Consider the following 121,065-nt stretch of genomic DNA (forward strand, 5'->3'; position numbering starts at 1 on the left):
GACAGCAGAAACATGGGGAACACCACCAGCCGCAGGTTTCTGTCAAAGTCACTCACCTTCCTGAACTGGAAATCTATCCTTTAGTTTCACTGTAATTCTGTAATCTTGTAATTCCTCCTTGATGACATTCCACCTACACCAAATGGACTGCAGTAGTTCTGGAAAGCATCTCACCACCACCTTCTCAAGGGCAGCTAAGGGGAGGTGATAAATGTGGGCAGAGGCAACAATGCCCAAATCCCATAAATTGAATTTTTTAAAAAATTGCTTTGGTAAATACTGAGACCAATCCAATAGCCAGGAATGATGTGAATAGAGATGGAAATGTGTTGCTGGAAAAGCGCAGCAGGTCAGGCAGCATCTAGGGAACAGGAGAATCGACGTTTCGGGCATTAGCCCTTCTTCAGGAATGAGCCTCATTCCTGAAGAAGGGCTAATGCCTGAAACGTCGATTCTCCTGTTCCCTAGATGCTGCCTGACCTGCTGCGCTTTTCCAGCAACACATTTCCATCTCTGATCTCCAGCATCTGCAGACCTCACTTTCTCCTCAATGATGTGAATAGGGCAGGTAATGAGTGTTTTACCAATATTGGTTGAAGGTTGTGCTGGGAAACCTCTTCCTTTGCCTTCTCATTGACCAGCTCCACAGGAGTTTTGGCATCCACCTTGGTTCATCTGAAGGGTGTCTCCAACAACTGTGCAGCTCCATTTTGGTACTGCGAGAAACAAGGATTCAGATGTGATCTAGGGGTTGTGATTCTGACACAGAAATAAGGCAGGCACCTCTGAATCAATCAGGAAATCCAGAGCAAACCTCATCACCCTGACATTGGGAAAAGTGTGGAGTGATTGAGGCGACCAGCATTTACTGGGGAGCTGGATAAGAGTGAGGATGAAAGGGATAGAAGGAATCACAGACAGGACTAGTTGAAGAGAATGGGGAGGAGGCTCATGTACAACATGAACTGGTGTGTGAATGCATTGATCAGAGTGGTCTATTGTGTCGTAGATTCGGGATGAATTGCCACAAAAGAGAAAGGAGTTGTGTTTTTACAGTTACAGACGACTGACAAGGAGAATACAGTCCCTGAAAAGTACAGGAAGTTGCTGAGGGTTTTATAATCATGCCATTTTAGATGCTGTTCCAGCAGAAAAGCATTTCTGAAGACTCTGCTCTTTATCTGGACATTTAACGGCTGAGAGTTACTGTTTCCGAATAAAAGATTTATTTGGGCAATATGACTGTCGAAGTGACATTCATCTTCGTGAGATGGTCATCAAGGCTGATACTTTTTCTTCATATTATGCTTTGAACTGTGAAAAGCAAATTCTTGAGGAAACTATAGGGCCACTAGGGATCGATCACCACTTCTGTTTTACTTATTTTCAGAGTAACTGTCACCGACAGAGAGTAACTGCCATCAAGAAAGACGGCCATTCAAAAACACTCTCTATCAGAGGTACCTTTTCTCATGTGAAACATCTTCACAGTAAAATGACAGAAAACGACCCAAGGAGATCTTCTGTCAAAAGAATACAAACGCCGACGACAACAGCCGCTGTGTAGTTTTGAAATTAAGTTGTTGTAATTTTATTGGAACAGTAGTGTATATTGTTATAGAGTTGGAGGCAGATAACAAGCAGTTAAGAGAAAGGGGGGCTCAGAGTTGTAAGTAGTTGTTGTTTAATGTTCACTTTTAGAGTTAAAGAATAAAATGGTATTATTTTCTTTAAATAGTGGAATTTGAGAGTTCTCGGTCCTCATATTTTAACAGCTTACGAGGCTAGGTGAACTTTTCTGGGTGTTTGGATTAATTAACAGAAAGTTTCACATGAGCTTTTGAAGACCTTGTAGTGATATCCAACTTCATGAGATGTTCATCAGCACGGTTATGTTTTCTTCATATTATATTCTGAACAGTGTAAAGCTGATTCATGAGAAAACTATAGGGCCATTAGGGATCAATTGCCACTTCTGGTTTACTTATTTACATTTATAAACTACAATCTCCTTTCAAATGGTGGAGAACTTCATGTGAGCAGATGAAGATCTTGTATTGACATTGTTGTAATGACTTCAATGTGGCCTTGTTGCTTTATTCAGAAACTAGTTGGAAAGAAATTGGTTTCAACAATAATGAATTGCGATTATGTAGTACCTTTAACAGTTCAAGGAGTTTCACAGCGGTATAATCAAATAGTATACAACACTGAGTTTCATGTAGGTTTGCTCGCTGAGCTGGAAGGTTCATTTCCAGACGTTTTGTCACACTACTAGGTAAGATCTTCAGTGGGCCTCTGGGCAAAGCACTGTTGATAATTCCTGCTTCCTATTTATATATTTGGGTTTCTTTGGGTTGGTGATGACATTTCCTGTGGTGACATCATTTCCTGTTCTTTTTCTCTGGGGGTGGTAGACAGGGTCTAACTCGATGTGTTTTTTGATAAGAGTTCCAGTTGGAATGTCATGCTTCTAGGAATTTTTGTGCATGTCTCTGTTTGGCTTGCCCTAGGATGGATGCGTTGTCCCAATCGAAGTGATGTCATTCCTCATCTGTATGTAAGGATACTACTGAGAGAGGGTCATGTCGTTTTGTAGAATCCTTACATACAGATTAGGAAGGACACTACTTCGACTGGGACAACACATCCATCCTAGGACAAGCCAGAGAGGCGCACGAGAATTCCTAGAAGCATGGCATTCTAATCGGAATTCTATCAACAAACACATCGAGTTAGATCCCATCTACCACCCACTGAGAAAAAGAACAGGAAATGACATCACCAACCCAAAGAAACCCAAATATATAAAGAGACAGCAGGAATTATCAACAATGCTTCATCTGGAGGCCCACTGAAGATCTTACCTAGTAGGGTGATGAAACATCTGGAAATGAACCTTCCAGCTCAGCCAGCAAACCTACATCCAGAACCTCAACCTGAGCTACAAATTTTCTCAAAATCACTGAGTTTCATGATAAATTGCAGCAGACCCTTTTCAATTCTTTCATGAGATATCAATGTCACTGTCAACACCAGCATTTGCTGCCCATCTCTAATTGCTCTTGAAATGAGCGAATTGCTCTACCATTTCAGAGGGCAGTTAAGAGTCAACCACACTGCTGTGGTCTGGAGTCACATGTAGGTCAAACCAGGAAGGACAGCAGATTTTCTTCCATAAAGGACATTAGTGAACCAGATGGGTTTTTAAGACAACTGATGATGGATTTGTTTGGTGGCCTTGTTACTGAGATGAGCTTTCAGTTCCAGGTTTTAATGAATTTCATTTCAATTCCACCTCTTGCAATGCTGGGACTTTATCCCATAACCTCACAGCATTAGCTGCTGCATTACCAGTCCAGTAAAATTACCACGCTGCTGCTTTCTCCCTCTAAGATGAACAAAGGCTTGGTTAAACAGGTGGTTTCTAAGGAACATCACAAAGGTGGAAAGAGAAACAGAATGACAAGTTTAGAGAGATCTTTATTTTGACATGTTTGCTTTCAGAACCCTGAGCAGCACAGGACAATTTTCTCAAGATATATTTTAAAAAGATGTGTTAGATATTTAAAAGTTGTATTGCCCCTTTGATTTGTCAATTTTTTTAATGACCTCAATTGTAGCTTTGATGAGGTTGCTGACATCTTCAAAAATTACCATATGACAGAGGATGTGGTGCTGGATGTCTTGAAACACATAAAAGTGTTTCAAAATCAAAAATCCCCAGGACCTAATCAGATGTACCTGAGAAATCTGTGGGAAGCAAGGGAAGTGATTGCTGGGACCCTTACTGAGATATTTATATCATTGATAGTCGCAGGTGACGTGCTGGAAGACTGGAGGTTGGCTAATATGGTGCCACTATTTAACAAAGGTGGGAAGGAAATGCCAGGGAACTATAGACTGGTGAGCCTAACATCTGTGATGTTGTTGTTGGAGGGAATGCTGAGGGACACGATTTACATGTATTTGGAAAGGCAAGGACTGGTTAGTGATAGCATGGCTGTGTGTGTGGGAAATCATGTCTCATGAACTTCATTTTGCGTTTTTTGAAGAAGTAACAAAGTGGTTTGATGAGGGCAGAGCGAAGCACATGATCTTTATGGACTTCAGTAAGGCGTTCAACAAGGTTCCTCATGGGAGACTGGTTACCACAGTTAGATCTCACAGAATACAGGGAGAACTAGCCATTTGGATACAGAACTGGCTTAAAGGTATAAGCCAGGGTGGTAGTAGAAGGTTGCTTTTCAGACTGGAGGCCTGTGACCAATGGTGTGCCACAAGGTTCAGTCCACTGGGTCCATTACTTTTCAACATTTATATAAATGATTTGGATGTGAACATTGGAGATATAGTTAGTAAGTCTGCAGATTACACCAAAATTGGAGGTGTAGTGGACAACAAAGAAGAATACCTCAGATTACAATGGAATTTTGATCAGATGGGCCAATGGACTGAGGAGTGGTAGATGGAGTTTAATTTAGATAAATGCGAGGTGCTGCATTTTGGAAAAGTAAATCAGAGCAGGCTTAGACACTTAATGGTAAGGTCCTAGGGAGTGTTACTGAACCAAGAGACCTTGGAGTGCAGGTTCATTGCTCCTTGAAAGTAGAGTTGCAGGATTGTGAAGGCAGCGTTTGGTATTCTTTCCTTTATTGGTTAGAGTATTGAGTACAGGAGTTGGGAGGTCATGTTGCGGGCTTACAGGATACTGGTTTGGCCACTTTTGGAATATTGCATGCAATTCTGGTCTCCTTCCTATTGGAAGGATGTTGTGAAACTTGAAAGGGTTCAGAAAAGATTTACAAGGAAGTTGCCAGGGTTGGAGGATTTAAGCTATAGGAAGAGGTTGAACAGGCTGGGGCTGTTTTCCCTGGAGCATCGGAGGCTGAGGGGTGACCTTATAGATGTTTATAAAATCATGAGGAGCATGGATGGGATAAATAGACAAGGTCTTTTCCCTGAGGTGGGGGAGTCCAGAACTACAGGGCATAGGTTCAGGGTGAGCGGGGACGCAAGGGGCACCTTTTTCACGCAGAGTGTAGTGCCAGAGGAAGTGGTGGTGGCTGGTTAGCATTTAAAAGGCAGCTGGTTAGGTATATGAATAGAAAGGGTTTAGAGGGATATGGGCCAAGTGCTGACAAATGGGACTAGATTAGGTTAGGATATCTGGTCAGCATGGACAAATTGGACTGAAGAGTCTATTTCCATACTGCACACATCTAAGACTCTATGACTTCCCAATTCTCTGGATTCCCACCAATCCTTACCACCTTGTATGCTTCTTCTTTCGCTTTCATGCTGTCCCTGATTTCCCTCCTCAGCCAGTTACCTCAACTTCCCCTTCGTCTGTCCCTTTTTCCTGAGATGAATTTCTGCGGGTCATCCCGAATACTCTCCCCCCAACCGCAAAAGTCTTCCCATTGCTGTTCCACCATCTTCCCTGCTAGGCTTCCCTTCCAACCAAGCCAGCTACTGCCTCATGTTTTTGTCGTTACCTTTAATCAATTGTATTACTGCTGCATCTGATTCCATCTTCTCTCTCTCAAACGGCAGGGTGAATTCTACCATATTACGGTCACTGTCCTGTTGGGGTTCCTTCACCTGAAGCTGCATCACGTCTTCCTCATTACACATCACTAAATCCAGAATTATCTGTTCCTCAGTGGGCTCCACCATAGGCTGCTCCAAAGAAACTATCTCATAGACACTCCATGAATTCCTTTTGAGATTCACTACCAGCCTGATTTTCCCAGTCCACGTGAAGTCCCTGCGATTATTCTAATAGTGCCTTTCTTACACAGCTTTTCTCTCTCCTGATTTATTTTCTTCCCCACATCCTGACTACTGCTAGGAGCCTGAATGCAACACCCACCAGGGTCTTTTGCCCTTTGTAGTTCCTCAACTCCACCCACACAGATTCTACATCTGCGGACTCTTACCATTGCTTTAATTTCATTTCTTATGAATAAGGCAACCCCGCCCCCTCTGCCCATTTGTCTGTCCTTGAATATGTACTCTTGAATATTTAATCCCCAGCCCTGATCCTCTTACAACCACATCTCTGTGATAACCACAACCTCAACTAGTGAGGACTGCAGATGCTGGAGATCAGTGTCAAAAGGTGTGGTGCTAGAAAAGCGCAGCCAGTCAGGCAGCATCTGAGGAGGAGAGTCTATCTTTCGAGCATAAGTTCGTCATCAGGTGGAGCCTATGAGCCTGGGAACATGATGGAGACAGATTCAATGGAGGCATTCAAGACGTCATCTTTCAGATAGAAATAGCGTGCAAGGGTTGGGGATAAAGCAGGAGATTGGCACTGGATAACTATTCTGATTTGAAGAGCCGACACAGGTATGATAGGGCGAATGGCCTCCTTCTGCACTGTAACAATTGTGATTCTGTAACATGAACTTCTGACTGTGCTTAAGCCATTAGTTTTAAGCTATTTTGACCAGCAGTTTCTTTGCCAATCCTTTCCCAGATGAATTACAGCCTCTCCTCTCACATTTGTATTAATGTGAGCCTCTGTAATCATGATCTCATTAATGCATGCTGTTAGTGGGAATGACTAGCTGCAGTTACAGTATGTATGGATGTGCTGTAGAACCTTTCCCTACCCCAAGAAGGATGTGACTTGATTATCATCATCATATATCAGGATAATAGAACACAAAATGCAGAATACAGTGTTACAACTACACAGGACATGCAGAGAAAGATCAACAATACATTTCAGAAGTTTGGTAATAGTGTTCTTAAATCTGTTGGAAAGTTTTCTCGAACTTCTGTATCTTGCACTCGATGGAAGAGCGTGGACTTTGATGATGTTGGCTACTTTCCCAAGGCAGTGGGAAGTGTAGATGGAGGCACTGGAAGGAAGGTTGGTGTCGGTCATGGACTGGGCTACGTTCACAGTTCTCTGTTGTTCTCTGCAGTAGCATCTTGTTTAATCCGTTTGATGCTCCTCACTCAGTAAGCTGTTATTGTCAAATAGCTACTGCTCTTCTCAGCTACTTTTGAGTCATTTTGAAAAGGGTTTTGCACATTCGGAAGACACTTATAGTCATGCAAATCATGCAGGCTACAGTTATAGAAGTAAAACAGGTGGCAGAAAAGTATGCCAACACTTCAATTTGTTTCCTGATTTGCATCATCTGCTTAGATTTGCACTAAAAGGGATACCTAATACTTTTGCCGCCCTATTTAAGAAAACAGAGAAGTTATCCGCCAGCCAACATCACAAAACAAATAATCGGGTCATGTTAACATTGCTGTTTATGGGAGTTTGCTGTGTCCAAATTGACAGCCCTGATAATTACAAGAGTGATTACACTTTAAAACTATTTATTGCTCCAGGGATCATGAAAAGCATCATATAAATGCATTCCATCTATTTAGCGCACTGACTTAATCACTCACCCCTATCTATCATTAATAGTCAATTTTTTTGCATTATTCTAGATTATAACAGGGTGAGTTGATTCGTCTGAGAAAGATGCACATGGATACACTATTATTCCTCTATTAAGCCAACACACACACACACACACAAACAGTTTCCTGCAGAATGATGTAGTTTTCTAAATCCACCTCAAACAATTTTGGTATAACTCTTTTCTGACTCAACAATTCTCAATTATTCAGTTGGGTGACTTCGCTAGTGGACTGTTTGTTACAGTCTCATGAAGGTAAAGCATAAAGATGTACTGAAAACACTTGCAAGGGATCAGCATTTTTTTTTGTATCAACCTGTTTGGACATTTTATGGCCATCACATTGTGAGGTGGGACTTCAAACCAGAGTTTCTGGCCTAGATGTAGGGACATTACCACTGCAGTACAAGATCTTTTTGAGAACACTCCTGTGAAACACCTTAAAAAGTTTCACTACGTTAAAAGGTACGACACCAATGCAAGTTGTGGAGATGGTACGAAACACACAATGATACACATTTAAAAATTAAAACTGAATTGAATTGTGCAGGCAATGAAGGGGGAAGAAAGGATTAAACACATCAACAGGTGGAGGCACAGATTGTCCTGGCAAGGAGCTCACAGAAGAAACTTTCTAAGTGCTGCATTTAATCAATAAGTTCTTTAATAATTTTTATTCAAGACTAGCCACTGGACAATTAGGGAACCAGAAGGAAATACAATAAATTAATTCTTTAAACAGAGTAGACACTTCAGAAGGCTGCCTAAATTACAGAATGCCTACAGTCTCTCTCCCACTTATCGGTCTACAACATGTTGCTATTTTCAACTTCTTAGAGTCAGAGATGTACAACATGGAAGACAGACCCTTTGGTCCAACCCGCCTATGCCGACCAGATATCCCAACCCAACCCGATCTAGTCCCACCTGCCAGCATCCAGCCCATATCCCTCCAAACCCTTTCCATTCATATACCCACCCTGATGCCTTTTAAATGTTGCAATTGTACCAGCCTCCATTTCCTCTGGCAGCTCATTCCATACCCACACCACCCTCTGCGTGAAAAAGGTGCCCTTAGGTCTCTTTTATATCTTTTCCTTCTCATCATAAACCTACACCCTCTAGTTCTGGACTCCCCCACTCCAGGGAAAAAACTTTGTCCATTTATCCTATCCATGCCCTTCATGATTTTGTAAACATCTATAAGGCCACCCCTCAGCCTCTGACGCTCCAGGGAAAATAACCCCAGCCTATTCAACCTCTCCCTATAGCTCAAATCCTCCAACCCTGGCAACATTCTTGTAAATCTTACTTTAACACCTTACTGAAGTCTACAAAGGCCACCTTGCTGATCTTTGAGGGGCTCTATTCTCTCCCTAGTTACCCTTTTGTCCTAAATGTATTTGTAAAATCACTTTGGACTCTCTTTAATTCTATTTGCCAAAGCTATCTCATGTCCCCTTTTTGCCCTCCTGATTTCCCTGTTAAGAATACTCCTACTGCCTTTATACTGTTCTAAGGATTCAGATGATCTATACCTGACATATGCTTCCTCCTTTTCTTAACCAAACCCTCAATTTCTCTTGTTATCCAGCATTCCCTATACCTACCAGCCTTTCCTTTCACCCGGACAGGAATATATTTTCTCTGGACTCTCGTTATCTCATTTTTGAAGGATTTCCATTTTCCAGCCGTCCCTTTACCTGAGAATATCTGCACCCAATCAGCTTTTGAAAGTTCTTGCCTAATACCGTCAAACTTGGCCGTTCACCAAATTAGAACTTCCAACTTTTAGATCTGGTCTATCATTCTACATCACTATTTTAAAACTAATAGAATTATGGTCGCTGGCCCCATAGTGCTCCCCCATTGACTCCTCAGTCATCTGCCCTGCCTTATTTCCCAAGAGTAGGTCAAGTTTTGCACCTTCTTTAGTAGGTACATCCACATACTGAATTGTCTTGTACACACTAAACAAATTCCTCTCCATCTATACCCTTAACACAATGGCAGCCCCAGTTTATGTTAAAATCCTCTACCATAACCACCCTATTATTCTTCCAGATAACTGAAATCTCCTTACAAATTTTTTTTCTCAATTTCCCTCTATTAGGGGTCTACAATACAATTCCAATAAGGTGATAATCCCTTTTTTATTTCTCAGTTCCACCCAAATAATTTCCCTGGATGTATTTCTGGGAATATCCTCCCTCAGTACAGCTGTAATGCTACCCCTCATCAAAAATGCCAGTCCCCCTCCTTCTCTTACCTCCCTTTGTTGTTCCTATAGCATTTGTATCCTGGAACATTAAGCTGCCAGTCCTGTCTATCCCTGATCCACGTTTTGCATTATACAGTAACTTTAACAGAAAATGCGTTTGGAAAGTAATTCACAGACGTGTGGCGAAAGGCTATTCCCGAGTCAAAACAGTTGAGTGTTTGAAGAACCAAAAGCTTTGTTGTTAAACGATGCAGATTTTGAGTAGAGGTGTTCCAGGGACCCAGGCAAATAAAGCCACAACTAATAGTCCTGGAGAAGAAAAAAAAAGAGGGTTTGACAAGATTGTGCTTCTCATGATGTTCCAAAGGGATTTATGGCCAATGACAGCTGTGGCCTTTAAAGTGTGGTCACTCTTGGAGGAATAAGTAAATAACATGGACAAAATTAAATGTGCTGAAGAGTCAGTGCGCTTACAAGTAAACATAGTTTATACATGATTTATATAGGCAGTAAATATAGTTTGTGGTTAGATATTGAAATACACAAGTTACACTCATCTGCACCACTTGGCCTGACTTATTTGAGCAGGTGCTGTTACCGAGATCTCCCTTGGCTACACATATCAGAATCACGCCCAGCATGTCAATTCATTTTATCAGTCGATATGGCTCAGTACAGTTAGCTAAGCCTCTATTCCTGATGAAGGGCTTTTACCCAAAACGTCGATTTTCCTGCTCCTCGGATGCTGCCTGAACTGCTGTGCTTTTCCAGCACCACTCTAACCTAGAATCGGTACAGTTAGCAGCTGGATAGTTCATCCTTCTGTATATCCTCAGACTGGTATCAATTAGAAAAGTTAACTAGAACAAGTTGTTTTTAATCCCTACTTTATTTTTAAAAAATCCTTTACAAAATTAAAAATAAATTCTCCTGTCATTTCTCGTCACTACTTAGAAATTAACAGTTAGAACATGGAATAATTATGACATGAAGGTGCAAGTGTTGGACTGGGGTGGAAAAAGTTAAAAATCACAACACCAGATTATAGTCCAACAGGTTTATTTGGAAGTACTAGCTTTCAGAGCGCTGTTCTTTCGTCTATATAACTGTTGGACTCAGACCTGGTGTTGTGTGGTTTTTAAACTATGTAATCACCAGTTCCACTTTCTCAACATTATTTCTCGCATATTGTGCACTGCAATGTTTGAAAAGACGAGAGTATGGAGATTAGACTAATTGCATCAAGAAAAAAGACAGATTAATGTTTATACCAGGATGAAGGAAATATTTATATTCATCCCTCTGTTCACTGTACAGCATATCTTGTACATAGTTACAATTTAACCACAGTGTATCAGTAGTGGAAGGAAAGAAGGTGTAAGGTGGTGAACGTAGTGTCTTTTTTGTTGGATGGTGCTTTGAGTGTTGTTATTTCAGCTGTACTCATCAAGGCCAGCAGGGAGTATTCTATCAAATTCCTGATTTATGATTCAAAATGTTTCCACTGACTGGAAGGCAGATTAGAGGAGTTACTCACCTCAGAATACCCAACTTTGACCTGCTCTGGAAACTAGTATTTATGTAGCTGGTGACCAATAAGTCCCGGGTTGTTCATGTAGATGAATATTCGGCGATGGTAATGTCAAGGGGAGAAAGCTCTTGATTATCAAGGGTAGGCACATTTACCATGTAAAATTCAGCCATTTTTCCTCCCAATTTTGGATCGAGTTTGCAATAAAGTATGGAGCAGAATAGTCCTGGTAAAATCCAAAAGAAGCTTCTGCAAGCAGGTTATTGGCAAGATTTGATAAAACTGTCCCTGATGCCTTCCATTGCATTTCAGAGGAGATGTCAAATGGTTGGATTGGATTTGTGCTCGTTTTTGTGGCTGTGAAATGGAACAATAATGTGTACAAGACCAAGGTCCATGAATAGCAATGTGACAACCACGATGTGATCAGTGTTTTTTGCTGGCTTAGAAACAAATATAGATCGTGACAGATACATTGGTAATTTAGTCCAAAACATCTTGAGGCCACATTTAAAAACCAATAAGGAAGTACAATTGTTTTGAATTTTAAAAGACACCAATCAGACAATACTGTATTTAAAAAAATGTTCAGAAGAGCTTTTCGTAACAAACTTACTTGGCTTCCTGAGAGCGCCAGTTTGTGTTGAAGGTCCATAGGTGACAAATATTCAAGAAACTGAAGATAGTGAAACATGGGATACTACAAACACCGGCATAATATAAATCCTTTATTTTTGTGTAATTAACTGACAGAAGAGAAAATGGTAAGTAGGATAAAAAGTTATTGGCAATTTTTTTTTAAACTGTTGAGAATGTACAAAGATAATACTTTTTCCTACAAAGCACAAACAAGCAGTAAAATATGACCAATCGAAGAAATAAATCTACATTACACTTTTCCTGGTGAAACACAAAGCTTTGATAGCTGTGTTTTACCTGACATGAGTGCTATCATGTTGCTCATTTAAAGATGGGCAGCTTCACAGCTTGATATATACAAGTTAGAACCCGAGCACCACGTTGTGGTATATAAGCATTTCTCAGCTGCACGAGAAAGTGCAGGCTCTTCAAATGTTTTGTAAAAAATGATACCAGCTGAAGGACACAAGTTCTTTAGTTACAAGTTTTGTAACTAAAGGGCCAAACTCTTGAGCAGTTGGCAAAACATTCACTAATGTTTCTGACAATTTCACCTTATTTTGAGCCATTCTTTATATTTTAAAAATCCTTTACAAAGTTAACTTTGATCGACAGCTATAAAGGACTTGGTACATGTCCTATTTTAATGTAGAAATATGACTTACAACAGTTTGGATGGTTAAAATGAATGCCTAATTTCTTCCATCACATCTTGCATAACTGCGTCTCAATAAGTGAAGTTAAAACTTCCAATTTGATGGCTATGCCACCAAAGCAGAGTAAATTTTCTTCTTAGCTGTGACTTAGGTCACAAAATGGCTGGGAAAGCCATGAAATGTAAATATTTGTCATGTTATATTTACACATACAACTATTTAAAAAGGCCAACCAGAACCTCACACATACTTGCCTTCACATTTACCACAAACACCAACGCAGCAATACACATTTTAAAAATACTAAATGATGTTACTGAAACAGTGTGGAAGTCCTTTCCTGAAACGTTGGCAACCTGCAAAAAGTTCCTGCAAAGTTGCATACTGTTTACAAAACTGCCCAAGCCCGTGTGCCATCTCACACTGACCAATGCTTCACATTGCGAGAATCTGGATCTCAGAAATGCTCTAAGCAAGCGCTCCAGCATATACAGTAAATATATATATATTTTTAAGTCAGCAGTCCAACTTGGGATTTAACCAGATAAATTGCTGGTTTAAAAATCCAATCTTTGTTCAAACTTAGTCAAGTTGATGCTATTTTATATATTGAATTAGAATCTATAGCACAGACACAGGCCAATCAAGCCATATGATTCAAGATGGTTTTTTAAAAACATCTTCCATAAAAGGATCATCCTTTTATCTAACTCAATCATCACATGCTTTCATTTCGTCCTCCCTAATGTTTATTGAGTTCTGACTTAACCAAATCTAATTGTATTTAAAATATAAATGCATTGAAATCATTTTAGACAAAAATAAAACAAGCATTTTCCTTTTGATCCCAGTAATAGCCGAGTTATTTTTGCAGAACAGCATTGGGATATAAAATAATTTAATCAGCAACAGATAAATGAGTAATCACAAAACTGAACACTGGAAAACAAGTGAGCTTCTTTCTGCTGAAGTGTGCACTTTGTGACTCATTGCGAGCTGCTGAATGTGGCTGACATTACATGATAGGTTGAACTCTCCTGAGCTCATTCAGAGAGCTGCTGCAGATGTGATAAGATGGGCTCTTTCTGTGCTGTAATTATTGTGATTCTGTTCAATTTAATGTTAATCCTTCAAAAAACACTATTTTACAGTTAGAGATTTATAAAACAATGTTAAACCATTAACTGTAACACTGAAAAATTTATAATGTGTGGTTCATGTGCCACAAATTGTTTTATTGATATTGTGCTCTATGCCCCTGCAGTACAGTATAAAGAAAGATCTTTAAGCTTAGAGGAATTTAAAGTCTTCTGCATCCCAAGGTCTCTTTCCCCTTTGTTTCAAAACTTGCCCTCCAAAGATTTCAACATCTCCAGCGAGGGACTTCCTGCACTCATGGAGTTAGCTTGCCAACAGCAATACAAGGATTCATCAATTACAAACTGTCATCCTTAAAATGCACACCTTAGTTGCTTTTGAAGCCCCAAGAATATTAGCTTAACTGTTCCTAAAGATAAATAGGTGCAAACTATGGAAGGTGTGTAGAAAGGTTTACTTTCCCCTTTCTCTTGGGAGTTTATTTCATATAATTCAGTGTGTAACGTAATTATAGTTTCATCTAACGTTACTGCAGCCTATTAAGATTTCACAAAACCCCAAGTGCTAAAATTGTGCACCAGTCAATATTTTGGTGCACAATTTTAGCACTTGGGTTTTTGTGATATCATCAACAGTGTCAGTTTTAAACCAGAGTTAAAATGGAAGCTACTTGCCTTTGCTAAAATTCAAAATCAAAGTCCATGGATACAGTGAGTGATAAATAACTTTACCAGAAAATCAATTGCACATAAGGAGGTAATTTAATCTCGTTGTGTTGGTCCAAAAATCAGCTACTAGCCTAATGCTTTTAGATAATAGCTCTGTAAATTATGGCACTCCATATGCATAAACCATTATTTTACTCAAAATGCAATGAGGATTTCTTCCTTTACACAACTTTGGGTAGTGAATTCCAGACCCCAACCGCCCTTCAGGTGGAAAAGATTTTGCAATTTCACCTCTAATCCTAACAAATATTTCAAGATTGAGCTCCGTTATTGACCTGATTCAATAAAAGGGACCAACAAAGTAGAAAACTGCTTGGATGGCTGACACACTTTGGCCAAAAGTGTATTAGTCTAATCTAAACCAGTAATCATTCATCACTGCCGTCAATTTTGAATCTGGGTAGGAACATGCATTTGAAACAGCACAATCTACAATGAACACAAGATGTAAAGTATGTCAAGCTCACGGTATGTTTACAAATTAGAAGAGATTCCTATGGAGTAAATCACAGCTTAGATTCCCAAACTTTAAGTCTGGTAAATCCACTTGGTTACCACAAGTGAACTGGAATTTGCAACAAACAATCAGACCAGGAATGCAATTGTCTCATCTTAAATTCCTATTGCCTATTAGGCTCCACAAAAGCACCATTGTTCTGAGGATGCACTAACATGCGGGTATTCTGGTTTTGCTTCAAATTTTCCTATTTAATAAAGGAATCAGTATTTTACTGTGTCTTTCTGATTCCATGTGTTATCAATCAACTTAGTGGTTCATCTTGTAATGCATTAAGCTGACAGCTATTTCCTGCTGTCAGAAGCAATGTCAGAACGTGCTAGGTGTCCCACAGATTGTTTAGTGAGCACTCCATGCATTGGGAGTTAATCCACAGCATGTTTATGTTCATCAGAGACACAGTCTGCTTATGAAAATTACTATTTAGCCACACAAGATATTGGGGTAAAACCAAAACCGTAAGAGTAACATTAAACTTTGTAAATCTTCAAGTACATAGCTGGTGAGAAACATGAAGAAATATTGAAGCACCGTTGTTTCAATTATTCATATCTTAACACTGCACAAGTAAGCAATTCGGTCACATCAGTATTCTTTGGAAAGAGTGATCCAATTCAACTCACTTCCCTGTTCACACTCCACAAATGCTTAGGAAAATCATCACGTATATAGCATATGGTCATCTGCAATGTCGTCAATTAGGGGGCACAGTTTAAAATTAAGGGTACTTCCACGTAAAGCAAATATGAGGAGATGTCTTTTCTCTCTCGGGATTGAGGTGCTTTGGAACCATCTTCCTGTTTGAAGACAAGGTCATTGAATATGTTTAGGGCAGAGGTAGATAGATTGCTAGCTAACAAGAGAGTCACAGGTCATCAGGAGCAGGGTGCAATGTGAAGGAGAGGACACAACTACATCAACTGTGAACTTTATTGAATGGCAGAGCAGGCTCGAGGGACTGAAAGGCCTTTGCTGTTTATAATTCACACATACATTCATACTTTGATGCAGGGCTACTGATCCGGATGGAAAGTACCCTAATATAGATGACAAAGTAGCACATACTATGACAATAAGCAACTATTGTAAGAGAAACCAAGAAGAGCATTGAGAATGCTCAGAAAACATTTTAAGAGCTAATTTCTCAAATGGAGCCTTGTGGCTTAAAAGATATTTGCCTGCAAAGCTTCCACAATCAATACTCCTCGTTTTTACCGCCATGGTAAAATTACAGATAATCCTGTTAAGAGCATCATTTTGGTGGCATTTTCTCTAATACACGCACATTCATTCTAAGTTGATGCTCAGAACTGGACGCAATTCTTCAGTTGAGGCTGAACCGGTGTTTTATAAAGATTCACCATAACCTACTTGTTTTTCTCTCTGCTTCTGTTTATCTTTCCTGTATGTTTTATCAGCCATGTTTTCAATCTGCCCGATCACAATTTGTGCACAAACACCCTTTGCTCTTGCACCACTTTAAAACTATTTCATAATGCCTCTCTCATTCTTCCTCTCAACATCTCTGCCTTAAATTCCATCTGCCACTTGTCTCTCCATTCCACTAGCCTATGTCTCAGTGAACTCTATTGCTATCTTGACTTCCAAGTTATGTACCAACTCCAAATTTTGGAATTTGCCTTGCGCATCCAAATCTAGCTGACTGTTATAGATTAAGAAAAGCAGTGGCCTTATTATGGATTCTTGAGGAATCCCATTATATGCCTTCCTTCAATCTGTAAAAACAACCATTTACCAAAATGGTTTGTTGTAATGTGTGCAACTTGGAAATCATGTTTGCACTGTCTTTTTATTTTATAAACCTTAATTTTCCTGAGTAGGTTTTTATTTGCAACTTTAACAAATGCCTCATGGAAAGTACATTCCCACCACGAGCTGTCTGTTATATAAAAAAAACTCAATCAAGTCAGCCAAGAATGATTTATGTGTAACAAATCTATTTGGCTTAGTGACTGTTGATTATGCCCTAGATTATTGCTGCTAAAAGCTTTTCCCCTTGTTGAGGTAAAGCTGACGGGTCTGCCGTTGCTAGATTTAAGTCTGTCCCCTTTTTGAACAACTGCAATTCCGTGGTCCTCTGGTACTGCTCCTGTATCAAAGAGGAATCAGACTATTACGCCAGGACATCCACAATATCTTCCCCTTTTCCACCTCAATATCCCCAGATATATCTAACCTGGGACTGGTGACTTAGCAATTTTAAACAAACTGAGAGACTTGTTTCTGAGTGAGATATCCATACATTATATATATAAAATTAAAATGTAGGAAAACATTTCAAGGTGGAACACCATCTTTGAGCCAACGGTGGTACTGCTAGCTCAGTTTGGAGTCACTTTGTTCACCCATTCTACACGAGAGAAATATTTATATTCCAAACAATGCTTTTCCCAGCTGCCCAAATCATACACTTTGCTCATACAATTTTAGAAAAACTTTATTTATCACAACAGGATCAATAACTTGAAAATGACAACTAATAATGCCTGCACACACTGGCTTGGTTTGCTTAACGTCACTCTTTACGTGAAAGCTAAAGTTGATCTTGAAGCTATGTACAATACCACACGTGATGAAAATATATAAATGCTTATGTTCTAATAAATAAGTCACTTTAAACCTTTCTGAAATCATAAATTTTACAAATATCACTACAATATCTTACAATAATCCTATTTTAAAAAAGTGAGTATTACCAGCAGAACGACTTTGAAATGTAAAGCATGGATAGACAGCCCCTCTCTTTCTGCAATGTTGAACCAGTCGCCATTTATCACTGGAAATTTTTATGTCCATACATTTAGACCTTTGGCACATATAGAAATATAACTGCCTGTTCTGGCCACTTGAGAAGTTTTGGAAGTATTTCTCTCTATTGTCATTTTATACATAAATAAGGGATAAGCATTCATCACTGACCATGGGCAACACCAGCGGCAATTTATTAATACTGATCATGAAAATCTACTTTTTATTCATCTATTAGGTGTGGATAATACTGGAAAGACCATATTCATTGTCCACCCCCAATTGCACAGATTATCCTGATGCTATGCCCACCCAGTACTGTTAGGTAAGAACTCTATGATCCAACAATGAAGAACAGTATTCAAGTCCAAATGGTGCACTTTGGCTCTCATGGTAGACAGGGTGAAATCTACAAAGTAATTTGGGTCTTACTGGCAGTACTTATCACATGAGAGCTCCCCCAAAGTCAGACCAAGAACTCCAACCAAAAATGTGTAAGACTGAACTTGTCCAAAACATAGTCAGAAAATGGCCAAACTACAGCTGGCATCTGCTCATCTACGTTCGGGCAATACAGCGTGCTACCCAATTACATTTTTCACGATCTAACACTGATGCATTCCTAACTTCAAGAACTTCAATCCTGCTTGCTGATAAGAACACCCTTGTTGGGCCAATACCCGACTGGAAATATTTTGAGACTATAACTGCCTGAAATTCCTATGTTCTTTTGTTATCTTTAACTTGAAACTAAAATCTTTGAATTTCATAGAGAGTCTTTAAGAAACCTTGCATTATCACACGGATCTCAACCAAATAACCAAGTGCTTTGCTTTACGAAAGGAGAGAAGTCCATTTCTGTACAGCCTCATGGTTTTTGTTCGAGAGTTATTCTAATAGTCTTTTCAACAACTGAATGTCTAAATAGAAGAATAAATCTGTAAACACTTCACATTATTTAATCAGAACAGGTGTAGTTTTGGAAAAGTGCCAAAAGACCCAAAAGCTATACTCTGTTTTGTAAACTGTCCATTGCATCTCCACCCACAGACATCTTCATTTTAATTCAAACATTCTAACCCACCCTTTATGCTGCCAGCTAAGTTGTGAATGTGTTCTTACACTGCCCAGTGTTTACCAAAGTATTCCTTTCACTCTCTGTAATTCTTTGATCATTTTCAAGTATTGCACACTTTCTTCCATCTTTCAAATATATTAACCTACATTAATCATCCATGCTAATTTAATGCTAAATAATATTTACCTTTTGCATCTTATAGCGTATTCCTTTAAAGTATTTCAATTTGTATGTTTTTGCTCAGTGATTTGTATATAAATTATATGTGAAGCAGATTATGCAGAGTTCCAAACTTGGGGTCATAAATATATGGTTGTCACGTATAATTCCAATAAGGAATTCAGAAGAAACTTCTTGACAAGAACTGGCACAGTGGTGAGAAACTTTGATTAAGATGACAGGTGGGAGAGGTTGGGATTGTTCTCTTGTAGAGGGGGTAGCTAATAGGAAATTCAATGTAATTTTTTCAAAATCAAGAGGATTCTGAACAGAGTAAAAACGTAGAAACTGTTTCTGCCATTTAGAGGATCAGGAATGTGGGACGGCAGATTTAAAGCAATTTGCAAAGAAAGCAAATGTGATGTAAGAAAACCTTTTTATAAACAGTGAGTAGTTAGGGTCAGGAATGCACTGTCTGGAAATGTGGAAAAAGCACGTTCAATCAAGGCATGGAGATGAACATTAGATGACAATTGAATGACAACAATATAAAGGGCTACAGAGCAAAGGCAGGAAAATGGCACTAAGTTGAAATGTTCATTCAGCGTACAACTAATGGGCTGGCTTTCCTCCGCACCATAACAGTTGGGGTACTCAGCACAATGTAAACACTGAACGCATGGAGCAGCTGAGGTAAACGTGTATTTTACGGGAAATTAAGTTAGGTAAATTAAGTTAGATAATAAATCTGCAGGGTCATTTAAGACCTCAGGTAATGGACATTCCTGTCCTTTTGCGAGTCGTCCAAGGCAAGATTCCCATTTCAGGGTTTCAAACTATGGCCAACGATGGAACCAGCAGAACAAAAAGAATGTCAAAAGAGGGAAAGGGATCTAATAGTAAAAGGACTTATTTTTGCTTAACAGCAACGAGGAAGACAACATAAATCACCTCTTGTGGGTCTTTTCCCTAGAAGAGGCTTTGTGCGTGGGAAATCATGTCTCACAAACTTGATTGAGTTTTTTGAAGAAGTAACAAAGAAGATTGATGAAGGCAGAGCAGTAGATGTGATCTATATGGACTTCAGTAAGGCGTTCGACAAGGTTCCCCATGGGAGACTGGTTAGCAAGGTTAGATCTCATGGAATACAGGGAGAACTATCCATTTGGATGCAGAACTGGCTCAAAGGTAGAAGACAGAGGGTGGTGGTGGAGGGTTGTTTTTCAGACTAGAGGTTTGTGACCAGTGGAGTGCCACAAGGATCGGTGCTGGGTCCTCTATCTTTTGTCATTTACATAAATGATTTGGATGCGAGCATAAGAGATACAGTTAGTAAGTTTGCAGATGACACCAAAGTTGGAGGTGTAGTGGACAGCGAAGAGGGTTACCTCAGATTACAGCAGGATCTTGACCAGATGGGCCAATGGGCAAAGAAGTGGCAAATGGAGTTTAATTTAGATAAATGCAAGGTGCTGCATTTTGGGAAAGCAAATCTTAGCAGGACTTATACACTTAATGGTAAGGTCCTAGGGAGTGTTGCTGAACAAAGAGACCTTGGAGTGCAGGTTCATAGCTCCTTGAAAGTGGAGTCGCAGGTAGATAGGATAGTGAAGAAGGCATTTGGTATGCTTTCCTTTATTGGTCAGAGTATTGAGTACAGGAGTTGGGAGGTCATGATGCGGCCGAACAGGGCATTGGTTAAGCCACTGTTGGAATATTGTGTGCAATTCTGGTCTCCTTCCTATCGGAAAGATATTGTGAAACTTGAAAGGGTTCAGAAAAGATTTACAAGGATGTTGCCAGGGTTGGAGGATCTGAGCTATAGGGAGAGGCTGAACAAGCTGGGGCTGTTTTCCCTGGAGTGTCGGTGGCTGAGGGGTGACCTTATGGAGGTTTACAAAATTATGAGGGGCATGGATGGGATAAATAGACAAAGTCTTTTCCCTGGTGTCGGGGAGTCCAGAACTAGAGGGCATAGGTTTAGGGTGAGAGGGGAATTGATATAAAAGAGACCGAAGGGGCAACTTTTTCACGCAGAGGGTGATATGTGTGTGGAATGAGCTGCCAGAGGATGTGGTGGAGGCTGGTACAATTGCAACATTTAAGAGGCATTTGGATGAGTATATTAATAGGAAGGGTTTGGAGGGATATGAGCCGGGTGCTGGCAGGTGGGACTAGATTGGGTTGGGATATCTGGTCGGCATGGATATCTGGTTGGACCAAAGGGTCTGCTTCCGTGCTGTACATCTCTATGACTCTAATAATTACGCATGAAATTAAAAGTGGAATCTGATCTTTGATATGTCACCAATACTACACAATTAGCATATGACAGAAAGGAATAGGGTATGCATACATGTTTCAGTAAAATTGAATGGGAGAGAGGTCACACATAACCGAAATACTGTTACAGTTGGACCAAATCACCTGTTTCTGCGCTGTAATTTCTACATAATTCTACTACGTTTAAGGACTAATCCAATTCACTTATCCCTATGCCAGACTAATCAAATTCTTGCTTGAATCAGATACATCTCTTTCCATGCTGGATACAACAATCAAGCAGAAGTCTGTTGCAATCTCCCCCCCAACCCCCAAAATTACATGGTAAAGAGGATACAAAGATTGTTTATTTCTTATACTTCCCTGATGACCAGTTTGCTTCATCCTTGTCCTCTGCAATCCAGTCCAGGAGGGGGTCTGATTGGAAACATTCTAACTTCAGCTAATTATTGAATGGACACAAACTAGACAGGGCTCCTGTGCACCATTTTGTGACTGACATTCAGAGTCTGCTGTTATTATTTCACAGAATTAGGCAGTACAGTAGAAACCTTTTCGACCATTGAGTCTACACAACCAAAAATGTACTACTGCCCAAACCAGGACCACACTGGTTGGCTAAGACCAGATCAGCAGAAGGTAACTCTAAACTGTATCTCTTGACATTCTGCTGGGAAGCTGGAAACTATCAGCAGGGTTAACCCTCTGCGTCTAAAATATCTTCAGCCAGAATTGAAAGCCCTGTTACATTGAGGTATGTTATAGTGTCTGATCAGGACTACCTTAGCTGCAGGTACACTCATCTTGTAAAATTTGCATATTAATACATTACCCATGACAGGAAGATACACACATTTGGAAAGCCCCTTGGACATATCACCATGGATTCGACTGTCCTTTTGGGCGTTACAATCATCTTGATGTGCACAGGTGGGCAACCCAAAAGAATAGTGGATGGTGGAAATCTCAAACAAAACCAGGAAGTGCTGGAGAAACTCAGCAAGATTGGCAGCTTGACTCATTGATAGACTGAAAGCAGCTGGAAAAAGGTAGGACTTCTATGATTGGGGGCAGGGGCACAGACAGTGAGAGAAAGATGGATTGAGGGGAGTGGGGTAGGGGTGGACGTGGGGGGCAACAGAGTGAGTCAAACAGATAGAGATTGTGCCCTGAGAAATGAAGTGAAGTGATGGGATTGCTGATAGCAAGCCAGGGATTCATGGAATTGAAAACTGTTAACTTGGGAGAGAATTTGGACTTGGAAGACTTTTGGATAAGAAAGACTTTCTCTGCTGCCATAGTTATGCTGAACAACTTGGCTGTATTATCACCACAACAAACAGCCAATTTATGATTTTATTCATGGCAGCTCACTTAAAAATTGTACCAGATTTGACCAGTTTTTGCATGACAGAGAGTTATGATAGACTGTATATTTGCAGTAAGACGTTCAGGTACCTGACACAAAAGGAAGACCATAATAAGAAAAGGCTCTTCCGAAATCAGAAATACCCACCATCATCCTTAAAGATATGCGAACTTCCTCCACATCTGTTTCCTTACCCAGAATTAATTATTTTTAAAATAAATCTAGCAATTTAAGCCGCCTGCATTCTGGATGAAATGAGCGCCGCTAAAGGTTCAGACATTATAGAATGAGTCAATCAATCAAGCACATTATTAACACTAGCAGAATTAAAACTTAGTTGGAAAAAAACAGTCACAGTTTTAGCAATGCAGAAGTCCATGAAAATTTCTTTAGGAATTTGCTCTTTGGGTGAAGAAACAATATCAGGAAACAATATCAGTAAACAACGTCATTTTATTTGGTTTATCAGGGCTCTGACTAGCACCTCGGCTACCTGGGGCAGGAGAAATACTTTGCAGCTTTCTTTTATTAGAAGTGATTTTAGTCATCTCTGTAATGAGGATAGCTTTGTGAAATAAGTTGTATCAAGTCATCTTGCTATTCTACAAGTACCATGCCATATCTTCAGAACTCAAAGAACAATGAAATATTAACATATGCAAATATCCTGAGTATCAGTCACTAGTGAGAGTTCATTAGGTTTGATGAGACTCTCAAAGTATCAGCTGGGCTCAAGAAATAGCAAGGTTCTGGCAGGCTAGAGCAGAAAAGCACTGATCAAAGCAAACTTTGAAAAATCAGAGAGGAGTCTGAAAAGGTCAAATTACATTCGGAAATAAAGTGCACAAGGAACTATATTTGTGCACTGAAACGTGGATATACTTATAGCACATTCAATACTGATGGGAGAAGAGCAAGATGAGAGCATTCAATACAATGTACAATAGTGTTATTAATTGAAGTTGTTGGAGGTTATCAGTGTCATAAATCTATAGAGGCAGTGACTTTTCAGTTTTCCTCCACAAGGATAGCAGATTACCAGTAATAATTGAAGATTGTTATTAAAATTCTCTTTTATTCAGAAGAACTGTACACAATAAAATTACCTTTCAAAAACATAGAAAATACTAGTGTTGTAACTTCACTAGTGTTAGTAATGTGAACAGAATGATTGACTCATTCTATCATGCCTAAAGCTTTGGCGGTAATTAATTCCCATTTTTCTCCTACATAATTTAATCCCTTTAGTCCTAAGTGCCATATCCAGTTCTTTCTTGAAATCATACAATGTTTCGGCCTCGACTACTCTCCACGGCAGAGAATTCCATAGACTCACCAGGTGAAGCAATTTCTCCTTAGCTCAGACCTAAATGTTTTGCCCCATATCATTAAACTGTGGTTCTAGATTCTCCCATCACCAGAAGCAACCTTCCTGCATCTACCATGTCAACAGCAGTTAAAATTTTATAGGATTCTGAGATTCCCCACATTCTTCTGAACTCTCGTGAATGTAATCCTACCCAATTCGCCCTGTCTTCATACATCAGTCTTGCCTTTCCAGGAATCAGTCTGGTAAATTTTCACTGCGCTCCATCTATAGCAAGAGCATTGTTCCTCAGGTAAGGAGAGCAAACCTACAAAAAAATTCCAAGTGTGGTCTCACCCAAGGCCTTGTTTAATTGCAAGACATCACTGCCCCTGTATTCGCATCCATTCACTATGAAGGCCCATGTACAGTTTGCTTTCCTTAGCAACTGCTGCAGCTGTAGGTTACTTTGGTGGAAAGGCCACGCAGGTCTTGTTCCACAATCCCCTCTTTCAATTTAGAGCTATTCAGATAATAATCCACCTTCCTTTGTTTCATCCCAAAATGGATAATCCCACATTTGCCATGCACTTGTCCATTCTCTAAACTTGCCCAGATCACACTGAAGGATCTCTACATCCTCACAGCCCTCTCCAATCCAGCTTTATGTCATATGCAAACTTAGAGATATTACATTTAGTTCCCTCATCTAAATTATTAATATATATTTATATGTAAGTGTGAATAGTGGAGGCCCTAGTATTGATCCCTGTGGTACCCCAATGGTCACTGCCTGACATTCAAAAAAAGCCATTCTTCATATTCTGTGTCCTGTCCACTATCCATTTCACAAACGACAGCCCCTCCACAATTGCATGTGCTTTAGTTTCACAAGCTAGTCTCTTATGTAGAAAATCAGAGAAAAGCTTCTGCAAATCCAAATAAAGCACATTCACTAGCTCACCCTCATCAACTGAGAGTTGGCATCCTTGAAAAATTACAATAGATTTGTCAAGCAAGACTTCCATATTATAAATCTATGCTGACTCTGTACGATACTGTCACTGCTTTTCAAACGTTCAGCTGTTAAATGGTTTATGATGGATTAAAATATTTCAACTTTAAAGCATTTTCCCCATGACTGGCATCAAGCTGATTGGTCAGTGATTCCTGGTTTTCTTTTTTTAAAATAGAGGGATTACATTAGCTACCCTCCAATCTGTAGGAACCGTCCCACAGTCTCTCCTAATCACTTGCAATATTTTATGGCTAAAATTAATTCTACATTAAATTCTACTGGAGATCAAACTTAGTTTTAAAACTACCTTTTCTGTTAAAAGATTTCCAAATATGAACACACTTCCATAAAAAAGTGCAGCTTTCAGCAAAGCTCTAGCAATGAAATTGTAGACACGAAGAATAAAATTAGTTTTATCTAAATGAATAAATAAACCAAAACCAACTTTATCCAGAGTTTTGAGTCACATCTAGAGTGGTACTCTGGTTTGGTATTCTCAGTAAATTCACCAATTAGCGAGATTTTTGAATCAATTTCCCACTAAATCCTTGTAGGGAGTGATTGGGAGGGTGGGGGGGTGTGATATCGGCACACAGACCTGCTTTTCTAAGAGAAAGGACAGTGTGTGGAACTATTATTCTATGACAAACATTTATTAAAGCATCGATTTTTACCAGGATTGGATGATTAGCGAGTCAGCACTCGGATTTTGTTAAAAAACAGTTTATCAGCAACTTCTATACACCTCTTTTGCAAGTACTGTATTTAATTGTGCTTGGGATTTCTTTATTAAGTCTGCTCCAGTGACTATAACTACATTTTATTGCTTTTTATTAGAATAGGATATAAAATAATTGTTTGCAATTCCTGGTGCTCAATTTTCACATGTTTTTCCCAAGAGCAGATCTACCAAATCTACTTAGGTTTTAAGAGATCAAATCAAATTTTCACAACTTCTCGTCATCGTTCCATCCTTGATAGTTGTTCTTGACCACAGGTACCCGAGTGAACTGCACTATGATAATAGTCGCACCACTCAAAATGCAACAGTCCAACAAGGATGTTCACCATATCATCCCAAGAGTAACTGGTGATGGACAACAAATGCTGACCTTGCCCACAGTAACACAACTCATGGCTAATTTTAAAACAAGTCAGAATGCCTTAAGATACTACCAGATGGTCTCAAAAGATGTATAGGGTGTTGCCGCTTCATCACCTTAGTAATGGTGTACTTCAGTCAATGACACATTTAAATACTTTCTGAATCTGCCAGAAAACTGTCTTGCACCATTTACAAATTCAAACTTCTGTGATGATGCAAATCTATAGTCAATAATAAATACGAAGGAGGAAAGTCATGTTCCAACTGAACTGCAGCAAAATAAACACTGATGCCTTAGCAGAGATCTCAAATCTGGTGTATATTAAAAAATCATTAGGTATTGGACATGATGGCTGTGAAAATCAGCAGCTGTGCTGGCAGACTCTTGCTGAAAGGGGCATGATTTATTTATTACTTTAGAGAGATGATGGGGAAGGAAGTAAAGGGGAGCACCACATCCTTAGCGACACATGGTCCTGTCACCTCTACTGCAGGGCATTCCTCAGATATGCCACCCTAAAGACAGATTCTTCTCGATCTCCTAACCTCAATAATCTTATTAAGACAGAGACAGCACATGTATTTTGGCCCTTACACCAAGATTTGGCCTCCTGTGGACTTTTAGAACCTTGGTTGTCTCCATTCCTGAATGGATAGGGAATTATATTTACACTAAAAAGCTGTCACCATCCAATCAGGGGAGAAAATACCAGCTTAAATAAAGCCATGAGAGTAATATTGACACCACATCCCTAACTGACATCTCTAGTTTATATGGGGCTTTATCTGGATTAGCAGTTCTACTGTAAGAAATTATGTTATGAAATTATACAAGGAGGGTCGAGCAGGTAAAAACGAAATTCCCGGGTAAGGAGGACAGAAAACCAAGATATTTGGGCTAAATTAAGAGAATTGGCAATCCATAAGATGGGGACAAGGGTATTGGAGAGGAACATATCATGATTTATGTCACCCTCTAAAACTCTGGGCTATTAGTGGGCAGCCTGTTGCTTTGTGGCTTCTTTTGTACAATATGCTACTCACTTGCACAAAGAAACTAAATTCCTTCTTTCTCTATTCAAATTAGAAACTTCACAAACTTTATAACCTTATCAGAGATGAACTCCATGTCATTTTTAGCATGCACTATTTTCAATCTAATTTCACAACCTTTATACAATGCATCTTTGCATTAACTTTTGTTCTGAAAGTTACTTTCCTATAAACCGGACTGAATACTTCAGATTTGTGTCAGTGTTTCTGCAGGTATTATTGAAGGACGTGAAGTAATTCAGAAAACGTGTTGGTATTTGGGACATCTGATTTTGCTACCGGAGGCACTTTTGTGTCTCTTATTCTTTCAGCCCTTGAGGGAGGGGCTGGTTGTAGAATTCACAAAGAATAAATGTTGTTTTGTAAACTGTCAATAAAAAACAGGCTCAGGATGGAAGTGAAACCACAGATATTGTGGAAACAAAAAGAGACATCATTAATAGAAACATGGTTTCATCATCCAAGTCAATTTTCAGGAGAAACAGATGGCCAAAACTACACACTTTTCCTAATACTGTTAAACATGTCCCTGTTGTTTTACTCTGATTTTCATTAAATGGTAGAAAAGAATGTTTCCTGAATGCATGTTAAAGCAAAGGAGTATAGTCTGTATTAAAGATTTGGGGTCTTAAAATAATGAAGAAAATTAAAATACAAGGTCTTGCATAAAACAATAAAAATGACAAACACAAAACTACAAGTCGAATATTCTCATCCAAATAAAAAATATACTTTGAGCAAAACAAGAAAATGGCTGCTGATGCCTACCTAGCCACTGTGGTTGCATAGAAATGAAACAGAAAAATGCCAGAGATCTAGTATTTTTGGAACACAATTATTAAGGGGTGGTTCATCAATCAGATCTTCAATATTTCAAGAATACAAAAAGAATGTAGTTTTCAATGTAAATGATATTAAATGCATTTTAATATACTTTTAAAATCTAACTCATTTGTCGCTGTGAATAGTTGGGCTTGTATATACGGTCGAGAGATTAACATCCAGATTCAGCAACTCTTTCCTTTATTTTTCATTACAGTTGAAACCTAACATGAACAGTTCTGAGCAAATCCTATTTCAGGTCACACTTTTAATTGCTGAAAATTAGATACTTGTCTTGAAAGGACACTGCTGAGAAGCTTAACTAGCCCAGTTTATAAAAAAACCATCTACATTTTTTAAATTTAAAAAAATGACATTTGCTTTTAATTAAGTTAGAGGTATAAAGTGAATATCCAGTCACAAGGCATGAAGAATTATGTCAAATTATCCATCCATTGGTGGAAAGTGTATCCTTTTAATTAAACTAAACTGCACAGAATTGTTTAAAGAGGCATTTACTGCAAAAAAGCTTAACACATCTCACCAATTAAAGATTACTGCAGTGTGTTATACATATCTGTCAAAAGAGACAACAGTGATGTTACTAAAAATCTTTCCTCTGGACTGATACTTCCCAATGCACCTCATTAAAGCTGAAACTGTTAGTGTGAGATTAACAGAAGTGTTCTGTGCAGAATTGTGTGCAGTTTTCTAAAATCCACCTCGGGATTTCTCTGCATCCTTTGCGTTATAACTTGGTGAACAGGTTAACAAAAATAGAAAAGCAAATAAATGCAAAATTCAAGAAATTATTATAAATGATTGAGTTCAATGATTAATACAAATCCACTGGTTAGCCATAGCAAATGTAGTCTTCTGAGCTATACAATTTTATGATTAAATTTGCCAGGATTAAAGCACTAATTTTCAACCCCAATCAGTTTGACTAAATGACTGAGTTATGAATCCTTAAAGTTGCATGACCCCACAATTAGCTATGTTCACCAAAGCAAGAAGCTCTTGTAAAAGGAACTTTAATTTAAATACAATTGAATTAAAATGCATTTCAAGCAACTGTTTTGCTTGTGCCATTGTACAGTCATCAGTGTCTGCAGGAAGACTGTGATCATTACCTCGATCACACACAATTCCTAGATTTTCCCTGCAGCTTCTGTGAGGGAATGCTTGTGTGCACAGCAAGTCTTGATTATGATGAATTGATTTAGTGATGTATCATGGGGACTTTTGTAAACAGTGAGGTCATACAACTCCTATATACCCAATACGTCTTCATTCATTTTTATATTTGTATAAAAATTTAAAATAAAAAAGCAGTTTTAAATTTCTCATCACAAATCATGCACAAAAATGCCATTTGGTTGTGCGTGCGTGTGCACACACACACACACACACACACACACACACACACACACACACACACACACACACACACAAAGAGAAAGGTTGTTTAATAACTTTTGTTTCTAATGGTGATTCAGAATCTGTGTAAGTGCTACTCTGAGAAGGAAGCTGCTTCTCCGTAGTGCCTTTTTTGGTCCCAAACGTCATCCACATATAAACATGCTTTAAAGACCTACCTAATCCACCTGCAACAAGGTGAAACACCAACATTTCTTCGAAAACTCTTTTAAACCACTGCTTGCACGGCAAACATCCAGTCACTACTGTAGTGATTTCAGAATAAGCCACTTTAGAAACAAGCCACCTACATGAACTCTACACAGTAATGTTAATATAAATTTAAAATCTACATTATGTTTCTAAAAAGCTATCATTTAAAACTTGCCTGAAGCCTATTGTCACAGTTCTAAACAAGAAATGTACTTTGTACAATTAATACAAATTAAATTCCTTCTCTAAGAAGCTCACAAGTTATAGGCATTAAGAGTATAACAGAAACATATTACAAAACATTTACAAAATAAATACAAATACTATCCAACGGTACTTTACTTCTTTCATTAAGCAAATAGAAAACTTCTTCTATTCATCACTCAGACTTTGACTTCTTGGCACCGCCGCTTTTAGTGCTGCAATGACACAAGGCATTGTGTTAAAAGCTTTATTTTACTGTGGCCATATGCTCTAATATTCTAATAAGCATACCCTCTTCCAGTGGCTTCCTTCTGAGCAGTGTCATTTGCCACCATGCATCTTTGACGCAGCAGATAATCAGAAAGGCTAATGGAATGTTGGCCCTTATTTCAAGGGGGTTAGAGTACAAGAGTACAGAAGTCTTACTGCAATCGTTCAAAGTACTGGTGAGACCACATCTGGAGCAGATGACAGCAGTTTTAGTCCCCTTATTTAAGGGGAGGTACCATTTTGCTAGACATAGGTCAGAGAAGGTTCACTATGGAGGGATTGTCTTATGAGCAAAGGTTAAACAGACTGGGATTCCATTTACTGGAGTTTAAAAGAATGAGAAGTAATTTCATTGAAGCATATAGAATTCGTAAGGGGCTTGAGTGAGTAAATACTGAGAAGATATTTACTTTCACGGGACAGTCTAGCACCAGAGGACATAATTTCAGAATAAGGGGACACCAGTTTAAGGCTCAAATGAAGATGAATTTCTTCTCTCAGAGGTTTGTGTGCCTTTCAAACTCCTTGCCACAGACAGTTATAGGGGCAGAGTCCTTGTATATACTTAAGGCTGAGAGAGATAGATCGTTGGTAATAGGGGAATCAAGGATTACAGGGAAACAGCAGGAAAGTGGATGTGAGAAATGATCCTATTGAATAGTAGAGCAGACTCAGGGAGCCGAATAGCTTAATCCCATTACATATGGTTTTATGGAACACGAATGGAATGAAGAGTTTAAGAGATTGATTACAGAGGAGTCACAGTCAAATGAGGGATTGTGGAGAGAATGATGCACGGAAACTCTCTCAGCATGGAAATCTACCTTGAAATCTAGAACAGAATTATTCTAGTTCCATTCATCTAAAATGACAGTGATAGCCAATATTCCCTCTAAGCTGCATGCAGCAGCTCCAACTGTCTGTGCACAGAGTGGTTCTGAAAATCACAGCTACACGTAGGTCTTAGAGGAGCAGGAATGCTGGTGAGGGCCCACTTAAACAACTCCACAATGGGTCTCAGGCATTCCGTTTCCTTGAAGAACTTGGCCGGCAAGACTGTAACACATGCTGTGAACTTGTGCTAAATTTGAAAGACTCTGGAACAACTAGCAAATCAGGCCCATGTCAGTTGTTAATAATTTTCTTTATTCATTCACAGGATGAGGCCGACACTGGCTAGACCAGCACTTATTGCCCATCCTTAAGTGCCAAGAGGGCAGTTAAGAGTCAACCACACTGCTGTGGATCTGAAGTCACATGTAGACCAGACCAGGTAAGGATTGCAGTTTTCTTCCCTAAAGTGAACCAGACGGGTTTCTATGACAATCAACAATGGATTCATTGTAATTATTCAAGCCTTAATTCCATATTTATATTTAATTCAAATTCCACTACCTGCTGCAGCGGGATTTGAACAGGAGTACTCAGAACGTTCTCTGGGTCTCTGGATTAGCAGTCCAGCGATAATACCACTAGGCTGTTGCCTCCCCAAATTGAAGCCAATCAAGGTGTTTCTTAAAGTTCATTCATGGGATGTGGACATCTCTGACTAGGTCAGCATTTATTGCCCAGAGGACAGTTAACAGCCAACCACATCCGCTTTGTGGGTCTGAAGTCACATGCAAGCCAGATGGGGTAAGGGCAGCAGATTTCCTTCCCTCAAGGAGATTAGTGAACCAGATGGGTTTATACAATTGACAGAAGTTACATGGTTGCTATTCTATTAGCACTTCTCTATTTGACTCAAGCGACCTTGCTGTAAGGTAGATTTTTGCAAGGGTGACACAGATTCCTAAGTTTGTAACATTTAGTGAGGCTTCAGCTCAGTAGAAATGTTGGCACTTTGCACACAGGTGAACACATTTTGATCCAGGTTTTCAGGAGAGTGAAGAAATGTATGGTGACCATTATGTTAGGGCATGCACTTGTATGTTTCTGAATTAGGCACTATGTGGAACCACAATTCTAACATACAAGAGTTCAGTTTTATGCGTGTGTGTGTAAAATTCATTCTTGCACATCTTAACTGTTTTGATCATCATACCTGGAACCTACAAACCTTTCTTCAAGGTAAAAAAGGTGCTGCTTAATATGAGAGTAAAGTTCAAAAGATTGGTGTAAAATAATAATGCCTAATGAAAGGAGAACAGGCATGATCATCAGAACAACTGGATGTAAGTTATTTAAACAACGGTGATCCCAACACTGGAACGAAACACATGACCTTCCAGTTAAACACTGGCTGATAAACCCTCATAGCAAAAATGGTCCACACCAATACTGTTAATGCAAGGTGGATTGATAACAACTTGGAAACCAATTAGAAACCTTGTTCAATTCTCTTTGCTGTTAATCTCAATTGAAAAGAAAAATCCCAAACACTGCAAATGGATTGTCCATTCATTGCAAGGTCACTTCTTGCTACTGGTGCAGAGCAATTTCCCTCATTATGACTTTCAGTAGAGTCGTGTGAAAGTCTTGTTTATTTATATCTATTTATACTGCAATAAGAATAAGACCAAGGAAAGTACCTCCTCGCAGAAACTCACTTACCTATCTGGTGATGTTGTCGGCCGTTTTACAGTGCCTTTGCTTCCTTGAACACCTGTGTCTAAACAACATAAAGACCCCAAATCGTGAAAGTTCCTTTGTACACGTGCATCTCCAGCAATGCACACAGGAATGTTACATTCACCACTATATTAATTAATTCTATAGGCATTTCCTTTGCCAATGATCCTCTTGAGAAAAATTCAAATCAACTATTATAAACAATTATTTTTATATTTTGTAATATTTCCCAAAATATCAGCAAGAGCTTTACTGTATGCTACTTATAAGCTAAGTTACAAAAAAGAAAAAATTTAACATCTTACGATGAGATGTATTTCTTAAATTGAGAAGTATTTCTAATTCACTCAACTAGTTCAATCAATACAGTTAAAACATCATTCAAACTATACAGCTCAGCAGTGGTGGTTCTAAATAAACTTTGAAAAATCCACACTAATATGCGGTGCTGTGGTATCACATACTCACCTGTGATCCTATATGTGACAGATCACTGGTTCTAAATTGCAAGACTACAAACCACAATTGAAGAGTTTTGTATGTTTTCATATCAAATACAACATAATTGGTGGAAGTTTATTTTATTAATTATGGACAGAGGACTTTACATTCCATTCATATCAAGACCACAATCAAGTGATCATTTAACATTGGAGTTAAGAGAGCTCCCAATTACTACGGGTCTGGAGTCATATGTAGACCAGACTGCAAGAATGTCAGATATGTTCCTTAGATGAATCAGATGGTTCTTGGGACAATCTGGCAGCTTCACTTAATGAACTGAATTTAACATACCAACCTGCCATGGCGAATTTGAACCCATGACTCCATATCATTCATCCACCCTTTGGATTATCTACTCCTGTGAACCATTTTCTGTAGAGTAAGGGTGTACTGGTGTACAATGATGGAAGATTTCTACTTCATTTTTATTACAATGGACTCAACCCAGAGTTTTGGCAGAATATGAATTGTGCAATTTCATCCTGCTTTTCTGTGTATAGACCTGTATACTTGCACAGGTTGAACTGTACAGTCCTTGAGCGACAAGCTGAGTGGTAGGGTGTGGTCGGGTATATAGTGAGGCAAGGCCAGGGATAGCAGGGGTGTCATTCTAACCCCATGGAATTGTATCAGTGTTGGGAAAAGCAGTTTAAAGACAGTTAGTCGAGCAATGAGACATGGACGTGGCTGATTTGCTGAGCGCCGGGTCTGCTTCAACTGAAACCTCCCACCACATGAAGACATTTATGCTCAAATCAAATCACACTTGTATTTAAAATATGTGTGAAGATTCAAGTCTTGCAGGAAAGATCCACTTGTAAATGATTAAATAACATTTAGAAACATTTAGGGCGTTTAAGGTTTTTGTTTTACAAAAACAAAAAGATTCCACATGTCTGAACACCAATAATCAAGCAGTCATATAGTGCCTTTCACCGTGTCATTCAGGCCATAACTAGTTTTATATTAATTTAAATATTTCACCAAGGTTGATTTTGTACAATGGCTTATAACCATAAACTCAAAGATATTTTACCTAAAAGTGTAATAGTGTACTTGAAAATATTTTGATTACAAAAATCAATTACATAATAATTGGACATTTTACACTTTTACAATGCATTTTGCAGCAGACAACCTGCACCCAGTACTGTCCAAAATCAGATTGTACTATGGCTGTACATTTATGTTTCATATATTTCAGAAGTAATACAATTTGTAAATCAAGCCAATTGGCCTTGCTGTATGATATTACAACAGGAGTTATCTTTTCTTAATCTCATTTCTTTCTTCATTCCTTACAGCCTTTATATAAAAAAAGTTGTTTCATGGGAGCTGGGCATCAGCAGCAAGCCAGCAATTGTTGCCCATTCCTAATTATCCTTAAACTGTGGTTTGTTGAGTCAAAGGCACTTCAGAGGGCTATGCCAAGTTGACTACATTGTGTGCATTTTCAGTCACATGTGCATGAGACAAGGGATGGACAGCAAACCCGAAAGGGCAATAACGAATACAAAGTATGTTTCCATGTCAAATCAAATGATAGTCCTGTGATCACCATTACCGAAAATAGATATCAATTCCAGATTTGTTAATTAACTGACTTTAAATGTCACCTGTTGCTGAGGCTGGTTTTGAACTCCCTGCCTTTGTATTATTAGCCTGAGTCTCTGGATTACTAATCCAGTGACAACACCACTCGCCTCACTGCCTTCCCTCTTCCTTTTAATATTCAAATCATGTTCCATTTTACTTTTTGCCTCAACAAAGTACTCACAGTAAAGCTTAATAATGCAGGAATATTCCTTCTAACTTTGCCTTGCTCTCTGTTGTTAACCCTGATCTTCTGCTCTATTAGTACCAATTTGCCAGCCAGCAAATTAAAATATAAAAAGAGCACATTCGTGCTAAAATATCCATATCAATAATCAGAGTTATATTCACAGTGATAAACAAACAATCGATAGTATTTTCCTAAAAGCTTTGAATTTTGTATCTTACAACCCAGTGAAACACACTGCAGGGGTGCCCAAATTAGTGTAAACTCATTACCTTGAAGCCATCTAACTTGTGTAGCCGGTCCATATCCCTTCTCATTCCGCGCTGCAATCCTAAAAATTATGGCAGGCTTCGTTGTACAATCAATATGTGCATTTGCAAGGTGTGACGAGGACACTACACAAGATGGCTTCGCACCACAGTACACCCGCATAAAGGCCAACTGCGCTGGGCTTCCAGACTTTGTTTCTGTCACCTGAATGCTACGCACTGCTAAATAAACAGAGTACTCCAGAATTTTGCCAGCAGTTGTTGCAGGCGGTTCCCAGGTAAGATGAGCACCATCTACACTCTAAAAAGGGGAATATTGAGAAATCAAAATCAGTGCATTCATCAACATTTTTCTTTGACATTTCTTGACACAGCATCCAAAGTTAACTTACAAAGCGTTTAAAAAGGTTCAACGTGATAGACTGGTTAGTAAGGTTAGATCATACTGGATCCAGGGGGGAGCTAGCCAACTGGATACAAAATTGGCTTGAAGGTGGTACACTGAGTGTGGTGGTAAAGGGTGGTTTTTTGGACTAAAGGTCGATAACCAGCGGTGTGCCAAAAGGATCCACTATTTTTTGTTATTTATACAAATGATTTAGATGTAAACATAGGAGGAATGGTAAAAGTTAGTTTGCAGATGACATCAAAATAAGTGGAATAGTGGACAATGAAGATTATCGCACAGTACATCGGAATCTTGATTAGATGAGCCAACAGAGAGATCGATGGAGTTTAATTTTGATAAATGTAGGTGTCGCATTTTGGAAGCCAAACCAGGATAGGATTTATATCGTTTATGGTGGACCCCGAATTGCCAAACAAAGCCACCTAAAGGTGCAGATGCATAGTTCCTTGAAAGCAGAGGCGTACGAAAACAGGGTGATGAAGGCGGCATTTGGCATGCGTGCCTTCATCGGTCAGAAGAGTAGAGGAGGTGAGATGTCATCTTATGGCTGTTCAGAACATTGATGAGATCACTTTTAGAATAATGCGTATGATTCTTGTCACCCTTCTCTAGGGAGGATGCTTTAAAACTTGAGAAGCTGTAGAAAAGATTTACAAGAATGTTTCTAGGGGGGTTTGAGTTATAGGGAGAGGCTCAATAGGTTGGGGCTTTTTTCTCTAGAGTATTAGAGACTGGGGAGTAAACTTAAACAGATTTATAAAATATTGGGGGGAGGCATGGTTTGGGTGAACAGCCAAAGTCTTTTTCCTATGGTGGGGAAGTCTAAGGACTGGAGGGTATAGGTTTAAGGTGAGAACTTTAAAAAGGACCCGAGGAGTAATGTTTTCACACAAAGTGACGCATGTATGGAATGAACTGCCAAAGGAAGTGGAGGAGGCAAGTACAATTACAACATTTAAAACGCTTGTGGATGGCTGTATAAATAGGAAGGGTTCAGAGGGACATGGGCCAAATGCTGGCAAATGGGACTGGAGCAGATAGGGAAGTTTAGTTGAGCATGGGTGTGTTAGACCGAAGTGTCTGTTTTCGTGATGTATGACTCTACAACTTTTACAATAATTGCTTACTCAATACCTAAACACATTTCCATAATTTTTATTATGGTGTTGCCATTTTATCCCTTAGGCTTAATTTGAAAATATATATTTGAAGTGCATCACAAAATGCCTTGCTTCCCCCAGAAGTTATTGATTTTAAGTGAAAATGGTTCAACAAGTAAAAGGTTACAAAGCTCAATAGATTACAATAGTTCCAAAGTGTAGAGAAAAACATTTCTGGTAGACTCCAGTCTTTGATTCCACTTTGTACCTTGGTAATTTTTATAGCAGATGGAGCTCCAGGGAATCCAGGGAGACAGGTTTTGAATGCACATATCTCACTGAATGAGCCCCTTCCACATGCATTGATTCCAGCAACTCTGAACTTATATGCAGTTCCTGGCAGGAGTTCTTGCTTTTTGAGCATGCTGTAGTCTGGAATATTAGCACTTGCATCCTGAAACAAAAAGAAATATTTAAGCTCAATTCGGTTTTGTGAAGTTGCCATTTTTCAAAGGTTCATGCCATTTGTGAGTAATCATTTTATCACTCAATCGGTTTTTGAAAAGTAATTTAATTATCCTAAAAACTCCGGTTGAAATATCTATTTTTGAGGTAAAGGAGTCAACCATGACCTATTAGCAGTGCTGTCACCTGCAAATTGGCATTCTTGTATTCAAGCTCTCTCTAAAGGCACTCTGCATTACCGAGGGAATACTACATTTTTAGGAGATAGTTTTCTTTTAGTTCAAATGTTAACCTGCCCTCAACACCACCTCAGGTGAATGTGAAAGATTTCACAGCAATACGCAAGCAGAAGGGGGAGATATTTTAGCATCTTGACCAGCATTTATCCCCCAATGCCGAAAGCCAATGTCTTAGTCTTCTATTGCATTGACATTTGTGGGACTTTACAGTGTATGAATTGGCTACAAAATGTTCTCATGCTACAATGGTGACTATTCTAAATTAGATTTATAAATAGTAACGTTAATGGTCATTACATGGCTCTGATGAGAATTACAGATAAGATCCAAAAGAAAAGGGTACCAATAAAGGAAGGAGGGAAGGGAGGAATAAACAGACAGTTGCATCAAAACACATTTTACATTTTTAAAATTTTGACACTTGGCATTCCGTTGTGCTTACATATGAAATTATTAGAATGAATTATCTATCCTAAAACCAAAAATTCTTAATTCTTTCATGCATACTGAAATAACTCCACAGGGGCCAGTATCCATCACCAAGTTACTCTTATTTACACGTGGAGAATCCTTGAAACTGATTCGGCTTTCTCAGAGCCAGCTCTCAGTGAACAGGATGTCTGACCCTTCTGTTCTTATCTGTCAGCCAGGGCTCCCTGATTATACCAGATTAACAGCCCCAATCAGGTAACTCATTCAATGAGGTCCATCTGGCTAACTTCATTACAATCATGATACCACTCCCCCTGCGTCAGAGGACATGGGCCGAGTTTTTATTAATATATCTCCTCCTTGGGTGTTTTACGTTGGGTCAGACTCCTCCAACGCTGCTGGGATATGGGTGGCATGTAACACATAGTAGCTCGCCTTTGTGCCTGGGGCATCTTGGAAGAAATTTGTTCTCTTTCGGCGGCAAAGGTGTTGAGGCAACAACATCTATCTCAGATTCTGAGGCATCTCCAATGCTTGATGGAGAGGGAGAACCCACTGGTTCCGGAATAATCGGCAAGGGCACGTTTTGCTTGCGTAATGTTTGAGAGTCTGCAGCTTTCATACAGCCCATGAGCTTGTTCAGGACTATCACCCCTACCTGAATTTTATACATCACTAGATCTGATCATGCCTCTGACCATGCAAGGCCATTCCTGTGGTTCCTACACCAAACTTCCTCCCCTGAAACAAACTGTTGCTTGCACTTAGTGGAGTCTTGTATCCCTGATGTCGTTTCACCCTCCCCAGTGATGAAGCCAGTTGTAGTGCTTGTTTGAAGTCCAGTTGGACTTCAGCTGGTAGGCGCTTTTGAATGGTCACATCATTAATTCCACATACCAAACTGACTCCCAGCATCTCATTACGGGTTAAACCAAAGTCACATGCCTCTGCCAGTTGTTTTAACTTAGTCAAAATTCCCAATACAGATTCTCCCAGTTCTCAAGTTCCAAAGTAACACCGATAGCATTGCAAAATTAAAGGAGGCTTGGGGTTGTAATATTCCTGAACTAAATCCATCAACTCGAGAGGTTTTAGTGCCTTGTGCCTCAGGGAAAGTTAGGTTCCTCATAACCGAAAAAGCTGCGGGTCCACAAGTTATCAGGACAATTATTTATTGCTTTTCATCTGCCCCAATGTCATTTGCCTGGAAAAAACAAGGAGCTCTTTCCACATACTGGACCCAGTCTGAGACGGCAGGATCAAATGATTCAAGCTTCCCAAATAACAGCATGATGCCAGAAGTACTTACCCCAACTGAAAGAACTGTTGTGAGCAAATTTCTTCACGAGCATGCTTTTCTCTTAACGCCACTGAAACATCTCCATGGAGACCAGTATCCCATCAGCAAGTCACCCTAGATTTACACATAGTGGGTCCTTGACACCAATCCAGCTTGCTCAGAGCCAGCTCTCAAAATGGAAAGGATGTCTGACTCTCCTATTTATTTTTTCTTCTTTTTTTTTTCTTCTTTTTTTTCTGTTATTTTTTACTCTCTTGTTTATATCTGTCAGCCAGTGCACCCTGACTGGACCAGATGAACAGCCCCAATCAGGGAACTCATTTCATGACATTCACCTGGCTGACCTCATTACAATCACTACATATATAATGTTGGTACTAAAACAAACCATTATTCAAATTTATGATGTTATGTGAATAAACAGCACCCGACAAAAATATCGCGGCTTTGAAAGGCAATCCATATTTAATGACAACAGATCTGACAAACTGATTTCATAAAAAAAGGTCAGTCATCTATTCTTGGTGGAACTAATCCATCATAAATTGTAAAGTTAGTGGCAGGAATTGGTGTCAGCTGTTACCATTACCAGAACAGCTGATTGGCAGAAGGGAATGAGACAGGGAGTATGTAGAACAGGTAATGGCAAAATATCTCCAATTAAAAGCCCTAAATGGTACAAAACTTGCTCAAAGAGAACTAAAGCCAGCCAAGTAGTAAAAGCAAATTTTTCCCTCTGTTAATTATGATCAGAAAGTAACATGAAGCAGGGCTGACTCTCAAATTCACCATTTAAATCTCACTCACCTCTCCGTGGCTGCCCTCTGGTGGCAAATGATAGTGAGTTACCACAGAGTTGGTTCCTTTGATGATTCCAACATCATACCATGGATTGCCTTCTTTCTTTGGCGTTACCTTTAATTGTGCGCAAGAATTTTCTTGTTTCTAGAAAAATGAAAGAAATCTTGTTCGGGTTTTACATCTGTTTTAGAGCAAGAAAGCATCACCGAAAAACCAACCACTACTCAGAAATTTGACAACCATCCACAGCCATTTTTTTATTTACATTAATGAACACAGAATATCTATCTAATGATTAGCAACATGCCCTTGCAAAGGTCTTTAAAAACTCGATTCAATTTTGACTTGGCTTCATGCGTAGATTAGATCACAGTTTGCCATAATGTGATACTGGGTCTATATTTTGGACCTAAGGTGGCACTTTGAGAGGTGACATTATAAACTTTTCACTGTATCCCTGTACTTCAGTGCACATGACAATAAAACTGAATTCTAATTCTATTGTATTATTACTTCACATTTAAATATCCAGAGGGAATATGAAACTTCTGCAGTGGCAGTTAAAGATCCATTGTATTGATAACCTACTAACCCATTATTTACTAATTATAATAACTTTATTTACCCCATTTGCTAGCGGATTACTAGTAGAGACTTCATTTGGTGACACAGCTGCTGTGGAAGAGGATGATGGAAGTGAAGTGGCAGGACCTAGAAACAGAAGACCTAAGAAGTTACTTTCTATATGGCAAATGTTAATTCATTCAATCTTACCATGTGTTTAATTATCAACATTACTGACAGCATACAAAAATATTTTAAAAGTGATGTGTCTATTAATGTTAACATTATATTTTGACCCTTGTGTCCTCATGCATATGATCCAAGTTTTGATACAAAATTTTGTGTAATTAATATATATACACCATAAGAAAGAAGAAATCAATGTAAAAAACATTGAACTTAATTAGATGTATAAGGACATGTTATTGCTTTCAAATTATAGTCAGACATGGATACCTGTATGGCATATCAGTCGCTTTTATAGGCTTTGATACAAAAAAACATCTACTACTACAACAACCACCATATTAGTACGAAATGGCAAGAAATTTCAATAAAATATTCTCTGCAAACAACTAGTATAAATCAGGCTACATTAAAGATCAAAATAATCTCAAGTAAAATACTTAGCCTGGATATCCCTCATTCTGCTAAATACCATTAAATAGTGGACAAAAACATATTTGAAGACTTGCAGTCTTTTAATTTACAAGCTTTAACAAGTTATTGGAATCACAATTTTACATCAAATGTACCTTATTGTAATGCAAACACTGACACACCAAGATACAAAGTTAATGTTTAAATAATACCAAAACATTAGATACTGGAAGTCTGAAAAAAAGATAAAATGCTGGAGAAACACAGCAGGTCTGACAGCATCTGTGGAGAAATAGGTAACATTTTGAGTGCAAGAGGTGAGTGCTCTTTGAAAACACTGTGTTTCAGGTTTTTCCAACACTTTCTGATTCTACTACAAAAAAAAATTACATGATTATCTCTCTAACCCAAAGTACTAAAGCACTTTTCAAGAGGAAGACCTAGGTCTGGAAGCCAATACAGTGAAGCCAAGATGTGGAGAACACCTTTAAGTTGGCAATCTCACACTGCTTTGGTTTCACATCACTAAAGAGACAATTGTTTATATATAGCTTGAAGTCACTACTCTGAAACATGGGGCAAGATGAGGAACAGTCCTTTATCAACCACCACAGCTGGCAGCTGCTCATATGAAGAGTCAGCTAGACTCAAAACGTTAGCTTGCTCTCTCTCTATGGATGCTGCCTGTCCCACTGCTATTTCCAGCATTTTTTGTTTTCAGTACAGATTCCAGCATCTACAGTAATTTGCTCCTATCACAGCTGGTATGGTGATTTGAACCCCTAGTGATGGCTTCATCCTGTGTCTTATTAACCAACTGAGCTGACTCCAATCAGGTATAATGTTAACTTCAGCCACATGTTAAAAATATCTAGCCAACCGATTTAATACCTGGCAACGGAACTAACTTTTGAATTATTTAAAGGTAAAATACTATGGATGCTAGGAGTTTGAAACTGACAGAATTCTGTCCAGTTCCTGCTTCCATAGAGTCTTAGGAACATCAAGGAAACAGACCCTTCAGTCCAACTCATCCATCTGACCTATTATCTTAAATTAATCCAGTCCCATTTGCCAGCACTTGACGCATATCCCTCTAAACCCTTCCTATTCATGCACCCATCCAGTCATCTTTTAACCCTGGTAGACCAGCCTCCACCACACCCTCTGACAGCTCATTCCATACACACACCACCTTGTGAGAAAAAGTTGCCTCTTAGGTCCCTTTCTATCCTTCCCCTCTCACCCTAAACCTATGCCCTCTAGTTTTGGACTCCCCTACTTGGGAAAAAGACCATGGCTATTCACCCTATGCCCCTCATGATTTTATAAACTTCTATAAGGTCATCCCTCAGCCTCCAGCAGTCTAGGGAAAATAGCCCCAGTCTATTCAGTCTCTCCCTATAGATCAAATCTTCCAACATCGACAGCATCCTTAGCCATCTTTTCTGCATCAGCTCAAGTTTAACATCTTTCCTAAATCACTGAGACCGGAATTGAACGTAGTCCAATAGCGACCTAAACAATGTCCTGCACAGCTGCAGCATGACATCCCAATTCCTAATCCTAATGCATGGACGTATAAAAGCAAGCATACCAAATGCCTTCTTCACTACTCTGTCTATCTGTGCCTCCGATTTCAAGGAATTATGAAGCTGCACCCAAAGATCTCTTGGGTTCCGCAACACTTCAGATCTCTACTATTAAGTGTAGAAGTCTTGCCCTGATTGCCTTACCAAAATGCAACACCACACATTTATTTTGTTCCAATGAAGCACAATGCAGGCTTGAAGAATACCACCTCAGTTTCCACTTGAGCACTTGACAATCTCAAGGTCTCAAGAGTGAATTCCACAACTTCAGAAGCTAACCATGATGTCTATTCTCCATTTTTCTTACATTCATTCTCTCCTCCCTTACCCCTCACCACAGTCTTGTCTTGTTTGCTCTCAGTAGAGGACCCATTCTCGCTGTTTCACAACTTAATATTACACTTATCTTATACCATTTTTGTTTTCCCTTTCACCACCACGACCAACCCCTTTGTATTTTACACTGGGCCTCTACACTATGCACTCTCCATCACTCCTCACTGTGAAAAGTTTATAAGAGAAGATTTTCCAACATCTTTCAATTCTGAAGAAGTCAGATTGGACTAAATGCATTAACTCTGTTTCTCTCTCAACAGATGCTGCCAGATGTGCTGAGTATCTCTAGCATTCTTGATATTTGTTTTGAATCATTTTCATGATACAAAAGTGATCCTGCACATTGATTCTTCCTTACAGTGAAAATTAACAGTTCGCACATGTTCACAGAACCATGCCGCCACTGAATCAAATGTGATTCACAGCATCCAGTGGAGTTCTTTTTTAATAGTTGCACTGCATGCTATGAGTTAGCATAGGCAAATGTTTACAATTATAAATAGTATGGAAGAAACATGACTAGAAAGAGCATAAAGTTTCCAGCCAGTTGAACATACTTGAAGTGGTAGGTTGGTGGGCATCCTCTGTGACCTGGCCTTGCTGACTACTCTGTATGTTTGTATCATTAGGACTCAGCATTGCTGTTTGAGGAGGAGCACTCACTGTGCTCAGTGGCACTGGAGGTTGCAGTGGATCCTTTTGTTGTGCTGGCTGCTCTGGAGTCGGAGTGATAAGGTTCTGGCAATGTTGCAAATGCTGAGAGGAATCTACATTAGGCACACCTGGTTCTGAAGCAAGATCTTCCGAGGGAGGCTTTACTGCACTGCATTCTAAAATATTAAAACAATTAGTTCTGAAAAGCCATTCTGAAAAAAAGGCACAAGTAACTTCTACAGAATACAATTAAATCCTTTTATAAATCCAGAGGCAATCCAGTGCGTAAACACCACATTATAAGAAAACACCTAAACTTGATACTCAGCAAGGGGCTGAATGCAAACTTATCCAGGCAGATGGATTACTTTAGAAATCAAACACATAGGTTTAATGGTTTCATCAATAATTTATAACCATGTCATTTACATTCAATGTGTGCATTCCTTATTGGTGAAAAACAAATTATAGCCATTAATATTGCCGCCACAGCGACAGATTTCAGTTCTGATTGCATAAAAGTGAAATTTTTAATCCTGTTGCACTAATTTGTAGCATTAACCCAAGAACAATATTCTTTGCCTCTATGCTGTTGTGGTTTTAAAGAACCACTTCAAATCTTGGGTACGGTTATTATATAATTTATTTTATAAGTATATGCTGGGAGACACATTTAGTTAAAGTCTACCCAGGTGTCTCTGAAACAAAGCCAGAACAAAGTTTGTCGTCTCATTCTCACATTTCATGACTATATATGCGCAGTTAACTTGTCATTGACTATCTTACAATTTACATCTCATATCTTTATCAATACACCTCCCACCGTGTACGTGGCAGATACTTATGTGACTTAGCCAATGTTGTCTCTCTCATACACAGCATGCAAGGATGGCCTGAGGCGTGATACATTGGCGAGAGAGCAGCGGCTACAGCAACAGATGAATGGACACCGCACAACAATCAACAGACAGGAGTGTTCCTTCCCAGTCAGAGAACACTTCAGTGGCCCGGGACATTCGACCTCGGACCTTCAGGTGACCGTCCTCCAAGGCAGACTTCGGGATGGACAACAACACAAAGTGGCCGAACAGAGGCTGATAGCCAAGGTCGGTACCCATGGGGATGGCCTCGACTGGGATCTTGGGTTCATGTCACACTACAGGTGACCCCACTGCGCGAAACACAAACACACACAACACACTCACGCAGATCCTCCCTCATACACAAGCTCTCTCTCATACACTCCCACAATCACACACGCACCCTCTCACAGACACTCATAACTACACTCCCCACCCACATGCACACATACAAGTTTGTGGGGTGAATTTGTACATACAGAATTGCAGTTTATTTTGCTGAATAACTACATGAACCTATGTAAGATTCTGTAAATCAGTTTTTTAGTTTAGAATCAGTCTGAACATTGTAGCACAGTCTCATGCAGGGCACCTCACACTGTAAATGCATTATCTGGGCCAATATAACACCAATTGTTAAAGTTCACTTGAGAATGTAACTTTAAAAAAGTTCTGCAATTTACATATGAAAGAACTGAACCCAACATGTTCATTCCAAAAGATGAGAGACTTAATAAACAATCTAGATCTTTTTCAATATACAATTTCAGTTACATCACACTGAAAACTTTTGCTATAAATTCTGTGTCTGACAATCTTATACTCCACAACCACCTGAAGGAGCAGCACTCTGAAAGCTAGTGCTTCCAAATAAATCTGTCAGACCACAGCTTGGTGTTGTGAGATTTTTAACTCTGTTTTGTGGATGCCCCTTTCATGTTCCATTAGCTCCGGGATGTTTTTAATCACTACAATCCGAACAATGTCCCTCAGTTGTTCTCTCAGTTAAGTTGTGAAGATCATTCCATTTTGAAAACTTACAATTTTTAAGCTCAGTTTCATTTGAAAATTGGCAACATCCCAACATGCCCACAATATGGGCTACATTTTCCATTATACTTAAAAAAGGTGTTTAGGCTTTTCATATGTGGTTACAAATCAACCTTAACCTACTGTATCACTTCAACTTATGAACATACTATATCAAATGGAGTTCTAACTCTTTCAGACAAGATAATAACTTGCACTGCTATCAGAAGATGTTATTTTCAGGGAAAAGGGATTATGACTACTTCTTCCCTTTTGGAAGAACAACAGCTTATTCCTGAACCATATTTAAAAATTATTGGTTCAATAAAAACATGGTGCTTACCTGTGGCTTTTGGCAATGAGGATATTGGAACATCTCCACCAGTTGTTTTGTGTTGGATACTATCTGCTGGTTTTGCTTCAATAACAAAGGGTTCAGTGGCAGTGACATGGTGCTGGTGCTGCTGCTCTGAGTTTTGACTCAACTGCTCCTGTGCTTTACCACTTTCCATTTTCTCTTGAGGGTCCTGGAAGGCCTCTGACTGATCAGGTTGCTGATTTTCAGCCAACTGTGGCATTACTGCTTGAGCAAAGTTCTTTAATGTCTGTTCGGAAGACGACTGAAGCTCAGAGCTTCCTGGGTTTTGAAGAGTCTCAGTGGCAGGTGCCAACTGCGATGTGCTCAGATCTGACAAAGACGCACTGCTGCTTGAAGTCACATCTGATGCCGTTGAAGCAGCCTGGTTATTGTAGAGTGAAAAATGAATATTCCAGCAATAGATGCAGATTATCACTCTTAAATGAAACCTTCCACCAATTTTTGTCTTTTGATTTAACCATTACAGAACACTCCTAGTCACTAATAATTTGCTTTATCCAACGTCTCCCCACCCCCCAAATAAGAATGAGCTGCTGCCTGTGGCAGTGAGCACAGACTTAACGTAATTGGACAAACAAAAAACTCAGGTAACATGAAGAACAAGTGAGATGCCATGATTTAGGATGCACTACCTACAAGTAGTTTCAATAGTAAATAAAATACAATTAGCCAAATATTGCAAGAGAATAGATTTGCAGGTCTTATGGGCGAAAGCAGAGGGATGGGATTAATTGAAGTGTTTTACTGAAAACCTGGACAGATGACATCCTTCTGTGCTTGTTCATTCTTCTCTAATTTTCATAATGTTCAGTAGATAACACCACTCATTTAGAATTAGGTGCAAAAAAACTGAACAATCAGCCATACCCACAACTGGAAATATTTTAAGTATTGTCAGTGACAGCGGAAAATTTAGGAGGCAATGACTAAGATTCTTGCAAGAGGCATATGGATCATATCATAATTAGCCTGAGGTGCGGAGGAACACGTTTTGAATAGGCTATTAAAAATGCACACAGTATTATTAACCTAAATGTGATAACTACTTGCTCACTCCTATCATTCACAGCAACTTCCAGTTACTGCACCAAGTGAAAAAAAATGTTAAAGCAAAACCATCAAAACATCACCACTATTTAATTTTACCAAGAGGTCGATTACAGAAACATGTTTCACTGGCCCGGTTGTAAAGCAGCCCACTTCTCCCCACCATGCAAACCAGACATCCCTTTTCAGTCTGTCCGTCTGATATTACTGTGGCTCAGAACCAGCGGGCTACAATGGGCCACTTTATTTCTGATTTATTTCTTACTATCTGCTTCTGATTTCAATGATGCTCTAAATGGACCAGCCCCACGTTAAAGACAATGAGTTAAAATCTATCCGTGGGAAACCTGGTTAACGTTTTAAGGCAGTAAAGTGGAGTTAAAGATGATCAGATCATCGTGATCTCAAAATGCCCAAACAGTTGCACCAAATAATCTCCCTCTTCTTCTGTATTATGCTGTAATGGAATTGCCATTGAGTATCATGGAAAAACAATGAGATTCTCCTGTCTTAAGTGTCAGGCAATGACCATCTTGATGTGGGGTAAATATTCCTTGTCACATGTCAGTGCAAGCCTGGATGTTACCCAGGTCTTGCTGCACATGTGTTAAGTTTGCAAAGATCCCCTCTCAAAACAGAGCACTGCTGGGTTGAACTCTTAAATCTACAAATTGGCCTCGAATACCAAGCCAGATTTCTGTGCAGTGCAGCCTCTCCAAACTTCCTCTTGTACGTTGAGTATAAGTAGCTTAAAAGTTATACTAAATGGTGCACCACACAATAAAGAATCATTTTCTTATTTTCTTACCTGCAACGAAGGGCCTGGAGTTGGTGTAGACTGTGTCACAGTGGTCACTGCCCCAGTGCATGCTGCTGAAACGGTTGTTGCTGTATTGGTTGTTCCTGCAGTTGCCGTTTCTCCATGCACACTTTCTGGCATCCCATTGTTACTTGCATCTGGTGGCTGAACTGTGGCATACATATCCCAATAGGTTAGCAAAAATGTACTCTATGGCCTAACAAGAATAATGGGTTAGAATTTATCAAACTTTACTTTCATATTTTCTTGGATCATGGATGAAATTTTATAGTGATTAATCACCCCTTTGAAAAGACTAAATAACTTTGGAAAGCTCATGTTAAATTTTATATGTTTTGTACTCACACTAACACTGCTGAAATCAAACTTCTTTATTCATTTTGAGAAACACGATACAGAATAAAGCTCATCCTGTGCTGTAATTTCTTACAAGAATGCTCCCAAGCCCCATATCAATATCATTTTCATTCTTCCTCACTTCAACTGTGCTTGAATGCAACACAGAAGATTTTCACGCACATATTTTTATAAAAATGCAGACATGATCTTTCTAGGAGTTAAATTACACAATTGATAAAAGCAAACAGAGTTAGTGATTACACTTAAGTTTGCCACAATAAGCATCCCTCACCTTAGAATGATAATACTTGGCATTGGCAGACTTAACAACAGTCTCTGCAACTGGAATCGTAATGTATTATCTCATAATATCCTACATACCCTCGGAGCTTTTAGGCTCAGAATTCTATCTCCAGACTCCAATGTCAACACCCTCCTGGCCAACACCCCACTCTTCACTTTCCACTTGTACTCATTCAAAACCATGAAGCCGAACTTCATTTCCAGAAGGCATTTGATAAGATGCCACACCAAAGGCTACTTTGGAAAATAAAAACTTACAATGTATGGATGGCCTGGACAGAAGATTGGCGAGTCAACCAGAAACAGCCAGAAAGCATAAATGAGTCTTTTCCAGGTAGCAAGTTAATAGGTGCCACAAGGATTGATGCTGTGACCACAACTATTTATTACTTATATAAATGGCTTGAATGCAGGGCCTCAAGACATTGCTGCACTAAATTGTGAAGAGGACCTAAGAGACTACAAAAAGATATAGTTAGGTTAAGATAGAGCAAAGATGTGGCAAATGGAGTGGAATGTGTGAAAATGTGCAACTGCCTATTGTGGCAGGAAGGAAAAAAGAAAGCAGAACTGTGGAAAATCTTCCCTCTGGCAATGCAGATGGACCAGAGTGCCTTCCTTCATGAACTGCAAAACTTTAACATGTAGGTACAGCATATACTAAGGAAAGTCAATAGAGCGTTAACTGCGGCAAAGTGTATACAAAAGTCAGGAGGTTATGCTTCAGCTATATGGAGCACTAGTGACATCACATCTGGAGTACTGTGTGCAGCACTGGTCACTTATTTAAGGAAAGATGTAATTGCACTGGAGGCAGTTCAGAAACTGAATGGGTAGATTGTCTAATAAGGTTTTTACAGGCTAGGTCTTTATCTGCTGGAGTTCAGACGAGTAAGAGTTGGCTTGATTAAAACATACAAGATCTTGATGGGTGTTGACACTTTGGTTGTGGAGGGGCTATTTCCTGTTATGGAAAAATCAAGAACAGGGGTCACTGGTTCACTGGTTCAAAATAAGGGGTCACCATTTACATGGTGAATTTTTTTTCTGAGGATCATGAAGTGAATTTCTTTGAGGGTCACGAGTCTTTGGAACTTACTTACTGGAAGCAGGTGTGGGACAGTGATCGGTGGTAAGTGAGAATATGGGTTTGGAGGTTATAATCAAATCAGCAACAATCTTACTAAATTGTCGACTGGTTTGAGGGGCCAAATGACCTACTCCCAATCTTCCCTCTGGCAATCAGCATATCAATGCCATTTGTAGTGCTGACACCAGATTCCGAAAGCAGACACCGCGAGGATCATTTGTATGCATGTCCATATTCTACCTTGCACTAAGTTCTGCTAGCCCACTGCCCTTTTAACATTTTTCCTCTGACTATGGCCTCCTGCATCTCCCCTTTGGTAATTATATTTCGAGACACTTAAGCATCACTCTTTGGAATTCACTACCTAAAACCACTCCATCTCTCCAGCTACCTCTCCTCCTTCAACACTCCAATTCCATCTCTTTGATTATGGTTTTGGTCATTCCTTTGCCTAGCATTCAGATTTTTTTTTGATTATACCTCTGTGAAAACACCTCAAGATGATCTTTGATTCATAGCTCATCTTATACAAAAACATAAATTGTAACTGCTGCTTAAATATTTCTTATGACAGAACACTTAGCATGTGGGATAACGTGCATTAAAGCGCAGAAATGGATTCACAATGTAATACCTTCTACTAAGAGTAGTGAATTATGGAATTCTCAAACCCAGAGAGGCTAGATCACTCAAAGTATTTACTGAGGAGGAAGATAGATTTTTGAAATATCCAAGAGTTGAGGGCTGTAAGAATCTGACATGAAAGAGGAATTGAAGACCTGACAGATCAGCCAAGATCTTAAGGAATGCAGGCTTTTGAGGGCTGAATGGCCTACTCCTGCTCCTTCTTTGTGTTTTTATGTTCTCACTGTAGCACATTAAGGCCCAAAGTCAAATCCAAGTCTGTGTTTCTGCAACAGCAATAATCAAATAGTAATTGCTGTTTGGTAAGAGGAGCTGGAAATAGGAAAAAGCTTGCAATTTTCAAGCCAAAAATCAGACTGATCTTCATTAAGTGAACATTTTCCTTAATAAAATATGTCTTGTATCTGTAATGTATAAAAGTGTGACAACTATCCTGGCAGAATTTATTTCCATCTGCAATATCTGCATGCACTCATTTCACCAGAGTGACTGTAACCAAAGAAATGTTTTAAACTATAATTACTTGTGGTTACTAGTACATCTGAATTAGCCTGAAACTGAAGAGTGAGAAAATGTTAACCTATTGCTTCTTGTAATAGTAGAAACTTTATTTCAATATTAAAAAAGAAATATCACTCATTTAAATAGGTGAGCTACTTTTAGATGCTTTTTTATTGTTTAGTTTACTCACTTTGATTAAGAGACATATTTGCAGTACTGGAGGTAGCTGTGTTTGTAGTATTTGTTTCTGTAGTTTCATGAGCTGGCTCGTCTGCTGCTTGTTGTATTTGTTGATCTGAAGTTTGTACACTATTATCTGTAACAGTTACTGCAGTTGTGGCTTGTTCTGCAGCCACTGGCACCTGAGTTTCACTAGCGTGTGCAACCAAGCCAGTTACACGAGAGGGCACTGCTTCTCCTGATATCACAAAAACAGGCTGTCAAAACACAAACGTACATGGCAAGAATCCATTAATAGAATTGTACTGTAAACATGCAGGAATAACTCTTCAATGTAAAGAATCATAAATAATCTATAACCCGCATTGACATCCAATGTAAATTTTCACTTGTGCTAAAATCTTGCACCACTTCTGCACTTCAAATTCACTATTCTGGTGATTGTGTATTTTGAAAAATGATGAGGTTTGGTGTTGAAGGCAACTCTGGCAATCAGTATTCATTAGTCACACCCAGAACAGTAACATAAGATATACCTGCACTTAACAAAATAGGTTGAATTATAAAGAGAAATTAGGCGAAAAGTCAGGAGAAACGATTGAAGGCATAGCTAGGTCGGTATACTTTCAAAAATGTTTTTTAATAATGGCAATGAAGAAGCTGAAGCAAGGAGACGGAGGAGGAAAATTCCAAAGCACAGTGAATGTAACGGCAAAAGCTCCCAAAAGTTGGAAGTAGGGGGTGGATGAAGTAGCACAGTCCAAGCAGCCACAAACATTTTGATTGAAGATTACAGAAGCTAATGAGTAAATTAAAGAGGAGGGATAGGGAGCCAATGGTAATTGCTGCACGAAGTGGCATTTATATGGCACCTCCAAAGGAGAATAAAACATCCCAAGATGGAATAAGTGCAGCAGCAACAAAATGATTTTGGATCAGAAAAAGTAGAATCCATATAGATGAAGTAAGAAATACAATGTAGTTGAAGATATGAGTGGAAGAATTCTAACAGACCAACTAACAGTAACTATACTATGGAAAAGAGAACAAATCAATAGATAGCACATTAATTATAGGTGACTTTAATCATCATGTAGATTGGGCAAATCAAATTGGTAGAGGTACCCATGAGGTAGAACTCACTGCACATTTGAGATAGTTTCCTAAAACAATATGTTGTAGAACCAAGCAGAGATCAGGCTACTTTGGATCTGGTAATGTATAATGAGGTAGGCTTAAAAAACGACCTCAGAATAAAGGATCCTCTAGGTGTTGTGATCCCAACTGATTGTCTAGTAATACCATCAGACCCCAGATTTATCCCAATCATTAGGACATTCTGGGCAATAAGCTTGAATCAAGTTCTTCAGTGCTTGATGCCAATGTTGAAAGACATTTGGAAACTTTTGCATCCAATCAAATCTGATGCCTTCTTCCCACAGGTGGAATGGATAAGCTCAGGTTTGGGACAAACACACGATAGAATCCATTCGTGCCAACATAGCATAAAATTTCACATCTTTTCCTAGGCATAGGCAAAATCCCAAATTGCCTGTACGTTTGCTTCTCCAGATGCTACTCTACCTTATTCCACAGTATGGCCTAAAATAAGGGACCTATGTCTTGCAAATTCACTCAGCAAAATTTATTAACAAATTGGCTCTTTGCAGCTGAGTCAAACAGTTCAGTCAAATGGTTTAAATAGTCTTCCCTAGTTTTGCTAAAACTGCTGAAACATCACTGGCATATTTTTCAGTCCAAATTACATGTTTTTGCAATAATAAACATTCATAGTGTTACAAATGTCAGTATTTCATTAATTCTCTTTGTAAAAGGAACTTTCCAATGTCCTTTGGCAAATCAATTTCATTACCAAGTTGACTTTATAATAATCAATGCAAAATCTGGTTTCAGCACCATCATGCTCAGTAAGCACCAACTACTTTAACTCAGTTCAATACTAACAATGTCCACCATAAACGCAATCTCTTCCCTTACCTGAGCTGATCTAAGTATTAAGTATGTATGGGTATTGCTTTATTGGTAATACACATTTACACATTCTCTACATGAACATCACAAACTGCTAAAATCATTTTTCCTGGCCTATTCCCACAAACTTGTCTATAACTTGGTAATAGCGTTCACGTGTCACTTTGATAGACTTCTAAAAGATAAGAAACCATGCCACCTAAGCTTTCAAGCACCTTCACGTTTCCCAGTCTGATTGTTGGAGGATTAACATTTGAATCTACTATTTCAGATTCATTCTCCATTTAGAATAGATGGATTCCCTACAGTGTGGAAACAGGCCCTTCAGCCCAACAAGTCCACACCGACCCTTCGAAGAGCAACCCACCCAGACCCATTCCCCTACATTTATCCCTGAGTAATGCATCTAACATACGGGCAATTTAGCATGGCCAATTCACTTGACCTGCACATCTTTGGACTGTGGGAGGAAACCGGAGCACCCGGAGGAAACCCACACAGACACGGGGAGAATGTGCAAACTCCACACAGACAGTTGCCCGAGGCGGGAATTGAACCCGGTTCCCTGGTGCTGTGAAGCAGCAGTGCTAACCACTGAGCCACCACGATTTGATTTCATTTCCTACTTCCTTTACTATCACAAGAGCAGCTTTCCCTGACTATCATAGATCTTTTCAACATGTTAAAATGACACACTGATTGGTTCTTTCTCCTCTTCAGAAAACTCTCGACATGATTTTCATTTTTGAGTTCCCATTTTATCCAGTGAATTGTGCTTTTAATGGTTCTGCAAAGACTGGCAACAACTCCAGCAAAATCTTGAACTTTGATGTTTTTATTTGTCTAGCTTTAATTGTCTATTCCTGATGAAGGGCTTTTGTCCGAAACATCGATTTTCCTGCTCCTCGGATGCTGTTTGATTTGCTGTGCTTTTCCAGCACCACTCTAATCTAGCTTTAATTGTTTGTGGGGCGCCTTGAAATATACTTTAGCTAAGTCACATGCATTTCTCTTTGAAATTCGAGACATAGGTTTGCTGGCTTCAGTTCACCAATTTCTATTTAATTGTTTAAGTGGTCCTCTTACCTCATTCATATATTAGCTGCAAAGAACAAAATGCTGTGGGCTGATTAGGAGCATCCCTAATTGCAAATAATATCAAAGGAATTCCTTTCTCCAAATCAGAATAAGTTGTAAATATGGTCTTCAAAAGTTGATGCCATCTTTCCAATGCATCATAAAATTGTGGGTGATAAGACGACAACACAAATTGTTTAAATTTAAAACAAGGCAAACAGAAACCCATTAATGCAGCTAAAGTATCTCTTACAAACCATCTTGAAAAGAAATCACCAAGGCTACAGAAATATTTATAAGCTAATTGTTAATTATTCAGACACTTTAAGTCCATATGGGTATGAACACAGGCTTAAAATAAATTATATTAAAAATATATACAAATCACTATTTATATCCATCAAGAAACAGTGATCAAAAATGGTAGAATTTAGCATTCAGTTTGATAAGAGAAACTTGGGTCAGAAACAGCTGAACTGAACTTAAATAAGAATATTTACAAAAGACTGAGGGCAGAGTCAGCTGGTGTGGTTTAGCAGAAAAGACAATCAAGGAACAATGATAGACTTTTAAGAAAATATTCCTTGGCTCACAACAAAGATTTACTAAAGAGAGAAAGAACAATTCCAGCAAGGGGATAAACCAACTGTGATTAGTCAAGGAAGTTAACGATAGCACCAAATCAAAAGAGAAAGCACTATGTGGGCAAACTAGCAAGCAATATCAAAATGGACAGAGGCCAAAGTTAGGCCACTTAGAGAATGAGGCTGTATTGTGGAAATAATAATGGGGAGCCAAGAAATGGCAGCCAAATTGAATAAATATGTTACATCAGTGGAGTATTCAATAATAATCAAGGGGCAAAATGAGGAGAAGAGATAAATACAATAACTATCAGATAAAAGTAAATGGAAAGCAATGGGGCTAAAGGGCAATAAGTTCCCTGGATCTGATGAGCTCCTTCATAGCAAATTAAAGAAAGTAGTACAGGAATAGTGAATGCACTGGTTGTAGTTTTCCAAGCATCCTTAGATTCTAGCAAAGTCTCAGCAGATAGTGGATCTATGAAATGCTTTACTGCAGTGGGATACATAGAGTTTGGATTGTTAGTATATCCAACACTGAAACAGATTGATTTTTAATCAATAATGGAATTGAGGAATAAGAAAGTAGGGATGTGGACCAACAGATCAGCCATGATTTCTTTGACTGGCCTAAAGACTGGATGGCCTACTTCTACTCTGACATGTTGCGTCCAAGGTGCTTCACAGGAACATGGATAAAAAATGCTGAGCTAAGATGACGACAGCCAGGGCAATCAAAAACTTGAGTTTTAGACAAGATCTTAATGGTGGACCAGGGTGGAGAATAGGGTGGAAAGGAAATGCCAAAGAGTGGAAATGCCAAAGCATAGCACCAAATGCTGATGTACAGCTATCAAAGGAGTAATAAAAGATGATAAAAGCTTTGCTCCAAAGACCAGAGTGACAAGAATGGAAATTATAGCAGGGATATGCATGTGTTATATATGAGCTGGAGAAGATTACAGAGATGCAAAGCAGGGTGGTGACAACCCAATGCAAATACAAGAATAGGATTGAGAGTACACTACATGTCATTTAATTAGTAGAAGACAAACACAGAGAAACACTCACCTCGGTGCTAACTACAGAAGAAGTTGAGACAATTCCTGGTGTAACTTGCAATGTTGTTGGTGCTACAGCCAAAGGATCAATAGTTGTGCTAATTGCTTGAGTTGCCAGCGTTGTTATTCTAGCCAGAGCCGTGACAGGGGTAGTGAAGTTTGATGATGCAAGACCAGTTACTCCAGCATGAATTGTAGTTGCTGCAGCCGTCACAGTACCTAATGTAGTAACACCTACATAGTAATAGTTGACAACAATAAGCTTTCAAGAACCAATAAAAGATGATTCAGAAACCTTGAAGCTATACAGAACTTATTTTGATCCAAATGACATGATTCAGGACTTCAGTTGCAATAGCCCATATACCAAATCCAAAATGACGTAAATAGAAACTAAACAATTTCCTCCTTCACATTGTGCAGGTGGAGTATAGGTTCACCAACATTAAATATTCATACAATGCAGAAAAACAACAATAATTTGCACTAAAATAGATTACCATTGCTGGCAGAACACTGCCCTTTACCAGACGTCAATTGTTGCAAAGCCATGCAGTTTCTTTTTCTGTGTGTGAATGTGCCCTTGTACGCGTGCGCGTTGGTGGGTTTGGGAGAGATATACAAAAATTAGGTCAGCTGAGTACAGTTCACTTAATGACACAGCAAGTAGTTTTCCCTGTCCTGTCACCGAGAGGTCTGCATCTGGTTTGCATCGGAGTCCGACTCCATTGAGCTCTGGACAATCAGGTGATCAAAAGCATATGGAAGAGCCCAGTGAAGGATTTTACAAATTTTCCACCTACCCATTCCAACTCCAGCCATTGTTTAAGCTCAGTGAAGTTCAGTGCCGCTGAGAGTATGAAACTGGAAGTATTCCAGAAAACCAAAAGGCATGTTGGAAGGTTAGGTAATACATAAGCTACCTTATTGTTTCAAGACATCTCTTTGAAAGCAAATTTCAAACACTTTTGAATAACTCTAAAAGGGGATTTAAAGTATCAGGTTGAGTTCCACTTATTGAATCTTTCACATGCTTTCAAAGCATCTACAAACACATTTTGCAAAAGAGGTATTATTCAACAACAATTCAAGATTCAATGTTGGGTCGCAACTATACTTGATAAACTGTTTACTGATCAAGACAAAAATCTATTAAGTTGGAAAAAGCTTAGAATTTTAATGAAACTGGCGAAACACAACTAAGTAATACTATTGTAAAAGTCTGTTACACCACAATTTGAGTTCCAGCTCTCATGTGCACTTCAAACTTTATATAGCTCGAGGTACCTTTGTCATATCACACATGATCATTAGCACAAATTAAAGCTTAGACTGAAACTGTCAGCATTTATGACGCATGAAACTTGGATGGCTGGAGAGAAAACATGTAGAACTCATAATTCTAATGGTAACTGCTGACTGGGATAAGTAGAGGGCTGATTGGCATGTGTAGTTTCCAGACAAATGTGTAAAAGGCATGTTCATTTACAGTAGTACATCCTAGTCTTCACACATCAGTGCAACCCGATTGTTGTAACAAGTTGATTAAAACAGGAATTGCAACCAAAATCAGAATAATGATCTAATAAGGTATGTATTCCATCTTTTCCTTAAAACTCAGATCAATATTATATCGGTCGGTTTAGGAGGCTGTGACAGAATTAAGTTTTCAATCAGATCCCATTATTATTTTTAGGCATAAGTGTTTTCTAAAATAAGTATAGTTGACAATAAACTATAATTAATCTCAACCGTACAAGAGTAACTACAAATTATAAGTAATACCTGTCGTTCCTTTTACTAGCAAAGTTGAGACTGTTGGCTTGCTTGAAGATACAGTGACTGGAGTAACTAATCTGACTCCACTAACTGTGACAGGAGTACCACCAACTGTTCGCAGGATGGTACCAGGTGTTCCAGGAGTCTTCAGAACCACCTAGAAAAGTGACAAAATTGCAATTCTAGTCACCCTTCAACAGGAAGAATGTTAAGTTTGAGGCAGAAAAGATTTACAAGGATGTTGCCAGGACTGGAAGGCTTGAATTATAGGGAAAGGTTGAATTGGCTGGAATTTTTTTCCCTGGAATGTTGGAGGCTGAGGGGTGATCTTACAGAGATTTATAAAACCATGAGGAGCATGTAATAGCATCTAGTATCCATAGTCACACAGTAACTCTAACTTTGTGTACTTCTCTCTCTCCAGGTCACTGATCACAGCCCAATTTTCTCTGTCTTTTAAAATACTTTGAACTATTAACTCACAGGTCTGTGCTAAGATGGTGAAACCTCAATAAAAATATATGCATAAACAAACCCAAATTTATAAATGGAACAAAAAACTATGTCCTCTCCACTTCCTAGCACACACGATACAGAAATATAAATCAAACCTAAAGCTAAATGCCACCACTGTAGAACCCAAGTTTTCAAATAATAAGAGCATGGCATCAGTCTTCATTGCACAGATAAACTATATGGTTGAATTCAGTGTCTATCATGAATCTACCCGGTGCCTATCCATTCAGTTCACTTTTTATATGTTCATTTGTTAGAACAAATTTCAATCATTCCCAGGAAGTATATGCAAAATAGAAGCATGCAATGGAATTAACCCAAGGATGCTTTCAGATTGCGGGACCTGAAAGAGATAGGGCTACAAAATGGTAATGGAGGAGGAAGAGGAAGGAGGGGACGGATTATTCATTATTTTACTAAAATTATGTTAACATTGCTTCAGGGTTGAAACAAGCAATAGCTACCTGTGTGACCCCAGGCTGCCCTGTAGTAAATTTTGGCACAGCTGTAATGATCTTTGCCGGAGCTCCAGTTCCTGATGTGACTACTTTTGTTGTAATGATTGTTATTGGAGATTTTATACCAGGGGATGCAGATACACCTGGGGAAAAATATATAGATTATTGTTTAGTATTTGTAAATAGCGTTTAAACATTCACTTTTTTACATGCAACGTTTAAAACTTGAATTCACAGTATTCTTCCCTTTAGAACTTTGGCTGGTCAAATAAAAGAGAAAAAGGTAGCTAGTAAGATTTTGGTCCCAACCATACACAACATCATTCAGTGTCTGGCTCTAATCTAACAAGAATAAAAGATCCAAGTTATAGCTGAAAGAAAAACATGTCAACAACAAATTAACATGAATACTGCCTGAGATATCAGGTGTAACTATGCTATTGTCAAATCTTGCTCTGCAATTTTAAGACCATTTAGTTTGGTTTGGAGGAACTTTGCACACAATTTAGGCTGGTTTTAGACAAAAACATTACCATTTAGAAAATCAAGAGTAGCAGATAGATGGGAACACTACCATCTACAAGTAGCATTTCCTCTAACCTTCTGTCTGCTGCACAGAATGCAAATGGCAGTGCAGAGAACATCAGAACAATGCATGCACACAACATGCAGCTTAAAAGGAACATTGCCTGCAAGTTCTCCTCCAAGCAATATGTTCTCTAACATTATTTTTTTGCCGATCAGGCTGAGGTCTGTGCATGACAGCAGTTTATGTGTACCAGCATGTGGTCAGCCTTCACGGCCTTAGAGGTAATTGCGCCTCCTTTCCCACCATCCTGACTTGGAAATATAACCTCCGCTCCTTCAGTACTGTTGTATCAAAATTCTTGAACTCCTCCCCTTAACAGCATTGTGGGTGTATCCACACCAAATAAGTTGCAGCAGTTCAAGGAGGCAGCTCACCACCATCTCCTCAAAAGAAACTAGGATGGGAAACAAATGCTGGCCCAGGCAGCAACAAGCACATCTTATGAATGAAAAAATAACAAGAAGCTTTTTTTAAAAAACTATTTTTGGCTCTTCAAAAACATCGATTGAAAACATCTGCTGTTCATTTACATAGTACTCCACAAGCATGTGACCAGTTCAAGTGAGTTCCTTATATTTAAACAAATAGATCTACAACCAAAAATGTAAAATGAGAATGTTAAGACAGTCACCTGATATTGGCACAAGTTAAATCTCTGGAGTTTGATATTCATTTCCTTTGAGATTATCTTTGACTTATACCTAACCAAAGTATACTCAGCTTTGCACCCAAAATGCTCTGTTGTCCCATATAGCAGCTGGAATGATATGCTCTGCAGAATAATTTTGGTGGACGGGAGCAACAGAAGCAAAAAGCTGGTAAAGTAAATTATCTTGCCAGGTAACAGCAGCTCACTCATTAGGAGGAAAACTGAAATAGCAGTATGCCATTTAGCCACTCAGACCTGTTGTGTTATCATGGTTGATCCACACAACTCCATTCACCTGGCGGGGCTCCATTTATAACCCTCTTTAAATATTCAAACTGGATTAGGGCAATGAATGACTTGGCAAGATATAATACCTCAAACACATTAATTTTTGAAACAGGCCTTTGAGTGTCTGAACATTTCTGTATGTGTCTTATAGAAAAAACATTACCATCAAACACAAATGTATTGGGTCCAGTCATACCCTCATGATTGGGCAGGAAAGGAATTTATCAAGAAAATTCATGTAAGCCCATTTCAGAAAACCTAACCTTTTCTGCCCTTAATAAAAACACTGCTCAATCCAATATTAGGGTGATTAAAGTCTCCAATGACCATTGCTCTACAGTTTGTGCACCTGTCAGGAAATTATTTACATATTTTCAACTATTTTGCAGCTGTTATGATCCCAGTTGATGGTGCAACTGGACAACTCAGATTCCAGAATAAAACTTCGCCTGAGAGATTTTTTTGAAAAAACTTTGTTAATACGATGGTCAATCAATGAAACATCACATGAGGCTGCACTTTCTTTAACAACAGAAGTTTATTACATAAAGGACAAAAAACAAAAAAAAAAACACACTTAAATATTGGAAAAAGTTCTGAAATATCTTAAAATTCACAGCAAAATAAAGGGTTCAACCTATTTCCCAACTCATTTATAACAATTCAAATTTTGCTGCCTTTGCCGATCATTAAATCCGAGCTCCCTCAATCAGTTTTTCTGTGTCTACTCTCTGCAGACCACATGACTTTGAATACAGGGAGCAATACAGCACAGGCCCTTCGGCACACAATGCTGTGCCAAGTATTTATCTTAATCTAAGACCAACCTCACCGACACACCCCTCAAATTACTGCCATCCACGCGCTTGTCCAGCTGTCACATAAATGTCCCTAATGTCTCTGACTCTACTACCCACCACTGATAGTGCATTCCACACACCTATTACTCTGCGCAAAGATCCTTCCTCTGACATCTCCCCAATACCTTCCTCCAATCACCTTAAAATTATGACCCCTTGTGATAACCATTTCTGCCCTGGGGGAAATCTCTGGCTATCTACTCTATCTATACCTGTCTTTATCTTGTATACCTCTATCAAGCCACCTCTCTTTCTTCCTTCTCTCCAGTGTGAAAAGCCCTGGCTCACTCAACCTCTTTTCATAAGACAAGCCCTCCAATTCAGGCAGCATCCTGGTAGCATCTTTGAATCCGCCCTCAACCTTCTCTCTTGTCCTTTCCAAGTACTTTGCAATCTTATCCCTAATAATGATTACCTATGACCAAGGTCAGGCTAACCAGCCTATAGGAGAACGGGAGGACTACCTGTAGTTTCCTGACTGCTGCCTCCCTCCTTTCTTAATTAGGGGTCTTACATTAGCCACCCCCAATTCCTCTGGGACCCTCCCTGACTCCAGTGATTTCTGAAAGATCACCACTATTGCCTCCATAATCTCATCAGTCATCTCCTTCAAAACTCTGGGATGTCGTCCACCTGGAGCAGGTGATTCATCCATTTTCAGACATTTCAGCTTTCTTAGCACCTCCTCCTTAGCGATGATCATTACACTCACCTCTATCGCCAACTGTCTCGAGGTTCTGGTATGTTGCTGGTGTCTTTCAACATGAAAACTTATGCAAATAGCTATTAAGTACTCTCATTACTACTCCTCGAGAGTTCTGAAGGAGATGGCTGAAGAGATTATGGAGGCATTAATGGTGATCTTTCAGAAATCACTGAAGTCAGGGAGAGTGTCAGAGGAGTGGAAGGTACTAATGTAACAGCCCTAGTTGAGAGGGGAAGGTAGAAGACAGGAAACTACAGGCTGATTAGTGTGACCTTGGTCATTGGTAAGATTTTGGAGTTCATTATTAGGCATGACATTGCAAAGTATTTGCAAGTGCATGATAAAATAGGGCTGAGTCAGCACAGATTTGTCAAGGGGAGGTCATGCCTGACAAACTGTTAGGATTCTTTAAGTAGATAACAAGCAAATTAGACAAAGTAGAGCCAGTAGATGTGATGTATTTGGATTACCAGGAGGACTTTGATCAGGTGCCACACAGGAGGCTGTTAAATAAGGTAAGAGCCCATGGTGTTCAGGGCAAGGTACTGGCATGGATTGCGAATTGGCTGACTGGCAAAAGGCAAAACGTAGGGGTAAAAGGGTCTTTTTCAGGATGGCGTTACGAGACAGGGCAAACCCCTCCCGTGCCAGTTTTAACCAGCAACACAGAAATGATTTACTCTGTGCGGTAATCTGTGAACGTTTGAAAGGCCAAGAACTATTCCCAAGAGTCACTATTTAAAGTAAAAAAAAAACTTTATTTTTTGAAGCCTAACAGAGAATAATTAATTAATTAACTAATTACAACTAGCAAGTTTTGAGAAGATTTGTAGCTCAGGTTGAGGTTCTGGATGTAGGTTTGCTCGCTGAGCTGGAAGGTTCATTTTCAGACGTTTTGTCACCATACTAGGTAACATCTTCAGTGAACCTCTGGACGAAGCACTGATCTCTCACTAGTACCCTTACATACAGATAAGGAAGGACACCACTTCGACTGGGACAACACATCCATCCTAGGACAAGCTAAACACAGACATGCACGAGAATTCCTAGAAGCATGGCATTCCAACTGGAACTCTATCGATAAACACATTGAATTGGACCCCATTTACCACCCCCTGAGAAAAAGAACTGGAAATGACATCACTAACCCAAGGAAACCCAAACATATAAACAGAAAGCAGGAAACAACAGCAGTACTTCGTCCGGAGGCTCACTGAAGATGTTACCTATTATGGTAACGAAACGTCTGAAAATGAACCTTCCAGCTCAGCCAGCAAACCTACATCCATTATTTACAACTGCTTTCTCTAACCTATCTTTTACCTTCCCCATCTACAATAAAAAAGTCCAATAAAACGCCAGATTCAGATTTATCAAAAAAATTCAAATTTCAAAACCAGACAACTGCCGATTCTTCTCTTTGTATCGTCCTCTGTCTTCTTTTCTTCTTCTTAGGAATTATGTTTCACAGATTGTTCATAGATGAAGGTACTTTTGAGATAGCTATTTCTCTGGCAGTCTATACATGCCAGTGGCTTGGCAGTTCTTCTCCAACTGTTCAATTTTCCCCGGTCTTATACCCCAAAGCATCGGATTGTTCCATTGGTCTTGATATTATCAAAATATCAGATTCAAACTTAATTGGACATTAGTACCTTGGGGTATAATTTAAACTGATTGGCCGAATTTAAATTTGTCTTTTTTTGTCTCGTAGCAACTCAGGTACTGCCAGCTGTTGGACCAAAGGTTACATTGTAAATTTTCCCGTACTCTTTGTGCCTCCAAGTCCTGCAACTCTCTTAAAAGGTACAGTACACCCACATCTTCGTAACAATGGCAACTGGTGACCTTCCACAGGGGGTCAGTATTTGGATCTATTCTTGTCATACATTACTAGAGACAGAGATAGATAGGTCTTTGATTAGTAAGAGGATCAAGGGATACGGGAGGAAGGCAGGAGAATGGGGATGAGAAACGTATTGAATGGCAAAACAGACTTGATGGACTGAGTGGCATAATTCTGCTCCTATATCTTGCGGTCTTCTGGCCTTTCCAATACCACTCCAGAGGCTTTCAGTCACTTTTTAAAAGTTCATCCTGGGACAGTAGTGGTGAGCTGCCTTCTTGATTTGGCGTTGGTACATTCACAATAGACCGTCAGTGAGCGAGTATCACTTTACAAGCAACCTTTGTTTCAGAGCATCGTTTCACAAGGACTCTAACATGTAGTATGCCATTACTTGGAAATGTGAACTCTAAAAATAATATAAATTACATACCTATCATCACACAAATATACCAAGCAGCATAAAAGCTTTGTTACTGTTCAACTCCAACCCAATGGGTGCAAATTATATTTAAAATATCCAAAAACATGTGCTGGTATGGGATGGATACAACAAAATAATGTCCCTTTTGATGGGTGAACAGTAAAAACTGAAGTATGCAGTTCCTTTACTCGCTGAGCTGGAAGTTTCTGTTTCAGACGTTTCGTCACCATACTAGGTAACATCGTCAGTGAGCCTCCGGATGAAGCACTAGTGGTATGGCCTGCTTTTTGTGTGTGTTTAGGTTTTCTTGGGTTGATGATGTCATTTTCTGTGGTGACATCATTTTCTGTGATGTCATTTCCTCTTCTTTTTCTCAAGGGATGGTAAATGGGATCTGAGTCAATGTGCTTGTTGATAGAGGAACTCTATCAACAAACACTTTGACTTGAATCCGAGTTACCACCTCCAGAGAAAAAGAACAGGAAATGACATCACCAACCCAAGGAATCCTAAACACACAAATAAATCATCACCAGTGCTTCAGCCGGAGGCTCACTGATGGTGTTAACTAGTATGGTGACGAAACATCTGAAACCAAACCTTCCAGCTCAGTGAGCAAACCAACATTCAGAACCTCAACCTGGGCTAGAAATCTTCTCAAAACTCACTAGTTCCTTTACCTAGTTCATCTAACTCCTTTCACAAAATACACAAGGTTTATAAAAGACAAATACTGCCAAACTCAACAAGGATTCACTTTCATGTGATGTAGTTTTGCAAGTTTCATGTTTGAGATGGTGAGATCAATGGTATAACACACTGAGCTGAACAGCCTCCTTCAGTGCTGTGACTCCAAGACTTCAAACCAAAATGGTTCCTCCATAGAATCCTTACAATTAACTTCTGGCAATACTTAAAATTGTGAAAAATAATTTTCATTTTTACGCTGACTTTTAATATCGTCTTTTAATTAGGAAATCTTGACAAGTAGATAGGAAGTAGCTAGTTTAAGAATCACTGCTAATTGAACCTTTTATGTATCTGAAAATGAATGCATGCAGAACTGGTTTTAAAAAATGTCTTTAAATAAAATAAAATTTCAACTGATGAAAAATAGACAAATGTTAATGAGATTTAAATTGGAAATCTAGAAATTTCCACTGTGTACCTGTAACATTGGGTTGAGCCATCAGTGCTGAAACAGGGATGGTTTTTATGATGGTGGTTGCTCCAGGTTTACTGCTGGCTGGTGAGACACTGCTAAGACCCAGGATCGTTTGCTTCGTACCTATTCCACCAGCTTGTGACGTTGTGATTATTGTTGCTGGCTTACCGTCTGCTGCTGTTACAAGCCTCACTATAGTCCCTGGAGGAAAAGGACCCTTTGCCTTTGGATTTAAACCAAAATTGAAATATGCATCAAAATGGAAACAATAAAAGCCATGAAAGATGCAGGCTTGAAAAAATTATTTCATTATTTTCTAACACTTAGACATGCACATTTAATGAAATATAACATTAAAAATATGGTTCTTACAATAAGAACACAAATTAATTTAGAAACAGATATGATCCACAATGAATTTGTAGTATTAATTTGTGCCTGTGCTAATAAGGAAACATGCAATATTCCCATGCATATCTATTAAGTAAACAAACATTGGTAGGCAGGCAACAGGACAGAGCACTCAGAAGCAGTGTGACACAGAATAAAATTATTATATCACTGAACTACACATGTACGTAAATTTTATCAATACACCTCCCTTGTACCAAATTTATTCTTACTGGATTTATTGTTCTACAAGCTATTCCAGTTTGACATGATGTTTTAAACATGTTTTCCCATATATTTTACATCAGTATTTGTGCTGTATTTCCTGATTCTACGTGCACATATGAAGGAATCCAACTATTTGTGAAAGGGGGCAGAACAATAATCTAATTACTATTGATCCTAACTAAAAATGATCACCAGATAAGTGAGCCTCAACAAAATGCTTTAAAACAGATTCACAAGTTAATTTCAATTGTTACAGAATTGTTTATGTTGGAAAATGCCACAGTGCTAAAACAATTAAGCCTGGGTGCAAGATTGGGATTCATTGCTTAGCTAAAGCATGATTCCTTCCCACTTTGTATTTCATGTAATCATTGCAATTGAATATAAGTATTCTCTGGATTTGATACTTTCACAGTAATTAGTAAGTACTGAAGATTTATTTAACAATTATGCTATGATAAGTTAAAAAGATGGGATTAAGATTTGTAAGGAAAGCAGTTAAAAACTTATGTAACCTAAAAATGTGCTGTACTCAAAAACTGCCATTATGAGGCTGGTGCTACAGCATGAAAAACACTGCAATCAGAATTAAACTGCAGTCTTTGAACCTCACTGCACGTAATACTTTGCCCAGTGCTGTAAGTAAGTAATGCTTTTAGTTCCCTAGTGATTGGAGACAGCATCAGCCAGAGAGACAGCTCTATCAATATGCTTCAAATAGAGGAACCTCAATTGTCTGAATACCAATTATCCGAACATCTGATTATCTGAAGGAGATCTCGAGGTCCCGATAGAAATATTACATTAAAGATGTGTTTCTGCATGTCTTTTGTTTACAGTGATTAAACAGGCACCGTCTCCAAATGACTGCCCATCCTCTCTCTCTCCCCATACTTTCCCTGGGCTTCTACACAGCGGTGTACCCTAAACTCTCCCTTCGCCAGATAATCTCTCTAACATTGACCTGTAAAGGGCAAAAGTGGAACCTGTCAAAACGTTGCAGTAAAAAGTTGTGTGTGTGTGTGTGTATATATACGCACACGCGCGCACGTGTTAGTTGGAAACTTACCCCGCAGAAGCAGTCTTGTTGGTGTACACTTCGGGGCAACCGGAGAGGAGGCAGGGGGTATTGGACGGGGGTGGGCGGTTTTTGGACAGGGTTTGGGGTGGGTGGGGTGAGCTGTTGAACAGGCTTTAGGGCGGGTGCGAGGGTGGCAGTGTTGGACGGGTTTGGGAGGCAGGCGGTGTTGGACGGGGTTTTGGGGGCGGGCGTCGGGAGGGCGGGGGCTCATGCGCAGTGTGCTGCAGCAGTCGCCTGAATGGGGAGCAGACTTTGAAAACTCCAAGTCCCAGAGGAAAGGCATTTAATCGATTAACCGAATAATCAATTATCCGAACAAAATAGCGCCCGCCCATCTCGTTCAGATAATTGAGGTTTCCCTGCATTTAAAACAAGTTTACGATATGCCCAACTGTACCTCAACACAAATTCATCAGAATAACCTTGCTGTCGTATACATTGATAGAAAGTAGCACAAGATCCTTTCGAGTAACCCACTTAAGCGTACGCAACTAGTAATGCACAAGTTCAGCCTAATTATGGTTCAAGTGTCCCAATCACACTTTAGAATGCTTGGCCTGAACTATATTTGAACTTGATTACACACATAGCACAGGTATTGCTGCTTCAACCTCAAATGCTTTTTGCAGTGCTCTTCTATCAAACAGTGCTTAATCTTGGGGTAATAAAGGAAAATAGAATTAAATTAAACTGCCCCAATGTGCAAAATATTTACTAAAGTATGGTGTGGCACAGAATGATCTGTGTACAGAGCGTACCACCTGATCTTGCAAATGTAAGGAACAGTCCAGTCCATGAGGAATAATATCATAGAAAAGGCAAAGAACAACTGAAAGCTACTAAAAGAACATAGATCTATGAAAAATAAATTGCTAATGGTGCTACTTTTATAGTGAAGATGGTAAGCAGCTTGGAAAGACTCCAGAGATTCGCTTCAGAGGCACCAACATACACCAATACTGTGATGTTTGAAATAACAAAATGAAACGGGAACCACTGATAAACTAATAAATAATGTCAATTGTGATCAGAAATATGTGACAATAGGATGTTACGTGTGTAGGCAGAATTACACAGGGTATGCAACATTTTTAAGTTACAGATACATAAATTTTGTATAAAATATAAAAAACAGATTATATTGGAAGTCACTGTTGGCGGTTTCACAGATAAACAAGCTCTTGGCATTCTTCCTTCTGCTATTTTCAGAGCTATTAGAGCTGCTAAATGTACAGTTAATTTATTTACTATTAAGCCAGAGTCATTTCTAGGTCACAATGACAAAATGTAACACACATACCTGGATGAACTGTGCCAAAGACCCAGCAGTGGCCTGGCCTGTGATTGGAGCACCGGTTTGTACAGGAGCTGTCTGAACAAGAGTCATCATTTTCCCTAGATTGGAGATCTAAACAGAACAAATTCCAGCTCAACGCACATAGTCACAAAGTCCATAAAATCTTTAAGACAGACAATAAACCAAAATGCTCAATAGAATTAGATTTTAAAAATTAAAAGGAATTAAGGAAAGGACAATGAGCTTTTTAAAATGAGAGAGCAAAGAAAGAAAGAATATGAAAGAAATTCCCAAGAAGTAGGACCAAGAAAGCCATAATATACATATCATGCTAAATAATCTACAACTGATAAGAAAATTCTCAAATTTGTGTTTTGATACAGACATGATTTTTGTGGAAACAACGTAAGTTCACTAGACCAAGACCAAATTACGAAAAGAAAGTTAGACGTGCAAGTTTAAAACAAAAATCACTATGTTCACACATTAGTTTATATACCAGTTAAAATATTCATTTTTATGCAATGCAGCAAAGCAAGGAGGCAATTGTTCGAAATGTTGACTATGCTTGAGCCAAGTAGTTAGCAACCTTAAACATACAAAACAAATTATTGTTGTTAGAGAAAGGTTCTTACCTCAGTGAAAATAACATATCTTAATACTAGACAAAATCAGGATGGATGAAAGCATAACTGCCCAATTACAAATATTCTCTCCAAGTTTCATCATACAATGCATCAGTTAACAAGATGACGGAGGCCTAGTCTTAAGGCTTTTGCTTTTGTCATTCTAACAAACTCAAGTCAAATTGAATAACCTACACAGTTTAAAAACAAAACTCTAAGAACTGTGGATGCTGGAAATCAAAGTGGAAAAACTCAGCAGATCAGACAGCATTTGCGCCAAGAGTTCACATTTCAGGCCCAGCAACTTCAGAACTGTGTGTTCAGAACAGGGTTATATCTGCTTTCTCTCCACAGATGCTGCCAGGCAGGCTGAGATTTTTCCCAGCAATTTCTGATGTTAAACCTCAAAGCCATTCCTTCCATGAATTTCCACTCTTCTTCACTTAGTGTTGCTCTGAGGGCATAGCTGATATCAAGTCATTGTGGGAAATATCAGGGGGCACACCACTTTGTTGCAAGGCATTTTAGGAGCCCAGTTAATTAGCAAAACTGTGGGCAGCACGGTGGCATAGTGGTTAGCACTGCTGCCTCACAGTGCCAGAGACCCGGGTTCATTTCCCACCTCAGGCGACTGACTGTGTGGAGTTTGCATGTTATCCCCATGTCTGCGTGGGTTTCCTCCGGGTGCTCCGGTTCCCTCCCACAGTCCAAAGATGTGCAGATCAGGTGAATTGGCCATGCTAAATTGCCCGTAGTGTTAGGTAAGGGGTAAATGTAGGGGTATGGGGGGAGGGGGTTGCGCTTCGGCGGGTCGGTGTGGACTTGTTGGGCCGAAGGGCCTGTTTCCACACTGTAATGTAATGTAATGTAATCTAATCTGAACAAGAAATGCTGGTGCAAAAGCACAGCCAAAACTGAAGGCTCTTTTGCCTCTGGCTTATGAAGAATCAGAAATATTATGCTGGATGCAGGCACATACCAGCCTCCATTTGTCTGGGCTGTGGGCAAGTTCTGGATTCCCAAAGAAAAGGGGAGTTAGTTTTCTCAAAAGTACACAGACAAATCCTTTTCTCCAATTCTGTTTTGGGTATCTGGCACTAACTCCCATTCCACCAGCTCTGTTACCAACGTACCACTGCACTATGCAGGGAGCTTCCTTTTCGCAATGAAAAGCAGGTCACGCATTTTCAGGTTTTCAAGGCTATTTTTTCAAAATTGCCATTCAGGTGTGAAACGGTCATTATGGAGTAGCTACTCATATATAGAAACCATGTGATCCACATTTCCATTGCTCTCATTGCTGTCAATTTACTACCCAAGTGCTAAATTGAGAATTCACCCTTCAATGTCAGATGCACTTCATTAAACTATTAGCATAAATCTGATACTGCACAGCCATCAAATAATTCTTAAGTACTAATTACCAAGGAGCCTCCACCGCCAACTTGAATTGGGCTTTTGACAAGTGTGAACGTTTTCGTGACACCACCCACGACAGTAGTAACAACTTGAGTCTGCTGAGCCACGGTCAATGCACCCGATTTATGTACAGTGATAATAGGTCGGGTCGAAGATGGGCCTAGAGAGCCAGTTGATGTTGCCACTTGTGCAGCTGCTGTCTTCAGCATTGTTGTGGCCGGGGTGTTCACCTGCATAATATAAAGGCACTTTCACACAAGTATTGTAAAATAATGATGCATTTTTAGATTTCCTTTCTCACAAAACTGCTTATGGTGATCACTTACAAAGTGATTATAACTAGTCCTGCAAGATTCTTTCACCCACATTAAAAGAAAAACTGACTATGCTTGTCTTAACTTCACGAATCAATTCCTTCACTCTGTCTGACTGACAATAGTGAAAAATATACTTGAAAAGACATTTTGGAACTTACAACCAGGATTTCAAATAAATGGAGAGTAATAGTCATACAACATGAAGAAGCATAAAACAGCCCTTCGGCTCACCATGTCGATGCCAGCCAACAAACACCAAACTACACTAATCCCATTTACCTATAGTCAGTCATAATCGTCTAATCTATGACATTTGAAGTGCTCAATCAGATATTTCTTATATGTCACCAGGGTACCTGCTTCCACCACCCCCTTAGGCAGCACATTCTATCTATCTACCACCCTCTGGGTGGAAAACCTACTCCTCAGATCTCCTCTAAACCATGTACTTATCATCTCAAACTTAAGCCCTCTGGTCTTAGATACATCTGCCATTGGAAAAATATTCTCATGATAAACGCTGTCTACGCCTCCCATAGTTTTGTATATCTCAATCAGGTCCCTCCTCAGCCGCCTCCTCTCCAAGGAAATCAAACCCAGCTGATCACTCCCTCTCCATAATTGAGACCTTTTATCACAGGCAACATCCTGGTAAATCTCCCCTGCACCCTCTCCACTGCAATCATCTCCTTCTAATTGTGTGGTGACGAGAACTGCACACAGTATTCCAGCTGTGGCCTAACCGATGTTGTATAAAGTTGCAACAAGACTTCCTTGCTCTTATATTCCACGCCTTGGCAAATGAAACCAAGCATGCTGTATGCCTTCTTCAACACCCAAACCATGCTGACACTTTCAATGATCTATGGACTTGCTCACCAAAGACCCTTGGTTACTCAGTACTCCCTAGGGGCCTACCATTCATTGCATAAATCTTTCTTTTATTTGACCTTCCAAAATGCATCACCTCACACCTAGCAGAATTAAATCCCATCTGTCATTCTTCTTCCCAATTTACCAGCTGATCAATATATTAGACTATAAACCAGCATCCACACTATCAACTACACCACCAATTCTCACGTCATCAGCAAACTTATTAATTTTACATTCACATCCTGGTTGTTAACACACATCATAAACAAGATCCCACTACTGATCCATGTGGTACACCGCTGGTCATGAGCTTTCAATCACAAAACCATCTCTTCACCATCACTCTGCTTGCTGCAAGCTAATTTTGAATCCAGTTTGTCAACTTACCTTGGATCCCATGGGCTTTTACCTTTTTGCCCAGGCTTGTCAAATGTGTTACTGAAGTCCATCAACTGCACTACCCTCATCAATATATCTAGTCATCATTTAAAAAAAAATCAATTATTCAGATAGGATCTCTGGTTAATGTATCTGTGCAGGAGTCTGACAGGATCTCCCTTTAAAAAATCCATGCTGAATGCCAAGACAATTTTAATACTTTTAAACACAGAGAGGTAGGTGCTTAGAACGCACGGTCAGGGGAGGTGGTAGAAGCAGGTAAAATAGCAACATTTAAAAGACATTAGAAAGATACATGAACATAGATGGATAAGGGCCATGTGCAGGCAAGTGGGATTAGTTTAGAATGGTATAATGGTCAATGCAGACATGGTGGACCCAAAGAGTTCTTCCCCTGCTGTGTTATTCTGTTATGGAGGCTACTTGGTCATTCATGTCAGTACTAACTATCTGGTAAAGTCATTCAAATTAGTTGTATTCTCCTGTAATTTTCTTTTCCCATACCCATTATATACAACACATGCATTTCCTTCCTGCAAGTCTAATTGATAAATAAGAGGTGTAGGAAAACAAATACTCACACTTACAACAGAGGGAACAGCATTAGTGGTGCTTTGAGCTGGAACGACAAGACGAACTCCAGCAGGTAAGGAAGAAACAGCAGCTTTTACTGTCTGCACAGCTTGTTGGGAAACTGTGACCAGCTGGGCTGCTGCTGAAGGCATTGCAGATACCTGAGCAGCAGAGACCTGCGTTGTAGTTACAGCACCTTTACAGGATTAAGAAAAAACTATATAAAGTACTGCACAAAACAAAACAAATCATCAACTGAAGCCCTAAAATAGTTCTCCAAATGAAATAACATTTCTCAGTTGAAAATGCTGCAATTGTGAAATTAGACAAGGTAATTGCCTTGCTTTCAAAGATCTTGCTTTGATTTGGAATAATTTTCACTGTCCAAGTGAGCACTCAAACTTACGTCATATAAAATATAACTAAACACAGGTCCAAATTAAAGAAAAATCCCCATAAATTAACTGTAGAATAGTTAATAAACTAAAGAGTAGTGAAAATTGAACATCTCTAATTTAAAAAATAATAGTTTGCTGCATTGAAGAACAGACTGTAATAAATTTTAAAAATTGGAAGAAAAACGTAAAAACCTAACATCTTCACAACAGTTATATTAACTTTATGCTGCATCTTAGTTACAAAAGAAAATACACATACAGTTAGCTCCCACAGCCCTGAAGTATCCACAGAGATTCTCAACTGAAGGTGTGTACGCGTCAACGAAACCAATGGTAAAGTTTCAAAGGCTCCAACAATACTAACCCAAAATGCAGTGCACCACTTTTATCACCCTCAAACAGAAACAGAAAAGAGAAAAAGATACCAGATCTAAGATCCTCAGCCCTGTCATGATTGGGAGTTAAACAACTCACCGGAGGGGGCTTCTGCACAAATAGCCACGTCCTCCGCACAAAAGATAAGGCAAAATTATTTGCAGCAATCTTCAGCCAGAAGTACATCTCTGCCTCCTCAATGGTCCCCAGCATCACAGATGCCAGTCTTCAGCCAATTCAATTTACTGCACATGATAGAAAGAAACAGTTGGAGGCACTAGATACTGCAAAGGATACTGGCCCTGACAACATTCCAGCAATTGTACTGAATACTTACACCCAGAACTTGTATCACCCCCAGCCAAGCTGTTCCAATAAAGCTACAAACACTGCCATATACCTGACAATGTGGAAGATTTCTTAGGTACATCCTGTACACAAACCAGGTCAAATCCAATTCAATCCAATCAAATACCACCTCATCAGTCTATTCTTGATCATCAGTAAAGTGATGGAAGGTGTCATCAAGCAGCACCTGCTCAGCAATAATCTGCTTATTGATACATAGCTTGGGTGAGTAATCCACCTCCAGACTTCCAAAGCTTATCCACTATTACAAGGTATAAGACAGGAATGTGATGGAATACTCCCACTTGCCTGGCTGGGTGCAATTCTAACACCACTCAGGAAGAGCCCACTTGATTGGCACCACACCCACAAATACCCACATCCTCCACTACTGACACTCAGCAGTAGCAGTGTGTACGATCTACAACATGCACTGCAGAACTGCAAAGATTCTTAGTCAGCACCTTCCAAACCCATGATCACAGGAAAGTGGCAGCAGATACATGGGAATACAATCACCTGCAAGCTCCCTCCAAGCCAATCACCATCCTGACTTGAAAACCTACCGTTATGCCTTCACTGTCGCTGGGTCAGGTTCCTGGAATTCAGGCCTTGATGGCATTATAGATCTATCTACAACAGGTGGACTGCAGTAGTTTAGAAGACATCTGACCATCACTTTCTCAAAAACAACTAGCAGTGGGCAATAAATGCTGGCCAGCCAGCCATGTCCCCATCCTAGCTTACTCACCAACCCAGCACCCTACCTAACACCTTCAACATTCACTCTCTTCACCTCAGTGACAGCAGCGCGTAACATATATAAAATACAATGCAGCAATCACCAAGGCACCTTCGACAGCAACTGCCAAACTTGTGACCATTACTATCTCGAAGGAGAAGGGCAGCAGATGAAGAAGAATATCACCACCTGCAAGTTCTACTCCAAACCACACACCATCTTGACTTGGAACTACATCACTGTACCTTCACTACCCTGGAATTAATAACCTGGAACTTGCTCCTAACAGCACCATGCACATACCTACACTTAAGGGTGCTGCATTTTGAGAAGTCATTACCAACTTTTGAGGATAATTTGGAATGAGCAATAAATTCTGGCATAATCAATGGCACCCACAGCCCATGAATAAATATAAATAAAATAAAATTAAAAGACAGTCAGTATGAGGTGTGGTGAAGACATCAGATAGAACCAAACAAGAAAATAAGTTAAATCAAGCAGTGAATGAACGCTTCACAGTAGCTAGATATTGTTAAAGGATTGATCAAGCAGAAGTGGGTACTGCAGATGCTGGAGATCAGTGTCAAGGTTAGAGTGGTGCTGGAAAAGCACAGCAAGTCAGGCAGCTTCAAAAGCCCTTCATCAGGATTCAGCTTTTGCCCGAAACGTTGATTTTTTTTTTCCCCTGCTGCTCGGATGTTGCCTGACCTGCTGTGTTTTTCCAGCACCATTCTAATCTTGACTTAAAGGATTGATCACCTGCCTTGAAATATTCAGCCAAGAAATTTACAAAAACCTGCTTATAACTTGAAATAGGATCATTAGTCAAAAATCAATAGTCTCATACATTTTTAAAAGAGAGCTTTTAAAATCCAAAGCCGTAAAAGCTACCTTGCTCCAGGTAAAGTGCATTAAAAGATTACATTCCTGTAGCATTTCAATATTTGTAAAAATGAGCCTTATGTATAAATTCTAATACAAATGGCACATGATAAACATGAAAACAAAGGTTTCACATGATGAGAGCTAGAATTGTTAAAAATATTGTGGCTTACTTGTCATTCCAGGGATCAGCACACTCGTGGGAGAAGCAACTTTAGAAACAGGGAGTGGTGAATGCAATGGTGCAGCAGGAATAGCAGGCGTAGGAGAAACAGGGCTACATGAAGTCTTCTGTGGTAGTGTAGTATTGCTCAAAGCTGGAGTTGCCATGGTAGGTGTGGTGGTGGTGGTGGTGGCGGCTGATGGTGGCATATCATACTTTTGCAGCTGAAGAAGATAGGCATCTGCTGTAGGAACTGCACCCCAACATACTTCGAGTGAATTTGTGCTAGCTCTGACCAACTGCACACGGGAAGGTGCAGGGGGCTTTTCTAAAGAGAAAAGAAACTTATTCAGATTCTGTTTTAGGAAAACTACTTTAATACAGGTCATTCTATTACAACACCAGTTTTGTCAACGCAAATTGGCTGAAATACGATTGATTAATTGGGGACACTATTTCCTCAGTGCAAACTTTTAAAACGTGTGCTGGCTGTAACACAATTACAGCACCAACACTTTAAGCACTGCTTCTAAAGCACGATTTTTCTGTACTATGCGGTTGCATAAGACACAACCATCGCATTATTGGAGAACTGACTGTAGATCACTTACATCCCTTGCCCAAACCTATAATATTAAACCTTCCACAAGAATCTGCCCTGAAGAAATTATGCAAGTAAACTGATCTCCTCAGTTATCCAAATATCAACCTTATCCTAAAGAAACCTAGAGTAGACACGTATAGATGCACCACAAAACCCTTCGTGCATCTGATTACATTTTACTCTCTCTCAATTGTTTTCACTTCTACCATAGGCTTACAAAACAAGCTGTATTACATTTCAACTAAACATTTATGGTCGCCTTATCTAAAGAAGCATACACTTTCCAAGAGTGAGTGCAACTAAGGCTCACCAGAATGTTTCCTGGTATGCAGGGTTAGCCTCTGTGAAAAGATCGAGGAGACTGGCAGATTAGAAGAATATGATCTTATTGAAGCACACAAAATTATGAAACAGATACTAATGCACAGAAAATAAGAAATAGGAGTGGGTCATTTGGTCCCTCAAAAGCCTGCTCTGCGTTCAAAAAGATCATTGTCGATCTCCTCTTGCATTGGCAGCTCAGCATAGCCACTAACTCACTGATATTTCAAAAATCTATCTACCTTCTCTTTAAATACTGTGTGATTTAGCCTCAATTCCCTGAAGTAGAGCATTCCAAACATTCACTCCCTCTAGGAGGTGAAAAACCTTCACAGCTCCATTCTAAATTAATGTATTCTGTAACTATGTCCTCAAATTCAAGATTCACCACGAGTGAAAACATCTCGATATCTACACTGTCAAGTTGCTTCAGAATCTTAAATAGAAGTAAAATACTATAAAGGCTGGAAGTCTGAAGAAACTTTGCAGGTCTGGCAGCATCTGTAGAGACAAAAACTGAGTTAACATTAAATCTAGTGTCTCGTCTTCAGAACAGGACGTTCTCAAGTCTTCTTGACAAAGTACAAGACCTTTCTTCTTGAAACCTCACCTGCTACATTTTCGTCTGCTCACTCAATCTATTGATATCCCCTTGCAGGTTCCTAATGTCCTCATCACGACTTGCCCTCCCACCAATTTCTGCATAGAGTCATAGAGATGTACAGCATGGAAACGGATCCTTCAGTCCAACTTGTCCATGCCGAATAGATATCCTGACTTAATCTAGTCCACCTGCCAGCACCCGGCCCATATCCCTCCAAATCCTTCCTATTCACATACCCATCCAGATGCCTCTTAAATGTTGCAATTGTACCAGCCTCCACCATATCCTCTGGCAGCCCATTCCACACACGTTTCACCTCTGCGTCTCTTTTATATCTTTCCCCTCTCACCCTAAACCTATGCCCTCTAGTTCTGGACTCCCCCACCCTAGGCATAAGACTTTGTCTATTTATCCTGTCCATGCCCCTCATGATTTTATATACCTCTATACGGTCACCCCTCAGACTCCGACGCTCCAGGGAAAGCAGCCCTAGCCTATTCAGCCTCTCCCAATGGCTCAAATCCTCCAAACCTGGCAACATCCTTGTAAATTTTTTTTGAACCCTTTCAAGTTTCACAACATCTTTCCAATAGGAAGGAGACTAGAATTGCATGCAATATTCCAAAAGTGGCCTAACCAATGTCCTGTACAGTCACAACATGACCTCCCAACTTCTGTACTCTATACTTTGACCAAAAATGGAAAGCATACCAAACACCTCCTTCACTATCCTATCTACCTTCGATTCCACTTTCAAGGAGCTATGAACCTGCACTCCAAGGTGTCTTTGTTCAGCAACACTCCCTAGCACCTTACCATTAAGCGTATAAGTCCTGCTAAGATTTGCTTTCCCAAAATGCAGCACGGTGCAATAATCTAAATTAAACTCCATCTGCCACTCCTCAGCCCACTGGCCCATCTGATCAAGATCCTATTGTAATCTGAGGTAACCTTCTTCACTGTCCACACCACCTCCAATTTTGGTGTCATTTGCAAACTTATGAGTATACCTCTTATGCTCGCATCCAAATCATTTATGTAAATGACAAAAAGGAGTGGACCCATCTATTCAACAAATTTTGATTCACTACACTGTGCCCTTTCCTCCAAGTCATTAATATAGATAGCAAATAATTGAGGCCCTAGGACTGATCCTGGTGGCACACCATTATCTAAACTTTTCAAGCCAGAAAATAACTCATTAATTCTGATACACTCTTCTGTGTTAACCAATATAGACACAGCAATCCAGCTGTACACTGTGGTCCCCATAAAGTACAGCACCAGATATGTTTTTTTCATATAATCGCAGATCTTTACTTATACTACTTATTTAGGTGGTCTCCTCCATGTATTTAATGTGCATGAAGAATTTTCTGACATTAATCCAAAATGATGCATAAGGGAAGGGCTTACAAAATGAATCATAGGACCCTACGGAATACTGAGGAAAAAAACGGATTTTGGTGTACAAATCTATACCTCCCTGAAAGATGGCAATACAGGTAGACAGGATGAAGGAGGAATATGGGATGCTTGCCTTCATTAGCTTGGGCATAAAATATAGGACCAGGAAAGTCTCGTTACAACTTTATAAAACACTGGCGAGGCCACAAATGGATTACTGTGCGCAATTCTGGTCGCCACACTATCGGAAGAACGTGATTGCACTGAAGAAGGCACCAAGGAGATTCAGCAGGATGTTGCCTGGGATGAAAAGTCTCAGTTATGATGAGAGACTGGATAGGTTGGGCTTGCTTTCCCTAGAGCAGAGGCGGCTGAGGGGGGATCTGATTGAGATACAAAAATTATGAGAGACACTCTTCCCCATGGCAATAGTGTCTACATGGCAGACGTACACAACAGGGAATAAATGTAAGGTGAGGAAAAAGCGGTTTAGGCGAGATCTGAGAAAGAATATTTTCCACCCAGAGGGTGGTAGAAATATGGAATGTGCTACCTGAGAAGATGGTGGAAGCAGAGATTCACACCACATTTAAGGTGCATCTGGATGAGTACTTCAATTGCCAGGGTACAGGTTGTTATGGACCAAGTGCAGGTTGGTATTTCTTGATTAGCATGGACATGGTGGGCCAAAGGACCTGTTTTTATACTGTATAAGTATGACTCTAAAATTTCTCCTTTGCTGTTTATAAACACATCCCCTTTCCATACTTAAATTTACTTCTACAACAATTTTCAATGCAGTTTAACAAAAAAAGATCAGAGCAAGTTTTATCTTTAAGGACTATGCAACACCCACCAGTTTCCAAATACCAAAGATCTTTGCAGCAGACTTGATTATTCCAAGCCTTCCGGTAGCCATCTCTTCCACTCCAAATATAAAGACGAGTATGAATCGCAACAGCACAGTGGCCAGCCCTGGCCCTTGGTACATTGTCCTCCAACGTGTCTGAGACTACAGGTGTCCAGATGTAGCCATCTGCTATAAATATAGCATTAATTTAATTCATTTTACCAAAGCATATCTTTAAATTACACCACTTGCAGAAAGACAAAGCAAATTATTATCGAAATGATTACATATACTGCAAAATTATCAACACAGCTACAAATTAAATATCTCAAGAGACTCTTTCCAATAAATACAATTTCAACAGTTTCATATTATAAGGCATTTGATGCGAGTAAGAAAGAAAGTACACTTCATGGTACCAGAATTTAACCAGGTTATATCTGAATATACAGTCACATAAATACTATTTATTTATGGATGCATTTTATGAACTAGTGGTTTAAGAAAATTTAACCATCTAGTAAAGGCAATTAGATATTGTACTTTTGCTATCAGTGAGTCATACTGACAATCTGCTCCGAAAGCTAGCTCTGTTTGAAGTAGCTACATAATTAAAGGATCTATGGTGACATGCATTAAAGCTATGAAGTCTGAAACTGGTAAACAACAAAAGATTTAAACCTTCATTTTTAAAAAAATATGAAAAGATAACCAGGGATTTAGATATTTTTGTAAATCACTTTTGCCCCTAAAATATGACAACAAAATGCTGTGCTTGGTAGCAAAAATAAGCTACTGGACTACATTTCACAGTGTTTTATAAACAGAAATATGCATGGGAAAAAAACTAATTAGATTTATCATACCATGATGAACTTAATATTTGCTTTGTGTGTGAGAAATATGGGTTGGAAACAATAGTGTTTAACTTAAACAAAGGGAATTATAATGAAATGAAGATTAAAAATTTAGCTAAAGTGGGCAGATAAATAAGCAAGAAAGATAGTAAACAAGCAGTGGCAAATATTTACGGAGGCAATTTGTGACACTCAGCAGAAATATATCCCAGTCTGGAAGAATACTCAGAGAGAGGGATGAACCACCTACGGCTTAGCAAGGCAGTTAACGGTGAAGGAGAAAGCACGGAAGGAGGCAAAAGTCAGTGATAGCCCCAAAGACTAGGATAAATTCAAATTCCAGCGAAGGAGGACTCAAAATAATAAAGAGAGAAAATAAACTACAAGGGCAAACTTGCAAGTAATATAAAAACTGACAATAAGGACTTTTTAACATATGTACAGAAGAGAAAAGAGATCCAAACGAGCATAGGCACCTTAGAAAATAAATCTGGGAAAATAGTTAAGGGGAACATATTTTGCATCAGTCTATGAATATCCCATAACATTGAAGAATATGAGGGGAGAATTAAATACCAAAGCTATCACTAGAATAGTGGTATTAGACAAACACATGGGTCTAAAGGCAGCTAAGTCCCCTGGCCCTGATGGCTTGCATCTGAGGATCTTAAAAGAAGTATCTACATAGATACTGGATGCATTGATTGTAATTTACCAAAAATCCTTAGGCTTGTGGGAAGGACCAGAGGATCAGAAAACTGCCAATGTGACACCCCCATTCAAAAAGGAAAGCAGGCAAAAGTAGCTAACTATAGGCTGATTAGCCTTATGTTTATCATTGGAAACATTTGGAAAATCGTAATCTAATAAAGCAGAGTCAGCATGGCTTCACAAAAGGGAAATTATATCTGACTAATTTATTGAAGATTTCTGAGGAAGTTTCAACCAGAGTGAATACACGAGAACTATTAATGTGTTGTATTTGGACTTTGAGAATGTATTCAACAAGGTACCTTAAAAGGTCAAGTCATAAGATAAGAGCCTATGATGTTGGAGGTAATATATTGGTATGGATATGGAATTGGTTATTGGGTAAGAAGCAGCAAGTGAGGATAAGGGATTCCTTTTCAGGTTGCTGATGTGTAACAAGTGGGGTTCCACAGGGATCAATGCTGGGACAGCAACTGTTTACAATATATATTAATGACTTGGAGGAAGACAGCAAATATACTGCAGCCAAATTTGCAGACAACACAAGAATAGATAGAGAGAGGCAGAACACACAGTAATCAGACAGATTTTGATATGCTATATAAGTGGGCAAAAAGTTGGCAAATGGAGCATGTGAGAAAATGTTAAGTTGTACATTTTGCAAGGGAGAACAAAAGAACACTATGGAGAAAACTGTAGGAAGCTGCAACACAAAGGGCCTTGGGGGTACTTGTACATGAAACACAGAAAGCTAGCACACAGCTGCAGCAGGTAATCAGGAAAGCTTAATGGAATGTTGGCCATTATTTCAAGAGCGTTACGAGACAATAGTGGGGAAGTCTAACTGAAACTATAAAAGAATTGATAGGGCTCTTGTGGCACTGTAGTAAAGAGCCTAATTCTGAGCCAAGACTGGGTAAATGTGGAGAGGATGTTTCTCCTCATGGGAGACTATAGGGTCAGAGGGCATAGTCTCACTTTTAGGGGTGCCAATTTCTTCTCTGAGGATTGAGTGCCCTTGGAACTTCTTGCCACAGAGAGCTATGGGAACAGAGTCTCCATGTATATTTGAGAAGGCGATAAACAGATTCTTGATCAGTAGGGGAAAATCCAGTATTATGGGGAAAAGTTAGGAAAGTGGATGTAAGAAATGTCAGATCAGCCACAATCCTATTTAATGGCACAGCAGGCTTGAGGATTTACTTCTGTTCCTACTTCTTATAGTCTTAACATAATAATGATCAGGCAGAACTAGCAAAATATTGTCAGCATTCAACATATTTCTGCCACAGATGTGAAATTGAGATATCTGCTGCATCTTAAATATCCATTTTGGATGAATTGAGTAAAAACCAATGAAAACAAATCAGCACAACCAATATAAATGTGGACATTCAAGGAAATAGACTTTGCTCTTATTTAGAAGATAGCAAAAAGCTCAAGTATAACATGAAGAATTGCCTCCTCAAACAGATACATATTATTTGTTGAATTTAGATCAAGTAAACAACCAAATTATTTCAATTGTTAAACCTAAACTTTCTTCTGTAATGAACTGCACAATAATTCTGCTCAAAAAGTGAAATGGAAACACTCTGCTGGGAAATTTTGAATCACTGTATTCGAGACTACTTTCTAGAATAGATAACTCTCTCAACTAAAAAATATATTGAATAAACTGTTGTTGATCATTAATATTCTTTTTTCAAACTAAGCCTTGGTTTAACATTTCATTCAAAAGACAGTGTCACTAACAGGGCAGGACACCATCGACACTGAACTGCACTGTTAGCCTTGATTGTGTGTCTAAGTCTCCAGAATGAGATTTGAATCTGCAATTTTCTGGCTCAGTTGAGTTACTGACTGAACCACAACACTCACCTAATGGACAAAATTCAAAATTACACAGGAAATGGAAAACACATTATTTTGGCTACAATTTATAAACAATGGCTGGAGATAACAGGTGGGGAAAATATGGTTTGATTTCATATGCATTAGTTGCTTAAGAAGGAAACTCAAGGGACTGACCTAAATGTAAGTAAGCAAGTGTATTTGTGCACTTCCATTCCTTTTCATGAGTGGCAACTTTCACATCATCCATCACAAGTGGTACCCAGCCACCAAAGACAAACATTCTAAAGGAAAATAAATACAGACAAAAACATAAACAGGTTGTGCTCAAAACCATTTACAACAAAACTGTGCAATTGTATTTGAAACAGATATATCAGACTTAACAAGCAAAACACAATCGGCAATGGTTCATGCTGGTTAAATGCAACAGAATGTCAATTATCCAAACTGATGGGAAATTTGGAGTGTTCAGATACACTTACTCTGAAACATATTTTTGAAAAGCTCATTTAGAAATAAGTGTTGGGAGGAAACCCAAACAATTTGGACAATTGACCGTCTAATTTATAAAAGAATTTAAATGAATATGTAATTATCAAAGCAACAAGTACAGGTAAGAGTTTACGCAAACTAAAAAGACCATTGATAACAGGATTCTAGCACCTAATTTGAAAATGTGTTACATAACAGATGAGATGCTAAACAATGATAATTACAATTTAATGAACAAAAATGTATCAACATAATATAACCAGGTATAAAATATCAGAAATTCAAATGCCATTTATATTACAAGTTTGGTTTCAGTGATAATTTAGTTAAAACTTTTAAAAATTGTAGGATCAGCATGTCAAAGGTTCACTACAAAGGTAATACATTTCTCATAAAAGTATAATTAAACAATGAGGAGAAAATGAGGTCTGCAGATGCTGGAGATCAGAGCTGGAAATGTGTTGCTGGAAAAGCGCAGCAGGTCAGGCAGCATCCAGGGAACAGGAGAATCGACGTTTCGGGCATTAGAATGTTTCCTGAAGAAGGGCTTATGCCCGAAACGTCGATTCTCCTGTTCCCTGGATGCTGCCTGACATGCTGCGCTTTTCCAGCAACACATTTCCAGCTATAATTAAACAATGTTGGTGTTGAATGCTCTAAACCACTCAAGTGGTTTATAAAACTATGGTGCAAGTGATGCAAACGCAAAATACTGCCTGAGACTGAAATACACTCACTGCCAGCCACTTAGTCTGTGTTATGTTTTTAATTGCTGCAACCTTAAACTTGCTTCACAAGGATAGCAAACTAACAGAACTATTATAGGAACCTTCCACATAGGGGTAAGGACACCTGCGTGGATGACTACATTTGAAAACAATTCTGCAGATATTCAAACGCACGTGGTTATAATCAGAAGTGGTAGGTAGATGCGATACGCATTTCAACAGCTATGAATCAGCACTGATGTGACCAGCATGCAGAGATGACTTGATTCACCACCTTGATGAAGAATCTTACATCTAGAAGCAAATCATTTCTGTTGGCTAGGAATGGGAAAGGAGTCTTCTTCAGTTTTTAACTACAGTACATGCAATCTTAGATTTGGAAAGGTGTTTTAAAAGTCACAATGATTTGAATGTAGCACCCAGATGCTCATCATTCACGATATTCACCTCCCAGAATCAAGTACCCAGTAAAAGATGGATCAATGCATATTTTCAAAAATCTCTCTCACACCTGTGTGAATTATTTGAAACAGAGCATTTATCATTCTGATTGAGTTGGTATGATTCTTTTAAACTCATGTGCATGAGAAATGATATGCAATCACTACCCTGTGGCCATGAACAATGATCCTCTATCACCATCATTTTTCTTGTTCACTAATCTTTTCAGATAACCTATAGATAACAGCACTTACTTATTTCCAATAACAGTAGCAGAATGCAAACTCCGAGGGAGTGGTGTTGAACCTTTGGTTGCTGGTTTAGTCCACACCAAGCTTTCTGTAAACAATGGAAGAAATACTTGACAATATACAGTAAACATCTGCACAACGCTGTTGGTCAGATAAGAGTCCAAAAGTAATATGTTTCCCTTTAGATAGTCCCACAGTCTGCAGTTCATTTGATGTTTTTTTCTATAGTTAATAAGTGATAAATTAAGCTGAAGACAAGCAATTTAATCATCTGTGCACAGCTTTACACATCAATCAACACTTTTGCAAACATATGAAGGACAGCTCCAAGATCAACTTGCATTTATACTGCATCTTTAACAAGCAATACATACTACAAGTCTCTCTAAAGGTACCCCGGCAGAAAATATGAATGCTAAAACAATGATAGAAATATTAGGAAGGGTAACCAAAATCTTAATTGAGAATGTGGGTGTTAGGGAGTGTGAAGTGGATAGGGAGTGTAGAGATCGAATTCTAGAACATAGAATTCTAGAAGGCTTAACAAAAAGCAGGCAAGATTAAAGTGGTGGATGGGATGGCTGTGGGATTGAAAGGAGTTTCCAGAAAGAGAAGGCCCAGGTCATGAAGGCATTTATATGTCAGGATTTGAAAATCAGATTTTGGACAACAGTACGGGGGAAAGTGGACTGATTACGGGATGAATTGAAGTTTACTGAGGGGTCAGCACTAGGCCTGATCAAGTAGTAAGAAATAATCAATTCTAGTCATAATAAGAGTTGAAGTGAAGATTGGTAATGCAGTGGAGGTGCAAACAGACAGTTGTTTTTTCCAAAAATGATACATAGTCAGAAATTCAGTTCAGAGTCACAATGCACAAATGTAGCAAAAGTACTAAGTCTAAGCCAGGGAATGGAAGCATGAAGGATAATTAATTTATAATGGAAGGTTTCGATCTTAGTAGTGTTACCTGGGAAAACAAAATGGAGCACAGCCAAGGTTGGATGCTAGATACAGAGTTGAGTCAATGGAAAAATCAATGCATGTGCTTAAGAGAGAGAGTTGATGTTACAGCATGCATGGAAATGCTCATACGTTAGGAGACAGTGTGTGCTTTGGATACAATGGTGAAGGGGTGGGAAGAGAAGACAGTGCTGGAGATTCTTTACCTTGAACAGGCACCAATAGAACCTAACAGGCCAGTCCCATTGTGATGGACAAGAGAAAACTGTTAAGAGACACTGGTGTTAGAACATACCAAAGACTCAGTGAGGTTAGGGAAGATGCTGACTTACAATGCACCAGTCATTCATTGGGGATGGCATTTGCTAGTTTGTTTGGGAGTGCTGACCGTGCCATACTTTGGGTGAAAACCTACTCAGAGAGACAAAAAGAACTGCGCAAAAGATAGGTGTGGATTGGGAAACAATTATACAGTCAAGCATTTTGGCGAGAAAAAGATGACGGGCTGGAGTACGAGTTTGCATGGTCAAAAATATGGCAAGATTTTTTTTAAACAAAAGGGGTGAGGACACAGCTTTGAAAGTGGAGGAGCAAAAAGCATAGTGTCAAATTTAGTTACAATGTCAGCTACTACATAAACCAGCGAGAGAGAATGGCTGCTCAGTGGTTTACCAGCAATGAATTTAAGGGATTAAAACATAACAGAAATTACCAGATGCACAACAGGACACAGGAGAGGAACTAGAAAGAGATCCAGGTTCTAGAGCTAGGGTACAAGGAACCAGTAGAAGGGTGAATTTAGATTGGTAGAGAAAGGACGGGAAATTGAAATGATATTCTCAACCCAATAACAAAGTTATCCATAAGGCTATATGTATTGCTAAAAGGAAAGGCAGATGGGCAGAGGAGGAGGACTGAAGGTTACTAGAGGATAAAAGGGAGTCAAAATGAAGATTGAAATCATTGAGGATAAAAATGTTGCTCAGTACAGAGGCCAACGGAGGGAACAAACCATGGATAGAAACAAAACTTCTGGAGCAACTCAACAGGTCTGACAGCACTTTTGGAGGCAGAAACAGAGTTAATGTTTTTGATTCTAATGTGACTGTGTTTTGAAACAGGGTTAAAAGGAGGGTTGGGTGCATTGCTCCTGTGGAGCGCTCACACACCAAAATTTCCACTCACAACTACAACGGAAGCCCCAATCCCACTTGGCAAAACTCCAGTGTAGACACTGAACCCTGGTCTGTGTTAAGTGCTTGCCAATTTCCTGCTTTCTGCTGATTTCCAATGGTTTACCAGATAATGATATCCACAATTCCATAAAACAATATTTTAAAAACATTTAAGGAAATCAATGCAAAGATTTTTCTTTTGGTCTTGTGCATACAGTGTCAGCATCCAATTAAAATCAGCTATTGTGCAAATACAGGGTAACATTGCCACAAAAACATGCATTATTCCAAAGAAGAGAATATGAAGAGGAAATTTGAGAAATCTCATCCATCCATTTTTAAGGGCATGATATATTTGCCTAACGCTGAATCACAGCAGGTTTTGTATTTTAAATTTGTATTTACTGTAAAGTTAATTAAGACTAATTTCATAAAATAATCACTTCAGCAGCAGGGCAAAGTCAGAGAGCACTTTTGAGATGACTACTTAGAATTGTAATTAAACCAAGAACATATCAAATTTATACTTGTAAGTTAAGTTTTTCCCTATACCAAACAGGCTGGGCAGTTTTAAGCTCTGCAACAGAAAAGCCTCTGACCTTAAAATTCACTGATTATGGTCTATTCTACTTAAATAATTACCTCCACAGCTTTGGTTTGCCATAGACATGTGATATGGTTTAACTGCTCAAATCAAATTTAAAATAACAAAGGCTCTCACATTTTGTGAAAACATGGTGCTAGAAGAGAGTCACTGGGATTTTGATTGTTTTTGGATCGAGGCATGTCTTTTGCAGGTCAGCCAGTAGATATGCAAACCAACAAAGAATAATTATCCCGTGTGAAGTTCCAGCTGGGAAAATTTAGTGCAATCTGGAACAGCAGTTTGACTATTAGAGCTTGCCATTCATCTACAGGTGAGTGGGAGTAATACATTTAGAACTCTTAAAAGACCTGTCTTGTCTATGTGAGTAGCTTTCAGGGAAGCTGGATCAAAACCTGTCACAGGACATCAACAGCTGGGTAAGTCATGATGCCTTTGAACTTTCTAGAAACTGGACCTATATACTTAAAGATTTGAGGGTAATTGGCAATTCTTCTGGTCTGGATGGGAGAATTATGAAATTGATATACAGTTGGGCAAGAAATCTGAACAGATAAGATTAGTAACCTTGCTATAATTGATGGGTGGAGGAGTGTTGCAGACTGTATTGCATTGCAGATCTCACTGAATCTTATGAATTGGAAAATAAAAAGTGGGCCTGTAAAGATGATTGCTGAGGAGATTGTGAAGAGTCATCCCACATCCTACAACAAGTTTGTCTTGTCACATTTTGAGTCATTAATTGTTTTGGGATGGTTAGGAAAGCATCAATTGACATGAAGCATCAGACACTGGTTCTGCGTTTTACATATTTGTGTCAAGTTCCTTAAGGTGATGACGTGAAATTGAAACTGTCAAAGGAAAAGATTAAAAATGACCAGCCTATCTAGTGTAGAGAAGAGCTTAATTTACAAAATATAAATTTTGTTGAAGTGATTATTTCATGCCAAAGCCTAGATGCCTTTGAGACGGTGGTGATGAGCTGCCTTTTTGAACTGCTTCAGTGCATGGAATGTAAGGAGACACACAATGATATTAGGGAGCAAATTCCAGGATTGTGACTTGGTGACACTGAAGGAATGGCGATGTAATGCCAACTCAGGATGGTGAGTGGCTTGGAAGGGAACTTGCAGATGGCAGCATTCCTATGCACCTGTTGCCCTTGTCCTTCTAGGTGGCAGTGGTCATGGGTTTGGAAAGTGGTATCTAAAGACTTTTAGTGAATTTCTGCACTGCTTCTTGTAGAGGTATACATTGCTGTTACTGAGCATTGGAGGAGGGGGGAGCGGATAAAACAGATCAATGATTCATTCTTTAGTGGCTAGGCTGGAGGGGCTGAATGGTTTACTTCTGTTCCTAATTTGTGTTCCAAATGAAAGACTCTGTGCACAGATCACAAGTACCTGCCTACTGTCTTTGCTTTGAGTATTTAAGCCAGTACGACATCAGGAGGGAAACACATAATAGAGGTTGACCACAAACCACTCCAAAGCATCTTTCTCAAACCATTTCCATCTGTTGCAAAAGTAGTTACAAATGATGTCACTTCATTTGCAGAGCTACCACTTGGAAATGAAGCACAAGGAAGGAAAGCAGATATACATTGACATTTCAGATATGTATGCTGTCAAAGAATACATATACATTGAAGGACGTTTATGATGGAAATACAAACACAGAGCATGAAACCTTCCAGAATCAACAAGCAGCAACAGGTCTGGAAGTCTTAAACTCAAAAAAGGCAGATATCAGTGTGACAAACAGGTGTCTCGCTTAAATCAAGTCACGTCAACATAAGCCACCAAGGAATCAACTCTTGTCTGAGGAAGACAACAGAAGTGACCCACTGTTCAAGCATAAATAATGAAATTTATGATTATGTGCTTGTGTAAGGACAGCCAAATTTGAAGGATCTGGAAAGAACAAACGATCTTCGTACCACCACATGTCATGATTGTTTTCTAAATGATATATCCATATGTGGTTACTTGCAAACATTGGGTGCTTGCTTGAATAAATATCCTTGCATTTTTTGGTTTGCCCTAAATACACAATATGGTGAGACATCAGATGTTGAAAATTAGTAAAGACTATCAGCATTTTGTGCACATCTAAAACAATGCTAATGCGATATCCAGCTGAGGGGTGAACTTATAGAGGTTTACAAAATTATGAGGGGCATGGATAGGATAAATGGACAAAGTCTTTTCCCTGGGGTTGGGGAGTCCAGAACTAGAGGGCATAGGTTTAGGGTGAGGGGGGAAAGATATAAAAGAGACCGAAGGGGCAACTTTTTCACGCAGAGGGTGGTATGTGTATGGAATGAGCTGCCAGAGGATGTGGTGGAGGCTAGTACAATTGCAACATTTAAGAGGCATTTGGATGGGTATATGAATAGGAAGGGTTTGGAGGGATATGGGCCGGGAGCTGGCAGGTGGGACTAGGTTGGGTTGGGATATCTGGTTGGCATGGATGGGTTGAACTGAAGGGTCTGTTTCCATGCTGTACATCTCTATGACTCTATAATATATCCAATCATCTGCATATTGTAGTGTATCATGAAACCCACCTCCAGCGTGCTGTGAAAACTGTAACATTTACAGAACTAGAGGTTGTGAAGTTGCAACATTCAATTCTGTCCTACAAAAGAATTGGGCTCATTGCAAGGTATTTATTAGGTCACTTTGGGGTCACAGAAGAACTGTTTGGAAGAATATAGACAGGGACTGCAGGTTATTGACTTGTGAGACAGAGAACAGACTCAATGTTAGGAGTACTAACTTAGAGCTGTGTTGCAGGGTAATCAAAAGCAGTTAAATGGTTGTGTTATTAGAAAATGTCAGAAAGAAGCAAGCATTTAAGACTCAGATGAAGTCCTGGGGAGTGAAAGAAAGCAAAGGTTACAGGTTCATTTCTGGGGGAAATCATTAAGGGCTCAGAAGACAACTGCAAGTGTTACAGATTACATTACAGATTACATTACAGTGTGGAAACAGGCCCTTCGGCCCATCAAGTCCACACCGACCCGCCAAAGCGAACCCACCCATACCCCTACATTTACCCCTTATCGAACACTACGGGCAATTTAGTATGGCCAATTCACCTGACCCTGCACATCTTTGGACTGTGGGAGGAAACCCACGCAGACATGGGGAGAACGTGCAAACTCCACACAGTCAGTCGCCTGAGGCAGGAATTGAACCCGGGTCTCTGGCGCTGTGAGTGCTAACCACTGTGCCACCGTGCCGCCCACTATTAATACTTCAGTTGACCTGAGAGAATGGAATTGAAAAGCTCACAAGCGGCACTGGTTTCATACAATTAAGGTCTGGGAAAACCCTAAGAGCAGATTTTTGCTCATTGAAGCTAGCTAATGGCAAAAAGCTGGAGTTGCCTCAGTAAATAAGCACTGGAACGCAGTTTTAGAACCAACGAGAGTGTGAACCCAGAATAGGAGGATGATTGACAAGAACAGGAACAGTCCATGACAAAGTTGCTCTTGAGAAGGAATTATGGCCAGATGAGGAAGAGTGAAGAATTATAATCACTTGTGAAGTTTAACAAGATTTGATGAACATCTGTGCTGTTAAATGTATTTCATCTTGGGGTGGGGGAATCTGCCTTTGAAATGCACTGTAGGGACAATATATTACTTGTCTTTATAACATGCTAATTCTGGCTGTTGGAAATAATTGTATATTTAACAGAAATTGTATTACTTTTCTAAAAACTGTAAAGTACTGTTATTTTGTTCAAAACTGTGGAATCTTGTGGCCTTATTTTTTTTGCCCCGAGATCTAATCTTTCCGTCACTTTAAAAATGAAAGATTATCAGTCCTTAACCAGATCATGAAGATGGTGATCTGGTCTGGGGTCCCAAACATAACTTAGCTGTTGAAAATCATAAGCAACTAGATTTTCTTCCTTTTAATGAACCTGATGCTCTGGTCTTAAATCACTCTTGCTGCCTAACCATACCAGCTGTGAGAAGAACATTCAAGAAGAGTTTTGAAGTGAAAGGATTAAAAAGGACAAGCAGTGTCTCTCTTCATCTGCCCTCCCATGTATTTTTTCCAATATCACCTGTCAGGATAGATAACTATTTGAAAATGAACCACATACTTTCTGAACAACAAACATTTTTTCAGTAGTACATTTTACATGTAAAATGTCCCAGGACCATACACAATTGGAGCGCGTAAACAGTTAGGTGGACTTTAAGCTTTTTGTGTACTTACCCACATCCAATATCCAAAGATCTCCAAGTCTACATCCACTCATTCCTCCATAAATTATCATCTTTGGTTTCTTCGAATCTTTATAAACAACAGCAGTGTGAGATTCTCTTGGAGGTGGCGGGGTGCCATGTGTAACAGGAATGTCCCATCCTACCACTCCTGATCCAGATCGAAGCTCCACAGTGTACAAGTCATTCAAGTACCTTCATATACAGCAAACAAAAAAAATGTTCACAGTTAACAATGTGAGATGGAGACTGAGAAAACCAACCGAAGTTTAAAAATGGATTGGCTGTCCACCTCATCAGTGGTGACTCTTCAACCATCAACTAGCAACAATAAAGCAAGCTACATTTTAACCCCCAATCAACTTTAAAGGAGTTTGATACGGAAGTTGATGAAAGTTTAATCGATCTTAATCACATTTGATGGAATATTCAGCACTCTCAAATTGACACAAAAGTACCTTAGCCATACACTCTTGAAACGTTAAAGGCACAATCAGTCAAATTTTCTTCTCACAAAACATGGAGATGTTCCTTGCAGACTTAGTCATATTTTCCGAAGTGCATTCTTCAATTAAAGATGGGATAGAGCACAGGAAATAATTTCACCAGATGCAGAGCCATAATTTAGCTGCCATATCAAAGTCATACTTTTATCTTACAATATTACACGTTCATGTGTCTTCAATTATAACAAAAATCACTTATGTAGACTCGTTTCACAGAATTTATGACTTTTACTAATGGTGTGTACACAGATGTGAGGTTTTAAATGTAAATGTAATATTAGTCAGTGTTGGTATGTTAATGGAAGTCAAGTGAAGCACAGTTGATTTTTGTTTTTATGAATGCAAGAGTTAATAAACCAGTGTCAGAAAAGGACTGGACAACTGGTCAGCTGCAAACCAATGAAGAGGGGGTTAAGTGCATTGACAAACAAGGTAGAAAGGTTAGTTGTGGTGCAAAGGTTACAGCCAAGCTACAGATTAAAGGGAAGGTTATGATTCCAGCTAATGGAACTACTGGAGAAGTTCGACCCCAGAATGAAGTCTGCCTTGATGGATTACAAAAAAAAACTAAATCAGTCACTGAAACATAATTGCAGAAGGCTGAAAAGTTTCTTTAACAACGTAAGTTTATTTCACAAAAGACATAAAAACAACCAAAAGCTATTTAGATATTGAAGACAATTTAGAAAAATCTTAAAACCCACAGTAAAACAAAGGCTTCAATCCATTTCCTAAAACAATCATTTCACAGCAAAACAAGTCCAGAGAAATTATACTTTTATATCAAATCTTCAACTTTTACATAACTAATTCTTCCCAGTTTCCTCCCTTGAAATTGGAGTCCTCTTACATGAATATAGCTTAGGTCGACAAACTAATGGGTTAGGTTAATTTAGCCCTCAAACTACTATGAAAAACTCATTTCTAGGAGACAAACCATAGTTGCTTCTGATTCCAGTCAGAGCTGCTCCAAACTGCCCTAAAACTTACAATCTCACGGTTTTCTAAACTAAAATCAATCCTCGATTATTGTGTACTCAAAACAACCTAACAAACTTCAATGTTAAACCACTGCCGTATAAATAATTTTTTAAAATTTATCTAACAAGGGTCTGCGGCCACTTGCTCTCTGAAGGAGCCCGGAAAGACTCTTCCACCTTATTTTTGTTTAAAGATAACTCTTCACAAATGTAACCAATACCTATGCACCATTACTTTTTTAAATTCAGGCTCCAAAAGTGACATTAATATATCTAAATAATATCCCCTTCATCAGACTTTTTCCCAAATAAGAATGAAAATAGTGAATGCAGAATGAAACAGATTCATTTAATTCACCATCAGAATGTTAGTTTTAAAAGTATTTGTGTTACATTTACAGCCAATATACAAGTTTCATGGCAATCATATTTTACATAAGCCCATTTGCACACTGCATTCAGTTTCCTTCATACATGCTTTTGAAGTATCTGGTAGAACATTGCCTATTTTTTAAGACATAGAATTGATTTTAAATTGTATGTTTGGAGCATACATGAAGCAATACATTTAGCCGCCTTGGCCCTAAACTCTGCAATTACCTTTCTCACCCTTCCCATCAGGATCTGTCTTAAAGAGCCTTCTCAGCAACCAACTTTCTCACCTTTCATTCAGTCACCTATTTTAACTTCTCCCTTAAATATCCATTTCCTCTTCTATGAAACATCACAGGATATACTTTGCTAAAAGGGGAAGCAGTGCAGAAAGAGATAGATTGAGGCAATTGCAGTCATGATCTTCATTTCCAATGCTCTAATTTTCTAATTCTGCTTACATATTATTATGGATATAATCCAAAATCCTACTTCTTGCTTTGCTTTACAGCATCAGTTAGTTCCAAGTGCCTCATGAAAAACACCTTTCCAATCCTACTGCATTTGCTTGACTTACAACATTGCCTGGCAGTGAGAATCAATTTCACCCACTTTATAAATGAATAGAAAATTAAAAGTTGCTCAATAGAAGGAATTAACAATTGTGGAATTCTCAAAATGTCAGTCATCACCTATTTACTGGTAGCTGAAAATGCTCTTAAATACACACGGAACATAGCAAAAGTCAATATTGCAATAGCCAATGATCAGCAACAGCATTCGGCATCAGGTATCATAGTATTACAACATAAAGTACTATTTGTAGCAGAAGTCAGCAGGGGGTACCTTGGAATATTATTCTTTGGGTCTTCACTGTCATTAGCCAGGCCACCAAATAAATAACACTTATTCCCAACAAGACACAAGGTGTGGCCAAGGCGGGGACAGGGTTGTGGACCATTTTTAGGAGGTTTTGGTTTTAATTTCTTCCACTCCCATCTGCTCGCCTACAAAAAAAATAACTGATTTTAACAATCAAGTAAACAACAACGCGTATTTATATAGTGTTCTTTACCGCAACGTAAGGCACCTTACAGAACTAAAATGAAACAAAATCACAGATGGACATACCTGGTCAGATAACCAAAACCTGTTCAAAGAGTTTGAGGAGCATGTTAAAGAGAGTATGATAAGCAGAGAAGTGGAGAGAATTAGGGAAAGAATACCTGAATGCTTTTCCATCAATGATGGAGCAATTAAAATCGAGATTATACAAGGCCAGAATTAGTGGGGTACAGAAATCTAGGGGTCTTGCAAAGAGATAGGGAGGGGTGAGGTGGTGGAAGAATTCTAAAATATAGATGAGAACCTTAAAATATCAAATTTCCAATATGTTTTACAATTTGAAATTTTAAACAGAAAATTACATTTGCAAACATAATACGCCATTTATCAAAGAGACCTCTGAACGGAAGAAATTAAGGTTCTGAGGAGTTGAGATGAAATTTTAACATCACAAAATAAATGTAGTAGTTGGAACAATTGCTCACCTGCAATTCATATAGGTCATTGCTATACTTTCCATATTCTACCATTCCTCCAAATACCAGGATCCTGGTGCCGTCGCAGATGAAGCCATAAGCTGCACAACCTGGTGGGATGTCCCCCCTAACTGCAGGGATAAACCACTGGTTGGTGGCTGTAATCAAATATTCACAGAAAACAGAAAAAGGATAGGATTCAATTAACAAAATCATATTAAGGAACAAATACATACAAACTTCACATTATGAACCTCAAATTCAAATTAATATAATTGCATTGCTTAATATTATTCTAAGAACATAGACATTTTCATCATATTAATTGTAATTAGTGTTTGAAACAGGCAATGGGATATTTTCAATCAGAAACTTGTCTCTTTCTTCAGAAAAGAAAGAATTGTACAAATTTTATGAAATATGAAATTCAGAGCAATGGGAATCAAGGCAGAAGTTCTCCACTGGTTGGAACCATATTTAGGACAAAAGAATATGGTGTGGTTAATGAGGCCAATCACTTCACTTCCAGACTATTGCTGCAGAACACTCATACTGAAGCAGTACATATCAATATGTAGCGAGACCTGTAATACATATCAGTTTGGACCAAGAAGTGGCAAGTGACATTCAAGCAAGTGACCATCTCCAACAAAAGGGAATAACTTCTGCAAGATACTCAAGGGCATTACCTTTGCTGAATCACCCACAACCAGCATCTTGACAGTTATCATAGACCAAAAACTGAACTTGACCAGACGTCAAAATGCAGTAGTTACATGTGCAGGTTAGAGGCAACTAACTCACTTTCCATCTCCCCAAACCCTGTTCAATATCCCCAAGAGTTCCAGACTTCTAGATGAATGCAACTCCAACAACGTAAGAAGTTTACCATTAACCAGAACAAAAAGCCTACTTGATCATCACCCATTCACCAAAGTAAATATTTACTCACTATCACTAATGGACAATATGTTCTCTTTCAAAAGCATATTCTAAAGCTGTAACATCTACTACCTAGAAAGATAGCAAACTCAGGGTGAGACCACAACCTGCAGATTCCCCACCAAGCCAAATACTATCCTGACATGGAGCTATAATCGCCATTCCTTCACTGTTCCTGGACCAAAATCCTGCAGGCTGCTTCCTAACAGCACTATGGGTATAATCACACCATCTGGATTCCAGCAGTTCAAGGCGGCAATCAACACCACTACCACCACCACAACTACTTGGGGATAACAACAAGCACTGGTCTTACCAGCAAATCTCACAACACAAAGGAATTTTTAAAATCTAATATGCTTTTAGACTTGTTTGCACTTTATACATAATATACACTACTCTTTTTGTGTTTTAACAAATAATGCTATTTGGTAAACAAAATCTCATTTCCAAATAATACTTGGAACATGCAAAGTTTAAAACAAAAACAGCCTGGTTCTGATGTAACTTGGTGGACTCTCCATAACAAAAATGTTCATTTTTTGAGAGATTTAATCTCATTGGAAATTTTAAAAGTCTTCTTCAGCTTGCTGGTTGGTGAGATTTGTTGATTCATGATAAAAATATTTTTCAAAAGATGATTGCTCAGGATGATCAACTCCAATCGGTTTGAGATTCTCTCCTCTATTCAACCCTGGTCAGTATCTTTCTTTTATTCATCCAGGCTAACGGGAGTGTTGGTGGCTGGGCCAGCATTAGTTGCCAATTCCTAATCAACCTTTGGTGGTGGGGGTGAGCTGCCTTCTTGAACTGCTTAAATCTATGTGCTATACGTAGCCCCACAACAGCATTAGAGAGGGAACTCCTGGTGGGGTTTCCTTCCACGAGTTCTGCCTGACTATCTGTTTTTCTAATTATTTTTAGTATGTAGTTTCGCAGTGGTTCAACAGCAAGTGACACAGCTTTTTAGCTGAATGCTAAATGCTGTGATATGATCAGGCTATTCACACTACAGCCCTCAAAATGTCATCAAGTTGTAAACCAACTGATACGCTACAATAAGGATGATTTTCATACAAAGATGGCAATTTCCACTACTTCTACTCCCCATCAAATCAAAATTTAGGTTTTGCTGTGACTTTATGTGAACACTGCAAAATGCATTTGGAACTTAAAACTGAAATCACATATTAAAGAACTGTTCTTATTCCAAGAGTTCTACATAATGCAGAATCGGGTCTTAAATTCTAGAGCCCTCAGCTTATAAGAAGATTAGTTCACTATACAATAGTGTTAATAGTTATGCTATGTTGGCTCCAAAACATCGCCATCAGCTGTACTAGTACTAAATAAGAGTATCGATCAGCTAAAATCCTGATCAACGAAACTTGGCATAATTTTAAAATTTGCTCTTCAAAGTGCATTTAGTGAATATGGCCAACAGATATTTTTAATCAACCTGCTTAAACACATTAACCCACTTCTGGAGAGGTGGGATCTTGGAATACAGATCTTCTGGCCTTGGAGTCTGGACACTACCACTGTGTGGCACAGTGTTCGCACTGCTGCCTCACAGCGCCAGAGACTCTGGTTCAATTCCCATCTCGGGCAACTGACTGTGTGGAGTTTGCACATTCTCCGTGTCTGCGTGGGTTTCCTCCGGGTGCTCCAATTTTCTCCCACAGTCCAAAAATGTGTAGATCAGGTGAATGGGCCATGCTAAATTGCCCGTCGTGTTAGGTGAAGGGGTAAATGTGGGGGAATGGGTCTGGGTGGGTGGCTCTTCGGACGGTCGGTGCAGACTTGTTGGGCCGAAGGGCCTGTTTCTACACTGTAAGTAATCTAATCTAATCATATTGATTCCAATGCCTTGTAATGGCTCCCAACTGATGACAAGTTAACCCTACCAGTGCTTCTCCAGACAATGCTCCTCCCATTTGCATGTAAATACACAGCAACTGAATCAAATAAGCAAATATGCCTTCAAACACTTATTTTTGGAAGTGTTAATTTCTCATATCTCTCAATCATTCACTAAAATAGCATTTGGCCAGCCAGAATGTTAGGAAGATTAAAACCACAAACATTTCCATTGCTTTTTTAAAGCTGATTTTAGCAGAATTAGGTCATTTGGCGCATTGAGTCTGCTCTGCTATTGATCATGGCTGATAGGTTTCTCAACCCATTTTCCTGCAACCGTTGATTGCCTTTCTAAAGAATAATGTATTTATCTCTATTTTAAAGATATTTAATGACTTGGCCTCCACAATCTTCTGCAGCGATGAGCTCCATAACTTCAACATAAGAAATTCCTCATCTCAGTTCTAAAGGGTCACCCCTTCACTCTGAGGCTGTGCCCTGAGGCCCTCGTCACTCTTACTAGTGGAAACATTTTCTCCACGTCCAAGGTGTCCAGGTCTCTCAGACTTCTAAGTTTCAATGACAGACCCTTTCATCCTTCTAAACTGCAGCAAATTCAGACCCATAGTCCACAACTACTCTTCATATGACAAGCCCCTCATTTCCAGAATCATTCTTGTGCATCTCCTCTGAACCTCCTCCAAGGCCAGCGCACCCTTCCTTAGACAGCAGGCTAAACTGGTCACAATATTCAAAATTCAGTCTGACCAGAACCTTATACAGCCTCAGCAGTATATCCCTGCTCTTGTGTTCGAGGCTTCTCAAATTTTTTATGGATACAGGCCATTCGGCCTAACCAGTACACACCAAGCCTCCACAGAGCATCTCACCCAGGCTCATTCCCACTACCCTATCTCTGCCTTGCCCATGGCTAACACACCTAACCTATACAACCCTGAACACTATGGGTAATTTAACATGGCCAACCCATCTTTTCAGCACAGAGTCATAGAGATGTACAGCACAGAAACAGACCCTTGGGTCTAACTTGTCCATGCCGACCAGATATCCTAACTTGGCCCATGTCCCTCTACACCCTTCCTATTCATATACCCATCCAGATGCCTTTTAAATGTTGCAATTGTACCAGCCTCAACCACTTCCTCTGGCAGCTCATTCCATAAATGCACTACCCTCTATGTGAAAAAGTTGCCCCTTAGGTCTCTTTTATATATGGTTCCCCTCTCATCCTAAACCTATGCCCTCTAGATTAGATTAGATTAGATTAGATTACTTACAGTGTGGTTACAGGCCCTTCGGCCCAACAAGTCCACACCGACCCACCGAAGCACAACCCACCCATACCCCTACATTTACCCCTTTAACCTAACACTACGGGCAATTTAGCATGGCCATTTCACCTGACCCGCACATCTTTGTGACTGTGGGAGGAAACCGGAGCAAATCCACGCAGACACGGGGAGAATGTGCAAACTCCACACAGTCAGTCGCCTGAGTTGGGAATTGAACCCGGGTCTCTGGCGCTGTGAGGCAGCAGTGCTAACCACTGCGCCACCATGCCGCCACGGGAGTCTAGTTCTGGACTTCCCCCATCCCAGGGAAAAGACCTTGTCTATTTATCCTATCTATGCCCTTCATGATTTTCTAAACCTCTAAGCCTCTAATGCTCCAAGGAAAGCAGCCCCAGTCTATTCAACCTCTCCCACTGGCTCAAATCCTCCAACCCTGGCAACATCCTTGCAGATCTTTTCTGAATCTTTCAAGTTTCACAACATCCTTCCAAAAGGAAGGAGACCAGAATTGCACACGATATTCCAAAAGTGGCCTAACTCATGTCCTGTACAGCCACAATATGACCTTCCAACTCCTGTACTCAATGCACTGACCAATAAAGGAAAGCACATTAAACGCCTTCTTCACTATCATATCTACTGCGACTCCACTTTCAAGGAGCTATGAACCTGCACTCCAAGGTCTCTTTGTTCAGCAACACTCCCTAGGACCTTACCATTAAGTGTATAAGTCATGCTAAGATTTGCTTTCCAAAATGCAGCATCTCGCATTTATCTAAATTAAAATCCATCTGCCACTCCTCAGCCCATTGGCCCATCTAATCAAGATCCTGTTGTAATCTGCTCTTCAGACGAGAGGCCTGTGGCCAGTGGTGTGTCACAAGGATCAGTGCTGGGTCCACTACTTTCCATTATTTATAGAAATGATTTCAATGCAAACATTGGAGATATAGTTAGTAAATTTGCAGATGACATTGAAATCGGAGGTGCACATTTTTGGACTGTGGGAGGAAATCGGAGCACCCGGCGGAGACCCACACAGACACAAGGAGAATGTGCAAACTCCACACGGAATCGCTTGAGGCTGAAATCAAACCTGAGTCCCCGGCATTGTGAGGCAGCAGTCCTTATCCCTGAGCCACCCTGCCACCCCAAAATGAATGCTAACATTGCGTCTGCCTTCCCACCTGCCAACTGAACCTGCACGTTAACTTTGAGAGAATCCTAAACCCCAAAGTGCCTTGGAGCTTCAGATTTCCAAAGCCTATCCTCCTTTACAAAATGGCATGCGGCTCTATTTTCCCTACCAAAACCTCACACTTCCCACATTGTGTACCATCTGCTACTCTCCTAGAACTGTCCAGTTTTTAGTACAGCCTCCCTTTTTCCTCTACCTTTCACCTTTGTGTCATCTGCAAATTTAGCAACAATGCCCTCAGTTCCTTAATCCAGATCATTAACGTATAATGTAAATAGTTGCAGTCCTAACACTGATCCTGCAGAGCTCCATGAGTCACCAGCTGCCATCCTGAAAAAGACCCCTTTATCCCCAAACTCTGCCTCCTGCCAATCTTCATCCATGTTAGCACTTTGTTCTTAATATCACAGGCTCTTATTTATCAGCCTCCTGTGTGGCACTTTGTTCAAGGCCTCCTGGAAATCCAAATAGATCATGTCCACTGGCCTCCTTTTGTCTAACTTGCTCATTACCTCCTCAAAGAGTTCCATCAGATGTGTCAGGCATAACCTCCATTTAATGAAACCATGCTGATTCAGCCCCATTTTATCCTGCACTTCCAAGCACAAAGCAAAATACCAGTCAGAAATGGGTTCTGAATCTTGATTCTGTTGAGGTCTGGTTTCATAAAAAATTAAGGATGCTTGAGTCATATTTATCTTTTTTATTTCAGTAGCACAGGCATGTGCATCCTAACATATTCAGTGTTACTCAATGCATTTAAATTAGAACAGTACAGTTCCTGGTCAGTGTCGAGCCCACAACACACCTAATTAACTACCAGCGATTCATCTATATGCAAAGGCAGTGGAGAGGTTTTGGCTCATTTGTAATGCTTTCCAGTTTGCAATCACTAGGCTCACATAAGCAGGATGCCAGGGATTTTCATAGAATCAAGTCAATGCCTCTGGAAGGTGATGATAAGCTTGGTGGGAGTTCAGAGGCTTGCCAACATAATTCTTAAGGTTTAAACTACAAGGATATTGGATTGGCGACCCCCACCATGTAATCCAAACCCTACAGTCAACAAAACACAGCACTATTCAGTAGAGATTTTGCTATCTTAGGAGAGTCTCCACGATGATAAATTATTGCTTGGCAAAAACAAGAGCAGCATTTAGTGGGCTCACTCACAGATTTCAGAAAGAGTGTTGAGTTGTCTCAAAGATCAAAGCCACTGCCACAACTGACCCTCATGTGCACAATCTGCAATCAGTTACACAAATGAAGATTTTGTCTAAAACAATGACAATGTTGGAAAATCTCAGCAGGTCTGGCAGCATCTATGGACAGAGAAGCAGTTAATATTTTAAGCCCAGTATGACTCTTTTTCAGAGACTTGGTTTAATGTCACACAAGATGACATCAAATTAGTATTTTCACCCTTATTTGCTGAATGTGCATCTGTCAAAGCAATGAGAATCCTTCAAATCCAAGGAGAGATTACAAAAAGGAGAATTACACTCTCTGAAATTTAGAAAGCTCAGAGAAGATTTGATCAATAATTTAAAGGTATTAAATTGAACAGATAGAGCAGATTGCATGAAACTACTTCCATTGACTTAGAGTCCTGAACCTGGGAGCAGTCTAAATATCAGTGACAAGGCCTTTAGGAATTAATGCAAAAGGTGACAGCAAGCTGGGACTGTCTTCTGAAAATGGCAATTAACATTAGGTTTTTAAAAAAATATTTAAATGTAACATCCACAGATTCTTTATCACCTAAAGGTATGAAGCAAAAAACAGGTATGTCAAGTTGTGCAACAAATCAGCTCACTGAATGGACAAGCTCAAATGGTTAAATGCCCTACCCCATCCCCCCCAACCAGATCAAGATGTGAAGGTGTCCATGTTGGACTGGGGTGGATAAAGTTAAAAATCACAGCTAGTGACTTGACAAAGGAGCAGCAATCCGAAAACTTGTACTTCCAAATAAACTTATTGGACTATAAACTTTTTTCTTAACTATAACAAACTGAGAAAATAGTGCAAATTCTAATGTATGTATACATTTTTTTAAAATCTCCAAATGAAATGTTTCAAAAGCAATCAAGTATTCATAAGACACAAAAATTCAGTACGGAGTACTTCATTTAAGTTTAATATTAACTGTATTTGTAAACAATCAACATACTATTAAATGTTATAATTTATCTCGACATGCTTAGGCTGATACTAAATTTGTATGAGGTGGCAATCCAGGACGTAAAAGGGAGTATGTTCAAATTAAATGTTAAAAAATTACGTCAGTACTTTGAAAAAAAGATCCTGCAACTCAAACGACGACAATTCGCGCCACAGATCAGTCAGTATTAACTTTTAATCTCAATACTGATCTACTATTGCAGGATCTTCAGTTTTTATAACCCTAATGCTGCCGTATTGCCATTTTTCAATGCGTGTTCTGCTTTGAAACTGGCAGTTAAGTGACAAAGCTGAAAAATGTGTTGCTGGAAAAGCGCAGCAGGTCAGGCAGCATCCAAGGAGCAGGAGAATCGACGTATCGGGCATAAGCCCTTCTTCAGGAATGAGGAAGGTGTGCCAAGCAGGCTAAGGTAAAAGGTAAGGAGGTGTAGAGGGAGGAAGAGAGCTTCAAGGAAGGCATCCTTGCAAGAGGGTTCGCAGTAGGTTATAATCAACTAGGAGAAAGTGAGGACTGCAGATGCTGGAGATCAGAGCTGAAAAATGTGTTGCTGGAAAAGTGCAGCAGGTCAGGCAGCATCCAAGGAGCAGATGCAGAGAGAGGAAGAGAGCTTCTTCGAGGAAGGCATCCTTGCAAGAGGATTCGCAGTCGGTTAAAATCAACTAGGAGAAAGTGAGAACTGCAGATGGAGGTCAGAGCTGAAAAATGTGTTGCTGGTCAGGCAAAGGTCAGGCAGCATCCAAGGAGCAGGAGATGTAGAGGAAGGAAGAGAGCTGCTTCAAGGAAGGCATCCTTGCAAGAGTATTCGCAGTAGGTTAAGTGACAAAGTAGAGGGCTTCAGCAAGAACCCATCTTGGTGCGATAATAAGAAATTTCAACCTCAGTAACGTCGGGATTGGAGCGGGTCATGAACAGCAATTCTCATTCATGGAGAGATTCACAGCAGGGGGAGCCCTGCACAAAATGTCAGCTCCTGGGCTAGCTTCCAGCAGCAAATCTGAAGACACGTCAAAAAATGTAAACAAGGAACGAGTGAAAAGGATGAACAATATGGTGCATCCTCCATTACACTAATACTAAGGTATTCAGTCTTTAAAATGTCTCACTTCTTGCCCAAACATAATCAAATTGCTACAACAGAAGCTTGCATAATTTTTAAATAATTGCATTGCGATTGAAAACAAATGTTGGAGATCACAGCGGGTCAGAAAGCATCCACGGAGTGATAGTAAGCTAACGTTTCGAGCCTCTTCAACTAGACTCGAAACGTTAACTTGCTTTCTCGCCGTGGATACTTTCTGACCCGCTGTGATCCCCAGCATTTGTTGCTGTCAGAATGGATTCCAGTATCTGCAGTAATTTGTTCCTACTTGCATTCCCATACTGCCCTGAACAAGATAACATCTCAAAGCCGTTTCACATGAACGACAATCACACAAAATTTGACATGGAGTCACGTACAGGTAAACACATTCTCGGGTGACCAAAAAGGCTGGAGGTTTTAAAGGAGCAACTTAAAGGACCAGGACCAACGTTAAAAATCACACAACACCAGGTTATAGTCCAACAGGTTTAATTGGAAGCACACTAGCTTTCGGAGCGACGCTCCTTCATCAGGGATTTTCAATGTTCGCCTTTCATGTCTCAAAGCTTGTAAGAGGGCATTGAATTGCGGGGCGGTGGGTGGGAGAAGTGGCAACCTCCCGTTGTGTTTCTAATCTAGCGGTGGGTGCATTCAGCTCTCCGGGGCGCTGGAATGGTGAGGGTGAGAGATCCAGGGCTCAGCCCAGCCCCGGTGTAAACAAAGACAGGCGCTCGGTCTCGAGTGGAGTCGGAGCTCCGCCTCTAAATGAACCGAACCCCGGAACAAAGTCCCTCCCACTGTCAACAACAAAAAAAATCCCCCCCCCCCAGTATATATATATAAAAGACACAGCCGGGCTGCTGTGGGTAACAGCATGTTATTAAAATGACAACAATAAAGGAAAGAGATTTGGGCGGCCATAGTGGCGCTGGCTCCTCCGCCTTGTCCTGTACCGCCTCCCTCCCTACACCCCCACCCTGGGGTGCCTGTGACAGTTAACGGGGGGGGGGGGTCACCTCACCCAAGAATAGGGTCGACACCCTCTCACCCCTCAATCTCTTGTATCCTCACCCCTCCCCTCACCGAGACCGCTTTCCCCCCCAACCCCGCTCCTCCCCGGATCTATCCACCATCACTTCCCAGGCGGTAAACCAGCCGCCCTCCGCGCTGTCACCGGCCGGGGACCGCAATAAAGGGCGAGGCACGGCCCGAGCTCTAAGCCTCTGCGCTCCCACCCTCCCGGGGACCCTTCGGCCGCCGGGGGACAGCCGGGGTTCTGTTTCAAACAGGGGGCCGCTCGGCGCCAGCCGCCGCCATCTTGGACACTGGCACCAATGGCGCCTTCCCTCCCGCTCCGAGGAGGGTCTTTTTTTTTGTCTCACCACACAACACCGTCCTCTCACCCACCGGTGTTGTAGACGTGCAGCTCGTCCACGATCCCCTCGTTGCCACCGCCGAATATGATCATCAACTCTTTGATCGCCACCACCCGGTGACCGTGTCGGGGCCGCGGGACCGGTCCGGTGGCTCCGGTTACCCGTCTCCATTTGGGAGAGGGAGCCGCCATCTTACTGCACCCTGCCCAGAGTGCACCGCGGCCCAGACCTTCCCCTGACCAGGGGCCACCGCGGCTAGACCTCCTCCGCCCCAGAGTGCACCTCGACCACCCCCAACCGCGCCCCCTCTGGCCAATATATGAATTACACCCTCCATCCCACATCGAAAGGAGAGACATTCCATTATACTCAACCACAGGGTATTTTATCTTCATGTAGGCTTTTGAGGAGCTGAATGTTGCTTTCTAAAATAACTATTAGTCTTCTGTTAAAAATCACACAACACCATGTTATAGTCGAACAGGTTTATTTGGAAGCACTAGCTTACAAAGCGCTGCTCCTTCATCAGGTGATTGTGGAACAGGACCAGAAGACCATGCTCATTTTAATGTTCATTTTAAGATCATATGGTCCTGCTCCACAACTACCTGAAGAAGGAGCAGCGCTCCAAAAGCTATTGCTTCCAAATAAACCTGTTGGACTATAACCTGGTGTTGTGTGGTTTTTAACTGTGTCCAACGAGTCCAACACCGGCTCCTCCACATCATATTAGTCCTTTGGCCTGTGTTTTTTTTATTACCAAACTACACGTCTTCAGTTTGAAACAGACTGATGGAAGGGAAGGCAATCAAGGGCTATCTTCATTCTAAAATAAAACAACGAACTGCAGATGCTGAAGATCTGAAACAAAAAAAGGCGAAACTGAAGAAGAACCCAAAACATTAACTCTGGTTTCTGTCCATAGATGCTTCCAGACCTACTGAGTTTCTCCAGCAATCTCTCTTTGTTACTGCCTTCAGGCTTACCTTCAAAGTAACACTTTGTTTTACTTTATACTAAATACTGCTGTAAATGCTAATCTTATATGAAGCTCTGACATAATTACATTACGTAAAGACTGAGCTATCTTTCTTCGAGTATTCATGTTCTTGTGCTCTATGTCTCTTTCAGGTAGTCACTATATCCTATAGTGTTTCCTTCAAGAGTGTTCTAACTCTACCCACACTGTAGTATTTATACCCAGGTGATGTGCAACTTGTGACATCATAGCAAAATTGTTTTCACGTTGTCTTTCCCGACATGACAACTAGGATTGTCTGACCATTTATTTAACCTTCTAAATTCCACATTTCAAGAAGTCAAAGGAAAACATCGATGCAGACCACCCTGTATATTATCAAGACAGTAGTTTTGGTTGCTATTTAGTAAATGGACATTGGACATTAGCCTTAACTCTGCTGATAGCATTATTGCACTAAATCAGAAGGATCCATGTCCTAATTCTGCTTTACGATTTCAGCACAAAATCAAAACTGACACTTTAATGCTGTGAAAAGGGAGTGTCACACTTTTAGAATTAGAATTCCTACAGTGTGGACACAGGCCCTTCAGCCCAACAAGTCCACACCAGCCCTCTGAAGAGTAACCCAGCCAGATCCATTCTCCTACCCTATATTTACCCCTGACTAATGCACCCAACCTACACATCCCTGAACACTATGGGCAATTTAGCATGGCCAATTCATCTAACATGCACATCTTTGGATTGTGGGAGGAAACTGGAGCACCTCTGTACATCTCTACATACAGTTAAGGAAGGACACCACTTTGACTGGGAAAACACATCCATCCTAGGATAAGCCAAACAAAGACCACATGAGAATTCATAGAAGCATGGTATTCCAACTGGAACTCTATCAACAAACATATCGAGTTAGATCCCATCTACCATCCCCTGAGAAAAGGAACAGGAAGTGACTTCACCACAGGAAATAACATCACCACCGGAAATGACATCACCAACCCAAAGAAACCCAAACATATAAATAGAAAGCAGGAATTTTCAGCATTGCTTCGCCTGAGGCCCACTGAAGATGTTACCTAGTAGGGTAATGAAACATCTGGAAATAAACCTTTCAGCTCAGCGAGCAAACCTACATCCAAAAGATTTATTTAAAGCTTTTGAAGCACTGCTCCTTCATCAGGTGGTTGTGAAGTATACTCCCAACGGCTCCTCCACATCATGTGAAACTTGAATGGGTTCAGAAAAGATTTTCAATGATGTTGCCAGGTTTGAGGGGGGAGGGTGGTTTGAGCTAGAGGGAGAGACTAAATAGGCTGGGGCTATTTTCCCTGGAGCATCTGAGGCTGAGGGGTGACCTTATAAAAGATTATAAAATCATGAGGGGCATGGAGAGGGTAAATAGACAAGGTTTTTTTTCCCCTGGGGTGGGGAGTCCAGAACCAGAGGCCATAGGTTTAGGGTAAAAGGGGAAAAAAATTGAAGGGACAACTTTTTCACACAGAAGGTGGTGCATGTATGGAATGATCTGCTAGACAAAGTGGTGGAGGCTGGTACAATTATAATATTTAAAAGGCATTTGGATAGGTATATGTATAGGAAGGCTTTAGAGGGATATTGGCCAAGTGCTGTCAAATGGGACTAGATTAATTTAGGATATCTGGTCGGCATGGATAAGTTGGACCGAAGTGTCTAATTCTGTGCTGTACATCTCTATGACTCTACTTACACCTTAGGAGCAATATACAAAATGGTATAGATTAGACTCCCTACAGTGTGGAAACAGGCCCTTCGGCCCAACCAGTCCACACTGACCCTCCGAAGAGCAACCCACCCAGACCCATTTTCTTCTGACTAATGCACCTAGCACTATGGGCAATTTAACATGGCCAATTCACCTGACCTGCACATCTTTGTGACTGTGGGAGGAAACAGGAGCAAACCCACGCAGACACAGGGAGAATGTGTCTAACTCCACACGGACAGTTGCCCAAGACTGGAATTGAACCTGGGACCCTGGTGCTGTGACGCAGCAGTGCTAACCACTGAGCCACCGTGCCACCCTATAATGTTCCTATTCCTGTAAAGTAATGCATGATCTAGCTTACGGGAACTGTGCTATGGGGATTTGCTAGCAATATAGTAAATGTAATGCATCAATTTATCTATTTCTATCTACTGCACTGCATACATTTCCTGTTTGCAACATGTCAAATTTCACATTGTATGCCACTGAGTCATACATTATGTCCTGTCAGTTCATTTTCAGGCATCCAATTGCGTATCTGTCTCCTAATCTTTGTACTTTAGGCATTCAATGTCTATCTGTGACCTATATGCTGTGCATTTGCAATTTTGTGTTCTATCTAAGGGCTCTGTTTTATACTTCCACCTGATATGGAACTAATTTTGTATTTACAGTACAAACAGAAATCTTAACTGATAAGTTATGAAAGTCAACCAACATAAATACCAAATCAAGCAAACCTCTCTGAGGCTTTACAAGGTCATAAGTAATTTCTGATGTGGCAAAGATCAAATACATCTGTGTATTTTCTCAGCAATTCAAATGTACATGTATTAAATCATTTAGAAGTTCCAATTTGCACACAAACGTGACTCAACTTACAAACGAAGTTATCCTTGTGTTTATAAATGCCATCTTTGATATTTTTACTTGCCAGTTCTGTTTGTGCCATAACTAATACCTTTGCAGATCTATCACTCTGGAAGCTAAAAGGAAGTTACCATTTACCAATAATGCCAAGCATAGAACGTAGAATGTGGAACAGTACAGCACAGTACAGGCCCTTTGGCCCTCAATGTTGTGCTGATTTTTATCCTACTCTATGATCAAACTAACCTATATACCCTACATTTTACTATCATTCATGTGCCTATTCAAGAGTTGCTTAAATGTCCCTGATGTATCTGACTTTACTACCACTGCTGGCAGTGCATTCCATGCACCCACCACTCTCTGTGTAAAGAATCTACCTCTGACATCTCCCCTAAACCTTCCTCCAATCATCTTAAAATTATGACCCCTTGTGATAGCCATTTCTGCCCTGGGAAAAAGTCTCTGGCTATCCACTCTATCTATGCCTCTCATTATCTTATATACCTCTATCAAATCACCTCTCATCCTTCTTTGCTCCAAGGAGAAAAGCCCTAGCTCCCTTATCCTTTCTTCATAAGATATACCCTCTAGTCCAGGCAGCATCCTCCTCTGCATGCTTTCTCAAGATTCCACATCCTTCCAATAACAAGGCAATGAAAACTGAACACAATATTCCAAGAGTGGTCTAATTAGGGTTTTAAAGTGCTGCAGCATGATCTCGCAGCTCTTAAATTCAATCTCCCTGCTAATGAAAGCCAATACACCATAAGCATGCCCCCAATCAATTCCTGTAGCCCTGCATTTCCCATGGCTAGTCCACCTGGCCTGAACATTCCTGGACACTGTGGGTGGTTTGGCATGGCCAGGCCACATGGCCTGTACAGGTTTGGATTGTAGGAGGAGACTGGAACACAGGCGGGGGGGTTGACCTGCGCAGGCACGGGGAGATTGTGCAAACTCCACAGAGACAGCCTCCTGAGGGTGGAGTAAACGCTGGGTCCCTGGGGCTGCAGGGCAGCAGTGCTAACCACTGTGCCACCCTGTTGTCATGACTGGGCATTTTCTAAACATTGCAATGCATCCATGCCAACACATTACATAACTTGAATTGTTGTTACACTTGATGAGTTTTATTACCATTTTGTAACTTTTAACATGAGAGTTTACTACTTTTATTGATACACGTATGATCCTAGCATGGAGTGACAGGCAGGATGATAAAAGGATGTTTCCCTTTTTTGGAGAGATTAGAACTAAGAGTAAAGTTTGAAAAAACAACACATTTGGCCTGCTATTTAAGTTAGAGATGAGAATGAATGTTTTCCTATTCCTCAGGTAGCAAAATTGAAATAGGAAGGATATCACTGAGCTGGAGAGGGTTCAAAAAAGATTTACCAGGATGTTGCTGGGTATGGAAGGTTTGGGTTATAAAGAAAGGCTGGGACTTTTTTCACAGGGCAGCAGCATAGGAAGTTGAGTGGCGACCTTATGGAAGTTTATAAAATAATGAGGGGTAAGGATAGAATTAATGGTAGTTGTCTTTTCCCTAGGATGGGGGATTTCAAGAATGACTATTGGGCACATTTTTAAGGTGAAAAGAGAGAAATTTAAAAAGTCTCAAAAAAAATGTTTTACACAGAGGTTGGTTCACATGTGGAATGAACATTCTGAGGAAGTGGTGGATATGGGTACAATTATAATGTTTAAAAGAGTTTTTGGACATGTATAGGAAAGGTTGGAGGAATATGAACCAGGAATAGGCAGGTGGGACTAGTTTAGTTTGGGATTATGTTTGGCATGGACTAGCTGGACCGAAGAGTCTGTTTCCAAGCTGTATGACTCTATTACTCTATTATACCAAACGCCTTCTTAACAACCCTATCAACTTGGGTGGCAACTTTGAGAGATTTTAGACGTGGACCCCAAGATCTCTCTGTTCCTTCACACTGCCAAAAATCCTGCCTTTAACCCCGTAATCTGCATTCAAATTTGACCTTCCAAAATGAATCAGTTCACACTTTTCCAGGTTGAACTCCATCTGCCACTTCTCAGCCTAGCTCTGCATCCTGTCAATGTCCCATTGAATTGAATTGAATTTATTGTCATGTGTACCGAACACAGTGAAAAGCTTTGTCTTATGAGCAATACAGGCAGATCACGGAGTTAAATAGCATAGATAAGTAAATAATAGGTAAACAGCGACAAAAACAAAAAACACAGGTACAGGCGAATGTTAAGAACTTGTGAGTCCATTCAGTATTTTAACAATGGTAAGGTAGAAACTGTAACGAAACCGGCTGGTGTGTGTGTGTGTGTTCAACTTCCGTACTTTCTCCCCGATGGTAGATTGCAACCTACAACTGTTCTCCAAACTATCCACAACTCCACCACCCTTCGTGTCATCAGCAAACTTACTAACCCAGAACAGATCCCACTGGGCACCGAGCTCTAGGCTGAATACTTTCCATCAACTACCACCCTCTGTCTTTTATGGGCCTGTAAATTCTGTATCCAGACAGCCAAATTTCCCTTTGCCTTCTTACTTTCTGAATGAGCCTAGCATGGAGAACCTTATCAAACGCCTTGCTAAAATCCATGTACACCACAGCCACTGCTCCACCTTCATCAATGTGCTTTGTCACATCCTCCAAGAATTCAAGAAGGCTTGTGAGGCATGATCTGTTCCTCACAAAGCCATGCTGACTACCTTTAATCAAGCTATGCTTTTCTAATGATCATAAATCCTGTATCTCAGAATCCACTCCAATAACTTGCCCGCCACCAACGTAAGACTGACTGGTCTGTAATTCCCAAGGTTATCCCTATTTCTTTTCTTGAACAAGGGAATAACATTTGCCACCCTCCAATTATCTGGTACTACTCCAGTTGACAGTAAGGAAGCAAAGATCATCACCAAAAGTGCAGCAATCTCTTCTCTCACTTCCTGTAGTAACCTTGGGCTTCCTGTAGTAACCTTGGTTCGAGCCTAATACTGAAGCATGGCATTTATTAAGGACCTCCCCACCTCCTCCGACTCCAGACACAAGTTCCCTCCACTATCCCTGATCGGCCCTACCCTCACTCTGGCCATCCTTGTGTTCCTCACATACATATAGAATGCCATGGGGTTTTCCTTAATCCTACCCACTAAAGCTTTTTCATGCCTGCTTCTAGCTCTTCTAAGTCCATTCTTCACTTCTTTCCTGACTATCTTGTAACCCTCTAGAGCCCTGTCTGGTCCTTGCTTCATCAACCTTAAGTAAGCTTCCTTCTTCCCCTTGACTAGATGTTCCACATCTCTTGTCATCCAAGGTTCCTTCACTCTACCTTCCCTTCCTTGCCTCAGTGGGACAAACCTATCCAGCACTATCAGCAAGTGCTCCCTAAACAACATTTCTGTTGTGCAATTCCCTGACAATATCTGTTCCCAATTTATGCTCCACAATTCCTGCCTAATAGCATCATAATTCCCATGCCCCCAATTAAATCACTTTCGCATACTGTCTGCTCCTATCCCTCACCATGACTATAGTCAATGTCAGAGAGTTGTGATCACTATCACTGAAGTGTGCTCCCACCGGGAGATCCGACACCTAGCCTGGTTTGTTGCCAACCACCAAATCCAATATAGCCTCCCCTCTAGCTGGCCTATCTATATATTGAGGAGAAAGTGAGGACTGCAGATGTTGGAGATCAGAGCTGAAAATGTGTTGCTGGAAAAGCGCAGCAGGTCAGGCAGCATCCAAGGAGCAGGAGAATTGACGTTTCGAGCCCTTCTTCAGGAATGAGGAAAGTGTGTCCAGCAGGCTAAGATAAAAGGTAGGGAGGAGGGACTTGGGGGAGGGACGTTGGAAATGCGATAGGTGGAAGGAGGTTAAGGTGAGGGTGATAGGCTGGAGTAGGGGTGGGGGGCGGGGAGGTCAGGAAGAAGATTGCAGGTTAGGAAGGTGGTGCTGAGTTCGAGGGTTGGGACTGAGACAAGGTGGGGGGAGGGTAAATGAGGAAACTGGAGGAATCTGAATTCATCCCTTGTGGTTGGAGGGTTCCTAGGAGGAAGATGAGGCGCTCTTCCTCCAGCCATCGTGTTGCTATGGTCTGGCGATGGAGGAGTCCAAGGACCTGCATGTCCTTGATGGAGTGGGAGGAGGAGTTGAAGTGTTGAGCCACGGGGTGGTTGGGTTGATTGGTCCGGGTGTCCCAGAGGTGTTCTCTGAAATGTTCCGCAAGTAGACGGCCTGTCTCCCCAATATAGAGGAGGCCACATCGGGTGCAGCGGATGCAGTAAATGATGTGTGTGGAGGTGCAGGTGAATTTGTGGCGGATATGGAAGGATCCCTTGGGGCCTTGGAGAGAAGTAAGGGGGGAGGTGTGGGCGCAAGTTTTGCATTTCTTGCGGTTGCAGGGGAAGGTGCCGGGAGTGGAGGTCGGGTTGGTGGGGGGTGTGGACCTGATGAGGGAGTCACGGAGGGAGTGGTCTTTTCGGAATGCTGATAGGGGAGGGGATTTCCTCCGGGTGCTCCGGTTTCCTCCCACAGTCCAGGTGAATTGGCCATGCTAAATTGCCCATAGTGTTAGGTAAGGGGTACATGTAGGGGTATGGGTGGGTTGCGCTTCGGCGGGGCGGTGTGGACTTGTTGGTCTGAAGGGCCTGTTTCCACACTGTAAGTAATCTAATCTAATTACTGTTCCTTCAGTGTTATTGGGTCAAAATCCTAGAATTTCCTTGCTAAAGGCATTGTGGGTCTACCTACTGCATATGGACTGCACCAGTTGAAGAAGGCAGTTCACCATCATCCTCTCAAGACCACCTAGAGATGGGCCAGTCTCACATCCCATGAGTGAATAAAACACAATACATTAATTGGCAGTGCAATCGGACTCCATAATGTTATAAACAAAACTATCATAAAACTATCATACAAGATAAGACTGGGATGAAGCAAACCCTGTGACAAACACCTGGTTGTTTACTGGTGTTTAGCGCCTAGATCAGTAAATAGTTCGATGCAAACAGGTTGGATAGAAAAAGACAGTGAGCATGGAAACTGTCTTACATGTTTCTTTGCAGCTGCAGTTAGTTTTATCAATTGTTCGTTACCCGAAGAAATGATTTTAGATTACATTACATTACAGTGTGGAAACAGGCCCTTCGGCCCAACAAGTCCACATCGACCCGCCGAAGCGCAACCCACCCATACCCCTACCCCTACATTTACCCAACACTACGGGCAATTTAGCATGGCCAATTCACCTGACCTGCACATCTTTGGACTGTGGGAGGAAACCGGAGCACCCGGAGGAAACCCACGCAGACACGGGGAGAACGTGCAAACTCCACACAGTCAGTCGCCTGAGGCGGGAATTGAACCCAGGTCTCCGGCGCTCTGAGGCAGCAGTGCTAACCACTGTGCCACCGTGCCGCCCACTATAGGGTAGCCCTTGAACTAATTTAATAGTGGACAATCCACTTTGCTGCTGATTCGCCCACTGCCTGGTAAAATAGAATTAAGACAGAAGAATTATTTACTGAGGAATAAACCTTAATGCAATTTTACAAAATGCAGGGATCCAAAACATAATGATTAGTCAAGATACAGTTTGTTCATTTCATCAATGGTTTTTTCTGCAAAGTGATACCATTAAACTCAGATAGTTCAGATTGTTGTTTTTTAAGCTGTAAATTTGTGGAGAGAAGGCCTGTGACAATAACACCTCTGCAGGTAGTGATACCTTTCCCCTGTGCTACAATGCACCTTTCTTGGCTGGCAAGTCTTGGAGTGAGTGTTGAACTCAGATGCCAGGATGTAACCCACTGCACCACAAGAGTTCCCACCTGCATTGTAAGTAAAGCCAATAAAATGGTCAATTTATTCATCCTGAAAGTCTTCAGAGTATGGATAACATTTAGCAAGAAAAAGATTCACCAGCAAGCCAACTAGCACTTCCTAGTGTTATTTCCGATCTTCAAAATCTGCACTATTTTGCATTGTTTTTGTATGAATACATGATCTCCATGAGTCTATTTTACAGACAAACAAGACAATGATCAATAAATCAGTTATAAATTTGAAAAATAGTTCATTTTAACAAATCATCTGTGTGTCTACAATTCTGTAATGTGTCATAACTCACAAAGAGGAACAATAATGAAAAAATTAAAGGAGGTTACATTCTTGACTCTGACTGAAAGTGGGTATTATAATTCATTTTACTGTATTACCATGGCTTGAGACATTTTGTGTGTCAACCATAAGATGATCTGATAATGCTCAACTCCACTTTCGTGCCTCATCCCCATACCCTTAATTACCTAACTGATTAAAAATCTATCTCAGCCTTGAATATTTTTAATGACCCAAACTCGTCAGCTCTCTGTGGTAAAGAGTTCCACAGATTTCCCAACCTCTGAGAGAATAAATTCCTCCTTTCTATCTTATAGAGCCAACTCCTTACTCTGAGTTCATGCCCTCTGCTCCTAGCTTCTCCCACAAGAGAAAACGACCTCTTCACATCTACTCTGTCAAGCTCATAAGAAGTTTCTTCTAAATATTCTTGTAAACTCAAATGAACTCAAACTCAATCCCTCCTCAGAAAGATTTTTTTTCATATCTGGGATCAATACAATTAACATTCTTGGACTGATTCCAATGTTGTATATGTCTCCTTAGAAAAGAGGACCAAAACTATTCTCAGTGCAACTAGTGCCTTGTATAGATTTAGCAACATTTTTCTATTTTTAGATTCAATTCACTTTGAAATAATATTCAATTTGCCTTCCCTATTACCCGCTGAACTTGTATGTTAATGTTTGATTCACGTATAAGGATATCCAAATCCCTCTGAGCTGCAGATCTCTGCATTTTTTTCCACATAAATAATATTCAGTTCCTCTTTTTTTATTCACTTGTATTCTTCCTGCCAAGGTTCATTACCTTACATTTCCCAACATTATAATTCATCTACCAAGCTCTTGTCCACTCATTTAACCTATCTATATCCCTCTGCAGGATCTTTGTGTCATCCCCACCACTTGACTTCCTACAAATTTTTGTGTTATCTACAAAGTTGGCAATAGTACATTCACATCCCTCATCCAAGCCATACATAAATATTGTAAATAATTGTGGCTCTAGCACTGATCCCTGTGGCAATCCATTAATTATTGGTTGCCTTCCTAAAAATGCACCCTCTTATCCCAACTATGTGTCTTCAATTAGTTTGTCAACCCTCTACCCATGCCAATGTACCAATCTCAAAACCATTGGTTCTCATTAAACAGTCTTATATGCAGTATCTTATTGAATGCCTTTTGGAAATCCAAATATATTAGATCTATTGGTTCCCCTTTATTTATCCTGTTTGTGACCTCCTCAAAGAATTCTAATAAAGTTGTAGTCTTGGTGCTTCTTCATGAAATCATGCTAAATCTGCTTCATTATATTTATAAATGACCAACTATTACATCCATATTATAGACTCTAATTCCCATGGCAATCAGTTAGTTCAGTTGGCTGGATGGCTGGTTTGTGATACAGAGTGTTGACAATAGTACAGGTTCAGGTCCCATGTCAGCTGAGGTTACTACAAAGGTCCCTCCTTCTCAACCATTCCTTGCCTGGGGTGTGGTGACTATTAGGTTAAACCACCACAAGTTGTCTCTCTCTCTAATGTAAGTACAGGACAATGGTGACTTTACTAGTTTGACATTTTACCAATTACAGATGTTAAACAGCCTATAGCTATCTTTCTTTTTGTCTCACATCCCTTGACAAAACTCATTTGTATTCAAGAATGATTATTTATGTTAAACCCAAGAAACTTACACAACCAATACACTTGCTGTCAAAGCCAGCCCACATTTGAAATTTCCAGCTGTCAATCTTTATAACCCTCTCCAAATTTTGCTAAATCTCTAGCTCTTCCCCCTCTTTTAGCATGCTCTTTCAATCTTTTGACGATGCTTTTGGTTATCTGTCTTAATATTTCCTTATGTGGCTCAGTGTCACAGCTTATGTGGTCACAGTTTAAAATTAAGGAGCTTCCATTTAAAATATAGATGAGGAAACATTTTGAGAGGGTCATGAATCTTTGGAATTCCTTTTAGTAAAAGACAGCGGATGCAGAATCTTTAACTACCAGTATCCTTGGGGGGAGGTTTGCTAGTGCCCTTGGGGGGGGTTTAAACTAACTCTGCAGGGGCATGGGAACCCAGATTGTAGCTTCAGGGTGCAGGGCCTGGAGTGTAGGGAGGTTAGGAACATGGCATCAATTTCCAAGGAGGGTGTCTGTAAACAGGAAAGTGGCTTGAAGTGTGTATACTTCAATGCAAGAAGTATACGAAATAAGGTAGGTGAACTTGCAGCGTGGGTTGGTACCTGGGACTTCGATATTGTGGCTATTACGGAGACATGGCTAGAACAGGGACAGGATTGGCTGTTGCAGGTTCCTGGATTTAAATGTTTTAGTAGGGTCAGAGGTGGGGGTAAAAGAGGGGGAGGTGTGGCATTGCTTGTCAAAGATAGTATTACAGTGGTGGAAAGGACGATGGATGAGGACTTGCCATCTGAGGTAGTTTGGGCTGAGGTTAGGAATAGGAAAGGTGAGGTCACCCTGTTAGGAGTCTTTTACAGGCCTCCTAATAGTCCTAGAATCATTGAAGAAAGGATAGGGAAGGTGATTCAGGAGATGAGTGACAGTAATAGGGTGGTTGTTATGGGGGACTTTAACTTTCCTGATATTGATTGGGAAAGCTATAGCTCAAGTTCGTTAGATGGGTCAGTGTTTGTTCAATGTGTGCAGGAGAGTTTCCTGACACAATATGTAGACAGGCCAACAAGAGGTGAGGCCATACTGGATTTGGTTCTGGGTAACGAACCAGGCCAGGTGTTAGAATTAGAGGTAGGTGAGCACTTTGGGGATAGTGACCATAATTCGGTGATTTTTACTCTCGTGATGGAGAGGGATAAGTGTGTACTACAGGGCAAGAGTTATAGCTGGGGTCAGGGAAATTATGATGCGGTGAGGCATGACTTAGGATGTGTGGCTTGGAAAAGTAGACTCCAAGGCAAGAGTGTAAATGATATGTGGAGCTTGTTCAAGGAGCAACTATTGAGTGTCCTTGATAATTATGTACCTGTCAGGCAGGGAGGAAAGGGTCGTGCGAGGGAGCCGTGGTTTAATAAGGAATTGGAATCCCTTGTTAAATGGAAGAGGGCGGCCTATCTCAAGATGAGACGTGAAGGTTCAATTGGGGCGATTGAGAGTTATAGGGTAGCCAGGAAGGACCTGAAGAGAGAGCTAAGAGCAGCAAGGAGGGGACATGAAAGGTCCTTAGTCGGTAGGATTAGGGAAAACCCTAAGGCTTTCTATAGATATGTTAGGAATAAAAGAATGACTAGGGTAGGAATAGGTCCAGTCAAGGATAGTAGTGGGAAGTTGCGTGTGGAGGCTGAAGAGATTGGGGAGACACTGAATGAATACTTTTCTTCAGTATTTACTCAGGAACAGGGCATTGTCGTCGATGTGAATACTGAGTCACAATTAAGTAGAATGGATGGCTTTGAGGTATGTAGAGAAGAGGTGTTGGAAATCCTGGAAAAGGTGAAAATAGATAAGTCCCCTGGGCCTGATGGCATTTATCCTAGGATTCTCTGGGAAGCAAGGGAGGAGATTGCAGAGCCATTGGCCTTGATTTTTATGTCCTCTTTGTTTACAGGAGTAGTGCCAGAAGACTGGAGGATAGCAAATGTGGTTCCCTTGTTCAAAAAGGGGAGTAGGGATAACCCTAGTAACTATAGGCCGGTGAGTCTCACTTCTGTTGTGGGCAAAGTCTTAGAGAGAATTGTAAGGGATAGGATTTATGCACATCTGGATAGGAATAATGTGATCAAGGATAGTCAGCATGGTTTTGTGAAGGGCAGGTCGTGCCTCACAAACCTTATTGAATTCTTTGAAAAGGTGACGAAGGAGGTTGATGAGGGGAAAGCGGTAGATGTGGTATATATGGATTTTAGTAAGGCGTTTGATAAGGTTCCCCATGGTAGGCTACTGCAGAAAATACGGAGATATGGCATTGAGGGTGAGTTGGAGGTTTGGATTAGGAATTGGCTGGCTGGAAGAAGACAGAGGGTAGTAGTTGATGGCAAAGTTTCTTCATGGAGTGCCGTCACTAGCGGTGTTCCGCAAGGATCTGTTTTGGGACCATTGCTGTTTGTCATTTTTATAAATGACCTGGAAGAGGGGTTAGAAGGTTGGGTGAGCAAGTTTGCGGATGATACGAAAGTCGGAGGAGTTGTTGACAGTGAGGAAGGATGTGGCAGGTTACAGCAGGATATAGAGAAGCTGCAGAGCTGGGCAGAAAGGTGGCAAATGGAATTCAATGTAGCTAAGTGTGAGGTGATTCACTTTGGGAAGAATAACAAAAAGATGGGGTACTGGGCTAATGGTCGGATACTTGGTAGTGTGGATGAGCAGAGGGATCTTGGTGTCCATGTACACAGATCTCTGAAAGTTGCCACCCAGGTAAATAGTGCGGTGAGGAAGGCATATGGCGTACTGGCTTTTATTGGTAGAGGAATTGAGTTCCGGAGTCCTGAGGTCATGATGCAGTTGTATAAGACTCTGGTGCGGCCGCATCTGGAATATTGTGTGCAGTTTTGGTCGCCATACTATAGGAAGGATGTGGAGGCACTGGAATGGGTGCAGAGGAGGTTTACCAGGATGTTGCCTGGTATGGAAGGAAGATCGTATGAGGAAAGACTGAGACACTTGGGGCTGTTTTCACTAGAGAAAAGAAGGTTTAGAGGTGACTTGATTGAGGTGTACAAGATGATTAGGGGGTTAGATAGGGTTGACAGTGTGAACCTTTTCCCGCGTATGGAGTCGGGTATTACAAGGGGGCATAGCTTTAAATTAAGGGGGGGTAGATATAGGACTGAAGTTAGGGGTAGGTTCTTCACTCAGCGAGTCGTAAGTTCATGGAATGCCCTGCCAGTAGCAGTGGTGGACTCTCCCTCTTTATGGGCATTTAAGCGGGCATTGGATAGGTATATGGAGGATAGTGGGTTAGTATAGGTTAGGTGGGCTTGGATCAGCGCAACATCGAGGGCCAAAGGGCCTGTACTGCGCTGTATTCTTCTATGTTCTACTTTTGAGGCAAAGGTAGATAGATTTTTAATTACCAGGGGACTAAAATCATCATTGAGGGCATGAAGGAATGTTGTGTTGGGATAAAATCAGATCAGCCATGACCGTATTGGTGGTAGAACATGCTCATAGGGCTGAATAGCCTACTTTTGTTTGTAAATTCAAATGGCAATTTTTGACTTGATGTCCCTAAGGAGTTTCTCCTCTGGTTTAGGACATTTTTGTTGCTGTTAGTCAGGACTGTTGGATAGAATGTGAAGCTGTGAAAGGGGAACCCCATTGTCACCAAGAAAACAAACCATGTCAGGTGTAAAGAATACTGTTGGTCAAACTCTGTCAATTCCACCAGATGTGAGTCCTAGCCTTGTCAAACTGACCTAAGTATAATCCTAACCTGAAGTCCTTCATCAGTGGTTTAAATTGTGGTGGTGGTCTTTCAAACGCAACTTCCTAGAAAAATGCAGGTATAACGGGGCCTACCACAGCACTCGGCATCGGTAAGGAAGGGTGTCAAGCAGAGAGGTATAAGCAGCCCCGAAGTCCAGGAATGGGTGTCTTTCTCAAAGAAAAGACCTCATGGAGAGGGGAAATATTTTCTCCAACCCACTGTGAATTATAAATGTAACTCCTTGCAAATATTCTGTTTTCCTGCTTTTAAATTTAACTTTCCCTCAAATTTGTATAGACCTGATGCCAGTGAAATAAAGAATATAATTATCGATGATAGATTCATGGCTGCTATTATCAAGCCCCAGCTTTAATTAATCATTATTGAAATACCACCAATTCCAATTGTGAGATTGGAAACCATGGAACTCCTACACTACAAGTCCAATAACATTACCATTATGCCAGCATCTCCCCTGTTGTGGTTCACTGGCTCAACCTCTCATTTGACCCTGAAGTGTGTGGCTTCTTGTCCCACTCTAAGGACCTGAGCACAAAATTGAGTTTCTTGCTCCAGTGGAATATAGAGTGTGTGTTGGTTGTTCTCCTGGAGGTACTGTCTTCCAGATGACATTGAACTACAGCTCCAGCTGCCCCTTCAGGTGGTTGTAAAACATCCCACCTGTCACTATTTCAAAGAAGAATCGGGAGCTTTCTTTCAGTCATGGAGTCATACAACAGGCCCTTTGGCCCAATTTGGCTATGCCGACCAAATTTCCTAAACTGAGTCAGTCCCATTTGCCTGTGTTTGGGTCTATAACCCTCTAAAGCTATCCTGAGAGGGTTATGAGTCTTTGGAATCTCCTTCCTCAAAAATATTTTTTAATACAGTGTGCAATTCTGGTCTCCTTCCTATTGGAAAGATGTTATGAAACTTGAAAGGGTCAGAAAATATTTACAAGGATGTTGCCAGAGGATTTGAGCTATAGGGAGACGCAGATCAGGCTGGGGCTGTTTTCCCTGGAGTGTCAGAGGCTGAGGGGGGGTGACCTTATGGAGGTTTATAAAACCAAGAGGCACATGGATATGATAAATAGACAAGGTGTTTTCCCTGGGGTGGGGGAGTCCAGAACTAGAAGGCATAGGTTTAGGGTGAGAGGGGAAAGATTTAAAAGGGATCTAAGGGGCAACTTTTTCACACAGAGCTTTCCACACACAAATTGGCTGTTGTGTTCTTTTTTATTCACTCATGGGATAAAGGCATCGCTGGCTAGGCCAGCATTTATTGCTCATCCCTAATTGTCCAAAGGGCATGTAAGAGTCAACCACATTGCTGCGGGTCTGCAGTCACATATAGGCCAGACCTAAAACATTGATCCCCCTTCTCCTCTGATGCTGCTTGACCTGCTGTGCTTTTTCCAGCTCCACTCTGACTCTCCAGCATCTGCAGTCCTCATTATCTCCAGACCCTAATGGGCATTAGTGAACCAGATGGGTTTTCCCAAAAATTGGAAGTGATTTCATGATCATCATTAGACTCTTAATTCCAAATTTTTATGGAGGTCAAATTCTACCATCTGCTGTAGCAGGATTCAAACCTGGGTCCTCAGAACATTACCCAGGTCTCTGGTTTAACAATCCAGTGAAAA

General features: G+C 40.1%; 1 protein-coding gene across 4 annotated transcripts; it reads right to left on the minus strand.

Moving 5' to 3' along the window:
• Window positions 1-11,901: 11,901 nt before the first annotated feature.
• Window positions 11,902-104,473, minus strand: LOC122559831 (host cell factor 1-like). 4 transcript variants are annotated; one of them, XM_087997037.1, is made up of 25 exons: window positions 104,314-104,473; window positions 94,337-94,485; window positions 93,633-93,793; window positions 90,921-91,123; window positions 83,944-84,028; window positions 82,203-82,309; window positions 78,610-78,789; window positions 74,828-75,145; window positions 71,921-72,102; window positions 69,747-69,971; window positions 67,700-67,807; window positions 64,704-64,923; window positions 58,177-58,313; window positions 57,203-57,353; window positions 55,428-55,651; window positions 50,714-50,960; window positions 47,634-47,794; window positions 45,743-46,139; window positions 43,414-43,686; window positions 40,390-40,475; window positions 39,771-39,908; window positions 36,796-36,981; window positions 35,022-35,319; window positions 32,448-32,505; window positions 11,902-29,839 (listed from the first exon to the last, which is right to left on the minus strand). In XM_087997037.1, exons 1-25 carry the CDS (start codon window positions 104,471-104,473, stop codon window positions 29,800-29,802), a joined length of 4,494 nt encoding a protein of 1,497 aa, XP_087853163.1. In that variant the 3' UTR covers window positions 11,902-29,799. The 4 variants fall into 4 exon arrangements, with proteins under 4 accessions (XP_087853163.1, XP_087853164.1, XP_043565858.2 ...); XM_087997038.1 differs by having other exon boundaries at window positions 55,428-55,636; window positions 71,915-72,102; XM_043709923.2 differs by having other exon boundaries at window positions 71,915-72,102.
• Window positions 104,474-121,065: the final 16,592 nt, after the last annotated feature.

Source organism: Chiloscyllium plagiosum, unplaced genomic scaffold (assembly GCF_037043375.1).
Source record: "Chiloscyllium plagiosum isolate Xiang-an unplaced genomic scaffold, Cpla_swu_hap1 HiC_scaffold_19, whole genome shotgun sequence".
Taxonomy (NCBI): Eukaryota; Metazoa; Chordata; class Chondrichthyes; order Orectolobiformes; family Hemiscylliidae; genus Chiloscyllium; species Chiloscyllium plagiosum.

Bases quoted from the DNA above. Each gene is read 5' to 3' on its own strand.
- LOC122559831 (XM_043709922.2), bottom strand. From the start codon at position 104,473: ATGGCGGCTCCCTCTCCCAAATGGAGACGGGTAACCGGAGCCACCGGA. The intron at 78,793-82,202 runs GTCAGTCCCTTG...CTATATTTATAG, and splicing joins ACTTGCTTACTTACATTTAG to CAGATGGCTACATCTGGACA. The intron at 57,354-58,176 runs GTAGCTATTGCT...TCACTTTTCTAG, and splicing joins GGCAGCCTGGGGTCACACAG to GTGGTTCTGAAGACTCCTGG.